Source organism: Canis aureus, chromosome 5, assembly GCF_053574225.1.
Source record: "Canis aureus isolate CA01 chromosome 5, VMU_Caureus_v.1.0, whole genome shotgun sequence".
Classification (NCBI taxonomy): Eukaryota; Metazoa; Chordata; class Mammalia; order Carnivora; family Canidae; genus Canis; species Canis aureus.
The window spans coordinates 11,689,666-11,833,844 of NC_135615.1; the positions used below are offsets into that span (position 1 = coordinate 11,689,666).

A 144,179-nucleotide genomic window follows, 5' to 3' on the forward strand; every position below is an offset into this window, starting at 1 on the left:
AAATAAAGGGAGAATAGAGTGAAACTCTTTGATAATTTTCTGCCTCTTATTTTGCTGATATTTCTGTTTCATGATTATCAAAAGAGTCCAAATACTGGCTTACCTCCAAAAGGGGGGCATCCACAATTTTATCAGATGCTAGACAAAGAGTCATAGTTGAGGTCTCAGATAAGAGTGCTGTTCACTTCAAATAAATTTAAGGCAGAAAGCAGAGATATCACTGATAATGGTTTTCTGCCCACCCCCTCCTTTCCAGATCCCTAGTCATAAGGGCCTTTCAGCTAAACTGTGCTCTCTTCTACCACAGGGCTTTTGTACATGCTGTTCTCTAAAGCTAGAAACACCCTTGCTTCTCTCCTACTCCACCTACATACCTAATTAATTGCTATTTAACTAGAAATAGTTAATTACTATTGAGTCTTCAGATTTCAGTATAAATCTTTCTTCTCCAGACACTACAACCCACCCTCAAGAATTTCTATTTTCCTATGATCACTTAGGGCCACCTATCTTTTCTTTCCTTCATAGCACTTTGCCCCAGTTTGTGATAAACAACCATCTGGATTGCTATTTGATTGTCGTCTAGCCTTTCCCCTCTGGAGCACGAGTACCAGGAAAGTGCAAGCCACATTTATTTTTTAAAAAGATTTTCACCACAATCAATTTTATTTGGCTTTATTTTTTATTATTTTTATCTTTTTCTTACTTAACATGAGATCTAGCATCTTAACAGAATTTAAAATATACAATATAGTATTATTAACTATAGCCACAGTGTTCTACAGATGTCTAGAATGTACTCATTTTGCTTAACTGTAACTCTATTCCTGTAGAACAGCAACTCCCTCACCCCACCCTCCACAAACAGAACAAACATATGATCCAGGAGTCTCATTCTTCTATCCAGAAGAATGAACATCAAGATCTCAAAGACATCTGTGTACTTCCGTGTTCATTGCATCATTATTCAATATAGCCAATATATGGAAACACGTGGAGCACATTTGCTTTTGTTCACTGTTTTGTGGTGGTATTTTTCTAGTCCCTTGTGCCTTTCAGTATGCCTGCACATGGACAGCACTCAAGAAACAGTTGTTGACTTCCAGAAAATGACTGAGCTCAGAGCTGTCTTGACATAGGAACGTATCTCCACTGAAATCCTCTCTGTCTCCTGCTAATTCTCATCAGTGGACAGAAAAAGAGTTGCTATCATGCATTATGTGAGCTCTTGTCTCCAACAATAGTGCTGGAAAAGGGTTGAAAAGAGGGTCATTTTTCTCTTTTTCCCCTAACATTCTCTTGAAATAAATATGAACGGGCCTCAAAGCGTTCCAGTTTTTCTCTAATAGCCTATTATATATTTCTAGTGCATAAATTTGTCATCTTGACACAATTCTTCAACATATTTTTGGTCTACACTTCTCTGGGGTGTGCTTTTAAGAATTGTATCATGTCCCCTTTTAGTTGATTTTGACCCAGATTTTAAATATTTGATGTTCGTCTTTATAAAGTAGGACCCCTTTCTCAATCTTCCCACCCCCAGGCTGTTTGATTTGTCCACTCTTGCTTTTCTCCCCTAGAGCTAATATTTTTAAGGATCTGTTTTGTGTTAGATATACATTGTGCTGAGGATTTTTTTCCCCTAGGTTAGTTCACATAACACAGAAAGCAATGATCTGATATGAACACCGTTATATTTCTATCTCACAAATCAGGAAACTGAGGTTTAGTGTGCTAGTTCACTGGCTCAGGTCAAATATTTATCATGTGGGACAGAAGATTCTGATTCCAGAGATCACTCTTTTTGTGAACTGAGCAAATCTGAATGAAATTTGGAGGTTTATTTTTAATAGACATCAGTTGCTAGAATAGTAAATGTATTATGGCTATTTTAAACAGATTTTATTTATTTATTTGAGAAAGAGAGAGCAAGTGAGCAAGTGCAAGTGGGTGGGGGAAGGGTAGAGGGAGAGGGAGAAGCTGACTCCTCACTGAGCAAGGAGCCCGATGTGGGGGCTCCATCCCAGGACCCTGAGATCATGACCTGAACCGAAGGCAGACACTTAACCGACTGAGCCACCCAGGCGCTCTCACATTATGGCTATTATATACTATGATGATTAAATAGATGAATCATGGAGTATTTGCTTATACATTTTTATATCTCCTAGTATCTAAAGAAATTAAGTTTTTGTCAGGAGCTTTTAAATGTGAGCATGCAACTTCTTATCACTTCAGTTCATTCAGATGCTCACATGATAACAACCCTGCCCAGTCCTGCCAATGGCCCAAGGCAGGCAAGAGCTAAAGCAGAGGCCAGGGCAGCTAAGACTTATTCATCATGTTCAGGGTGACTTTGAATCCCTTTCTTAGTTTGTTCTGATGGCACATTTATCTACTATTTTCTGGAAGAATTTGCAGCCAGAGTTATTACTCTAAGATTTATCCTGGTATGGCAGGCTCTTTACATTGGAGAGGATTTGAGGAAGTGAGGAAGAATTTTCTTAACCAAAAGAACACCTCTGCAAAGGTACAAGTATATTTTTAATTTTGCCTGCAAAACCGGTGTTTATGCATTTGGTCAGTGTACTTTACTAATTCACTTGTAGTGATCAGCCAAAGGAAATTTCAGACGCTAATGTCTACATTGGCACTTCCTGGCTGGAGTGATTTTTCTCTCAAGAAAGCAGGACCTCCCTGGGCAGAAGGAGGAAGAAGCTAAGCAAGGCTGCTTTCCTTATCTTTGTGCCTGAGACCTCACTGGCTCTTTGGTCTGCTCTCACATCAGGATTTCTTTTGGCCAGAGGTTACTTTGAACAAAAGGAGTGAGGAGTTGCTCTAGCTACCCTGGAATGATGCAAATGGAGAACGGTATCGAGAAGCAACTGCTGGTGTGTGTAGTTATAGGAATTTGTTCAGAAGCCCCTTAACCCAGAGCATGAAGGCGGCATGAGGATTCCATAGTTCAGCAGGGAGTCAGAAGGATAGAAGTGTATTCAGAAAAATCTTAAAGGGGCCGGGGGGAGGCTTTCTTATATCAATTGGGACTTATTTTTTAAGATCTTTCCTGAATCCTCCACCTGCCTAATGGTGATTTAGAGGAACTTCTTAAGTGGAATGTAAAATGAGATGATGATACATGAACATCAAAATCATATGAAAATCATTTCATTATTGAAAAGTCCTGGGTGCCTGGGTAGCTCAGTTAGTTGAACATCTGAGTCTTGATTTCTGCTCAGGTGATGATCTCTGGTAGTGGATTTAGCCTGGCATCAGGCTCCCCACTCAGCGGGGAGTCTGCTTGAGATTTTTTCTTTGCCCCTCTCCCCTGTCACTCTCTCTCTAAAATAAATACATAAAATCCCTGCAAAAAGAAAGAAAGAAAAGTCTACATATTATGAGAAAATGATTTTTAAGGATTTTTCAATCAGTTCCATAATCAGAATCTAAGTCCAATTCAGTTCCTATCTAGCAAAAGGCATTCAGCTAAATGCACAATGGTGATATTTGGAGAACATTTCTTACCCTTTCAGGGTTTGCAATATCCACCACTATGGGTTTCCACAGCTTACTCAGCAGCACTACCAACAGAATTAGCACTTGGATCTCCCTTAGGGAGAATTTATATACCCTCATCTTAGAAGGATACCTCTTTCTATTGTCTTTGCATTCTCTGATGGGCAGCCACAGATCTGGTGTGCTGGCCAGAAGTCATGAAGGGGTCCTTCTGAGTATGCACAGAAGATGAGGTGGATGAGAAAGAAATATTGCCAGCTCACAGACTCATAAATATACTTAAAAGCACCTTGACAATAGAGACATAACTTTTTGTTGAGATACAAGTTGGCTGGAAAACACTCTGTATGTCTAAAATGCCTCTCCAGACTTATCTCTGTCCAAGAGGGAGAAAAAAAATCCAGAAAAACACAAATTTTCACAAGTAATTATATCCTTGAAGTCATATACAGCATAATCATTATCATCTGGTCATATGACACCCTCTTTATCACTCACTCCTCAGTCAACTTCTGGGTATGTGTGTATGTATAGATCTGTGTGTGTATGTGTTTATGTGGGTATGAATTTTCTTTAGCAGAGGTCTCAATAAACACCTATTTTGGAGATGGCCAGATTTTTTATCTTTTTGCTGGAATTCACTTGTAAATTAAGCTTTGGGATTTTTAGAACTAATTGGTATGTACCAAGTAGTATCTGACATCTGGCAAAAACTTAACAGATATTTGTTGAATGAATGAAGAACTCATGAAAAATGCATTCGTCTTTGTTTAAGAGCTTTGGGTACAGATCTGGCTGTTTCCTTCTTGTGACCAGGGAAGATTTTTGTTACTCATGACATTTTCAGGAAGTTTTCTCAAGTCAGAGTTCTGGGTTTAGAATGAATACACTCCTAAATTCTTACCACTTCAGTATAGCTTTTAATGTATATTCCAGTCACCTGGAGTATGCTTAGGGAGGTACTGTCACTGTGTGGTTAGATACTTTGTAGGAGGACAGGAGAACTTGCTGGATAATTGTGGAAGCAGTTAAAGTATGCTAAGGACAAATATCCTGCACCATACCCACGGTCTGTAATGCATTGAGCCGTTCACAGATGATTGAAATCGAGACTCTCTGTATACAGGTCTTATCCTGGCCATGATCTCATGTTTTGATGTTTGAGATATTTAAAATTGTTTCCTTTTCCTGAATAAATGGACTTATTCCTCATATGCAGGAAGGCAACATTTTGACTAAACCTGTACCTAAGATGTGAATAAAAATTCAAAATCTGCTTTATTTTAGACAGCATGTTACGCCAATTTGTAGAACAAATATAAAATAAAAGCAACAAGCACCTTTCCTCAAATACTAACAAATGAATTCATAGTTGTCCAAGGTATTTTTTTAAAGATTTTTATTCATTTATTCATGAGAGACACAGAGAGAAAGGCAGAGGGAGTAGCAGGCTCCCCACGGGGAGCCCGATATGGGACTCAATCCTAGGACCCGGGACCACCACCTGAGCCAAAGGTAAACACTCAACCACTGAGCCACCCAGGTGCCCCATTGTCCAAGGTATTTTAAACGATTTTGAAGGAATTGCAGAAATAGATTTAAACTTGACTTCTTAAATTTGCTTTGACCTATGATCACCTGGATAGGCCTTTTCCTGAATCCCACCTCACCTCTCCTTAAGGTGCTGATAAATCCAGAACTTGGAGCCTGAGTAGAAGCTAAAAAACATATTGACCACCACTTCCTGACAGAGTTTGGGGGTGTGCTGGTGTGCTGGATCATCATCAATTGGAGTTTCTTACCCCAGTATAAGATAATGTCTTCTCTGAAAACTCAGGGAAACATGCTCATTCTCTCCAAATTGCATTAGATCACATGAAAAATTTTTTCCTCCTCTCATAGATTAAGATCTAGGAGAAATGGAGACAGGGAGTTTCACATCAAGCAGCATGGTTATTGGTGCTCAGAATAAAGGCAGACAAATAATGGAAAGGTGAAATCAACTTCACTACAGATGAGCAGGAGGGGTACAGTTTATCATAAACCAGGCTGGTTTCACTCATTTGAGCAAGCCCAGCCTGATGACAGAAAAAAGATGCTCATCCCCTGGGAGACTGAGGGACAGGTAACTTGCTAGTTGCATTAAATCTTATTGATCTGGCAAATGGTTAAAGGAATTCCTACAGATATTGGTGTGCTTTTAAGTCAAATCAATATGTCCCTTCTATTTCATTTTGTACTAATGAGGTGGAATTCACTCTTATCAGAGTTCTGTATGTAATATTCAGATGAAACTGAGAGGCTTGTAATTAGGATCAGAATTCTTTTGGTGAAAATTCAACCTTTGTTGAATCAGTCAAGACATTTAAGCAGTGCAACTTCTGCCATTATCTGACTGATTGATTCTCTTCCCCACTTCAATCAGTTTGTGACCATAAGGTAAATTTCCAATGTGTAAATTGCTAATATGTAAGTTCACTATACAACCTCTGAACAGCCTGTCTGAGAAACAGTAAGAGATAAGTAATTCTATCCATTTAGTGGGTATCTCCAAGCATAGGAAATGAGAGATATAGATATTTTAACATATCTTCTACTTTTAAGCAAACTGTTCACTTCTTTTGAATTCTACATGCTTGCCTTAATATACTTTTCTATTCTTACAGTAATATTGATACTTACTCCTTTTACTGAAAAACAATTTCCCACTAAAAGTTTTCAACACCCCCTTCCCAACCAACAACAGTAAAATACATTTTATGAAATCCTTATGAAGAATTTTCCAATTCTGAAATAGGTGTTGTGATTATATATTGTGTTAATGCGTTATGATAATTACAAAATGAGGACAGACCTGCATCTACTTTGCTTGAAAGAGAAGCCTACAGCCTTCTCTGAGTACTACTTATTAGAAAAGCAAATGACTAATTCTGAGAAATCTGCTTTCAGATTCTCTCATTGCAGTTGTGCTAAGAATGGAGAAAAGACCAGAAAGCAGACCTTTAGAGAAGCATTCTAACTTTGAATGAAGACAGCCAAGAAAATACAAATACAGAAAGAAGACATTTGGATTAGAAAGAATTCATGCTAAATTGATTTATATAAATACAAATCAAAATATTACATATGATTACATGAACAGAGCCTACATGAGTGAAATCCAGATGTGAGCTCAATTATCTCTGCGTTTCCATGGAATCTCGTCAGTGGCTGCCTCAGAAGAGGAAGGAGGGGAGAGAGGAAACAAGTAGGAGGAGAAATCTCCAGGCCTCTGCCTCTTCTTTTGTGAATTTTGGATGCTACCTAATTCAGCATTAAAAATAATCTATTTTTTAAGTATAAAAACTATTGGCTTCACTTGTGGATTCTGGAGTAAGTGGCTTTACTACTTTAAAACTTTTTGATCTTGGGCAGGTTACTCAACTTTATTTAAGCCCCAGTTTGTCTATCTATAAAATGAGAATAATAATTGTTCCTGCACTCCTAGTGTTGCTGTGAGAATTCAATGAATAAATCTAGGTAAAATTCTTAGAACAGTGTGGCAATAGGATTTTATCAGTATTAGCATTATTATCTAATACAGTAGAAAAATAAACTGACATTCTTCACTAAAGGAAAAAGAAAATGATCCATTGGCTTTAGAAAAATCAGGAACAGCCAATTTATTGGGGGATTTGTTGCCTAAAGTATATGGCACAAATGAAATGAATAAATGGTAAATTCCCCAGTTTGTTGTGGCCAAGGAAGGAATTTGAAGAGTACATGAGCACCATAAAGGTCAAGGACCTCTGCACTGGGTAGCACATAAAATGTAGGCCCAAACTGAAAGGCCTCTCCTTGTTTCACAAGTCATATTTCTCTGTTCCTGGTCACGATGAAACTTTTCAAGAGTGTTGACAACTCATTTTGTCACCACCTCTCCTTCACAACTTCTCCCTTTATAATACTAATTCTGCCATGATCACTCCACCAAAATTGCTCTTATCAATGTCACTAATTAATTTTATGTTACCCAACTGGTTCACTCATTTCTCCATATTGTACTTGAACTCACAGCAGAATGTAACATAGCTGAGCATTTCCTTGTTTCTAGAACATTACTCTGGTCTTCCATGAGATGACACTCTCAGGGTTTCTCTTGTCCCCACTCTTCCACCCAACCCCCAAATGTTGAAGTTCATCAGGACTGGCTTCTGGGCTCTCTTCTATTCTTTATCTTTATTATATCCATTCCCCTTGGCTTTAAATATCACATAGATGCTGAAAACCCCCAAATTTACTCCCAGTTGGGACTTCTTTCCTGTTGTCACTACCTATCTTATATCTTCCTGAAGAGGTATAATAGGATTCTTAAGTTTAATATGCCCAAAATGAAATCCTTGATTTTTCCTTTTTACCAAACCTATTTTTATTATAGTCCTATCTATCATAGAAAAATGCTTCATTATCTAGCAATTGCTCAAGCCCGAGGTTTAGATAATATCCTTGATTATTTTTTCTACTTCATCCATGCATCAGTGAGTTCTACAGTTAACTCATCAAAAAAGAAAGGAAATCGGCAAATTGTTATTTCTTTACCATCGTCCTAGACCAAACCACCTCCGTAACATGCAGATTACATGCTCATCTCCTTCTTCTAAAACTGCTACCCTTATATCTATTATCCACTTGGTGGCCAGAATGATCTTTTTAAAAAGATTTTATTTATTTGAGAGAGAGAGAGAGAGAGAGACAGCAAGCAAGCAGGGGGAGGAGCAGAAGAAGATGGACAAGTAGATTCCATGATGAGCACAGAATGTGAGGCTCCATCTCATAACCCCAAGATCATGACCAGAGCCGAAATCCAGAGTTGGACATTCAACTGACTGAGCCACCCAGGCACCTCCAGAACGATCATTTTAAACTACAAGTACTTAAACTGAATCACACACAAAGAAAATAAAAAATGTCTATGGTTTATGTTATACACCCCAAACATAGAAGCAGCAACTTAATTTCATACTAGACTGGACCGAGAAGACTATATACTAATAAAAAAAGAAGAATTAGCAAAGTAGTGCTTCAAAACCAGAAGTGACATATATATCAGATCAAAGAGAAGCTCTTCCCTTGAGAAGACCTGGGCAGTCAATAACAGAAGTCATTATATAAAATTGAAGTTTATTAATATTAGATTCATTCACTATAATCTCATTGTACAGTGAGCATTCAGATTCTCTAATGCCTCAGTGAATGCTGCCAGAATACAGTTTATTCTGTCTGGGTGTGTGTTATATTGCAGTTGCCCCCCCCCCCCCCATTAATAAAGAGATACTTTAATGGTTTGAACAAATCACAGGGACACCCATTAGTGACCTACCTGGGGTGGCGTAGCCATACATCTATAGCTTGCTTCTATATAAAAGGTCAAAGGAAGAGTCTTCCAAGCACTAAAAATCTGTCATTAAAACAATAACCACAAAAAGTTTTTCAGGGACTGCACAGAGTCAAAATTCCTCTATTCAATCCCATTCTTGAAGGTCAAAATTAATTTAAGAAAGGAAATCATCTTGTAAGATAAGAATAGTCCCAAATTATACCAAACTCCTATTAATGTCTTTCTTTTCTCTTACTAGAGACTGTTTCAAGTACTCAAAGAAGCCCCAGGTTGAAATTGAACTGGCTATTCCATAATCTTGGATACTTGCCTTCAATTTTTATCATCTATGGAATAAGGAGACAACTAGATAAATGTAAAAAATATTTTTTCTGACTCATATATACCTGGAGCTTCAGCTTGTTGCATCTTTCTCTTTTAAAATAAGTTATTACAAAAGGTCAACAGATAGGTCCCCTGGAAAGCTTTGTACATTAAAATAAAAGTGTATCATCATTGTACTTAACAGAAACATCCAGTGCTGTAGTTAAAAAAAAAAATCACTGTTTTTACACCATTTTTTCTCTCAGAAATGGAATTTCTACCTTAAACAGATGCTGTCATTGCTGTGTCTATAATGAAGGGATAACCAAATGGCAGCATTAAAAAAAATCTGCTCAGATTGTCCATTTAAAATTTTTTTACATGGGATGCCTGGGTGGTTCAGTCAGTTAAGCCTTTGGCTCAGGTCATGATCCCAGGGTTCTGGGATGGAGCCCCACATCAGGTTCCTTGATCAGTGCAAAGTCTGCTTCTCCCTCTCCCTCTGTTGTTTGCCCTGCTTGTCTTGTGCTCTCTGGCTCTCTCTCCCACTATCTCTGTCAAATAAATAAATAAAATCTTTAAAAAATAAAATAAATTTTTATATTGCTTTTAAATTTTTTATATTTATATTCAGATAATTTATTATCTAAAATGCTTGGTATAAAAATTATATATTCCTTTCTATGTTATTATATAATTTGTGTATATCCATCCACTTTTTGTTTGTGATGATGATACACTGGAAAATACGTGGTTTGTAAAGGGAAAAAATATTGTTCAAATCCCAGCTCTGCCACTTATTAGCTCTGAAACCTTGGTCATCAGCTATAAAAATATTTGTGCCTATCTCATGGGGTTGTAAATATGTAACATATATGTTCATACAATAACATATGTAAAATAGCTCAGAGCCTCATATAAAATAGGCATTCCTAAATATTATAGTCTGCCAATGAGTTATAATATAAATTTAACATATTGTATAGCAGAGCAGGGTAAAAAGGAGGGCTTTTGAGTTAAAAAATTCAAACTGTAATATAAGAAAATTTTCCATAAGCTAAAGAAGATTTGAATCTGAATATCTAAAAAGGCATATCTTTTTTCCCCCAGAAAAACTGATCCAGTAGAGCCAATACTGTGGTATATGTAATAAAATTATTATATTTGAAACCCAATGGGCTGACAAGGAAGCCAGGCAAAAGTACCAACTCTTTCTGAAATAGAAGAAAATCCACTACAAACTTTATTAGGCTTTAAATAGTATGATGTTTTCAGTTAACACGAAAGTTACAAAGCTCTGTTCTCAATTTTTATCCTCTTAGAGTTTTTTAACTTAAGTAACTAATTTTTTACATAGATCTGACATGGGAAGGAAAAAATAGATCTTTGTTAAATTAATAGTGTTCTGAATATTAAATCCAGAGAAAGAAGGAAAACTGAAATTTAAATGAATTGGAATCAAATGTATTGTGATTTCTAAAACTCAGGAGGCATTTATTATATATTATTATCTGAAATATCCCTAGGTTGTAATCAAATAACTTAATTAAGTATTTTTCCCCATAATTCCCCCTCAAATAAAAGGACAGTTCTAAAATTTAAAAAGTAATTTGGTATCTAAGTTAAAATATTTTTTCATTTATTCATGTATCTTTGTATCTATAATTGCAAAATATTAAGTTATCAAAAATGGCTGAAAATAACCCACTAGCAATGGAAATATTGATATAAATTTTTATTCTCTCTTTCTCTGTTTTTTTGAGAAGTAAATTGGAAAGCTCAGGAGCAAAGGCTCTGATCCATAAACCATCTTATAACCTTTCTGATGCCTCTGCTCCAAACATCTTGATTATTTACCCAGTTCCATTAAAAACTGCTCAAGGATACTGAACTACAAAAGATATGAGTTGGCACAACCCAATCAAGTATCCTGGCCCCAAACGCTGAAAATGAGTCTGTCTTACAAACAGAATTTTCATGCTGAATAATCTTAATTTTAAATGATGAGAACAAGTTAAGACAATATAACGGAGTACAGCTGCTAAATATGTGGTTCAAGGATTTTTTTCCCATTAAAAGTTTTGTGACATTTTCTGCCACTGAACATGACTTGAGAGAGGCCCAGACTGCAAAAAACAGTCAATTAGGTTGAATAGGTCAGAAGGAGACTATCTTCAGGTGCTATCAAGCTCTTCTGGTACTAAGCTACCATTCTCCTGAGATCAGGGTGTGATCCTGCTTTGGGAAGGAAGATGGAATAGAAAATTGTTTACATTCATCCACTCTTAATTTTCATGCTACTGAAAGTGCTGATTGTCTTTGGTTGAGAAGGAGAAAAACAGGGACTGGAAGAGAAAATGTTTCCCTCTGACAGTTTGGACTGGGAGGTCATTGTTTACAGTTGGAAATGTAGGAGGGAACAATCAGAAACAAGCCTGGGACCTCTTAGACCCAGCTGTGGGAGCATCATTTTACTCTGGAACTCATGACTTAAAAGTCTTTCGAATCCCCAGGCCACCAAAGGCCATAATCTCCAGTGGTTACAAAATGTTAGAATTGTTTAGTGCCTGCATGTAAAGGGTGAGACCAGGCAAAGCAGCAATCATCAGGAGATACCGTGGAGCCAGGGAAGTCATTGTATACAGGTGAGGAATCAGAAAAAAAATTTTCTAAAGAATGATTGTGTAGCTTCTCTAGTTCAGCCTTCTGATTTTCTGGTTGTGGCCTCCCTTAAAATCAAACAGAAAACCTACAACCTCATTCCAAGAATGCACATGGGGAGCTAACAAGAACTAAATAAACAATGCTCTGTTTGCTCAAATATTTAGCAAATAGCTCAGGGATTACTGCATACACCATTATTGAGATTTTAGCCAATTCTCAAAGATGTTTCTATGCTCTACTAATAAAACAATTCATGTATGTATAATGGCACATTGTAATTATTTCCACATGGTTTGCACTTAGACAAAACCTGAGGGAAGAAAGTCAACATTTGATGAAACTTTATCAGAAATCAACATTTATTACAACACAGACAAAACCTAAGTCCAGAACAAGATAAAACCAACAGTAGCAATCATCTGATATGTCAGTATATATTTTTTATCATATTTTTTTCCTCCTTATCGCTATTTTTTCTGGTTACAACTTAGGTAGAAGGATGACAAATTTACAGGAAATAACATATTGGAGTTTTGTAGATAAAAATCTTACTAAGTGTTTAGGGGTGTGTCTGTCTACGTTAGCCATAAATACTCAGCAAAGCATTGCCTGTAATGTAAAAATTTGTAGTGGGAGAAACCTCAAAGAGAATTCTTTTTGGTTGAGCATCTGGATGGTGGGACAGTATCCAAGTGATTATGATTTGTGACTCTAATCTCAAGCAAAGCCTTGTTCTGGGATTATTCATTCTTGCTTCAGCAACTAACTTACATAGTTGAATTTCTACATGAGGTAAGAGCTGAATAGATGGAAATAAAACCCTTTTCAATTTTTCAGAACAAGGTTATTCCATTTAGAAAGAAGTCACAGATTTTCATAAAAAGACTTGGCCATATTTATGCCTAGAACTTAAATTGAGTCTGTCTACACTTTTGAAACCAAGTAATGATATGGATTGCTTCAAGTCACTTCATATTTTATACTGGTGACCAAAGCTCAATCTGTTGAATGTTCGATACTTATTAACATTAAAAACAAATGGATTAGAATATGTTTCTGTTACTTCATTCAGTTCAAAAGTTAAATCTCCTGATAATTCACTCATTCATTTAGCAAATATTTGTTGAGTATGTACTGTGTGCAGGAACCGTCCTAGGCACCAGAGACAGAGCAGTGGACAGAACAAAATCCTTGATTTGTGGGGATTATATTTTGGAGGAACGAGTCAATAAACAAATATATGGTATATATTCACAGAATAGTGTTATTATATGTAATGTACATTATGAAGAAAAACAAAGCAGAATTGAAAGAAATATTGAAAGTGAGAGAAGAGACTGTTTTCTGTAGGGTGGTGAGGGGAGATTTTGAGGCTTTCACATCATTCAAGGGAGGAGACAAATGAAGGGAGAAAATGAGCCATGAGAAAATTTGAAATCTGGAAGAAGGAAGAAGTACAAAGGTTTTAATGCGGGACTAAATTTGCCTTTCAGGGGAACGTATAGAAAGCCAATTTTTGTTGGAGTGGAGTGAGCAAGTGGAAAGCAATCAATTTTGAGCATAGATAGGGTTCAAATCAAGAAGAGCCTTACTAAGGTTAGGATTTGGATTTTGTTCTTAGCATGATGGGAATCATTTAAAGATTTTGAGAAGAGCAACATTAAATGGTTAAGGATTTTGTAAGTCTCTCTGGCTGTTCTGTGAAGATAGACTGTAAGAAAAAACAAGGGTGCAAGTGGGGAAGCCAAGTGGAGGGTTATTGTGCTAGTACTGACTGTAAATGATGGGGCCCCAGACCAGAGCAATAGGGGTGGAGTGAGAAGTGGTTATATGCTAGATAGATTTCAAAGCCAGGAATGACAAGATCTTTCTGATGGATTGGGTGGATCTTAGGGAAAGTGAGGAATTGAACTTGATTCCAGTACTTTCTCTGAGCCACTGGGAAATAACTGAATTACTCAATCTTTTCTCAAGTATCAATGAAATGCAGACTGTGCTAAGCACTGTATTAGGTGCTTAGGTATATCACCAAGCAAAAAAAAAACAAAGATCCCTGGAGGAAAAAAAAAAGACAATAAAAATGAACATAAAGGAATGCATTTTAAAGTATGTTTGAAGATAACAAGTATTGTGGAAAAAAAAAAACAACAGGAAAGGTTAATGGGGTTGGGTGGCAACAGGTTCCTTTATTAAACAAGGTGGTCAGGATAGGTGTCCGTGAGATGGTGAGATCTGAGCAGGGGCCAGGAGGCCAGTGTGCCTGCAGTCCAGTGAGGTGAGAGGAGAATGAATGGTCAGTGATGAAGCAAGACAAGTAAACCAGGAGACCTGATGTGTAGACTCTTGAAGGCCATTGGGATTTGGCCTTTATTCTGAATGAAACGTGGAGCCATTTCAGGGTCATGGTCATTTGAGTAGAGGAGTGACATGATCTGACTTATATATGTCGCACTCTGATCACTCCTCTGAGAATATATTACAAGGTAGCAAAGATAAAGCAAAGAAACCTATTTTGGGGTGATTGCAACAATTCAGATGACAGCTGATGGTGGTTTGATAGAGACAGCTGTGAAAGTGGCAGGATAGATGTAGAAGTAGAGCTTCCTTGATTTCCTGATAGATTAGGAAACAGTTTTTGGCTTGAAAAGCTAGAAGGTTGGAGTTGCCGTTAACTGAAATGATAGACTCTGGTTTGAGTGGGAGGTGGGGGAATACCAGGAGTTCTGTTTTGGATGTTTTAGGTCTGAGATGCTTCAGATATATCCAAGTGAAGGAATCGGGTTGGCAGTTGAATATTCAAGTCTAGAGTTCAGGGGAGCATTTTGAACTGGAGATATACACCCTCAGATGGAGGTATAAGGGTGGTGTTTAGAACTATGGGCAATGGGGGGATCCCTGGGTGGCGCAGCGGTTTGGCGCCTGCCTTTGGCCCAGGGAGCGATCTTGGAGACGGGGGATCGAATCCCACGTCGGCCTCCTGGTGCATGGAGCCTGCTTCTCCCTCTGCCTATGTCTCTGCCTTCCTCTCTCTCTCTCTCTCTCTCTCTCTCTCTGTGACTATCATTAAAAAAAAAAAAAGAACTATGGGCAATGGATGAGGTCATGTATGGAGTGAATGGAGATAGAAAGGAAGGCAAAGACTGGGCCCTTGGGTAATCCAATATTCAGAAGTAGGGAAAAGAGACCACCTAGGCAGGGGAAGAACCAAGTGGTTGTGTTGTCCACCAAAGCCAGTGTATTAAAGATGAGGGAGTGATTAACCCTGAGAGAGTTTGCCCCTCTAGAGGTCAAGTATGATGCCTGGGAATTGATCATGGGAGGCAGCAACATGGAGGTCATTAATGATTTTTGAGAGCAGTTTTGAAGGAATCCTGGGATAGTAAATTTTGAAGCCAAGGGGAATGCTGGTGGGGAGGAAAAGGCATCACTAAACTAAGAATATCTGGGAGAAAAGTAGATAAGGGCTGAGGATGAAAGGATCAAACCCATGTGATTATATGTGTTATGACTAATTTTCCTTGTTGGCCACATACGGCTGAGTTCTTACCAAATCTGAAGGAATGCTGAATCATTTATTTTCTCAGTGATTAGCACTTAATCACTTCATTAAAATATGTGTTGCTTTTATTCAAAATCAATTTTGTACTTCCCTATTAAGCCTTCTGAAAATTCATCTTGCCAAAAGAAATATGAATCCCTTGTAGGGTTTTCATGACTCAGAGACAAAGGATTTCTTTCCTTTTATTGAATTATTTGTGTTACCGAATCTGGCTACGTTCTGAATCTCTTATTGTAATAAGTTAATATTTATTGTAGTGCAAGCACAATAATGTAGTGCTTGGCATTGAGTTAACAATATAAATAATTAGATTTTATATATACCTTTCCAAAAGAAAGGAAAAGATTGTCATAAATGCACTTTGTAAACAACAATACATTGCTTTGTGATGTCTCTTGGACAGTTTTTGGGTAATATTTAATTCTTGTATTATTGATCTTATTTTTTCCTATTTAGATCGTAAGCTTTTAGAAGGCAGAGACAATATGCCACGCATATGCCTCATAGCAAAGAGACAGCTGTGTGTTTAATCTTACATCTCTTTTATTGAATGAATTAACTTTAGTGCTCTTTTGCTTAAAAGCTGCCTAGTAACAATGGCAGAAAACCTGTCCTTTCTGATGCAACAAAATTAGAATGTCTGAGAATTTGTGACTTTGTTTTCCACAGTACAAGTCCTTCCGAAACAAGGTCAATATTTGTAGGGGTTCTTTGGTTGTGCTTATACTTTCTTATTCTCCATTAAGCATTTGATCATTGAAATAAAATTGACCCTTTGGGGGATGGTATGTCATATGTCTCTTTCATCCCAATTAGAATCCAGAATTTAGTGCAACTGGCTGTATTCAGTCATTTCTTTTATAAATAAAGGCATTTGAGGGCCCTTGTAAGTCTTATAATTGGTAATAAGAATGGGCATATATTCTGATTCCCAGTTTTTTGATTTTATTACAAATTTCTTTGACAAGATCATTTTTCAGTAGATTTTTGCTCTTTCCAAAATATTTATCAACACATTTCTCCAAAGGCACGCGATTTTATTTTGTGATCTTGTAATTTCATACGGGCTTTATCACATGAAAATTGGCCATTTACTATTTTGAAATCTAACTTATTTTTGTGTAAGAAATGTACTGACTCTGATAATTTTCCCATTTGTAATATCTTTAAGAACAAATGGAGGAGACTGAGTAAACATTGTTAACTACAGGGAATTAGATGCTTAGTTACCAAACTAAATAGGTGCTTTTTGAAGGAAACATCTGAATGTGCAATTTCTATTTAGTGCTTTAGATGAAGAACATCATAGAACATTTTTTCCAGAAAATCTCCTTGGCTTAACTAGTTTGCTTTCCAGCTTAGAAGCAGCCACATACTTCTCAAATCCTTGCAAAGCAGCTAAAAAGCTCTGTGATTCTTAAGGATTTGATAAAGATTTGGGACTCAAATCAGTACAAGCAAGAATTTATTTATTTTTTTTTGCAAATTTTGGTGGTAGAAACTTTAGGCCATAAGTTTCTGCCACAGAAAAAGTAATAAAGGGCCTTCTAGGCCTGATATTTTAGTCACTTACATAGCACACTTTCTTAAACCTTGTTATATGTCTTTAGGATTGCTTGTTCCTCCCTTATTTTATTATTTTATTTTATTATTTATTTTATTTTATTTTATTTGTTTTATTCTATTTTATTCTGTTTTATTTCTAGTGTAGTTAACATACAATGTTGTATTAGTTTCAGGTGTACAATAAAGTAATTCAATAATCCTGTACATTACTCAGTGATCATCACAATAAGTGTGCTCTTTATCCCCTCCATTTATTTCACCCATCCTCCTCCCCCCGGGTGACCATCAGTTTATTCTCTATAGTTAAGAGTCTGTTTTTTGGTTTGTCTTTCTTTACCCACTTTGTTTTTTTGTTTCTTGAATTACATACACTCTTGAGGGAAATCTTATGGTATTTGTCTTTCTCTGACTGACTTATTTCACTTAATGTTATACTCTCTAGTTCCATCTATGTGGATGCAAATGGCAAGATCTCATTCTTTTTTACTGCTAATATTCCTGTGTGTGTGTGTGTGTGTTCTTTATCCATTCATCAGTTGATGGATACTTTCATCTTACAAAATAGCAGAATGGATTCCTGTGCTTGAAAGTTTATAATGTATAGTGTTAGGTGTTCTTAGTGTTAAGACTTTGCTACCAACTCTATTATTAGTTTATTCCTTTTTAAGCTGATTTTTCTGTTATAGAGTCCCAAACAGAATGTTAGGGATATAAGGAGATACGATACAGCTGTTATTGTAGTGAAACACATACTCATATAATCTACAGACATCCTTGGACACTAGTAGGTGTCAAGCCCTGTGCAATTTAGCAGAGATAAAGAGAGAAAAGATACAGTTCTCTCCTTCATGGAATTAAGAGGCTGGTCAATTCATTTTATTTTTAAAAAATGTGACCAGATGACAATTATTACTAAATGATGGTATGTGACCTTTTCTTTACTCTTGCACTTTGTGAGGTTCTAACTGTTTTGCCATCTCTCACCAGATGTAAAGAAGAGGACTCAGCAGCTGGATGAATCAGACATAAGTTTGCGGGTAGAATGATAAGCTAAGGGAAGTCCAGGGACCAAGATGTGCCTCAAGTGCATGGATTGCAGGAGATGACAGTTCTATTATAATACCTGCTCTAAAAACCATGAACTTATTCCAACATGATGGGTGGAACATGGTATTAGGGAACAATTGGAACATGAGAATTTTGTGTTTGCTTGTGCAGGGCTTCATTTACAAGAAACCATAGGTGAAAGCAAAAAATTCACCAGCTAAATACCCACACTTATGAATACATAACACCCACACTTCAAACATTTACAGGGATCTCTGTTCACCATGAGGCATAAGTCACACTCATCCACACCTGGAGTTACAGCTTCTCTCCCATTATGGCTGCTCCTCCTCCACCTCTACAATGGCTCACAGGCTGCCATGTTTGCCATGCCCACTTCCTCAAGCAAGCTGCAGGTCTTCTAAAGATAAAGCACCATATTTATTATAGTGTTAGTGCATTTCTTGCCATGGCCTGTAGTGTAATATTACACTGGTGTTCTATTTTTATTTTTTTAAAGATTTTATTTATTTATTCATGAGAGACACAGAGAGGCAGAGACACAGGCAGAAAGAGAAGCAGGCTCCATGCAGGGAGCCCGATGCGGGACTCAATCCCAGGACCCTGAGATCATGACCTGAGCCAAAGGCAGATGCTCTACCACTGAGCCACCCAGGTGCTCCTATACTACTGTTTTAATTAAGTTTCTATCTTTTTTAATGTGTCACTGACAAAATTTCTGAGTGTTGTTCCCCTAACCATTTTCCCCATAAACCCTGTAGTGTTAACTGCACAATTTTTGGAGAGCATGGATGGTTTTAAGAAACATGTCACATTATAGCAAAACTGACTGTGTTTTCCATTATTATCATGTATCCCAAATTTCATATTTTGTAGGAGGAGTAAATTTGGGAGTATGAATGGCTGGGAGAAAAACCAGAATGTTTAGTACTATTTTTGTAGACTATATTGACTTTAATAATATTTGGAAGACACAGGTGAAGAACTTGAATGCTACTGAAATCACTGATCTGTGGAAAAATAGAAAAGTCAGAAAATGTGAGGCTCGAGCCAAAGTCAAAGCGTGACTGTTGAATGTGAAATTTTGAGTGGCCCCATTGGTATCCTGGGCTTGTGCTTGGGCCACTCTGGTGTGATCTACGTAGGTCAATTGAGTTATTTCTTTGCAATTCAGTAGTTAGCAGCTAAAGGTTGACTTTCTCACGGGCTTTCATGGTTCCCTGGAACCTCACCTGAAACTATATGTGTGCTCTGGAGGACAGAATCAGCCCCACAGTCTCCATATGAACAGGCAATGTAACAGTTTTTCATGATGGGAGCATTGAAATATTTCCTAATCTGATCAAAAAGCTCATTCTCCCGGCTTGCAAACAAAGACTATGTACTACAAAGTCCAACAAAGTTGATTATAAAGGGAGTAGGTGGTGGCTGTGAAGAGCCCTTGAAGACAGGAAAAATGAGTCTGATTTAAACTTGATAATCCTCTTGCTTTCCTAATTAACAGACAGGAAAGTTTGGTAAATATAAGAAAGAGATGACTATCCCTGATGCATTCTAAAGCCAGTATTAATTGAATCACTATCTCCCTTGTTATCTAGATACCATTATTCGCTAGATAGTATTGCTCTAGTTGAAGATATTTGCAAATGCTGATACAAATATTTGCTGAAACTTACTTTTTTCAAATTGTTAGTTGGTAGGTATAAAAAGGGTAAATGAATGCAAATATCTTTGCCAGAAAACTTTCTGGGCCCCCTATTCTGACCCTGTGAAGCTGAACTTTAGTTTTAATTTAATCTTCCTTGGTTCTCCAATCAAATTGTAGGGTTGAAAAATAATGGCAGGGAGGGAGTTATTTCACAGGTTTTTTCCTTGTGTGTAGCACAGCTCATCTCAAAAATAAGTATTCATCCTTTCCTGTTGCTTAGCCCCAAATGCATTATTATTTATTTGGTTTTGGTCGTTGGGGTATGGGAGCCTCTCCACTTGTAAATTTCCCCTTGGTCATGAGACATAGTCACATTCACACTACTGGCCTTTGGTGATACTACACCTAACCAAATTATCCAAGTGCTATCAGGAGGAACTAGAAATAGTCATGACTAAGCCTCCTCAGTTTGTTACAACTCCTAAAGTAGTAGTAAAGAGCTGTTTTGTTTTGTTTTGAAATTCTCTTTATTTCCAGGTAATAATGAGCTCCTCATGTGATATAGATCAGAAAGTTCAGAGTTGGTGTTTTGAAAACAAATCTATGGCATTTTTCTGTCTTTTTCTCAAGCCTGGCTAGATTGCAATTTATAATATAATGATTTCCCATTTCATTCTCCTAAATTAATCATTGTGATATAAATGTTGGTCCATATGTATTTTTCTTCTCCATGCCTACTTTCTTGCCTCAGAATAAAGTCTGAATTCCTCAGGCTAGCAACTTCTGTGGCCTGCCATCTTCTCCTTCTAGTTAACACCAATCACCACTAATGTCTCTACCGCCACTTCTCTTTTCAAATTCCTTCAAAAGAGTCTATTTCTGTGTCCTTTGCTCCGCCCATTAATTTCGTCTCTTCACTATACTACAGCCTCCTTTTCTCTCCTCTCTGCTCCCCCACCAACACATACAGTTATTTCCTGAAACTATTTTTGCTAAAGCTATCACTAACTTTCCCATTGCCAAATTCAGTGAATGTCTTAAAATTTCTTAAAAACTTTTAAAATGTGGATGAATGAACATATCTGTTAACCATTGATCCTTTCTCAAGTCTTGGTAAATGACAGTTACAGGCTTTTTAACAAAAAGTTCGAAAAATAAGAGATGGGAGAGGAGAAATAATCATCAAATTGCAGAATGTTGTAGATAAGATAGTGGCATTTTATCTGACAGGTCTGAGAAAGCTGATTCTTAAGGCAAAGCCCTGAAAGGCTCTGGGTCTGGCAGTATCAGGCACATCTTGAAATAAGGTTAAAGGTGGCAAAAGAGTGACATCAGCAAGATAGTGCAATAGGAGATCCCTGACTCCTATCCAAATCAGAAAGGAAGAAGTTAAATTGTCTGTGTTTGCAGATAACATGATCTTTATATAGAAAACCCTAAATTCCACTAAAAAACTTGTAGAATAAATGAATTCGGTGAAGTTGCAGAACACAGAATCAACATATAAAACTCAATTGCATTTCCATATACTAACAATGAACTATCCAAAAAAGAAATTAAGAAAACAATCTCATTCACAAGATCAACAAGAAGAATAAAATACTTAAGAATAAACTTGATCAAGAGGTGAAAGACTCGCATACTGAAAATTATAACACATTTAACGAAAGATATTAAAGAAAACACAGATAAATGGAAAGATATACTCTGTTCATTGACTGGGAGATTTAATATTGCTGAAATATCCACACTAGAGAAAGTGACAAAGTGATATACAGATTTAGTACAATTCCTGTCAAAACTCCAATGCCATTTTCTACAGAAATAGAAAAAAACAATCCCGGGATGTTTGGGTGGCTCAGTGGTTGCTTTGGCCAAGAGCGTGATCCTGGAGTTCCGGGATCAAGTTCCACATTGGGCTCCCTGCATAGAGCTTACTTCTCCCTCTGCCTATGTCTCTGCTTCTCTCTCTCTCTCTCTCTGTCTCTCATGAATAAATAAGTAAAATCTTTAAAAAAAAGAAAAAAACAATCCTAAAATTTATTTGAAACCATCAAAACCACTGGATTGACAAAACAATCTCAAGAAATATGAGCAAAACTGGAGGTGTTACACTTCCTGTAGTCATCAAAACAGTATGTAGCATAAAAACAGGCACACACATTGAAAGAACTGGAAAACAACAACAGAAACAGACACATAAACCAATGTAACAGAACCCAGAGATGAGCCCACATATACATGGTCAACTAGTAATTGAGAAGGGGCCAAGAACACAAAATATAGAATGGATAATCTCTTTAATAAATGGTTTTGGAAAAACGGAATATCAGATGTGTAAAAAAAAGAAATTTGGTCTTTTTTTCTTGCACCATATACAAAAAATTAACTTGAAATGAATTAAAGACTTAAATGTAAGACTTGAAACCATAAAATTCCCAGGAGAAAACATGGTGTAAGAACCCCTTGACAGTGATCTTGGCAATGAATTTTTGGATATAAAAGCACAGGCAACAAAAAGAAAAATAAATAAATGGGACTATATTAAAACTATAACCACTGCACAGCATAAGAAGCCATTAACATAATGAAAAGAAAACTTATGAAGTGGAAGAAAAGATTTTCACACAACATGTTTGATAAGGGGTTAAAGTCTAAAATATATATAGAACTCACACTACTCAACAGCAAAATAATAACTCAATTAAAAAAATGGTCAAGGAGCTGAATACACATTTTTTCCAAAGAAGATATACATGTGGTTGGTATATGAAAATGTGCTCACTAATCACTAACCATCAGAGAATGCAAGTCAAAACAAGAATGCAATATAATTTCATACCTTTTAGAAGGTCTTTTATGAAAAAGCCAGGAGATAGCAAGTGATGGTGAGGATGTGGATAAAAGGGAACCCTTAGGCGCTATTGACTGGAACGTAAATTGGTACTGCCATTATAGATGCAGCAAGAAGGTCCTCAAAAATTAAAACTAGAACTGCCATATGATCCAGAAATCTTACTTTTGAATGTATTTCCAAAGAAAATTAAATTGGAAGCTCAAAGAGATAGCTGCACCTCTATGTTCATTGCAGTATTATGTGCAATACCCAAGATATTGAAACAACTTAAGTGTCTATCAGTGAAAAAATAGGTAAAGAAAATGTGGCATATGTGAATAGTAGATTATTATTGAGCCATAAAAAGTAAAGAAATACTGTCATTTGGGACAACACGAATGAACCTGAAGGACATTATACTTAATGAAATAAGCCAGACAAAAAGACAAATATTGTATGATCTCATTTATATGTGGAATCTAAAAACATTGAATTCATAGAAGCAGAGAGAAGAATGGTGGTTGTCAGGGGTTTAGATATAGGGGGAAATGGGAGATGTTGATCAAAGGGCACAAACTTTCCATTATAAGCCGAAGAAGTTCTCGGGATGTAATGTGAGCATAATGACTGTACAGATGACCCTTGAACGATGTCGACAGTTAACAACGGTTAGGGGTGCTGACACCTGCAGTACAAAATCCATGTATAGCTTTTAACTCCCCCAAAACTTAACTAGTAGTCCACTATTAACCAGAAACCTCATTGATAACATAAAGGGACAAATAACATATATTTTGTACACTATTAGTATTATATAGCATATTCTCACAGTAAAGTAAGCTAGAGAAAAGAAAGTGTTCCTAGGAAAATCAGAAGGAAGAGAAAATATATTTATAGCACTGTATTGTAAAAAATCCACATGTAAATGGACCTATGAAGTTCAAACTCCTGTTCTTCAAGGATTTACCATAGTTAGTAGTACTGTATTTTATACTTGGAATTTGCTAAGGGATTAGGTCTTAAGTATTCTTATCATACACACAAAAGCTATATGGGCAGTGATGAATGTTAATTAATCTGACTTTGGTCATCATTTCATAATGTCTATGTATATTAAATTATCATAGGTACACTTCAAGTATATACAATTTTATTTGCCATTGTGCCTCAATAAAGCTAGAAAAAAATGGAACCCAAAGTGGAAGTGTTAATGGGAAGTCAGTTTAAGAGCAGTTAGACTCTCGGAATTTCCCTCCCCCTCCACACACCCCGATGGCTGGTATGTATCACTCCAGCATAAGATTGAGGTTATTTATTAGAGATGTGCTGGATATCTCTCAAGTGTCCTTTTAGATGCATTCTCCATCCTTTCCACTTTTTCTTAGCTTGAGGAAGCTAATTTGTATAGGTTAAATTGATGGATCCCTTTGTCCTTTGGTTTCCCATTGGGTTTGACCAATGGAGAGCCCTGATGGGAGATGGGAGGTTGTTAATCAAGGGCATTTATCCTCCAAGATTCCTCTCTGTGAGGTTCCCTTGGGGTGACTTCCTCTCTTCACTGAAGGTCACATTTCCTCAGAAGTTGGCCTACAAAGATGGAACTTTTTCCTTTTGGTTTCTAACAACCTTCACCTTCTCTCATTCCTTGGGCCTACAGGTAGTACCAACAAGATGTTTAACTCTACCTGGGGGTTTCCTTACACACTTTACACACTGCCTATACCTTTGTAAAGACTCCCTTTATTAAGCCATTTTAAAGTTATCCTAATTCGAATTACCACCAGTTTTATGCTAGTACCCTGGGTGAAACAGATGGTTTTGGGTTGGAAATCTTTCCAGAAGATTTGAGGATGGAGATACCATTCTATAAACAAGAGGGTAATAAGTGAAATTTTGCAAACTGAGTTTTGAGACACCCAAACTTTTCCCCACTTTGGCTCCCTAAACAGGGGGTCAGGCTTTTAGCCTCAAGGCAAAAGACTGGAAGAGTTTTCACTGAGCAATCTGACTGGGTCGGTGGAGAAAAACCTCGCTCTCACAGTTTCCAAACAAAAAATCCAGCAGATCTCCTTTTAATAAAGGTCATGGCTCACAGTTAAGAAGGCTCATCAGCATGCAATCATAATCAATTTTTGTTTTTTAAATGTGAATGCTTCAAGATCACTAGTTGTCTGGGAAAAGCTTCTAATAAGAAAGTGAACAAAACAAACTGGAAGAGAAAAGTAACTTGAAACCAAGATTATGCCTGAAGGAAAAAAATGCGCTTATTTTTACAGAAAGATGAAAGCAGATATCTATGCACTAAAACAGATTTTGTATAAATTGAATAATCAGCAAACAACAATAAAAAGAAAGCTCCAGGAAATAAGAATATGATAGAAATAAAATATTCAACAGGAGATACAGGAGAATGAGAGAGAAAGGGAAAACACAAAAATTAAAGATTTAGTCTGCAAATTGTAACATCTGAATAACAGAGAGAAAAAAGACAAAAAGGGAGGAGAAGAAATTCTCAGAGCAAAAAAATTGAGAAATTACCCAGATTTATGGAAGATGAGTTTGTAGATGAAAAGGGCCCAGTGAGTGGATAGCATAACCTATAAAAATAGAAATACACCCAACATTTAATTGTGAATTTCAAATAGGGGGAAGTACCCAAAAGCTTCCAGATGGGGAGTTCATACAAAGGGTCAGGAATCAGAGTGGCTTTAGACTTTTCAAAAACAATATTGGAAGCAAGAAGTCCGTGGTAATACCTTACATACCCCAAGGGAAAATGATTCACAATCAAGAAGAAAGACCAATGCTTTGTAAAATTTACTTCCCACACACATGCTTTTTTAGGATGCTATTGAGAATATGCTCCATCAAAAAATAAGCTAAACCAACAATGAGGAAGATATAGGATCCAAGCACAGGATTCTAATCTTAAATTAGGAGTTAAGAAAGAGGCAGCTGGAGAGATGCCCCAGGAAGAAACCTGTCCAGACCCGAAGAGGTCAGAAGGTGATGTTTCCCCTAAGATGAAGTTATTAGGAGTACTGTATGTGCTTGAAACTTCTGAGATGAAGCTTAAACACTGGAGTGTTGGGGTGCCTGTATGGCTCAGTCAGTTAAGCCTTGCCTCAGCTCGGGTCATGATCTCAGGGTTTTGGGATGGAGCCCCACATCGGGCTCCCTGCTCAGTGAGGAGTCTGCTTCTCTCTCTCTGCCCCTCCCTACCACTCATCCTTGCTTTGTTTCTTAAATAAATAAAAATAAAATCTTTAAACATAAATTTGCAGATGAGTTAGTGATAAGTATGTATAAAACTTTCCAAAAATGTGCAATTATTAATTCCAGGTAAAACAAAGGTATTGTGTAACAGGCATGGAAAAATTATTATGGGTTAATATAAGTTCCCACATGGACATAAATATAATAATTCAACAGTAATCTAACCAAGCTTTGTGAGATAATACGGGTGGTTGGTTGGGATGAAAGAGAGTGAAAGAGACTTGAATATTCATTTTCCTTAGAGGGAAGCCTATCGATTATTTGTAAAGTAGAAATATCAAAGAAGCATTAGAAGCTACTTAAGAGTTCTAGAGATTACTATGAACAACAGTCACTATGAAAAAGGTGCCGCCACAGGGTGGGAAATGCAGATGCATGTTGGACAATGAAGCCAGAGCTCCATTGTTCTTCCTATTGTGTTTAAAAGAACTACTTGACTCAATTCCATGCGCTTATAATTTTGATGAAAACAAAAACCAAACTGAAAAAATAAAAAGCAGAATAAAACAACCAAAGGAGAGAGAGAGAGAAGCACATGCTGTTCAATCAGAATTCTACCCTAGTCATTTTCTTTTTTAAGGAGTCTGGCATTAATCTTTTAGCTAAATCTGCAAGATTGTGGATTTATTTTTAATAGATTTCTGTAGAAAAGAAGAACGATAAAGTGAGCGTACTACCTAGAATTCGAGTAGATTGTTTTCCAACAAAAGAGATTTATAATGAAAAAATGATTTGCTGATCTGCTATGTGGAAATCGTAACAGTTATTTTGAAAATTGAGTCTTTGGGAAGCCTTATGATCCCGGAGCATCTTCAAGCAGTGAATCCTGCCATGAAACTGAGTGTTCAGCATCTGTGTCTGGTATCTGGGGCTCTGAGACAGCAACACCTGCATACTTATCAAGTGAAATGATTTTCTGTTCCTAAATATAAATTCATTATCTGATGATTCACAAATAGAAATGTGCTCAGTTAACAGCAACCAAGGCAGAAAAAAATGTCATAAAACTCAGATGTAACTTTGTATGTGAGTTGTTTATACGGTTAAAAAAACATTAATAAATGTATTAGCTGATTTGTATTTATCATGCCTAAGTGTATCAAGACACGAGGAGGGAAGTTATTGGTTCAACATCTATCTGCCTGTCCTCTTAGATATTCGATATGATTTCATGCAAATGAAGTAGTTTTCCCACATAATTTTTTAAAAGATTTTATTTGTTTATTTATTTATTTAGAGAGAATACGAGGAGAGGAGCAGAGGGAGAGAGAATCTCAAGAACATTCTGTGCTGAGCACCGAACCCCATGCAGGGATACATCCACAATCCTGAGCTGAAATCAAGAGTTGGGTGTTTAACCAACTGAGCCACTGAGGCACCCCTTCCCATATAATTTTAAACCAGTCCTGAGCTGATTGGGGCAAGATAAAGAAGGGCAGCTGTATGAGAGGTCAGGGTTGGCATCAAGTGCTAGGAGAACTTACAGGACTTACAGGTAGATGAGGGAAACAATGAAGGAAGAGACAGAAATTGTGCTAACTTCAGTGTTGGGCTTCTTGAGAGTTCCTATTTAGTTGCAGTGTGTATACTAACAGTATTGTCTCAACTCCATATTTCACCACTGCAGTAAACAATGATGTGGGTTCAGAGATTTGGAGGTTAGACTTGAGTAGAATGTGGCTCAAAATTGACTGGTGAGGTGGCCTTGAGCGAGTCTCTTTCCCCCTCCATTCAGTGGTGTTAGTACCAGTGCCCTGCGGTGAGGATCCAATGTGACAATGCATGGACAGTGCTTAGCATGCTGACTGGCATGTAGTAAACATCACACAAGCACTAGAAAAATTATGGGGATGGGAATAGAAGAGATGGTCAATGGGATGAGGAAGGAGAAACCAGGTAAACAGGGGGAAATTGGTGTTCAGTAATTCAAGTTCTTCTTTTCCTTTCCGGCTTGTTTTCTGAATTTTGTTTTCTCACATATGACCAAAATAAAGGCATATTTGAATGGAGTTATGTGCTTTGGCATTGAGCTTACAGTTCTCTCTAGATACAATTCAATGGTATTTCCAGCCCTGATTAAAAAAAAAAAAAAAACACCTGTGTATATTATGTAGAGAGGGAGAGATTGCTGGTAATAAAATCCAATGGTCATGTACTCAGAGTCTTGAATGGGTTGGTCACTGTGCTGGGACATCTGGGAGAAAGGCAGGTGAGGTAGCTGCTCTCTCCTTAAGGCATCAAGTGTCCTGGAAATTCCATTATTTCCATTCAGTTCAGTGCCATTCAATTCAGTTTATTTTAGTTCATTTCGTGCTACAACCAGTTGTAGAATGAAACTGGATCCTACAGTAGCAGCATACATTATCAGAGGGTTCTGATCCTAGGTCACAGTGGTTTGAAAGGGGGGAAAATCTGCTAATCAGCCGGTCTCCTCTGTTCTTGCCTGATTGTTAAAAAAGGAAGTTATCTAGTGAATAAAGGGGCCAAGATGTATCACTCATATAATCATAAAAGAGCAGTAAAATTATTTTTATGAAGGGGATCAGGAATTCTCAGGGAAAAAAGAAACCATTCTCTGAAAATGAATGCTCCAAGAGAGCTTCACACACCCACCGCCAGAATCCTTTATTTCTTCTGTTATAAATATAGTCATTCTTACATAAAAGTTAGTAAAAAATCATTGAATAATTAAACTAGAAAGTTAAATATCTCAAATGGTGCTTTCAATGGATCTTAATCTCCAAAAGAATTTGCTTTCCAACAGAAGAAACAGCTCTATCTCTTTCTGTCTGCCTGCCTGCCTAACATCTTCTTCTTCTTCTTCTTTTTTTTTTTTTTCTAGACCACCAGGAGCAAACCTATAGTCTAACAGAGCCAGATATATAACCCTGAAATCCTGGGAGACCAATAAGAAACCTGGCAGGGCAGGGCCAAAGAGGTCATCAGACCCTTGGTTCAGTGAAAAACTCCTGCAATTGTGGACAGAGAGGACTGGACATGGTGTGATTCAAGGGGTCTCAAATGTGCTCGTTATTACAGTCTTGGTGTACTGAGGGGCTTAGGCAAGTCAGGGTTTTTTCTAAACCTCCAAGTTGTGAAAATCTAATGAGTTACAGATCACTAGGGACAAACCTGTAGTCTGAGAAGATCTGGTATATTGATTTGCAGCTGGGGGTGGGGTTGCTTCAGAAGCACCCAGCAATGCACCCTGCCAGGAGGAAATGTCTTTTGCAAATCTGGGTTCTCACTGTAGGGTTCTGAGGTAGGTCCCGCAGAAGCCAGTGGGGATCAGTTCTCGATTCCTTGCTGTTTCTCAGCAAGTGTATGAAGATTAAGTAAGGATTCCATGTTGTCATAAGGCGGGGAGGTTTAGCAATTGGACACCCCTCGTAATAGACAAGTTATAGCGAAGTAGGCCTATGAGTGTCACTGGTGACAAAGCGGTGTTCACTCAAGACTTGTTATGGTGTTTTATAGCTGCTGCCTGGCCTTGGGTGTTTGCTGTTGATTACACAGCTGGCTTTACGTGTGCCCTCCCAAGCCTGATTACCGGCGAGGATCCTTGTTTGCTTTTGCAATCTGAGTTGACTCTCTTTCAGTTCTAGACAGGTTTCCTCTCTCATATACATATTTAGAAAATATATATGTGAAAAATATAATGTAAAATTTGGGAACAGGCTCCCAATTCATTTATTCAAATATTCAAATTTGATGCTAATGGATGCCTACAGGTTTCAGGTTAGAGAAAATTCTATTTTTAAGCTGCAGAGACCCAGTGAGTTGGAACTGAATCTGAATTATTTTCAATCTGAATCTGAATTATTTTAGATTTTTTTTTTGGGGGGGGGACATGTTCACGGGGAAAGGGTTGTGATAGCCTGTAGAAAGGCTCAGATTAAACCTTCATTCTTCCATGGAAGGCCCTGCCGCCATTCCTGAAGCCATAGAACGATTACAAACATTCCACACTCACTCAGGAGAGAATTTAGATGGTTGTTATTGGAAAAAAAAAAAATCTACCCACCTCACAGGTATTGTCCACACACTGAGGGCTGCATTTATGCATTGTTTCACTTTCTGACATATCAAAAGATTGCACGACATGGTAGAGGTGTGGTAATTATTTCCCTGTCATTAGATGAAATCTTGGTGATGGATGGAGAAACTCTATTGGCAATTTATAAGTTTGTGTGACCAATATGTTTCTCTGGGAATAGATAAATGTCTTGTTTTGTCAAAATCTTATTATTCTGATTTATTTGGCTTACTTTTATGTTGTCAAAGAAGTTCTATGATAGATTGAGATGAATTCAATTTTATTTATTATTTATTTATATTCATGTTCAGAATATTTATTTATATTCATGTTCACCAGAATTAGTGTGTTGCCTAAAAGCCACCTGGAGTGAATACTTTAGTACCTCTTCCTTTTGTCTATACTTTTATAATGATTTGGGGTCTTTCTGAAGAATGTCCATGGTTCCTGTGAGTTAATAATATGTTGCCTCAGCGACACTGCGTTTTACCCTTGTGAAATGGATTTTCTGGAGCCTTTTCTGAAAACCAGCAGCAGGGTTATCATAGCCATCATTTTTATAATTGCAATCAAGTGCTATTACTTTGAGTATGACAGAGTCAACTTAAATAGGTATGGCTTTTGCCTTCCAGACAACTAAAATGTAAAAAGAAGACCACCATTATAAAACAGATACTTTAAGACTGTGAATAAGTAAATGCATGAAAAGATTAAGTTTATGTTCATTTAGTGTCAAAGCCTTGCAAAATTAGGCAAGAAAGAGAAATTTGAAGGTGTATACATTTTGGTTTCTAAAAATGTTTCACTTTTCAGTATTTAAATTAGACTCTGTATAATCTCTCCCCTATCTCCTCTTCCTGTGTTTGGATTGTTTACATCTTAATGTATAGACTTGATTTCCCCTGAGCATAACTAGGCACAGAAATGATTCCCAGTCTCTTAGAATAAAGGCCAAATCAGAGGTAATGCATCTTAAGGTTAATCTCCACTTCAATTAACAACCATATAACAATATTTATACTTACATATGAATATATCACATTGACACCTGCTACATATTTTATTTTGTGAATTAATGTGAAATGTGCATTATGAGGAATTGTTACTACACATCCACTCCCTAGTGTCTGAGGCTCCTGAAGAGCAGCCTTCCCACCTGGATGAATTCAAACCAGGTGTCTACTCTGTATCCTGAATTTGAAAATCATTTGATCCAAATTAGTTGAGATATAAACTGGGTTCTGGAGTTCACACCACTTATATCCAATGGACTTTTCTGATTTGTGTTGACAAAAAGTCTGTCCTTGACCAAACTCTATTCAGGCTCCCTTGAATTTCTCCACCAGGCCTTGACTTTTGGACTTCCATGTGTGTCTCTGCATTGTCCAATTTTAGCAAGAATTCTGCTAAGTTAGTTCAGTTGGAATCCCACATGATCCATGTCTGATCACCCTGTATATATAACAGGGTTCTTTATCTTCCATAGTCCACCAGCTGATGTTTGCTCACTCTGGCATGCCTCCAGCAAGAATCCTGTTACATCACTTTAGACAGAATCCTGCTACCCCTTTATAAGTTTCCACCCACTGACTCCTCCCCTGTTCTTCTTGGCTATCTCACTTGCCTCTGCTGTTTTCAGTTCAGTCCAATCTTGCACTCACTGCAAGATGCTGTTGCAGTGGTCCCTACAACCATTGTGATGTCCCTCTTGAATAAAGTCTCCCTTACCATCTTTAACAAGTGTCACTGAATAATTGTTTCTTTCACAGTGTTAAAACTTATTTAGGCCTATGGAAAAGGATGGCTGACCCTATCCAAGTCAGAGTTCTGGGGAAACAAGCATAAGGCATATTTACCTATAAGTGAAGAGCTGTTGGCTATCAGGTACAAAGGTGATCATCAAAATACAGCAATATTGGAAAGGCAAACCTCTATAGTATTGCTTGCAACATAATTCTAATAGTTGAATGTTTTGCACTTCTGGCCCATCCAGAAATTATCATTTTTCTAAATATAAAGTAATACAGCTTATTATAGTAAATAATAAAAATAAAGTAAAAATAAATTACAAACTCTGTCATTTGAAGAAACATTTTAGCCTTTAAAATCACTGCTAATTTGAAATATATATATATTTTAAATATTTTATTTATTTATTCATGAGAGACACAGAGACAGAGGCAGAGACACAGGCAGAGGGAGAAGCAGGCTCCATGCAGGGAGCCTGATGCAAAATTCAATCCCAGTACTCTGGGATCATGCCCTGAGCCGAAGGCAGATGCTGAGCCACCCAGGCATCCCTGAAATGTATGTTTCTTTGTAAAATTTTAAAATCATATTGTTTTTGTACATTTTTTCACTTAATATTGTCAGGAACATTTCCCTATATCATTAAGCAATTCTTCTTATAATTCCATTGTTTGGAAATGACATCTTTTTCTCCTCATTTATTTCCCATTGTATATTGAGTTTGTGATTCCTTGAGATTCTCTTTTAGTTAAATGCATGGCATAACTGTGAAACTATGTGTGTAGGGGCATATTGAATAAGGTAAGGTAGGGGCTAAGTATAAAAGAAAAACCCTCTGATTTTTATATAAATGTTCTAGCTGGTATAGGAAATGCTTTTAAACAAACTGTCTTTTATGCATTTCTTCTGAGATGTGCTTTGTAAAAGGTAGGAGTTTTAAAAGAATTAATATATTGTGGTTGCAGGTGTTTTGAATTTTTTGACATTATGATTTAATTTACTCGACTAACTCTAAATTCCTCTGTCATCTTCTCCCTGTGACCTCAGGAAACCTTGGTATTAATGCCTGGGAAAGAGCTAGAGTAAAGAATTATGATGTGATGCTCCAACTTGTTCTGATGGCTCAATATGAATCCTGCATAGTTTAGCATTGCCTTTAGGCATCGTATCTAATTCTGTGTTTATAGTGTTTGATGAAATGAAAGGTGGCATAGTTTATATTGTACAAGTCAGAACTTATAGAAGAAAAGCACTTGTTAAATCTTGGAGGAAAACCCACATAGAAACTGACAGTGGAATTTCTGGAATCCTGGATTCACAGCTGCAGTTCAATGAACACAGGTCTATTGACCAATTGGATTATCCTCAATAGCATTGATGTCCAGAAAATCAGAAGATGAAAAGAGGAGAAAACTACTTCCAGTGTGAATATAAGAGTAATACACGACATATGAATTCTGAAAGGCATTTGGTTAGACCAAAATTTAGTTCTTAAAGTTGTATTTCTCTCTCTGCATGTATATGTGTATATATGGGGGTATATATATATATATATATATATATATAGAGAGAGAGAGAGAGAGAGAGAGAGAGAGAGAGAATAGATTACAATAAAAATACTCTATCCATCTGCCATTATGGAATGCAATAAAAAATAGCAAAATAAGCGAATCAGCTTTTGAAACATGACTTAGAAGATGAGATTGACTTTGGCTATTAAACTATCGCAGTAGCATTTCTGATCCACTGTCACATGCCTCTTCCTAATGACTACTGAATTTCTAAGATTGTAGTCATTTCTCTGGGATTTTTTTTTTTTTTTAAGAGATCTTTCCATGGGAGACACAGAAAAACAAAGAAATCTTATCCTCTGTCTGCAAGGCAGATGCTATTCTTATCAATACTCACTTCCTGGATGATCACACATAGACACATGGCTTTGAATTCTGCTAATAGCGGATGTGTCCAACATGTAAATATCTAAATCTGCTCCCTTCGACATCTAGCTTGTGAATCAAAGTGACTGTTTGGTTCCATCTAGCTGTCCCGTAAAATAACCAAGTGTGACAAGTCCCAAACTGAATCTCGGTTCCCCAACACATAAACTTATTTCCCGTCCACATTCCCCATTTTAGTAAGGGCAACTCCATTTTTCTAATTGTTCTGGTCCAAAAATTGGAGTCCTCCTTGGCTCTCATTATAACCTCCTGGCCCAATTTCCTCTCTAACTACCTTCATTGCTCTCATTACTGTCCCAGCCATCAGCATCTACTACAGACAATATTGCAAAAGTCTCCACCTGGCTCCCCAGCTTCCCTCTGGCTCCCCCAAGGTCCCTTCTCTACACAATGGCAAGACCACCTTTTTGAATTCAAAATCAGAGCAAGACACTACCTCCTTGAACTCCTGCGAGGCTTTCCATCTTGATCAGAGTAAAATCAGAATTCTTTGCCACAGATCATAGTTTCTTCCTCTCATTCACTCTTCTTTTTCGCTTTAGCTGAGCTACATTAGCCTATTACATGGTTGTAGGATACCCCATGCATGGGCCTAGCACAGCATATTGGTCCTTGCTGTCCCCTCAGCCTGGAATGGTCTTCCCTCATATATGCATATGGTTCACTTCTTCATTCATTCAGGTTTCTTGCAGAGATCTCTTACTCAAAAGCCTTCTCTCTTGCCTTACCTAAAATAGTACATTCCATCACTTTGTATCCATTCCCTTTCTTCATCTGTGTTCTTAGAATTTTCCATTTCTTGAAATATGTTTGATATTTATGAATTAATTTTTTTCTCCAGGTTGCATGAGAATGTAAGCCCCCTGAAGACAAAAACTTTCCTGTTTTCTGACTGTTGCATTCTCAGTACCTTCAATAGTTTTGGTACTCAATTGTTACATATTTATTGAGTGATAAATGTTTGGTTTTCATGTGCCAATGTCGGAGCAAGGATTGAATTCTAACAAGAGTTAGGAAACTAAACAAACATCGTCTCTGGCCTTGAATATGAGCTCTTACCTACTTGCAATCTTTCTCTGTCTCTCAGTGACCTCACGATCAGATGCCACATTTGAACTAAGGAAGAGAAGCATTGGTTTTAGTGGCTTGGTTGTGATGTTTCTCATCTAGTTGTATTGTCTTCAAATCTCATTTTTATTATTAATAGTTCCTAGTTGAGATCAATTGAAGTTAGAAAAGCAAGAATGACCACAAGAAAAATCCTAACTTACTGATTTAACTATGCCCATGGGCAGACTAGTGATATGCTAATTTGCACATGGCATTTGTCCATGTACAGAAAGATGTTTGCTTTGGGACTCAGTCAATAGTAAGAAGTATACATGTTGGTGTCTTCCCCCCAGTTACTGGCACAGAGCTTTTGAAATCCTGTAATCTCCTAAGTGGTAAGAGCACCAGGAACATCTTTTGTTCTAATATTTCGTCTTTGACCCTAGTTCCTGACACAGAGCTCCTAAATTCCTTGGAATTTCCAAGGTGATATCAGTGTCTTTTGCTCTAATTAGGTGACTCTTGATGGGCTCCTGGATGGAGGCTGCTCACCAGAAATACCAAGCCATAACCACAGGCTTGGAATTTTGAGCCCTACCCCGATTCTCCAGAGAGGGGAGGGCTAGGCAGGAGTTATTAATTGGTCCTTGCCTACATGAGAAAGTCTCTGTATATCCCAACATAGAGGGTTTAGAGTGCTCCCAGGTCAGTGAACATGAGAGGGTGATGCACCCAACTCCATGGGGACAGATGTTCCTGTACCTAGGACCCTTCTAGACCTCACTCTATGTGTTGTTCATCTGTGTCCTTTATCATATCCTTTAATAAACTGGAAAATGTAAGTATTTCCCTGAGTTCTGTGAGCTGGTCTGGCAAATGAATGCAAGGGGGGAGGAGGCCATGGAAATCTCTGAGTTGTAGACTAGTCAGACAGAAGTTGTGGGTAATGTGGGAACTTATCCCTTGGAATGGAAAATAAAATGGGTGCAGTCTTGTGGGACTGATCCCTTAACCTGTGAGATAAGGTGCCATCTCCAGCTAGTTAGTGTCAGAATTGAGTTAAATTGGGAGCTTGATCTAGTGTCATAGAACTTCTTGCTGTGGGGACAACTCCCACACCCCTGGTGTCAGAAGTGTGAGTGCAGTGGCAGCGTGTGAGTTAAGGAGAATCACACGACAAACAATAACATGAGAGCTCAATTAAAAACAGAAGGTTTGAAATAGAAAATTGAGAGTTTGAAACAATATTAAAACAGACTGATTAAAGTCAGGATGATTGTTAAAAATGCATTTTACTATTTTTGAGCTCACCGACTAGTGCATAATAAATGTTCTCTTAACTGTCTTTGGTTGCTGGTTTTACATAAAGCTTTCACTGCTATGTGAAGAAAAAGTTTTGGTTGATCTGAAGGTTCTTTGGGCTCTCCTAATCTTTTTCTTTTTTTTTTTTTTAAAGATTTTATTTATTTATTCATGAGAGACACAGAGAGAGACAGAGAGAGAGGCAGAGACACAGGCAGAGGGAGAAGCAGGCTCCACACAGGGAGCCCAAGGCGGGACTCGATGCTGGGACTACAGGATCTTGCCCTGAGCTGAAGGCAGGCACCAAACCGTTGAGCCACCCTGGGATCCCCTCCTAATCTTTTTCTAAACTCTACTGCAGATGCGGGTATAAATAAAGTCAGCAGCAATTCACATGAGGAGAAAGGAGCTGAAAACAAATAAATAATAATAATAATAAAAAAAAATAATAACAACAACAACAACAACAACAAAGGGCTCCAAGCTCATGCCTGTGCTTACCTGTACCTTGGCGAGACTCCTTTGCTGTGTGGCACATGTCTCTGCAGGGCTGCTTCTGTGTGTAAGGTCAAGCTCCTTCCTTCTAGCAAGGCAAACTGGCTAAAACACAGCTTTGCTACTTGTTTTCTCTTTCTCTGAAAGGATAATCATCTATATTCCAAATCCTCTGTCTTGTTGGCTTAGAAAAACTTACTGTACTCTTGCTATCACCATATTTTTTTTAAAGGCCATTCCTGAAAAGAAGTTCAACAGATAATTTTTTTTTTCAACAGATAATTTAAATTTGTGATGTGAAACACATTTCTCCTAATGGGAGACAAATCATTATTTCTCTCCAGACTGTCTATTCATAGTAATAGAATAATTCAAGCAAATTAAAATTGTGAAGGCATTTTTCATCAAGCCACAATGAACAATCAGCCAACACAAAGCGTACTGTGCTATGAGACAGATAATACAATGATGGAGCTTTTCTATAGAAAGAAAAGGACTTCAATTAAAAAATATAAACTTACTTAATAGGCTACATAGTACAAAAAAGAAAGAGTGGTAAAAAATTTTGTCCTTACCCACTGGGAGTTAAATCCTCCATGAAGTTGACATAACATAATTACCAAAATGATTATTTTCTTCATTTCTAGGTGAAAAAATTTGAAGGCCTGGGGGTATAGTGAGCTAGGGAAGGACACATAGCTGCTGACTGGGGCTGGATTTGAATTTAGCTCTGCCTCTAAATGATGTGCTTTTCTGCTTCACTGCACTGTCTCTCCTCCATGCTGTTAATTTTGCATCGATCTTAAGAGCTGGTGTTTTATTGATCTTTCCCAACCAAAGCATTTCAGCTAGCTCTTCTTAAGTTTTCTTGAAAATGTGATGCTCAAAATTTGAGCCCTGCAGGCCCGAGGAATTTGAGGCACTCTCCATGTACTTTGAACTCCTTATCTGTCCCTCTGTTCTGTTTAGGCCCACACCTCTGCCACCAAGCTAACCCAGGGCCTGAGTTCTGGGGCAGCTATTGATTGGAACTGAGGCCTCCTTGCAAAGAAAGGAAGCTTGAACTTGCTTCACGAGGAAACTCACTCTCCTGCAAAAGAACGTGGTGAAAAGATAACAGAATTTTGTTTGTGACTTAACCTCACCTTAATGATGACGTTGCCTCTTTTCCTGTCTTTTGTTTCGTGTTTCTGTGAATTTAGCACCCTGAGAACCCTTCACTGTATATCGTACTTCATCATTTTTACCCGTTTGACCTTAAGTATGAAGCCTACCTATCTAGCTAATCACCTTCTCACTTGCTAGTCCGAATTTTTGAAATTCTATCCTGGCAAGATAGAAGTAGTAACTGACCTTTTGACCATCCGTATAGTGAGTACCCAATGACTGTGGACCAGCCAGGCAGTCAGCCCCTCCATAAGAGTTGTTAAAAAACCTCCCAGGTCATGAACCATAATTGAAGATGTGGTGAGGTGGATGACTTCTGCAAGTGATATGTGGATAAACTCCTTCAAAAGGAAAAGGGGGTTATTCATTTTTTAGGATAGTGAAACCATTCTGTATGATACTGTAATGATAGATACATGACAGTATGCACTTATGAAAACCCATAGACCTGTGCGACACAAGGGGGGATCCCTAATGTATGGTTAATAATAACTTTTCAGCAGTGGTTCATCAGTTAGATCAAATGTACCACACCAATGCAAGCCAGTTAAATCGTTTTGGCAATTAAGGAGAGAGAGATGGTTTGTTTCGTGTGCAAACAAAAGCTGAATACATATTAAAGAGCACTGCATACAAGGGGGACCTAATGCTACCCCCACACAGCCACATGTTTGGGTCTATGTGGCTCCTCTGTTCTGAGGCTGATGGGCAAATGAATTCCAGCCCATCACCCCAGCTCTGGGCTCTGTTTCTTCAAGGCTACTCTTGCTGGAGCCCTTGAAAGGATTCTAATCCTGTGAGCCACTGTTTATTGCTGGGATGGCAGCTGAGAGGCAAGGGCACACACAGAGGCCAGGGAGGCAGCCTCCTTCCCAGCCTCCCTGGATGCAGTGGGGACCCACCTTAGAAAGAATGCATCCCACGTCCGTATTTTGGCACGGCTTTCATGAATTTGAAGGTTCTATGAAGGATTCTCATGGATTTTATCAGTGAAAGAGGGACATAAAAGCTAACATTTGTGACATGTCTTCATCTGTGATTATCTCTGTTTAATACTCATCCCTCAATCATGATGAAGAGTTTCACTCAATCTCGGAACAAATTAAAGAAATAGCTAGTTCTTTGTTTATTCGTTTTTAACAGATTTCCTGAGGCACTCAAATCACTTCGTGAATATAAAATATTTCAGTAGATGATATTAAAGCCGTCCTACAAAGTAAGCATGTGTTGGTTTAAAAAAAATGATCTGCCTCTGAATCTGAAAAAAAAATCAGCAAAATAATAATGTTAAAAAATGTCCACTACGCGGGCGGGGGGGGGGGGGCATGTATTTTATATTATATAAAATGGCCTGAATAGAAATTACATGATTGTTTCCATTCCAAAAGTTTAAAATTTCCATTTTCCATGTAACTTTTTGGATTAGTAATATTAACCCACATTTTCTGATAGACTGACTAATGATAGGTGTTCTTCTACTCCGCTACTGAAAAAGAGACCAAAAAAGAAAAAGAAAGAGAAAAGAAAGTTAACTGTGGAAAAGTGTATTTAACTAAAGAGAGGCTATAGAGTAGAGAAATGTTCAGATGGAAAATAAAGATCATATAGTTTAGCATTTTGATTTCAAATGTTTGGCCCCAAATCACAAAGGTAAAGGTAATGCAATACTGAGACACGCCATTATGCTAATTACCAGTCCCACCACTCCCTGGAAGCCACTTCCAGTTTCCCATCATGCTTTGACTCCAGGACTGCTCTGAAGTAACTCTTGTCAATGTCTCCAAGGATTCCCATGCTGCCAGAATCAGCTGTCATTTTGTTGTCATCCTGCCTACCCATGAACAGAACTTGGCATGGTTAATCACTCACCTCTTTACACTAATTGGAGTAGCTTTTGGTGTGCCCTTGCTTATCACTGGCCCTTTTCAATCTCCTTAGCCAGTTCATCCTCATTAGGTCTCTGGATGTTGGCATGCCTTCAAGCTCGTGTTCCCTCTTCTCCACTTCTCTTGTCATCTCACCTAATAATCATCAGCCTACTCCAATCCTGCTCTCAGAGGAAACACCTGTTCATGTGCTGTGACCTTAACATGTCAGAAAACACACTTTTAATGCCCCCTACTCCTTAAACTTGTTCTCCCATCAGTCCATGGCACTCTCTTCCACATTAATTGAACCCAAATCTTGGTCCTCTTACCAAAATTTAAAAACCCTAGGGATATTGTAAAAAGCAAAACCGTGTTGTTGAATAGTGCTTTGCTCACTGCTCATTCCCCAGTGTGGTCCCAAAGATTTCGGCTCTCTTTCTTGTTGTTCCCAGAGTGAATGGTTCTTGCCTGTAGAACCAGAGCAGAGGCCAGGAATGTGGATGGAATTTGGATGGTTGCTAGGTTACTTGGTACATTCTACCCCCTGTTTACAGTAAAGACTCCTAGAAGTGTGAGGTTTTCAAAAGGAAAACAAACTCATTTGAGGCTTACTTATGAAAAATCAAATAGTAAGTGGAAAGCACAAATAAAAAAAAAATCTCTGACATTCTTCCCTTTCACTTCTAGAAAATATATATTTAAGTATATCAAATAGAATTGGAATTGGGGGAAAAATGAATGCTTTCAGAATCTTAACGTCAAAGCACACGGTGTTGGCTGTAGACTGAGCTTGAGTGAAAATTCTTGCACTGAACATAGACCCTCAGGTACAGTAGATTTCATTTAGATAGAAATGCACTTCTAAGAAAGGACTGCTATTTTAATTTTATGATTTTTAGATACTGTCATTTACCATTCAAATAAATGAAAGAGAATGGTTATATTACATTCACAGTGTTTAGAACAGTGTTTTTTACTTTATAAAATAATGAAAGTAGTGTGCTTGGATATCAGAGTGCATTATTGTAAGATATTTCTCCAAACAATCATGAATCACTGGACCCCTTTCATACAACTGCTCACTGAAGTTCAAAGTTCTCAGAAGCCTCATCTGATGCACTGTTTTCCGGGGGTCTGTTGGCTCAAGCCCCTCATCTCTAGGCCTTGATGACAGTATTGTATTTTTTTCTTACATCAGGTAACCTTTTAGTTATCAGTCAAATGCGTCTTAATATACTACTCCATCATGACATAGAGAAATAAAAAGGGGGAAATAGTTTTAAGAAGTTAACCAAGGATGCCTGGGTGACTCAGTGGTTGAGCATCTGTTTTGGGCTCAGAGAGTGATCCCAGAGTCCCAGGATCAAGTCCCACATCGGGCTCCCTGTATGGAGCCTGCTTCTTCCTCTGCCTATGTCTCTGCCTATGTCTCTCTCCGTATGTGTCTCTCATGAATAAATATATAAAATCTTTGAAAAAAAGAGAAGTTAACCAAAAAAATATAGTCTACAAAAATCTTAGAAAAATAATAACTCCTTAAACAATACATCTAAAAGATATTTCATAAGATCCACAGCTTGCTATTTTGCTTATGGCCATTGATAAAGCTAATAGATATAACCAAAATGGTAAAATGAAATATTTAAGATATATTAGAATAAAATAATGTGTTTTCATATAAATTGAATCACATATGAAGAAGGAATATATATTTTCACGTATATATCACATATTTAGAAGAGAAATGTCATCCAAATACTCCATCTTAAATACCTTAAAATAAGTCTAAAGATCAGCAGATGATGTACAAACCTAAACAAAGGATTTATAAACTCTTTGCAAGTGGTATGTGCTGCTTATTTCTAGGGAAAAGGTTTTTTGAAATGGATAATTATTTTTTCCATGCATTTTCTACATGGACACACCCCCAAATTAAAAGCGACTGGAAATGAAAAGATGTTGCCTTATTGGGTGTGTGATTCATCCTCCATTAGTATCTCTTTTAGTAATATTTAACAGCTGTGGAGAAGAATATCATTTTGAGAGACCATCTCTGTGATTATTTCAAACACAATGTAGGTACAATGTAGGGGTGGGGATGTACAAAGGTGGTATTTCATGATGGTGAAGAGAAAGGAATACAGTTCCTTAAGAACTGTAGCCAGTTCCAGGAGGACCTGGGTAGCTCAGTCGGATAAGCTTCCGACTCTTGGTTTCACCTCAGGTCACGATATCTGGTCTGGGTTGTGGGATTGAGCCCAGCCTCTGGCTCCGGGCTCACTGGGGAGTCTGCTTCAGATTTTTGTCTCTTCCCCACCTGCTTCTCCCCCTGCCCACTCATGTGCTCTCTCTCTCTCTCTAAAATAAATAAATAAAATCTTAAAAAAAAAAAAGAACTGTAGCCAGTTCCACCACCAGGGTGGTAGCAGTGGTGAGGGAAGAAGAGGTAAGATCTGGATCTGTGTGATGTAAGGGCCAAGAAGTTTTCATAAGGGAGTCAAGGATGGGTTGAGCTTTTGATCCAAGGAACTGAATGAAATAAAATTGCTAGTTATCAAGATAAAGAAGACTGGAGAGTACAGCAAGTTGAGCAGGATGTGGACATCAAAAGTTTGTTCTGGGGCATCTGAAGTTGAGATGCTGCTGGACAGTCATAGTAGAGAGCACCGGGAGGGGGATGGGTTCTGATCTAGAAAGGAACAGAAGTGAGCTAAGCTTGCAGACCATGCACAGGGGCCATGTCTTTATTTGCCTTATTTTTTGCCTTATTTGCCCTGTCCCTGGAGTCTCTGCAACTGTGACACATTTGGTGGAGGTGGGGTCTTGCCAGGAGAGAACTAGCCCAGGTTGTGGACATCCTTGCCATTTTAGACACAGGTTTACATCACCATGCAGGAACAAGAGACGTTAAAGCATCCAGGAAACATGACAAACTGACTTCTCCTGGTTTTTGTGGTAAATTTAATCATGCTCAGGTCCCTCCAGCTCAACAGGGTTCCAGAAAAATCTCCCTGCAACAGGACACCCAGAGGCTACAAAAGAAAGAACAGATGTATTAGACTGTATAAATATATACAGCAAAATATCAAATGCACAAACTATATAAATATATCAATAAATAGTACAAATACAAAAACTTTGATATAGTGAAACTACTAAAACTATTTGCAAAGCAGTTGACGAAAGTGGTTACTATTAGTCTTGTACAAATAGTGTTTACAACCTGGTAAGAAAAAGATGATAAAAGCGGTGAAAGGTTATGAATAAGTAATTCTCAGAAGAATGAACCCTAATAGTCAACAAACACGTGACTACAAAGATTTTGATTTACATTAGGGTGGTAGCAATTCAGGCAGGCTCTCTTTTGATTCCAAATACTCGTACATTAGGTGCGAGTTTTGTCTAATGAGTATGTAATATTTAACTAGAGGGAAAAAGAGCTATTTTCATTGTGAACGAGAAAACATATTTTGAGGAGATAAAAATATGAAAGGGTGCTTGGGGAGACATGGAAAACTGCAACAAAGAACGCGAGCAGACCTCACAGCATGCAAGTCAGGTAGGTGTCCTGGTGGTTCTGGAGACTTGTCAGCAGTCGGCAATGCTCAGGCTGATGTCTTCTATTGCTTCTAGAATTTTCTGTTCCTGTAATAATTTATCCCCTCAACACACATGCTGTTTGCCTGCTTCTACACGTTTCCAAATATTTCTCCAACATAGTTCAAATGTACCTTGGAAATATTAATTTATCATCTTCTGTTGATCTATCCTTAAAATATGCTCCTAACATTATTCCAGCGGTTCCCGGCATGCGCATGTGTGTTTCACATCAGATGGTGGGCAGGGAGTGGCATTTGTCTCTCAGCCAGGGATTTCTGAATATTTGCATAGAATTTTCTCAGGCAATGAACTCTAAAAGTAAAGATGTGACCTCGGCTCTGAAAGGGGAGCTGGGGGAGGGTGGGGAATGGTACAGAGGGGAAATCTGTGGGGGTTTTTTCTAGATTAAAATTATAGCTTTCCAAGTCTGCTGTTATTTATCAATAACAGAAAATTGAGTTTAATTCCATTTAATTCAGTAAATATTTATTAAGTAGCTATCGTGCCAACCAGGGTTGTGTTAAGCATAAACAGGGCTTTATAGGAGGTAGAGGATGTAGCCCTAATACTCACAAAACTGGAACTTGTTTGGGAGATAAAAGTTGTAAACGTGATAATTCAAGACAATGTGTAATAGTCCATAACAACTTTTCATACCAAGAACTGTGGGTGATCATTTTAGAACTTACTTTTGGAAATCAAGCTCCTCAAGGCGGATTTATTTCCCTCTTGTTTCCTGCATTTGGGATATGTCTTTATCAGGGGACATAGTATTTCCTAATTAAAAAAAAACAATTTTAAAATTCCAGTCTGAGACTCTATCCTTAAGCTTTTTCTCCTTTGCGTCTTCTCTCTAGTTCTTAATTGTATGTGTGTATGTGTGTCACAATATATTTTTCTCTAACAAATATTATATGTGCAGTAAGGACTTATTTTGTAAAACTTCTTGGACATTTGAGTTGGAGTTTAGAGCAAATTCAGAAAGTAAACAATTCTAGACTCTAGTGATTATTTTCCATGTTCCATAAATATCGTTATCCTCATTTCTCTTTCCTTGATTTATCTTTTCTTATTAATCTTGACTTGGAAGATACCAGGATCTTTCCAGTCCATTAATTATCTTTGAGATAGAAACTTTTCCATCAGTTTACTCTTAACTCAGATTCAGATTTACCTGCATCACATGCCAAAAGCTTGCAAATACCTCTTCACTGAGGTCCTTGATGGCTCATTTGATACTTTCCCAAGCTGTCATGGAGGTTTATACAACAGTTTCTCTGGGTCTTAGTTTCCTCATCTCTAGGTGCCTGTGTTAGATGATCTGAGATCTATGGTTCTGTTCTTCAATAATTCTTTCTGTAACTCTCCTCTCTCAGCATGAAGGGAAGTCTCATAGAGAAGAAAATAATCTTTACTCTCCCATTACAGAAGATTTCCAGCCACATTTTTCCCCAATCAAAAAAAAAAAAAAAAAAAAGTATCTTGGGGATGTCTGGGTGGCTCAGTGGTTGAGCATCTGCCTTTGGCTCAGGTTGTGATTCCGTGGTCCCAGGATCGAGTCCTACATCACACTCCACACAGGAAGCCTGCCTGTCCCTCTGCCTATGTCTCTGCCTCTCTCTCTCTGTGTCTCTCATGAATAAATAAATAAAATCTTTTTAAAAAAAGTTTCTGTGCTAGAAAATGCAAGATCTCTGAAATTATTGTAAGCTCCTGCGTGCAGATCTTTCTTGCTTTACTTTACATCTGCTCTTTACAAAGGAAGTTCGTTTCAGTTCTGAATGTCTTCAAGCCAGGAGTCCTTGGCTGGATTCATATGCAATTCAGAGATTACCCAACTTTTTAGCAAATGTCCCTTGGAAAACAACCTAGTAACTGAATTCTTAAAAAAATAGCCACAAAAAAGGCTTATAAAGGTTTATGATGGAATATGCTTGAAATAAATATTTAAAGAAAAGATTTGTGTGGATGACATGAAGTTAGAAATGGTGCATAAATGATTGGTAAGCTCTGACTAGGCAAGCAATGGTGGGTGGAGCATTTTGGAAAGGTTTGGAGACAAGGTTTTTCTTAGCTGCACTGATTGATTTTAGTGGATAATTGATTACTTTCTCTCTTTAGTTCTATTAGTGTTGACATAGCTTTGGTGAATCTGCACTTGTAACTTGTATCACACAAATAGTTCAGTGATCTTAAAAATCTTTTTAAAATGGCAGTAGGATCTAAATACTTCAGCATTCTTAGTGAAAGAATTAGAACACAGCCAGTCATTATAGAATGATAGATTTTTTTTTTCTACCTTTGGAAGACGTTATTTAAATGCACCATCACCACCAGACTCCACTGCCAAGAGAGAAAGAGTATTCTAAATAGAAGACAGAATTAAATTGCCCTGTGAGAGCCCAGTTACTGGAATCCTGTGTTCCTGGGGACTTGAGAGGATGGGTAGAAAAGCTAAATTGTGTTTAGACTCTGACCTTGATCAGCAACTGGGAAGCTGCAGTGAAAGAATTTTCTATGAAAACATTGGGCGGTAGTCAATAACTCTTTGATGGGTAAGCATAACTCTTACAATTACCATGCTCAGAAAGGCTAAAGCCAAAACTATAAACTAGAATCAGTCTGTTGTTTCTAAGCAACTGAATGAAAATGCAGCTAATAACAACCTAAAGTCATACTGCAGGAAGTATACAGTGATTTAATATTTACCAGATTAGTGTATGATAGGAAAATCTGTTGGTAGTTGTGTGTGCATATATTTTAGATTGCAAATTTAACCAGTGAAGCGTCTCCTCACTTCTCCTGGAGAGTCAGTATTATTTATATGCGTTGCTATTTTTCGAAGACCAGTATATGTTTGCCTTTTAAAAGCGAAAATATATTTGGATCTAATTCATAATGGGATAGCTGGTTTGCGACATAGGAGTTCAACCTGTCATAAAAAAACATGTGCACAGTAATTTGGTTTTTGACCAAGAGTCTTAACCACTTATCCAAATTCTTCTTAATTGGCTCATCTCAAGACTTCTTTCATGATGAATCTTTTCTCCACCTCCTCAATCCACAGTATGCTCACTTTCCTCCACCCTTTCTTTGTTTTATAGGACTGTGGGACAAAGTTTTGAAGGAATACTTTCCTCTTTCGATAAGATTTCGATTGTTATGAATCAATTTGTATTTGCATGTGTTAAGAGAATTAAATTGAAAAAGAGGTAAGGGAAAAATATTCCTCAATTTTAAAGAAGGGAAGATCTCAAAGTTGCAAAGAATGATGCAAAAGTCAGTAGGTTAGTGGATTTTTATTTCTTGAAGGAAATGATACTGCATTTGTGAGAATAGCTAACTTTATGCATACAAGTAGGTGAGGTCAGTGTGGAAATCACAGAACTCTGAGAAAGGCTAAGAATGCAAGAACTAAAGACAAGCACTCCATGTAAACTGCTACTTACATTTCTTTAAAATCTGTTTCCATGGGAATGTTCTGGGAGCTCTGAAACCTTCAAATAAATTCCCTTCTATAGGCTTAAATTTTTCTAATACTCTTCACTTGATTTCTTTCTCTTTCATAGTGGAAATAAATATGTTCAAGGAATTGTAACTCTTGTCTATCACTTATACCGGGGTGCACCTTTCTTAGAATATAGTTATATATGTATTGTAACCAGTGAAACATATAATACTTATAAAATTTCTGTAGAAAATCCTTCTGTCGGGGGTTGTTTCTATTGCTATGCTTTAAGGGGTTTGTCTTTGAAACAGTGCAGTTTTTTAAAAAAAGATTTTATTTATTTATTCATGAGAGATAAACAGAGCAAGAGGCAGAGACACAGGCAGAGAGAGAAGCAAGCTCCCCACCAGGAGCCTGATGTAGGACTCGATCCCAGAATCCCAGGATCACAACCTGAGCCAAGGCAGATGCTCAACCATTGAGTGACCTAGGCGCCCTGAAACAACGTAATTTTGATTGACTATTATTCATACCCAATCTTTCTGTCCCAGAGAAGTAATAAAAGAGGCCTTTGTTTCAGTAGTCACCTGGTTGTACCCCCACATTTTGGATAAGAGATGCAAACAACTCCCCCTCCCAGTGGGTTTGTTCCCCAAGACAAGCAAGCCATGCCAGGTCAAAAGTTCTACTACTCAGACTTTTGGAATGAAGACAGCATTGCCTTGGGTAAAGAATAGAGGGGGGGATACCTGGGTGGCTTTAGCTCCTGTCTTCCACCCAGGGCATGATCCTGGAGTCCAAGGATTGAATCCCACATCGATAGAGAGAGGGAGAAGAGCCTGCTTCTCTCCTTCCTCTCTCTCTCTTTCTCTCTCTCTTTCATGAATAAATAAATAAAATCTTTAAAAAAAAAAAAAACAAAAGAATAGAGGGGAGTATGGAGGATCACTTTGACTCTCTTTGTCTTTTAGCTGAAATGTTCATCTTTAAACCACACCCAGCTCAGATAAGGTAGTCACCCCTGATTTTGGCAAGGAACTAAAATGGTCGTCTTTCCCGGTAACAAGTGAGTTAAAATAATTCCCTCCCTTCTTATAACACAAACTTAATAGTTGCATGTTGATGAAAAATACAACGTGCACATTCTTTGACACAGAGCACACTCATGGACAACTGTAGAGATGCCACAAAGCCTCAAAGGAGGAAATTTTTCTAGGATTGTCCTGAGATCTTAATTTCAACAAATACTGTCATCACCAATCAATGTAACACTTTAAATTATATATTATTTTACATTGCTCTTTTACTGTTGTAAATGTGTTAGGGTAGTTTCTCCATTTTTTTTCCAAGACCATATGATTACAAAACATCGTAACAATTTTCCTAATTGAAACATAAAGTGAATGAATGTTGCCCATTTAAAATAGTCACCTTGAAAAGTTGCATCCTTATTTTGGTTATGCACCTACAAAAGTTTAAGACAACAGAAAAGATATAATATAGGCAGGCAGGACTTTAGAGTGGTCACCATATGATAAGGCTTGTTCCTTAGAAATTGTATTTTATTTTATATGAAAATAGGTTCAATCATAAAAATGAAAGATGCTCCCTATGGAAAATTTGAAGATTAGGAAAGAAACTATAAAATCAAGTGTGGATGCGCTGCCCAGAAGCAATCACCCTGGCTCTTCCTGCCTCCAGTGTGACTTCATGGAATGGGTTTCAATCCAACCACATCATCCCCCACTGCTGGCCAGCCTCAATTAGCTCGTTCTCAGCCCTGCTTCTCCCATTTCTGTGCTAACTGCAGACAAGTGTGTGGTCAAGAGGTAGGAGGGCTAAGTACCTGTGTATTCAATTTAATCAAGCAATCAGAAGGAACACATTCAAGAGTATTCATTTGACATTAACTGTTTCCTGTTTCTGAGACACAGTGCTAGGCATGGAGGCACAATGGAGATCAGGATCACCCTCAAGGTGTTCATGGTCTAAGTGGGAAATTGGACATGTTCTCCTATAAATCGATTACAATGAAGTAGATACGATTCGATAGGTGAATATTAAAAGTACTAATGGAGTCAAAAGACAGGGCATTTAGGTGGACTGACATTTGGGCTGGATCTTGAGATAGCATAGCAATTCAATTTCCATGGTCTATCACCAATTCAAATCTCAACTTAAACATAGGGATAAAGATAGTGATATCCTTCCCCAAAGTCAAAGCCAGAATTATTCACATATCTCTAAAGGGATAAACACAACCTTGTGATAAGGATAGCAATAAAAATTTATGGCCATTTAATTAAAAAAATTAAGTAGTAAAGCACAAGCGTTGGGTCTCATCAAAGACTTCGATGTGGTGACATTTCTCAAGTGGTAAAATAGCCTAAGATTTCTGTAACAGATTCTGCCAAAAACTTCCCTGAATCAATTTACCTAGCACACAAATGAAAATGAGTTTATAAGAACTGTGAACACCTCCAACGCAGGCCTAACTTTGTAGATAAAACCGCCAGACTTCTGAATTCTGTGATGAGTTATGTGGCTGGCCTGCAGTCAGGGAACAAAATGTAGTGGCCCTGCCACCTGCTGCTGGACCTGAGTGGAGTGGAGGTTTCCATCACACATCTGACCCTCTCGGTATACATAGACCGGGACTCAGTTATGGAACTGACATATCCAGCTTGCCTGAAGTTCTTTGAAAACATAAAGAATAATAAAAGCTGGGTTACTTCTCACCTTTACCCATTGGAATGCTCTTGAATTCTTGGTTACTCTTCTAGAAGCTAGCGTTGGACTTGGAAGAACATTGAGAGATGATTAAGTGTTACTGATCACTTCCAGATTGAAGCAATAAACCTTTCCTCTGAATTCTTATGACTATTATTCTCTGGGTGATTCATTTAATTAATGCAATCCCGTGTAGGTTTCAATAGTTCTCCCAGTTATTTACCTCTTAGTTAAGTTCTATTACTTAAGGTTTCTTATGTATTTATACCTCATGAGGCTGACAAAATTACAGTTACCTTGATGTCCAAGATCTCAGTCTTATTCTTTCTGGAACACTCCTTTCTTGTAGCCTGGCAGTTTAAGACATCTTTGATGAAATTTTAAGTTGTTGTTGTTGTTGTTGTTTTTCCTACTGGGAGAGTTCTGTCTTACAGACTTTTCAAAACCATGTTATTAGAAATTTAAACGCCAACTATTATTTGGGCTGCTGGTCTGTTTTAGAGGTTTAATGAGAGGGAACCCCAAGTACTCTGACAGAAGTAAGCATCACAGGTTTTGTCACTGAAAATAAAGTTGTAGGATATGAGTGCTTATTTGTCCTCCTCATTAGGGTACCCAGGATGAGCTCTGCCCACGACTAGGGGTTGGAAACTCTAACCCCATGTAGAGGAGTTCTAGTCAGGATAATTGGGAGTGAGCAGAATGAGCAATCCCTCTAAGTGCCTTCATTTGCCATTCCGCAGTAGCATGATCCCGGGCTGGAGCTGTGCCTGGTAAGCTGAGAGGGAGGCAGTGAAAGCAGGCAGCACACAGCTGAGGATTTTTTGAGAGTAGGATTTTTTTCAGGTCAGCAGGGTTTAGCAAAGCACATGTTTGACTTCCGGTTTCAGGTCTGAAAAACGTTTAGAAGCTCTCACTCTCATTCTTGCAATAAGAAATCTGAGAAATCAATCACTTTTCTTGGTCCCATTAGAGAACTGAGGTTTCTGGTGGAGGCTTTAGAATTTTCTATGCATAAAACTGCATAATCTGCAAATAACGACAATTTTATTTCTTCCTTTCCGACTTGGATGATTTTTATCTCGTTTCCTTGCCTAATTGCCCTAGCTAGGACTTCTGGCACTATGTTGAATAAGCAGTGAGACTGGGCACCTTTGTCTTGTTTCTGATCTTAGAGGAAAAGTTTTCAATTTTTCACCATTGAGAATGATGCTGTGTGTTTGTTGTATGTGGCCTTTATTATGTTGACATATATTCCTTCTATACCCTATTTGTTGAAAGGTTTTCTCATAAATGAATGTTGTATTTTGTCCATTTTGGGGGCATTTATTGAAAGGATTATATGATTTTTATAATTATAGAAGGAACCATCCTTGCTTCCCAAATCTATCTTGGTCATGGTGTAAAATCCTTTTAATGTGCTTTTGAATTCAAGTTGATATGTTGTTGAGGATTTTTATATCTATGTTTATTAGGGATATTGACTTGTAATTTTCCATTCTTGCAGTGTCCTTATCTGGCTTTAGTATCTGGATAATGCTTGCCTCATAAAATTAGTTTGGAAGTGTTTCTTCCTCTTCAATTTTTTGGGAAAGTTTGAGAATCATCGGTATTGATTCATCTTTAAATGTTTGGTGGAATTCACCAGTGAAGCCATCCAGTCCTGGACTTTTCTGTGTTGGGAGGTTTTTGATCAATGATTCAATCTCATTACTCATTATTGATCCGTTCAGAGTTTCTATTTCTTGTTGATTCTGTCTTGGTAGATTCTATGCTTTTTAGGAATTTATCCATTTCTTCTAGGTTATCCAGTTTGTTGGCATATAATTGTTTAGAGTTTTTATAGTCTAATGATTTATGTATTTCTGTAGTAGAAGTTGTAATGTCTTCTTTTTCATTTCTGATTTTTTTTTTATTTGAGTCATCTCTTTCTTAATCTGGCTAAAGCTTTGTCAATTTAGTTTATCTTTTTGAAAAAAAAATTAGTTTTGTTGACCTTTCCTATTGTTTTCCTGGTCTCTATTTCATTTATTTCGACTCTATTCTTTAGTTCCTTCCTTCTGCTAATGTCAGACTTAGTTTGTTCTTTTTTTAGGTGTCCCTGCAGGCTGTTTATTTGAGACGGTTTTATTTTCTTAATATACAATTATTGCTATAACCATTCCTCTTAGAACCACTTTTGCGCATCCCATAGATTTCTATTTTCATTTGTTTCAAGATATTTCTTTATTTCCCTTTTGGTATCTTCCCTCTGCCCCTTTGGTATCTTTGAACCATCGGTTGTTCAGGACTGTGTTGTTTAGTTTTCACATTCTTGTACATTTTTGAACTTTCCTTTTGCCAATTGCTAGTTTCATACCATTGTGGTTGGAAGAGATACTTGGTATGATTTCAATATTCTTAAATTTGCTAAGACATTTTTTTTGTGTGTCCTATCATATGATCTATCCTGAAGAATACTCTGTGTGCACTTGCGAAGAATGTGTATTCTGCTGCTGTTGGATGGAATGTTCTATAAATATCAGTTAGGTCCATTTGATCTAATCTGTGGTTGAAGTTCAAGTTTCTTTGTTGATTGTCTGTGTGACCTCTCCATTGCTGAAAGAGGCATATTGATGTTCCCTACTAGTATGTATTATTGTCTCCTTCTGCCTTTGGATCTGTCTAGTATTTGCTTGATATTTAGTGCTCTGACGTCAGCTGCATACATTTTTATGACTGCTATATTTTCTTTATAAATTGACCTTTATCATTATGACCTTACTTGTCTCTTGTACCATTTTTGGCTTACAGTCCATTTTCTCTGATATAAGTGTAGCTAGCCTACTTTCTAGTTTCCACTGGCATGGAATATCTTTTTCTATCCTTTCACTTTGAGCCTATGCATATCCTTAAAACTGAAGCAAGTCTATTGCAGGCAGCATGCAGTTGGGTCTTGTTTGTTTTGTTTTTGTTTTTTATCCAAATAGTTACTCTATGCCTTTTGATTAATGGATCCAATAAATTTACATTAAAAGTAATTATTAACTTACTAATACCACCTTATTTTTTGCTTGTATTTCTGGTTGTTTGTATTTCAATAGTTTCTTTTTCCTTTTATGTCTGCCTGCCTTTGTAAATTGGTGATTTTTTAAATAACAGTATGCTTTGTTTCCTCTATCTTTATCTTTTGTGAATCTGCTCTATATTTTTGCTTTATAGTTACTATGAAGCTTACATAAAACATCTTATGGATGTAGCTGTATTTTAAGCTAATAACAACTTCATTTACACACAGAAACTCTACCTTTTAACTCCTCTCACTACATTTTATGTTTTTGAGATCATAATTTACCTCTTTTTGTATTTTGTATTTATTAACAAAGTATAGTAGCCATAGTTATTTTTAATACTGTATAAATAATTAATATCCCATCCTATGATAGAATTAGAGTTTTCTAAATCCGACTGTATATTCAACTTTACCAATGTGTTGTATACTTTCTTATATTTTCATGTCACTGAGTAGTGCCCTTTTATTTCAGCTTGAAGAATTCCTTTCAACATTTCTTGTAGGGTGAGTCTAGTGATTTTAAACTCTTTGCTTTTTTTTTTTTCCCCTAGGAAAGTCTTCATTCCTCCTTCATACCTGAAGAATTGCTTTACTAAATAGAGAATTGTTGACTGGCAATTATTTTTTTTCAGCCCTTCACATAGGTCATTCCATGCTCTTCTGGTTTATAGGGTTTCAGCTGAGAAATCTGCTGATAGCCTAATGGGAATTCCTTTTAAAGTTACAATTGTTTTTTGTCTGGTTCCTTTTAGGATTTTTCTTTGTCTTTGATTTTTGACAGTTTCACTATGTGTCTTGAAAGAGGTCTTTTTGTATTAGGATAATAGGGTGATCTATGAGCTTTGTAAACTTAGATGTCTGAGTTCCCCAGGTATGGGGAACATACATTATTACAGCCATTATTTAAATAAACTTTCTGTCTCTTTTTTTTCTCTTCTTTTGGAATCCTGATTATTCTCATATTTGTATGTTTGAAGGAATCTTATAGATCATGTAGGCTTTCTTTGCTCTTTTTATCCTTTTTTTCTTTGTTCTTAATTTATTTCAAAGTTCTTGTCCTCTAGATCACTATCTGCCTTCCATTTAATCTACTCTGATGTAGATGCTCTCTGTTGCATTTTTTGTTTGATATTTTGAATTGTTTAACTCCAGAAATCTGTTCGTTTTTTTAATGATTTCAATCTCTTAAAATTTCTCATTTTTTTCATAAAATTTTTCATAATTTCATTGAATTATCTTTCTGGGTTTTCTTGCAGCTCGTTGAATTTCCTCAAAACAACTATTTTGAATTCTTTATAAGCTAGATCACAAAATTCTGTGTGTTTGGACTCAGTTATTGGAGGGTTATTGTTATCTTTTGGTATTGACATGTTTCTTGTTTTGTGCTGCTGCTTCCCCATCTAAAGTAGCAGACACCTCCTCAAATCTTTATTAGTTGCCTTGAGCTGGGTTTTACTGTTCATTGGTTCTATTATATCTGGAGTCTTCTCTGCCCTTGTATGGACACACCTGCTCACACTTCTTATTTCCTTGTTTGGCAGAATTCTTAAATTTTAACGTCTTCCCTGGTCCTTACAACTCAGCAGGCTGGCTGCTGGAAACCTCTCTTTTGTTTTCCAGAAGGTGGCACTATCTTTCAAGTTTGTGGTTACTTCCTTGCCTACCATTCTTATCTGGTTTTCTGATAGCACTTGGTTTACTAGACAGGCTCTCACCACTGCAATCCTAAGTGTGCACAAAGACCTGGCTGCAGAGTGGGGAGAAGTATCGATTTAGCACTCAGGGCTTTGGGGGTGCCTGCAGAGTAGGGAGGTGTTGGATGAGGTTCTCCCACAGGCTTCTGGGCAAGTTTCCTGCTGATATCCTGATTATCATCAACATGAACTGCATACCTTTGATTCCTTTTATATTTTTATTTGTCCCTTTCCCAATATTCTCCTTCCCCCAAGACATAGAGGTCCCCCCTGAGGACTCTGGGCGCTCCTGGAGAGCAATGGTTTCTTCAGCTGCTTCCTGCACAGATGGGGTAGCCAGGCACTCATTCATCACTCTTTTTTCCTGTAGGAAAGCTTGCCTCCAGATAGTTCAGTTGCATTCTGTGTCATCTTGGGTGGGAAGGTTGGGGGGTGCGGGTGGGTGCCTCACAAAATTCTTTTCACCCTTTCTACTGCATCCAACTATTATTATTATTATTATTATTATTATTATTATTATTATTTCTTCCAATGGCATGCTGGAATCTCTCCTCCAGAAGGCTGGACTGTGGCTATTTGCCCAAGTTAGCATTCTCCAGGTTTCCTCTGACCATGGCAGAGAGGAGTAGGCACAGGCTTGCTGGCTCAGTTGGTTCTGCAGCCTGGATCGGGGTCTGTCCATCTGTTACAGGATGTGCTGGGGGGCGAGTCTCCTCCCGGGTCCCTTATCTATGGTGCTGAATTCCACAACTCCCACAAAGGCACTCCTGTCTGAGGATGGATATCTAATTAGTTGTTACAAAAGGGAGGAAAAAAAAAAAAAAGGAAGATGTCTTACACAGACATGATGCTGAAATCACTTTTCTGGAGTACTTTAATTCTTTAGAAACAATTCATTCTGCAATTAATTTGTGTTGTTGAAAGGAGGTTTTCTTTTTAAAAAGATTTTATTTATTTTTAAAAGATTTTTATTTGAGAAAGAGAGAGCATGGATAAGCAGTGGGAGTGGGAGTGGCAGAGGGAGAAGGAGAAGCAGCACCCTGGACCCAGGACCTTGAGATCATGACCTGAGCCGAAGGTAGACACTTAATTGACTGAGCCACCCAGGAGCTCCAAAAGGAGGTATTTAAATACATGCCGTAAAGTAGACTTTCAGAACTTTGAAATTTCTCTCTCACTAATTTTTTGTGAGTCATTGGCTTTTTGAAAATCATATTAAAGCCTGTTAAAATACATAAATATACAGCCATATAAAATTTTTAAATGTGATTTCAAGGGCTCACATTCCTCCTGTTCATCCATGGATCCTCTAGGATTCACAAACTCCATGTCAGAAAAGTTTGTACTATGTCTTGTGCTTTTTAAAGTAAAAATGGGGGTGGGGGGGAGTACATGGGTGGCTCATTGGTTTGACTCCTGCCTTCGGCCCAGGGCATAATCCTGGAGTCCCAGGATCAAGTCCCACATCAGGCTTCCTGCATGGAGCCTGCTTCTCCCTCTGCCTGTGTCTCTGCCTCTCTCTCTCTCTCTGTCTCTCATGAATAAATAAATAAAATCTTTAAAAAATTAAGTAAAAATGGCTATATTTATTCTTTCAATTGGCCTGAAGCAGGGGAAAACATATAGATGATCTGTACCCTCAGAAGTTTTCATCAGTAAAACACTGTGTGTGTGTCCCAAATAAATACATATTCATTTAAAATCTATACTTAGATATTCTGTCAATTTGTATGTTTATAAGAACAGGCTAATTTCTATCTTTTTGATAAAAACAAAAACAAGAGAAGTTCTAATATTTTTTCCACCCAATTTAGTGGATTCTCTTTCGGACCCCCTAAAGTACATGGATTCCATTTTGGTTACTAAGGCACTAGGTCAAAATGAGAGCCAAATGTTTGTAGATACACTAATTAAACAGAGCTGTAGTGATAGGAAGATATCTTGTAAGATATCAACAGGGAGGAATAACGATGCATTTAATTTTCAAAAAAAGAAGGCTATCACTACAGATTCATTCATATTATTTAGCAATACTGTTAGCACTTACTATATACCAGCCACTATTTTAGCACTTTACAAATATTGGCTCCTTTTATGCTTTTAATAACCCTGTAAAGTAAATAGTATTCTTATCCCAGTAACATATCGACAATTTAGAATGATGTTCTCAAGTTTATAAAGTTGAAGTCTTGCTTCTTGGGGCTTGAATATTTGCCAAGAGAAAGGGAGTCAGAAGCAGAACAGCTGTGGGTTAGTGGACACAGCTGCTGCACACAGGGGTTGCGTAGAAACTAGGTAGAAACCAAAACAGGGAAGCCAACTTGCCCAGGGGGTGTCTCCTTGTACCTTGCAGCTCTTTTGTGCTTGCCTTATGGGCTAAAATGCTTTAGCCCAGTGACCAGGTCTTGTGCAGGTCAATGACCTTTGGAGTTGCCTTTTGATGCTGGACCAGCTACCCTTTCTTGAGAGGACTCTGCTAATCTTGTTCTTCAGTTTAAAGTGTTTAAGCTTTATCTTAGAGCAGGGACCTGGAGCACAGGCTTCATTTCATCCTGGCTTCTTTTTGTTTTAACACAAGAGTCACTGGAAAAATTGTTTTCTTTTTCTTTTGGTTCAGAAGGCTTTTCTTTAATATAAAAAGATGTCAAAGGAGGGGAAGATAAGAGTAATGAAACACAGCCAAAGGTTCTGATTTTCAAAAACTTTCCCTTTGTTGCCTCACACCTGTGCCTGCGTAGGGGCCATGTATTGTTACTCTTGCTTTGTTTCCAAAATGCCTTGAAATGTTTGTTTCTAACTTCAGTTAATAGAATCAGTGGCACTAGAAAACTAGATGTCAGTGGAAGGGGTTTTGTATATTTTTGTATCCTGGGGACATTTTTTCTCTTTGATGTTTACTCATTTAGCAAAATCTGCTCTGTTTGTACATCCTAAATTGTTAGCATCCCATTTTAAACGACATGCTGAGAGAATTAGCAAACATATCTGAATATTTTTTAGTCCTTCAGAGGGAAAAAAATCTCTATTTCTCTTATTTTATTTTTTCTATAACATTGTTCTTTCCTGATATATTTATTACATACATTTTTGTCTGTTCAAGAGAGCAGGGAGCTTGTTTTGGTCACTGCTCTATCCCCAAAGCCTAAAATGGTGCCTGGCACATAACTTCCTTAATCAATATTTGTCACATGAATGGATGGATAAATAAATCTAACAACTATAAGCATGTTGATTGTTGACAACACTGTCTCCCAGATGTCCTTGTGGAAAGGCAGACCCTTGACCCTCAAAGGACTTAGCCAAGGTTAGCCAAGGAAAATGTTGTTGCCTTCAGTATGATGGATGTGATAGGGAACAAGAAATGTGAGGAATGGTTATGGTGATTTGTTTTCACTGCGAAATAATACAGACCCATTGAAAAATCTATCAGAAGAACTTAAGAAAAGACATAAATAAGAAGTTATTTTGGCCTCTATTAAGGAGCAATATCTAGATCCTGAAGCAAGAATTGAAAGTTTTATAAAGTCAAATGTAAATAAGAACTGAAGCAGACTAGTTTGATTCAACTCCTCAGAAATGAATTTTAAAGAAGTAACTTCATTGGTTTACATATTATTGTATATTAATAATGTATATAATTTTTAGTCTCTGGTGAAAAGTTGTTTTCAATTTGTATCAGTAGCCTCAACATGTAGAGAATTTTTCTCCCTGGTACTTTTTCAAATAGATTTTCTTTGATTTCTTAAGTGCTTATTTTGGGCTCTTAATTACATTGATAGAAGATGGGTTGCCTCAATACTTTTACTATATAAATCTCTTGTCTTGAAGGAAGAAAATTGATTTTTAAAAAATGTATAATGAGCTGTTGATGAAAAGTCACTATACACTGAGCTCCCGTGTATTCCTTGAAAGCAAAGTAATATTAGCTGTGTAACTTCATGAGAAAGCAATACTTATAACTTTCATTATCAAAATTAATAATATAATCCTCTCTCCCATCAAATGTAATGCCATTTACCTATTTTATTTTTAAGCTCTCTACATGAAGATCACAGGATCCTGAACAATGTAGCTGTTTTATCAACGATAGAGAACTTTTTAATGTTTAAACAAGAATAGCAAACTTATAAAGTATGTCCAAGTATTAACAGATTGATATCCATTTTTATCAAATCCTATGATTTGGAAGATTTCTATATCCTACAAGTCAATGTGACTAGATTTCAGATCTTGGAGTAATAGTTGCACAAATAATTTATTTCCTAAGTTTCTGTAAAATCATAAGCCCTACAGTCCCCTGGGGCAGAACAGGTATGACATTAAATTATTGAAATGTTTTCTGCTCTAGATGCGACTAGCAAAGATAGGATCAAATAAAACCTAATTTTTATTTATTGATTGCTAATTTAGCCTAGTGGTGAAAAGCACCAGGTTTAGTGCCTAGCAATGGTGTGTTAAGTATTCTACACACTGTAATAAACTGCCCTGAAACTCAATGGTTTAAACAACTATCTGTTAGAACTTACACATCCATGGGTTCACTGGTGGTCAGCTGATCTACTGGGGCTTGACTCATCTCATCCAGGTATGGCCATCGTGGTGGGGCTCCTTTGTGTATCTGTGGGTTGGTTGACAGTTTGCTTTGGGCTAGGCTTGGTAGGGGAGCTCTGCCTCATTCGTCTTTCATCATCCTCTTGGGGCCAGTTGGCTAGCTTGGGCTTGTCTTTGCCATGATGCTATAAGCAAGACAGTGCAAGATCTCCTGAGGCCCAGTCTGGGACCTGACACACTGTCATTTCTGCCTCATTCCATGGCCAAAGCAAGTTACAAGCCCAGCCCAGAACTGAGGAGTATGAAAAAGCTCTTCTTCCTTGTTCCAGGGAAAATTGTAAAATGTGTGGATACAGGGAAATGTGAGGAATTGGAAGTGTTAATGCAGTTTATTATAGGTAGAAGGGAGATGCATATTTAAAACAGGAAGAAATAAAAAAAGCAGGAGGAAATAAACTAGGAAATAATGTTTGAAGGGGAGAGACATCTGGTATGATATGATATTTATCATCTGCTATCACAAAAAGAGTTATTTGATAAAGATACCTGTGTAAAAGAGATCCGTATGTGCCAGTTTCCACACCGATCCTCTAGATTGATCATTTTCAGAATGTGATGGCCAGATCAGCAAAGTTGTCTGGGAACTTGATAGAAATGCAAATTCCCAGGTCTTATCCCAGATCCAACTGAATTAAAATTCTGGGGCCCAGCTTGGTGAGAAGCACTAAGAGTTCCACTAACTAGGTCAGTCTTTGACTTATTCCCTGTTTGTAACAAGTTGCAACACAATCTTTTAGTGACTTGCATAGTTTACTTACATCAGTATGATCCCATCTTAGGGTTTTGTTGTTGTCAATGTCAGGTGGGAAGATCTCAAAGCCTTCCTAAATTTTTGGCAGATGATTCATGCATTTTTTTTTCTGCATGGACCATCATCAGATAGCAGAGAGGAAAACTGAGTTGCTATATTCTCTCTACACAGAGCTTTGGTGTTTTCTATTGCTCTACAGTTTCTAGGTGTTTCTCCTTTGTGTTAAATACAGTCACCCTTCTTATCATATCAGATGTTGAAATAAAGGTGCATAATTTATAATGACCATCTCATACCCTTCCCCTCTTCTTAAAGATTTTTCTACTTGGCTTTTTTGCTACAGTAAGATCTGAGACATTTGCACTCAAAACTGATGAACAAAATATGTTTGAAAGGTCAGTTCCTTCACATTCATATTCCATATTTGTCTAACAAAATTTGTTTGCTTTCTAACCTTGACCACCCCCCACACCCCCACTGTCTAGAAGCCTATGTGATTACATTTCTCTTTGAATGACTTTTCCCTTGACAAATTTTTCTTTTTTTTAAATAATAAATTTATTTTTTATTGGTGTTCAGTTTGCCAACATACAGAACAACACCCAGTGCTCATCCCGTCAAGTGACCCCTCAGTGCCCGCCAACCAGTCACCCCCACCCCCTGCCCTCCTCCCCTTCTACCACCCCTAGTTCATTTCCCAGAGTTAGGAGTCTTCATGTTCTGTCTCCCTTTCTGACACTTCCCACTCATTTCTTCTCCCTTCCCCTCTATTCCCTTTCACTATTATTTATATTCCCCAAATGAATGAGACCATATAATGTTTGTCCTTCTCCGATTGACTTATTTTACTCAGCATAATACCCTCCAGGTCCATCCACGTCGGAGCAAATGGCGGGTATCTGTCATTTCTAATGGCTGAGTAATATTCCATTGTATACATAAACCACATCTTCTTTATCCTTTCATCTTTCGATGGACACTGAGGCTCCTTCCACAGTTTGGCTATTGTGGACATTGCTGCTAGAAACATTGGGGTGCAGGTGTCCCGGCGTTTCACTGCATCTGTATCTTTGGGGTAAATCCCCAACAGTGCAATTGCTGGGTCATAGGGCAGATCTATTTTTAACGCTTTGAGGAACCTACACACAGTTTTCCAGAGTGGCTGCACCAGTTCACATTCCTTCGACATTTAATAGTTAAGCTTGCAAATTCCAAAGATAAAGAGAAGATCCTTAAAGCAGCAAGAGACAAGAAATCCCTGACTTTTATGGGGAGAAGTATTAGAGTGACAAATTTTTCTTGATGACAGTTGCTGCTCAGGACTTCTGAAGGCTAACTCAGAACTGAGAAGTGGTATGAGCTGTGTTTCATTTAATTCCTTCTCTCAAAGTGAAAAGAGAATACACCCAATCATTGATCATATTCCTACTCTTATCATTTGGGCTTCTGAGACTAACAGGGGAGTTCTTGATGTTGGAACTACATAGTCTGGAGTGAAGGCTTTCTGCTTTAAGCCATTAGGTCTCTATTGATATAATATCATGATGTAATTTTTATTTCCATTTATTTTACCAGAAAAAAATGATCAAAAAAGTCAATATCTCTGTTGAAGTGTTGGTGATAGAATAATGCGTACAATTAACCAGCATTAAGTGAATTATGTAGTTATTTATTCAGTTCTTTGAAAAGCAAACCTTTGCCTTTCACATGGGACATTATTTCTAAGGTCACCGTACAACTGGGAGGAGAAAACCACTTTAAAAAATCTTCAGTGCATTAGTATAATTATAAAATGCCACATTTTCAAGTATATGAATAATGGCCATTGAAAGTAATTTGATAAGCATAATTTCTGTGGCAAAAAGAAAACAGAGAGGAAATTGTATTAACATTGAAGGCAATTCTTCTAAATTCGGCCACAAGGCTTGGATGTTCTCTCAAGACAAGTGCTTATTGCCTCAGATTGCTTGTATTATCACCCTGTTAATTTTCCTAAGACACATCCTTCGTTACTTTCTGGGTGCATGACACTTTCAATTCCTTCCCCCTCCCTCAATTATATATTTTGAATTGTTAGGACTCTTAGCTTATCATTGGTTCAAAATGTATAATATTTAGTTTTAATTGAATGGGAGCCCCAAATGATGCTGATTCTGTGGTTGAATCTTTGTTTTTGTAGATATAGTTGGACTGTCTGGTGTCAGAACTTCCTGATTAGAATATCCATGCGGCTTGATTAAATCACATAAAATTTGTACCTTGTGCTTCCCTTTCTCCTGGACCACAGTGCTTGATATTTTATCCACAGTTATCAGTTACTTCTTTTGGCATGAAACCTGTATTCTCACTTGTAATGTAATGTAATGTATCACACCAGGATTGCTGCTGCCTGCCAGCTACTTCCAGGTAACTTTTCTTCACGGCAGTGGAGGAACTAGGGGAGAGGCCAAGGGTCAAAGAGAATTTTTGGGTCACTGAGAGGTAGGATTAGGAAGAAGCTTTTCGCAGAAGATGAAAATGTGGGGCAGAACTAGCTTACTTGACCAATTCACCCATGGTGAAAATTGCCTGTGACAGGAATTCTCTGATTCCCTGCTAATGCTTAGAAACCAACGAAGAGCTCAGGAGACTCTTGTTCATGATGAAGTGCCCTATGATGAAGTCTCTGTGTCAGCTCTTGGTCCACAAGCTGGTCAGTTGGAGAGATGTAATTGGCACTAATTGAGTTAAGAATTGTTCAAGAGCACTGGCTTTCTTCCTGTTGGTGTATATGGTGAAATGTGTTGCTCTCACTCTTCAGGTAAATTGTGGACCAGGAGGCAAAACAGTTTGTTTTGGATAAAGGAAGCCCAGATGGTTACATGGACACTTGCTCCTTAAGAGCATGTTTAATGTAATTCATAAAATATTTTTTCATTTGTTGTCTTTATGGGTTGATGAGTCTGTTTTCCATACTGGCAGCAAGCTTCTCAGAGGACAGGGGCAGTGTTCCTTGTCCTCTTTTTAACCCTGCCTGGCTCATGACAGGTGCTCAAAATATTGTTACTGAATAAAGGATGAAGACTTGAATTAATGATGGTAGCAGGCTCTGGAGGGCATCTCAAGATGCCACCATACATTACCTGTATTAGTTTTCTATTGCTCCTGTAACCTTTTATCATATATTATTTTTAAGATTTTAATTATTTAATCATGAAAGACACAGAGAGAGAGAGAGAGAGGCAGAGACACAGGCAGAGGGAGAAGCAGGCTCCATGCAGGGAGCCTGACGTGGGACTTGATCCCCGGTCTCCAGGATCACACCCCGTGCTGAAGGCGACGCTAAACCGCTGAGCCAACAGGGCTGCCCTATTATCATAAATTTATGGCTTAAAATAACTCAAGCTTTTTATCTTATAGTTCTGCAGGTCAGAACTCTGATTTGGATCTCAGTGAGCTAAAATTAAAGGATTGAGAAGATTGCTTTCTTTTCTGGAGACTCTAGAGAAAAATCTACTCCCTCCCTTTTTCCAGCTTCTAGAAGCCTCCTCCATCTGTGGCTTGTGCCTTTCCTCCAATTTAAAACCAGCAGCACAGCATCTTCAAAATTTTGTTTCTTCTGCCTCCCTCTTTCACAAGGATCCTTGTGATTATATTGAACCCATCAGGATAATACTCCCCATCTCAAAGTTAGCAGATTAACGATTTTAATTCCATCTGTAACCTTAATTCCCTTCTGCTCTGTAACCAAACACATTCATAGATTCCAGGGATTAGACATTTTGGAAGGCCACTGTTCTACCTACCACATTGTCCAAATAGGTTTAAAAAAAAAAAAAAAAAGAATTCTCAACCTGGATTAGATAGCTGATCCCCACCCCCATTTCTATAAACTATGTAAAAGCATCCAAATGACATATAATTATTTTGAGAACAAGAGCCTAAATATATAAATTAATCCCATTCAACTTTCTTTCAGGCAAATTACTTCCATCTGCTTTATATCTGTATGAATCATAAGGACTGCTAGAAGGACTCAGGAATCTGGTACCAATGAGAAAACCCCAATCAAAGCAAGTGTGAGCTTTAAAAATAAACCACCATTGTGTTTGGATAATAGCCCATTAACAAAGGTTAATTTTCCTTAAATTGCAGCACATTTTGATTTTTTAGAATGAACTTCAAGCAATTAGAGTCTGTTGGGTAAACTTTTAAAGCAAAAATCTGAATGTATTGTTCTGAGCAATCGTGTAGAAATACATTTTTTAAATTAACATTCATTTTTAAAATTAAAAAAAAATCAGCAAGAAACTCATTTAAGCAAGTAAGAAGCAAGTTGATGAACTTAAGCATTTACCAGAGCAACTCAGAATATTCGTTTTTAGCTTATAGACTAATGAATACTAAATGGAGACCATTTCTGAGAGAAAGAACTTTGTTTTCCTTCTGTGGGAAATGGAAAGGGTGCTAATTAGGAATATGAAGCATTATGACATAATGAAGCTACTGAATTGCTCCAAATTTGTCCGGAATTTTGTTAGCTCCAGGGCTATGGCAGTAATTTCACTCTCTATCTTGTGTCCAAGAATCGGCTACCATCTGCCTCAGAGTAAGTTTACCTATGCTGGTGTTTTTACTACCAATCTAACTGTTTATTTAACTAATGGGTTCTGTGCGCATTAGAACCTTTTATTATATTAAAATGTTTTGAGTCCAGAAAGGAATATACTATAGTTTTAAAATTTAAAGCTATTTATTGGGTCTTTTCAGATTTTTGGCTTTCTACATGCATATAAATAAAATTAAACAAAACTGCAAGTGAAGGGGTAAAATCCCAATGCAGAGCCATTCTATCCTATTATAATTTTAAAAACAAGAAGAAAATAAAAAGAAAATTAGCCCATGTCCTCCTGGCCAAATCTGGGTTCTACAAATATTCTCATAAAATAATTCTGGATCCTTACTTACATTTCCCATGTATAACTACGGAAATATAAAAGATCTATCTCTTGAATTTCTTCCCTGAGAGTCAAAGGCAAGATATTAGCTGTACCTCTCCATTAGGGGTGTAGAGATATAGAGTCCTCTGCTTCCAAATGGCCTGTGTCATGTCAAACCTCCTTCTGGATTTTACATATAATCATACAATATAATATAACATACACGTGTAAACATAATTTAGTTTTTTCTGACTGTGCTTTTGTCTTGGTTCTGACATTATTTCCATTTTTTCCCCTAGAGCTGGGTTGATTAGAGTTCTGATTCTCCATCCAAGTCCTGCTAATCTTCTTTTCTAAGGGACCTCAATCTTGGAACTCTTTTGTGTGTCCTTCCAGATGGATCTCTCCCCTGGAAACTTAAGGAGTTACCCCCCTGATACTGAGGATTGCCAGAGACTCCTATTCTCATTTTTAGCTTCCTTCCCAGGTCAGGTGCAAGAGGATTCACTTCTTCTGGTGGTGAAAAGGTGATAGGGCGCATGAGTAAGAGAAGACATCCCTGGGCAAAATTGAGGTTCACTTCAAATCACTTTTTTAACTGACTGACCTGCTGCCACAATTTGTGAGTCACTGATTAAATCTTTCTCTAGTGTCCCATGCAGGGGACAGCGAAGGAGGGACCACACCATATTCCTGCTCTCATCCCCAGCCACATTCTTCACTGCCTGTCCCTTGTGACATGAAATGGGTCAGACACTTGCAATTTATGAGATGTAGGGCTTGAGTCACCTGAAAGGCTAGAGGATTCTCAGATCTCAAGCAATGACTCCTTATATCAACTCAGATTAGTACCATAGGGTCATTGGATAGTTAATTTTTTGTATTTCGCTGCTATTAGGACTTGTGCTCTCTCTCTTTTGTTTTTAGGATTTGCTCTCTCTTTAAATAAAATGTTGCTAATCCTGTTTAATTACTCCCATTTGTGTGGGTTGCAGGAAAATGCTGCAAAAAAAGATATGGCTCTGTTTCCCATTGTGTGAGCCAGTTGTGTTTTGTAACACACGTGCTTTGATTTCTTATTTTGATTCTTTTGGCATTATTTCATTTGCTATCTTACTTTCTTAAGTAAAATTTAAGCACCAAATATAGAAGTGGCACAAATACATCTTAAATTTCTTTTTTCTCATTATTGAGGTATAAGTGACATGAAATAAACTGCACATATTTAAAGTGCACAATTTAATGCATTGTGACATATGACATATGTATTCATCCTAAAAACCATATTTACAGCCAATATAATCAACATTCTTACTACTCCTAAAAGTTTCTTCATGTTCTTCTGTTTCTTCGTCCTCTCTGCCTACTACCTTCACTTCTATTCCCAGGACACTAGCACTCTGTTTTCCGTCACTGAGATTAGTTTGCATTTTCTAGAATTTTATATAGATGGAATCATATACTATGTATTTTTTTGAGGGGAGAGGGAGACCTGGCTTCTTTCACAGAGCATAATTATTTTGAGATTAATCTATATTGTGTGTATCAACGATTTGCTCCTTTTTATTATACAATATATTACAGTTTGTTTACTCATTTGCTTATTGATGGAACTGGGGGTTTTCCAGTTTTTGGTTATTACAAACAAAGCTGCTATGAATATCCAAGTATTTCTATAAACATAAGCTTTTCTTTCTCTTGGGTAAGTACCTAAAGTTAAAATGACTGGATCAGGGACGCCTGGATGGCTCAGTGGTTGAGCATCTGCCTTTGGCCCAGGGCATGATCCGAGGTCCCAGGATCAAGTCCCACATTGGGATCCCTGCAGGGAACCTGCTTCTCCCTCTGCCTATGTCTCTGCCTCTCTCTGTGTGTCTCTCATAAATAAATAAACAAAATCTTAAAAAAAAAAAGACTGGATCATTACATAGTTTTTGTTTGACTTCTTCTTCTTCTTCTTTTAGAGATTTATTTATTTTAGAGAGAAAGAAAGAGAGAGAGCACGCAAGGGGTGGGGAGGGGCAGAAGGAGAGGGAGAGAGAATCTCAAGCAGACTTGCTGCTGAGTGTGGAGCCCAACTTAGGGGCTTGATCCCACGAGCCTGAGATCACCACCTGAGCCGAAATCAAGAGTCAGCTTCTTAACCAGCTGAGCCACCCAGGCACCCTTTTATGTTTAAACTTAAAATTTTTTTTTTATTTATTCATGAGAGATACAGAGAGAGTGGCAGAGATATAGGCAGTGGGAGAAGCAGGCTCCCTGCAGGGAGCCTGATGCAGGACTCGGTCCCAGGACCCTGAGATCATGCCCTGAGCTGAAGGCAGATGTTCAACCACTGAGCCACCCTGGTGCCCCTACATTTAACTTCTTAAGAAATTGCCATACTCTTTCCAGAGTGGCTGTACCTCTTTATATGCCCACTAGTGAGGTACAAGAGTTCTAGTCCCTCTACAACCTCACCAACAGTTGATGTGGCCACAGTCTTTAATTTTAGAGATTGTTGGAGTTGTGCAGTGGTATCTCATTGTAATTTTATATTTTAAAATTTTATATTTTAAATTTTAATTTTATATTTTAAAATATTTTAATATAATATATTTTATTTTAATATATTAAATATTAAATATTTAATTTATAATTATTATAAATTATAAATATATATTTATAATTATTATAAATTATAAATATTTATTTATAATTATTATAAATATTAAATATTTAATTAATATTAAATATTAAATATTAAATAATATTTTAATTTAATATATTTTAATTTTATATTTTAAAATTTTATTTTATATTTTAAAATTATATTTTAAAATTTATATTTCCACACTGACTAATGGTGCTGAAAATTTTTTCATGTGGTTACTTGCCTCTATATGTTTTCTTTTATAAGGTGTAAAAATTCATTCTAAAATTCCCATTCAGAAATGAAAAAAAATGTGAGAAGCTCTTAACATAATCAATCCCTACCAATGGCAGTCAGGGCTGGCACTCTGGTAATGAATGAAGCAGTCTCTTGTGGTGTTCTCTCCTCCAGCCATGTAAATGAGGTTTCTCCTGGGATTTCATGTGGGTTTTTCTTCATTGGTTCAATGTAGAAGAACATAAATGAGCTTCAAGTGTCTTTCTACTTCATCAAACTAATAACTCCCCTTAGAAGTCAGTGCTGAGAATAACATTGCAGTTCAGGATGTGTCACGGGGACCTTTCCATATTGACTGAGTACTTCTTATCATGCAGTCATTGCCCTGTCCTTGCAGTGTTGACAGGTGAGACCCATCCTCAAGTAGCTCACAATATTATAGGAGAACCTCCCTGAAATGTGCTGTATCCCAAGTTCTCAACTAGCATTTTTCTTTAAGGAGATAAATGCATACATGAATATGTAAATAAATATTACAATAATCAAAACACTTAAATCATGGGGGCTATGATCAAGCAAACTAAGAGTTTATCAAACTTGCTTCATATTTCGGAAACATTAAAATGTATGCATTGGGTGCCATGGCAATGTGGGTCCCAACAGAATGCCAGTTCAACTGTGCTTAAAATACATTGATAAAGTTATGTGTAAGTCATATTGACTGAATCACCATGAAGATATTTTCTATCTATCTATCATCAATCTATCTATCTATCTATCATCTATCTATCTATCTATCTATCTATCTATCATCTATCTATCTATCTATCTATCTATCTATCTATCATCATCATCATCATCTGTCTATCTTTTATCTTTACTACAACCCACCAAATCCAAGCTTATGAGCTGATTTTATAGATAAAGGGACTCAATGTTGAAGTAACTCCTCTAAAATTCATCAACCAGCAATTTCCAAAGTAAAATTAAACCCAGATCCATTAGACTCCATGACACTTTGCACCTATCTTTTGTTGGTGCCTAGAAAAATCCAACTTGCATGTGACACCTCCCTAGAAAAAAAACACTTTGTACTCTGCTCTAACTTTGCTTCTTTCAATCAATAACACCTTAGAAGATAGAATGGTTAGAATGACAAAAAATGTCTACTATGCAACAAAAACAAATATTCTGGTGGCACATTTTCAGATATGTGTGTTTAAAACTCCTCTAGGAAAAAAAAAGGTAACATCTCAGTGCAAAGTCCTATTTTGATAATTCATTTCTATATTGGAAGCAGACACATACTCTGTGCATTGACCAAACTGTAAGGTGGTGACGGAAGTTACTCTGCCAAAGAATTCAGCAAAGCTTTGGTGTCAAGAGATTCATTTGAGGCTTTTTGCAATTCTCTATTGGGGCTACTGACCTAGCTGAATACATACGGAGAAACTTCTGGGTTCTCAGCTCTATTAGGAATGCTCAGAGAATATCAGGGAGGAAAATGCTAGAGACCAGGGTTCAAGGCTTCCTAGTTCTGGTACAGTTGAGGCTATGACAGAAAACATTGGCCTGGAGGCCTATGGGGTCAGTGTGCACTTTCTGCACTTTTTGGAGGAAGCAGCTGTGACTTGCTGTTATTGGCAACTCCAATGTGATCTGTATGTCCTGGGAATTTCTTGTGAGATAAAGATAAACTAAAAAGAGAATTGGGAAATCTGTCCCCCATAGCATCACAATTGAATGTGATCAATCATCACATCAACTCAGGAAACTAACATGAAAAAAAAAAAAAAAAAAACAGAAGTCTTTTCATTCTTTGCCTCAGTTGATGTATTTGGGAGCATCTGCTTGGGCCCAGAATTGGGTTAGGACTTGAAACAGATCTGATGAAAGTATGGTCAGAGCTGGAAGCCTCCAAGTTAGTTTGGACTTCACAGGGTGTTATTTTACAAATGAAAGGTTTGCGACAATTCTGTGTAGAGTATATCAGCGTCATTTGTTCACTTATGTCTGTGATTATGTTAAGTTTGAATAGTTCAAACTTTTTCACTATTTTTTACTTGATCTGTGATCAGTGATTGCAATTCACTGAAAGGTCAGGTAATGGTTAGCAGTTTTTAGGTATAAATAAAGTGTTTTTAAAGTAAGCTACATACCTTGTTTTTGTAGACATGATTCTATTATATACTTAACATACTATAGCATAAACATAACTTTTATATGCCCTGGGAAACCAAAACATTCATTTGACTCCTTTTATTGAGATATTCATCTTATTGCAGTGGTCTGGAACTGCCCCATAATATTTCCAGGGTATGCCTGTGCATATTTGTGGAATCCTGTGGTCCCCACACTTTCCCAGTCACATATCCCCATGTGGGTTTCATGAAAACTGGGCCAGCTGTGCTCATCATTATGTAATGGGCACTTACTAGAATGTCTGACTCATAGTAGGGACTCACCAATCTTAGTTTTTCCCTTACCATCATTCTCCACAATTCAGCAGAATTGCATCATATGTAGCTCACTTATCATTTGCCCACTCAAGAGCTTGTGATATCTTCCAACTGTCTGAAGGGTAAAATCCAAGTTATGTAGTAGCAGGACATATAACACTCTTTATACAGCCTGACCTTGGGATTTTTATCCTTGTTAAATATATTTATTAAGCATCTACTACATACCAGGTGCTATGTGGTCCTTAGGAATTTATTGGTAGACAAAACAAAGATTTTGCCATTTGGTGGGTGGAGACATTCAACAGAGAAGTATTTTTTTAAATTTTAATTAATTAAGAAGCAGAGAGAATCTCAAGCAGATGCCTCAATGAGTGCAGAGGGTAGGGCCTGATTTGGGGCTGGATCCCACCACCCTGAGATTATGACCTGAACCAAAACCAAGACTTAGATGCTTAACCAATTGCACCACCCAGGCACCCCAAGAAGTCATTTTTGGAGTGTAGTAGAAGGCAATGCATGCTGTGATAAGAGAGATAGGTTGAGTTGGGTGCCAGTGACAGAGAATGTCAAAGGGCTCCTGGGAGCTTGAAACTTTTTGATAAAACAGACAACATAGGCCTAATTGAGGAGACATTTGAGCAAAACTTGAAAAAAGTGAAGGAGTTCACTAATTTCTGAGGATGGCTTCCAGCTTAGGGAATGGCGGGTGCAAAAGCTCTAAAGCAGGAATATGCTTGGTACATTGGAGGAACACCACAAAGGTCAGTGTGGCTGGAGCAGAGTGACGGTGCAGGTCAAGTATGGGAAGTAAAACTGAGAGACACAATGAGAATTCAGGTCATACTGCCAGTTGTTGTGATGACTTTGACTTTTTTTTTTTTTTTTTTTCTAATTTTGAGTTTCTTTGAGCAAAGATCTATTCACATTGGACAGCACCAAACCAGAAGTGGTTAGGAGTGCTCCCAACTTAGATTTTAACTTTGAATAGCATGGCGAGCTATTTCAGAACATTGAAGAGGAAAAAGAGGTATTCTGACTTAAGTTATTACATAACATTCCTCTCATTGCTCTGCTGAGAATAGATGGTAGAGGAACAAGGTCAGCTTGGGAGCACTGCAGTAATCTAGGTGGCTTGGGTCATGGTGGTTGGCGAGGAGGTATGCTCAGAGCCTACTCCTTCCTCAGCATTTCAGCTTGCCACATACCTGGGTAGAGCAGCCTTTCAGTTGGAGAAAGTCCTTGGGCAAAAGAATGCAAATTCCAGCAGCTGGAAGGTGCTGGAAAAGGTCAGGCCTATGGGATATGTACAGGGCAACAAAGCAACCTCAGCTGCAGTGGGGACTCTTACATCAAGAAGTAGAAGCATATTCTGGGAGAATGGTATGGTGTGGGTGAACAAGGCAGTCTAGAAGGGCCACTGGACAGCCCTGAGGGCTCCAGTGAGGCTCACGGACATGAAGGTAAGGCCTGAGGATGAGGCTATGGGCTGTGCCACTATCAAGTTCAGCTGTATGGGTGTGGCCTGGAGCAGGTGGGGAATGATAGAGTACACATAGAAAGGAGTGATTATGATCAATGATTGGGGAACTTATCCTGAGTGAGATGAGGAGAGGTGGCCTCAGAAATATGAGGGGGAATGGAAGATAACAGGATCAGGGGGCAGGAAAGCCTTGGGAAGTTTCAGAACTGGTGGAGTTAAGTCACCAGAAGGAGTGAGCTGGGGAGACAGTGGGTGAATGTTGGCCAGGGTGGGAGGTGTGAAATTGAAGCGAGGGAGGAATGCAGATTACTGATGAAGTTCTAGGGTATGGCCACGAGAATGAGGAACTGAGGCAAGGTGGAAGACCAGCTCACTGGCAGGGAGAAACTTCTGGAACTGGAAAGTCTGGTGTTAGAAGGATGATATTTGAGAACATATCAGAATTTCCAAAAATGAAGATATTCTTATGATGGAGAGAGTGGCAATGAGTCAGGTGCCAAATCACCAGAAAACAAGGGGGAAGTCTTGAGGGCTAGCAGTAGAGAGTAATAGAAGTTGTAGACTCTAAAGCCAGAAGCAGCATATCTGTTGGCTTAGTTTCTTCCCATTCTTCTCCACCCAAACTACTACTCCTAACAAAAAAACAGCATCTTTTCAGAGCTTACAATGTGCCACTACTGAACAGAGTGCTTTACATGATGTAACTCAATCCTCCTAACAATCCCAGGGAACATGGGTTATGGTCATCTTTGTCTTACCCTTAAGGAAAGTGAACAGAGGAGAAGTTAACTTCCCAGTGTCACACAATTAATAAGACAGTGAGGTTGAAAATCCAGGCAGGGGTTCCACTGGGATTTATACTGAAGCCACTACACTTTAATGTTTTTCTCAACCAAGACTAAGATCTTGGCAAGCAGCACCCTCAGAGCAAGTCATCGGCTGGATAAGACATGCCAAGTCAAAGCCGTTGTCTTTGGGGGCAGTGATACTCAAAGCAGAGTCCATGGATGAGCATCACTAGAAACTCCTCAGAAATGCAAATTTTCTCACGCTCCACATCAGACTCCAAGGATTAAAGTCTCAGGGATGGGACTCAGGAATCTCTTTTAGCAAAGCCCTCCAGGTGATTTTAATGAGTTGTAAAAATTGAGAAATCCCGTGGGGACCCTTTCAAGTCCAATATCTTGAGTATAGATTGTGAAATATATTATTAAATTCAAAGAATTGTAACATGACCTCCTCTGTCATTTTAACTAAACATTAGATGATTTTTATGATCTAATCTGATCCACATTTTTTTACAAGTCAAACCATCATCCTTGCACGGGGTCCATGCTTCTCTGTTTCCTTCCAATTGTAGTATGTGTGCTGTTGAAGCAAACACTAGCTTTTCTCATTCTCAGCAGGGATCCAAGAAAGGGTCTTCTTTTCTTATATTCTGTGGACATGTATCACGATGTGATGCCTGGAGGTGCTGTAGCCCTATTGTGACCAGCAGGTGACAAGCCTGAGGTGAAAAGTGAATACAGTGAGGATGGCAAGAGAAAGGTAGAAAGATCCAGATCTCTGGTGGTGCTGTTGAGCCGCTGAATTAACCAACCCTACAAGCTCCCTACTTCTAGATTTCTTTTCTCTTTTACTTCTTTTTTTTTATATGAAACAACAAATGAAGTTTCTATCATTATGTAAACCAATTGAATTTTATCCTCAACAACCTTCAGCTGAGCGTATTTTGAGAGATTCAGCAACTGATCACCAAATTTAAGGACCAGCTTTTCTAACATTACAGGTTATTTTAACTTCATACTTTATTGTGACTTCTCAGACCACTCTTTTTTTTTTCAGACCACTCTTAAAACATGTTGTAAATCTGCTACCAATTTTTTAAAATGAAAATGTCCAAATAAGCAAGCATATCAAGTGCAAACTTCTTTATACAATATAGGTTTATTTAAAAAAATAAGTTCACTTGAATATTTGACTTGGTTAATATTGCCTCTCCAAAATACCCACCAGCTTTTATAGTGTTCAGATTCCAGACTCTACCTACTACCATGATTGATGAAAGAGGATTTCCTAGCATTCTTGCTTTATGCAGAAAATGAGTTGAAGACATTTCCACATCAACTTTCATTTTGAAATATGTTCCAGGAAGAATATGGGGACTTTCTTGGGTTATCCTGATTTGCACAGATTTAAGATTGAGTTTAGGAAAGTGTATTTAGTAATCCAGACTTATTTATGACTGTAAGAATAATGGCAATGAGAATAGTGATTTTGATTTTAGTAAATATTTACTGAAATCTTGTAACATACAAGCGATTCCAGGAACACAGTATAACATAATGAATAAAATTAAGGGCTTTGCTCTCAAGCAGATGTAGATTGTGGCCTTGAAAGGTATTTGGGCATTTTCTTGGGAGGGAAACCAAAATAGGAATACATGTTCCCAGGCTGATTCCAAGGGTCCATGTCAGAGTCTTTAGGAAGGTGCGTGGCTGGGTCTTCCTGTCCTTTGCCTTGAGTTTCTCAATGTGGAAAAACCTGTTAGTGAAAAGTTCCTTGCCTCACACCCTATATCTCTCTAGGTGAATGATTTTACCTGACCTTGGGAAATGGATTAGACCATGGTTGACTCAGGCCCTTCCACTCTCATTTTGTTTGGTGATCTGTCTCCCAAGTTTAATGGGGCCTGTCAAAGTGGGTAAGTCTATACAATTCAAACTCGTTTCTATTAGCAGTCATGCCAACATCTTAATCTCCACATATCTGACTCCTGGGTGACTCTCGAAAGAGGCTCTGAACTCCTAGAAGCTGGGAGCTGCTCTACTGGAGGCTCTGTGAGACACTGTTTGGCCATGCTGCTTTGTTGTACACTGCCCAAGATGGTGGAGGGAGGGACATAAATCTTCTCCATGTACAGAATCCCTTGTTTTCAGTCTCCTTCAGCCAGAAATTCTCATACACATTGACTCCTAGATGTCTTGCTTTTCTGTTCATTGGGCAGGCTCGGAAAACCACAATGGCCACCGTTTAAGGCAACCTCTCCAAATGCCTACCCCGTAGGGAGCCTCTCATGACTGAAATGGAATGACAAGTCAAAGCCAGCTTGACTTCTCCAAAGTCATCACTGTACCGGGTCCAGCTGGTTCTGCTAGTTTTCCTAAAGCTGCACAGGCATAAGGGTTGTTGTGTGGAGCTTGCCATGAGTGGCAACGTCAGAGCACTGACCTCAGTAACTGTAACAACAGGGACATTAACAAGCAGGCAAAAAGAGGGGGGAAATATAAAAAGGACTGTTGACAAATACATATGAAACACTGCCGTCCCATCCAGAAATACTAGGTGGAGAAATTTCAGGAAGTGAGTTTTTGCTCTTACAGTTTAAGAGCCTGAATCCACACAAGTTAGATTACGGTCAATGTGACCCTAATTTGATTCATAGGGTAGTAAGGATGGAGGAAAGATGGATTTTAGTAAGAATTGTCATGCCAAGGTTTTGGTGTCATAATTCTGTATATGAATTCACTTTGGTAACATTATTATGAGTTTTTGTGCTTAGATTCGAACATAACTTTGCTTTTCTTCCTATTACTATAGTTTACCTTAAATCATAGCAGAAGAGCATCAGAGATCATGCCTCTGGCCTGCTGTCAAGTCTTATAGAAGAAACTTGGATTCTGGGCCTTGAGAATGGTTCTTACCCAATTCCTGAGGCTTAGGCCACCATGCTTTTTGTACAGGAAGCCTGGCTTCCCAGCTAACACAAGCATGAGTGCCATCGTCTCCACCAACACAGGTGCCATCATACCTGCCATCATGCACCACCATCAGGAGGGAGGGGGGTTATAAGTTAATATCCAAGAGGCTTACAATCAGGAGGAGGGAGATGAGCATAAAGCAGCATATCCAGTGAAGTGTTGTAGGTGTGTAGGGGGACGCAGGTTGGGTGGGGTAAAGATGTGTCTTAGAAAAGAGAGAGTCTGTGGTCCAGGCATAACTTATAATGGTACTCCTGTTCACATTCAAAACTGTCATGTAGTTGGATGATAAATTGTACGGCAAACCTGGTCTAAGAAAGAGTGATCTATTCTTCCTGAAACTTGGAAAAATACCCCACCAGTAGCATCTTAGAGGTGAAGCTTAGGGTAAGAGTAACTATTTGTGGGTTTACTTGCAGTCTGCACCTGTGACTACCCTCTGGGGCCAGGCTTTGATGTGTGTGTGTGTGTGTGTGTGTGTGTGTTTATGCACGCAAGGGATGGAGAGAGAACATGGAAATTGAATGAATAGGCAAATTGAATGAATGAGTGCCATTCAAACTAACTAAATTACAAAACTAAAATTGTTAAATTTAATGAAAATAATTTTAAAAACCATTCTTTAAACTAAGAGGGGGGAAAAAGTGATTTTGCAAATAACCTTCAAAGACAATTGGTCTTTAAAACAAGCCCTCAGGTCCTCACTGTCCTCATTCACCACAGGATAATGACGTGGATTCATCTGATGAAAACCTTCAAGAAGCTTTTGGAAAAAAGATGTGTTTTAGTGCAGAACTTGGCCTTCTGACCTTAAGATGGAGAGAACCTGAGGAAGAAAGTACAAGATGTATTTGGAAATCATAGGTGGATGAGGAGATGAGATTTAGGAGGAAAAGAAGCAGTCATGTTTGTAGCTTTCTGTGAGCTGGTTGAAAAAAAAAATCCACACACTTTAGTTTTAAGTTGGTAATAACCACAATTAATTGCTTCAGGCTTTTTTCTCTCTGAGCCTTCAGGGACTCTTCACTGAAAGAGATTGGTAACATGGTTACTGACCTGAACCCTGAAGCTTCTGCGAAGATGCTTTAACCTTGCACAGGATGGGGTGTCAGCCCACGTATGCAGATGGACTGTCTATTTTGGGTGGTTTTAGCAGCCCCTGAATGCCACCGTTAAAAGTCTTTCAAGGAATTCCTCCTTCAGAGAAGAATTTCACTCTCTATAGGGACAGGTGATCAACCTAAAATACAAATAGCTAGTACAAGGGCTAGCATTCTAATTCCAGTGCTCTCAAATGATTATAAAATAGGCACACTCCACTTTAAAGTGCCTAGGTTTTAATTGGTTTAAAGCAGGAGAATGCAAAGGTACTGAAAAATCAAAGAAAGGGGGTGTTGGCTTAGAACAATTTGGCTTAGAACAAGCTCTGGTGATTGTTTTTTTTTTTTTTTTTTTTTAGATTTTATTTATTTATTCATGAGAGACAGAGAGAGAGAGAGAGAGAGAGAGAGAGAGGCAGAGACCAGGCAGAGGGAGAAGCAGGCTCCACGCAGGGAGTGTGCCTGCCTTAGCACTCAATACTGTGACTCTAGGATCAGGCCCTGGGCCAAAGGCGGCGCTAAACTGCTGAGCCATCCGGGGATCCCCTGGTGGTTGTTTTTTTCCCCAAGTATTGCCTCCAACTATTCTGGAAAAGGTAATGTGGCAGATGAAGACAATCCTTCATATCATTATGTCATATCTAGCAAAAATATTTCTAACTAAAGTATTAATGGGATACTCAAGCATTGCATCTTAAATTTTAAAGGGGGGAGCGGGGTATGTGTGCCTTGCATGAACTGCTGTATACGATGTTTCTTTATTTGCTCTGGGGCTTCAATGGCACTCATCTTATGCTACTATCAGTTCACAAGAAAGATACTTATTTTCTGTTTCTTTCAAGTGCATAACTTTTTTTGACAGAAATATATGGTTCTGAATTCTGTATGAAAGAGCAGCACAGATTTAGGGAAAAATAGCAAATTAAAAAAATTCAAATCAAAATTTTTTTGAAAAGATGTCTCGCTTTATTAAGATGTGTATTTCATTTTTTAGAAAAAAATATAATGACTAAAATACAAATGGATTTTTCTCCAGGGAAGCAGTTGAAAATTCTGAAAATTTATTTCTACAGTTAATTCCTTATCCCAAATTATTGTTACACACTTGGCTATCGAGGCTTTGCATTTCGATCAACGGGGATTTACTTTTCTTTAGAGAATAGCTAACACACTTCACTGCCCCTAAAACCTTCCCATGACATTCTCCCACACAAAATTGTAGATAAAAAAAAAAGCTTCAACTGACTGAAGCCTATCTGTAGCTCATTCAGAATTGAAAATGGGAAGATTAACATGTTCCTTATTCATGAAACGGGAAAAGGCAAAACCAGAAATTTGTGTGATTACATAAGGTCCCTTTCCTTATTTGTAATTCCATTTCTATACATAGAATGTGAATAATTTACTCACCTATGGTTTTTTTGAGAATCTACCTTAAATATAAATAGTATATTTTTCTGTTTGTACTGGTAAGCTTGGATAAGGAGGGTGAAGATGACTTCTAGCTTTTGTGCATGAAGAGAATTTTCAAGACAATATAGGGAATATATACTTGAAGTGCATCCAGAAATGTGTTAGCCTGACTTGCTAGCACGGATGCGAGTGCCCACACCTGGGGCAGAGCCTGGCTCACTGCTCACCAAACTCATTTCTTCTCCGTGGGAAAATAAGAACCCACACAAGCCATCAGGGTGGTTGTGACCCACATGTGGCTATTTAAATTTAAATTACTTGCAATTAAATAAAATTTACAAATCAATTCCTTAGTTGTACTTGCCAGATTTCAAGTGCTCCTTGGCCATGCGAGGCAGATGTCTATCATTCTGCACAACGCAGAAACAGAGTATTTGTATCATTACAGGAACTACTGGAAAATCCAGAGCTAGACTACACTTCTGTCTCCCTTCTTGTTATTGAGCTCTAGTCAATGAAATGTGAGCATTGATGTGTACCTGGCCTTCAAAACTCCCGTTCAATTAATTTACTCTTTTCCCCTTCCATGGCAAATTTGGAGACATGTGTTACACAATTAGTAAAGGGTCATAATTAGTAAGAGCCTTAGTGAGTGACAAAGGCCAATAAGACATCACAGGTGAACTTGACTCAGTGTTCGGCAAACATCAGATGTCTTTCCACCTCTTATTTCAGATGAGCTCTAAGTAGGTGTCATCAAGTTGACAGGAGCATGGAGTTGGAGGTACAATGAAAAAAACATCAGGAATATTACCTATAGGAAGAAATTTGGGAATGCTTCTATTCAAAAGTAGATGAAAAAAAAATCTAGTAAATTTTTAGAAAGCGGTATTGCCAAGACATGAGAAGTCTGGGCTAGAAATTGAGTTTGGAACACCCCTGAAATCTGAAACTTGTACCCACAGAAAGTTACATGTTCTCTGTTGAGGCGTGCTCTCCCAAATCCCAATTTCAGCTGTGCACTGGTGGGTAAAGGACTGGGGGATCCTCCCAGAGGGCAGGCTAGAGCCACAGAAAGCATCGGATGAATAAATTTCTTTGAGAAACTAGGAATGGGAGTCTAATCAAGAAACTTCCTCCACTGTTCCCACAGGGTCAACTCACACTCTAGGATTCCTTCTTTGCTATATGTCAGTGATTGCTCTCATTTTTTCCTTTTACAAATGGGAGTGTTTGTCACCGTTCTCCTGGCCCAAAGGCACTATGGAATGTTGAATTTGTGTTGGGGAACAGGGTGGGAGGGAAATGGAGGCAGATAGCTTGCCACTTAGGTCATAGGCCACCAGATAACAGAGTCACTTCCAGAGCTGATTGAAAGGACCAAGCATTATCTGGAAATCCTGGACTTTAAGCTGGACTGACAAATCAGCTAGGATTTGAAGTCTCCCTTTAAAATTCTGGCTCCATTTAGTCCAATGTCCTCATTTTTATCAGTGGGGGAAAACACAGCACTTGGAGGGTGGGTTTAAGATCACACACTAGATTCCAAAATAGAGCCCAGGTTCTTGGATGTAGAATCTGGTACTCTTTCTTCAGTTCTGTGTGTTGACTTGTTCTAACCCTACCAACAAAAAAGTCCAATATATATGTATGGTGTTGGCATTAAGGGAAGTAATGAACAAAATAATGTCATATTTTCTAAAAGCATTCATTTAAAATAAAATATTTCTGGATGCCTGGGTGAGTCAGTTGGTTGAGTGTCTGATTCTTGATTTTGGCTCAGGTCATGATCACAGGGTCATGAGATGGAGCCCTACACTGGGCTCTGTGCAGGGACATAGAGCCTAGTTTAAGATTCTCTTTTCTTCTCCCTCTACTCCTACCTTCCCAAATAAAATAAAATAATGAAATATTTTCACATTAAGATAAATCAATTGCAATTTGATATTTTAAGCATATGTAGAATATTTAATATCACTACAAATTCCAATCATGGATCATTCTAAAGCCACATAGAAGTGATTTAAGGAATTTTTTGATATCTGCATGCTATGCCCTCACGATAAATTCTTCAGATGGTCCTCTTCCAAGAAATACTTGCTATCGTGTAACTAAATCATCTTAATATTTGTGTTCTATATTTTTTCTCTTCTCTGACAACTTTCTTTGTACACAGTTAGGATCTTCAATTGGAGATACTGCTGGTAAATTCATCGGACTCTACTGCTATTCTGTTGTGAGATACAGAAGATAAGAGATTACTATATCAATTGACATTTTAGACAAAGATTCTTAGAGTTGGAAGTCAGTTAGGAGTCATGTAGTCCATCATCTCACTCACTTTACAGATAAAGGGACTGGACAGTCGCCAATGCAGCCTGCTACATACATTGCCAGGGATCAATAAGTGTTTGCTGAAAAGTATGAATAAAGCTGCTTTTCACTTCACATCATCTAACCTGTTGATGAAAATGTGGCAGGAATCTGGCTCCTACACTGACACTCTTTTCCCTATATCAAGACCATCGATTTGATGTATTTGACCCATTAACTATAACAATTATATTAATCATATTTTTACTTGGAAAAGTCAGTCTGTTACTGCTGCTGGCTATTTCTCACTCTGAATAATCCCTCTCACAGATTTCTCTGGCCCCTAGAACATAAATTGCAATTTTGAGTATTATCTTTTCACTGGAGTCTTGTCTGTTTCGTTGTGTTTGGTGACAAATATTAGTGCAGCTTCATAATGTAAATTCAGAATTGAATTTATTACCCTCTTAATCAAGTGTCGCATATTTCACCCCATTCTTTCATCCTTGTCAACGTTTTCATTTACGCTACCCACCATGGATGATATAAACTCAGAACAGAAAAGTCAGGCCCCATGCACTATGAGAACCTGCCTTGAGAAATGAGTTCTTGATTATTTTTCTGGTGGATGGATTCTTCTTGGTATATAGCTCCTAGTTTATATCAGTAGTTTTTGTCATGATAATACTTGATGATAATTTTTATATGTTATTGCTTGAAATGCATTATCCTAATTTATTATTATGACTTGCTAAGTTTCTCCCTCTGGAAGAAAATGAATCTTCTTTATGTTTTGCCATTTCTTGTGGGTTTCTAACTAGCCCTTACTTCATATTGTCTTTCTTTATTAGAGTTTGTATTGTTCTCTCTCATCTAAATTAAATTTATTTTCTTTTATTCTCTACGTTCTAGATCATTAGAGTCATATAATCATGTAATTCTGAAGCTACGAGGAGCCTTACAGAGTTCAGAGTATTAACCTCTCTACTATCAAGGATTCTTTTTATTATTTTCCTTTCTCCTTTGGGTTCCATATTTTGAAAGGTTTTTGTCTAAAAACAATCCATTTGTTTTAGTAATCTTTAAATTGTTTTTCCATCTTTTGCTACCAATGACATATATATTGCCACTCAGAACTTCTCCTCAGCGCAAGGCAACCAGTGTCACTGCACCAAGGTGATAAAATTGTTGCCAATAGGGAAAAAAAGAGGAAACCAACCAAACAATAAAACTTAATGTTTCCATAAGCCCCCACAGTGTTATCTTGAGTGACTGCAGGTTTTCCATTAGGCTATTTGAAATGTTGAAAATAGCTCACAGAATACTTCTTTAGATAACCCTTCAAAATCAGGAAACTTGAGGCTGTGATTTACAGGCTTAATCCAATTCTTTTGTTTTGCAAGTAAGCAAACTGAGACAAAAATCAGACTTCCAGTAAGGGATGGGCCATATCCCAGTCTTATTTTGATTCTAAATTCATGTTATTTCCATTATTGGACGCTTTCTATCTTCAAGGAAGTATTGGATAAAGCGCTACTATATTCATATGCCTGCCACTAGATTCCTGAAGGTCAATATTTGATGTATGGAAATTCTGCAAAGCCCATGATACCAGATGTCAGAGAAGCTGTGGGTTAAGAGGGTACCAAGTCAAAACACAGAATTCTTGGTTAGGCAATCTCAAAGCACCAGATGACTTTTAGACTCTCTAGAAATATCCTTAAAAGCTGTCTATAAGAGATGCCTGGGTGGCTCAGTGATTGAGCATCTACCTTTGGCTCAGGTTGTGATCCCGGGGTCCTGGAATCGAGCTCTGCATCAGGCTCCCTGCAGGAAGCCTGCTTCTCCCTCTGCCTGTGTCTCTGCCTCTCTCTCTCTGTGTTTCTCATGAATAAATAGATAAAATCTTTAAAAAACAAACAAACCAAAACTAAGTCTAACTCTGTAACTTCGACTGATTTGAACATTTTCTGAATCTGACTCAGTTCCATACAATACAGTATTCTGAAATGGGATATCATAGGATCTAGAGGGCCTTTACATTGAGCTTCTATCCATTTGTCTTAATAAATACTTATAAAAGCATTTGTTACCATCCTGACATACTCATTCATTTAAGCCTTTCACCAACCTCATGAGGCAAGTATGGTTATTATTTCTACTTTCAGATGGGGAAACTGAGTCTGAGAGTAGTTAATAACATTGCAGGAAATCACCCAACTACCTCGTAGCAGCATTAGTAATCAATCCAGGTAGTCGGGCCAGAGTTCATACTCTTTACCAGTATAACACCGTGGCAGCTTCTTACAGACTAACTACTCTGTGGTTAAGGGAGCGAGGGGGATAAAGGGAGATCCCAGAATAGGCTTCATCTTTGAGTTCAGGCCTTGGGGATGACAAAGGTGACAGCCTGAGCAACTGTACTTGTACTTCCTGCTACTTATTGCTTGGGGCCAAGCAATGAAAATGTTACCAATTCTAGGATCCTCTCCAAGGATCTGAAACCACTGAAGGCATATAAACACATCAGTATGGTACAGAATTGATTTCTGTGTTATTTCATTATTTTAAGGGATTATGATGAGTTTAGGGAATTGCACATACATTAACCATGGATAAGGAATGCCAGTCCCCCACCCTGACCTGCACTGCAAGGTATAATTACTATTCATTCATCTTAATTCTTGCTTGTCAATCACTATTCCTGGGAAACAGTTTTAAAGTGTTGATTCATCATTTTTCTTTTTCAAAATTACAAATTATGAAGAACACACAGCAATATTTTCCTTCCTTCATTAATAAATAACAGAAAAGTGACATTGGCATCCAAATCACTCCAGCACCAGAGTAGGCAATCACTGAACAACGAAAGAGAGAATTCATCTTCCATGAACTAGCAGCTGCTGGGCGTTTGGTAAAATTATCCCTGATTAAAAAGAAGAGAGTTCAAACTGGAATAACCTGCTGAGGATGGAAGTATTGACCTCACTTTGGATTTTATTATTTGCAGAGAATTTTTATTTGCTTTTGCTTTCCCCAGGCGCCTGCACATTCGTTACAGGGAAGCAAAATATATTATTGATGCTTTGGTCAAGAAAGAAACATATTCCTCTAAGAGTGTTTCTTTAAGTTCAAGTTCGTAACTTCTCTCTTCAGCAGTCCCCAGGGGCTGTACATACATTTGCTAGAGACCCTTCCAGCTGCCCAATCTTTAATAAAACAACTGGTGGACAATTATTTCATTTACCCCCCACTGCTCTGTGAAACCGATTCCTGTGGCTTACGGGCTCAAATGCACCAAATTGGAGGAGATTATGGCAGTGCATAATGTGGTCACAAGGAAGTACATTGTTCGTTCTGGAAACTGTATTGGGGATGACAGCTTCCTTTCATTAGGATGTCTGTTTAGCTGTAGAACTAGTCAGGATAAAGGAGAGGCTAGTTCCCTTGGGCCTGTGTTTCAAGGAAGAAGAAAAGAAATAATTGGAAAACAGTATGTTGAAATGTTCTCTTTTTTCTCTGCTCTATGTCTTTTAGGATCTGTTTGTAAATATCAATCACCTTCTGAAATATTATATAAGCGATTTCTTACAACTGACAGTTAATCTACTAAACACTAAGTGCAATGCATCTTTAATTTAATAACTGTTGAGGGACCTATAAGCAAAATATTCTCCATTTTTTCCTGTTTAGGTTCATCATAATTCTATCCCAAGTTCTGTCAATTTAGATGATAAATTATATCCATGTAAATTCCAAAAGGACCCAAATGAACCCATTTGGTCATTATCATCTTGCAACATCTACCAAGAAGCACATATACATCTCTAGTGGGAAACATGCCCCAACGTTATGAAGTGAGTGACTATTAACCACGTGAATAAGGTTCTTCACTTAGGCAATTTGAAGACTTTTGCATAATAAATGAATAATAATTCTTATAATCAAGTTTTGTCTCTTTGAATAATGGCTCACCAGATTAATTAGTAAAAATTTACTCCAGCCTGCAAGTCGTAGAAAATTATGCAAGTCTCTGAACATTTTCATCTATTTTATCATATACATGATTACTTAAAACTGCCGTAATCTTAGCTCTTTATTATCTTGGGAGATATTTAACTCCCGAAGCTGTTTGCCTGGTTAGAAAATGCAAGTCCTTCTTGTTAAAAGGCAAAATAATTGTATTTTTCTTTGATAGTATAATTTCGTTTTGATGAATGAACATTTCAGTCATTATCTGGGCCAAGGTTAGTGTAAGAAAAGATACCACAGGAAATTACTCTTTCTGGAACTCTGCTCACCACTGGCAGCTTCCTCTTCTCTTTCTGACATGTCACTTTCGTATTTTAATGGAAAATAGAAAATAAAGAGAAGAAAGGAAAGTTACCAGATTCTGTAACGGTGTTGATGACAACAGTAGGGTCTGGACTTACTTTAGTTCTCATAGTTTAGCTAAGGGAAAGACTTTACCATCCACTTTGCAAAATTACAGGCTAGAAACAAATGTAGGTGGTTGTGTATATCACTATGTGGTCAAGAAATAATGAGGATGGTTTCAAATTCTGTATCAAAATCACTAGAGGAGCAATTTGAGTTGGGATAGTTTGGCTTCATTTTAAGAGATCCATCCCACAGTAACTTGAGCAATAAGGAGCACTGTGCTGTCTCATGGTCTCCAAGGCACAGTGGGCCTTCTACATCTGGAATGGGAAGATCTCTCCGAATGTCTCTGGTCCCCTGCAATCTATTTCTTCTCTTTGTTCACATGGTGTTCTCTACTTCTTAGATCCCATGACCCCCTTACATCCACTCTACAGACTTTCCTAGATCTTTCCCAATCTTTTCTGTGAGCACCTGTTGAGGTTCATGGAGAAAAAGCCTGCAGGAAGGTGTGGACTCCTCCCTATTTGTGGCCTCCTCCCCCCCCTCCCCACGGTGTCACCCTCTGTCAGTGCACACAGGCACTTGATGCCCACTTGTCCATCATCCCAGTGGAACTGCTCACTGCTGACTGGCTGCATCTTGTCCACCACATTGAATATATATTGGAAGTAAAGCTATGCAGATCTAGAAGAACTGTCTTGAGGATCCTGTGCCAGAGTGTCCCGAAAAATTTTCTATGTGAACAAGCACTGGAAATGTATCATCTGACTCGATGAGGGCTAATTTACTGATTCAGAGTTCTTTGGTGCAAAACATCGTGATGTACACAGAGGAATGCAATGTTTGCTGTTTGTGTTAGGCTAAGAATCACAATCTTCTGATGGGAGATGAGTTCACAAAGCTATAATTCACAGACCTTGGCAATGCAATTACCATGTTTCTTTTTTAAATGCTACTTCTTTGAGCATAAAGAAAAATTTAAGAGAAGTGTTCTGGTCAATGAGCATTTTCTCTGGTAATAGGTCTAAAAATAAATATATCCCTTGGCCATTGGTATTATTCCTGAGTTTACAGCAATAAATTTTCAAAGTAGGTATACAAAGTGTGTATAAATCATGAAGCAGAGAAGTTCATTTTGTTAGTGTAATTTAAAGAGGCCCTACTATCATTTTTATTGTGTGTAAAGTTGGTTATTGGTAGGGTGACCGTACATCTACACTTCTCTGGGACAGTTCCAGTTTATGCCTATTGTCCTGCTAAAATAATGAATAGCTCCTCAACCATTCACTCTCAAATGTGTTCCAGTTTGAATAATGAATTACGTGATTGTTGGAGCTATAGATGAAGCTCCAGCTGTAACTGTAACTCACCAGCGGACTCTCCTAACTTTTAATTACAGCCCATTCATCTCTCCCAGCCTATGCCTCTCACACATGAGAATCTGTATAACCTTTAATTAGACAAGTCTCTTTCCAATAAAAGAAATTAGAAGTTACTCTAATTAATTGAAGGAAGGGATATATTTTTCTGGCATAAATGTTCCTTACCATTGGTGTTCTGGGAATGAGAAATCACTGGACTCATCTGGACATGAAGAAAGGATCTCCAATTTGGTTTTTAAAACTTCAGGCATTCCTTAATAGGTGGGTACCCAGGACTGTTTAGATCAGTTGTATTCTTCTGGCTAGTAATTTAGGGTATACATCAAGAAGCACTCAAAGAAAGATAGACGTATGATTTATTATCAGCGGACAGGGAGTAAACTATCTCTCGGAAGATTTCAAAGTAAAGAGTGAAGAGCTATTTTCAGCAATCTGTGTCTGGGAGGGATAATATAAGAAGATTCTTTGAAGCTTTCTTTAAACCTTATAATTATATGTCACGTATTTTCAATGTGGATCAATGCTGAAAAAGTCTCTCTGACAGTGATTGATGGTTTTCTCCTTAGAGACCTCCTGGACAGAAGATATGGAACCTTCCTGGGAACTCCTTGTGCTTTAGCACCTCTCCAAAAGATCTTCCTTTGTGTCATCAGAAATATCTGTCTTTGGGTCAGTTGTGTGATTTACATCTGACAGTAGTAATCAAAAATCTTTTATTGCCTTTTCCTTTCGAGATCTTTTATATTTTGAAGTCAGTTATTATTTATGCCTTAGCCTTCTCTTTTCAAAACTAACCTAAGTCCCTTTATTTTCTCCTATCATTTTTCTTGGTAAGACCAGATGTCCCTAGGACCTTGGTTTCTCTTGAGGAGTCATTGCTTAATCTGGACACAATATTAGAATTACTAATTAAAGATGTTTCCCAAGTGTTGCATTCACTGAAGGTGGTCAATGCCGACAATTAATTTTTAATTGAAAAAATGCTAAGACTTCCTAAGTGTCCATCTTAAGGCAAAACACTACATGATTATGTACTATAATTTGCATCTTAGTAAAATTTTGACTTCCTTTTTTCAGTAACTATAGTGCTGGCTCATAGTTAGCTCATGGTTAAATCAGGCCACATAAAACTTTTCCTATTTGTTCTTCCTTCCAGAATTTCTTTTAAAGATTTTATTTATTTATTCATGAGAGACACACAGAGAGAGACAGAGACATATGCAAAGGAAAAAGGAGCCAGATGCAGGACTCGATCCCAGGAACCCGGGATCACAACCTAAGCAGAAGGCAGATACTCAACCACTGAGCCACCCAGGCATCCCTTCCTTCCAGAATTTAATGTCTGCCAACTTCAAGAAAAACTAAGCTTATTCTGACATCATCACTCTAATAAGTAAATTATGTTTCAGCATACTAAATGTAATTAACTTATGTTGTAAGTTTAATATACTCAACTTATACCATAGCTCTCATTTATTCAGTCTACAAATGACTCAAAGGAGAAGCAAATATCTGTTGAGTGAATAAGTGGATGAAAGAAATATCTAACAATATATGGAGTTGCTCCATGGAGAGAAATTACAAATAGGATGTGGAACAAATAAAAACAGCTTTCTCCAAATTCCACATCATTTTAGAAGAAGAGCAGCCATACTCTATATACCTCACTTCAGAAGGGTAGACAGGAGGGGTGGGGGGAGGGAAAAATGAATGACAGCCACGATTGTTTTCATGTCTGCTGTCTACATAGGCCTCCGAATTCTCACAATGCCTTTCTTAGCTAAGTATCATTGCCCTCATTTTACAGCATGAGCAAATAGAGGCTTCAGAAGTGAATTAGACCCCCAAGCAAGTAGGACTCTGTATGAAGCTTAAGTTCTCTAACTGTGCCTTGCTGAGGGAGCCCACAGCTATTATAAAAGCAGAAGCAATTTGCTTCATGACGTGGACAGTTTTGATCTATGGACAAAAGCCCCTAGAGCCAATAATGCACTGACATAACAATGACTTGACGCTCTGGATGTGGTTAAGGAAGAGCAGGAATCAAGGTAGAAATAGAGTTTTTTGTTTCGACACATAGACAAATCTCAATTTCCCACACAAATGGAAGCCAGCTCTGGTACATAAAATCCAAACACTACATCATCATGGTGCATAAATAATATGGGTTTAATTTAGGATTTTTTTTGATAAGATAGTTGAATATAGATTTTTTTCCTCATTTAAGAAGAAGTGTCAATACTCGTTAAAGAGGGAAGATAGGGAAGGCAGCTTATGAACAAGTAACTCAGAAAAGGTTTCCCATGCAATTCCACCTGCCAGCGTCTTTTCTTCAGGTCCCATGTGTAAGGAGAAGAATGCATCAGTCTGACTTGGTGGAGTAACTTAGAGTCTAAATTCATATATTTTCTTCTATATCTGTTAGCTGTGTCTTTTGTGAATTGGGATAAAGATGAGAAAATTTTAGATGATTTCCTGCTGAGCAGCTAAATGTGTGGGGAAGTCAAAACACACAACAAAAAAGAATTTATTGACTAAATTCATTATGTTGGTAGAACTTGAAGAAGCTCTCAATGAGTAATTTATTCATTTGTCAAATACAGTGCGCCCTAAGTTGAGAAAAACAGTACAAGACAAAAATCCTTTTGGACATATGATCACTGTTCTCCAAAAACTCAAATAAAAATTGGACAGCAATTTTGATCAGCCCATAAATGAGTGCTAAAGAGAGGAAGAGCTGCAAATGCAAGAGGATGGATCCAGAAGTAGACTAGCTCACAGGAGATGAGATCTCCCCAGATACTCCCCAGTGGGGAAGGACACTTAGGCTACACTTGGCTCATTTGCAAAGATCAGAGTTGCTCATTAGAAGCCAAGAAACCAATATAGCCTATAGACCTGTTTTCTTTGAAACATTTTAATTTAGCTGTAAATATTTAAAAACTGAGAGATTCTACACCAAATTTCCAGAGTTCTGGCTTCTCTTGAAAATTTGTATGACCTGCTCTTTCTCATGGGCTGGAGCTGTGGCATTTGAGTTAGTCACCTTGGCTTAGAAACAAGGGAGAAGCAGGCAGAATGATAGGCAGAAAGGCAATTAGCCTAAGACTAATTAGTCTTAGACTAATCTAAGACAGGGGTTTACAGGGAGAGAACTTTGAAAAGACAAGTTGGAACCAAACTGAGGGCATACTGAAGGTCAGGATAAGCAATTTGGATTTTATCTGATGGGTTCTTCACACCACACTGCCAAAGAATATATTTTATTTTGTGAATTGTACTGAGATGTTCTGAGGTTAAATCAAATAATGTCAGACTTTCAATTTGTTACAAATCAAATTAATGAGTCGAGATTCCCCCCCCCAATTTTTGCAATTTTTCCATCTAGAATATTTTCTTTAAATGTTTCACACCCACTGCTATTGCTCATCTGTTAGCAAACATTTGTCAATGTCAACATATGAAAAGACAGCAAAGAATTATTTATCCCAAATGTTGAATTAGCTCACTGGGTTTAGTGTGGTAGCTTTATCTTTCTTGAGAACTTGTTCTCATAGCTTATATTTTGTATTACATAGTCACATAGATTGCCAGAGATATTACACAAGTTTCGGTGATGATTTCATGGTTTTGAAAAAAAAAATTGTTATTTCACTGGGGGAGAGGGAAGGAATGAAGATTTTGAGCACACACCTAAATTTCATGCTAAATACGTTACCTGTAATATCTCATTTCATCCTTTTAATAAATGCTGCAGATTAGGTGACAATGGCTCAGAGAGGACATGTGTCCTGCCCCTGGGGACATAGCTACTAAGTGGAATGCCAGAATTTAACCCCACATCCATCTGGGACCCAGTCCTTATTTCTTCATTTATGACATTCCTGGAGCAGCATGACTCCCAGATTCTCTTCCACTTTAATAAGTTTGAGAATCATGACTGCAGGCAATTGGGAGTCATTGACTATTCTGTTCTTTTTTATTATAGTTTTTAATAAGCCAATGCCATGTATTTTAAGAGGGTGGATTTGGTATTGCAGTGGAGGATTTTAATAGAGGAGAGCAGCTGAAGCAAGTATACTGACACGGTGAGGATAAATGGAGTCCAAAGGCAATGCAATGCATTTGAGCCCTCTCTCCCTATCTGGGGCTGATATTTGCCTAGAAATGAATAAATACATAAGCAAAACTGGGGAACACTTTGATATATTCCACACACAACAAACACAAAGTTAGTAACTCAGTATAAATTGGAATAAAAACATTCTCTGGTAGCTTATTGCGCCCCATAAATTGATGCCTAGGGCACGTGTCCACTTCCTGATAAGATATCACCTTAGCCTCACCTCTGAGCAGAAAGGCCAATTAGCAGGTGATTATGATGTGTTTAGAACTATAGGATAATGATCTAGTCTAGGACCCTAGCAGTGACTAAAAAAAAAAAAAATAAATAAGTAAAAGAGTGGGAGTGTGCTAAGCTGAATCATGACCTCTCACATATGTCCAGGTTCTAGTCTTTGGACTCTGTGACACAAGGGACTTAACAGATGTGATAAAGTTGAGGGTCTTGAGATGAAGGGAAGCCCCCTGTGGGACTATGTGGGGGGAGGGGTGTGCAAAGTTCCTGGTTTTGTTCTTTGCTGTAAACTGTGTGGTAGGTACACGACGCTTGGTTTTATGGTTATATATTTATATAGACAGCTTTTAAATATCAAGTTTTGGATGATGGAAAGAATGATGTTACCAGTATGAGAAACATGGAACTTTCCCTCAGGGAAAATTGGGAGACACGTATTCATCAAATATGTTATACTTAGTAAACTCTAAGTATTTTAAAGACTTGATCAGCCCTAGGAGTTTTGTGCAGATGGCAGTAAGAGGAAATGATTTTATATATTTACTATGTGCCAGACACTGGGCTACGTGCGTCACCAGCATTTTCTCATGAAATCCTACAACTTAGAGAATTATACTGATAGAGGACCCAACAAAGCCACCAGAAGCCAGGGCCCAGGAGTGGCCCAGATGGATTCAAAGCTTTGCTCTTCCACATGCTAGTACTAAGACCTCATACAGGATACCTAATAATGTCTCTAGGTCTTTGTTTCCTCATCTAAGAAACCGGAATGGTAACAATAGTGGTTCTACTATTATAGCAACTACTCTATAGAATTATTATAGTGATTAATGAATTGACTCATACAAAGTCCTTTGAATAGTATCCAACACATTATAAAAATCAATTAATGGTAACTACTATTATTGACACTTAGAAAACCTGAGACTTAGACAATTGACTGAACCAATTGTTTGAGGGTGTGTGTGCACATGTGTGCTCGGAGGGTAGACAGGGAGGAGCAGAGAGAGAGAGGGAGAAAGAGAATCTTAAGCAGGCTCCATTTCCAGCTTGGAGTTGGATCTGGGGCTTGATCTCACAACCTTGAGATTATGACCTGAGAGGAAATCAAGAGTTGGACACTTAACTGAGCCACTCAAGTGTCCCCTTAAATACTTTCCTAAGGGACAGGAAGGCAATACGAGTTTATGCTACTTTGGCCTCTCCTTTACCAACCAGTTATAGTTAAAAAATATTGGGATCACTTGATATTTTTATGCAAGTCAATATCTACTCTTGGGTTTCACTTGCTTTTTCCATACGGCATGAGGTATTAGCCAAGGCCAGAATTAGCGGGTCACATAGTATGTGCAGAAAGATTTTTTTCAATCTTAATAGTTTTTTAATAATTAGGACTGACACTAAAGGCTTAGTTAATTTGTGTAGTTTTGAAATTTCAAACCACTATGGGAATTTTAATTGAACCAGTTACGTTTGAGTAAAACTAGCTTTTCTATTTGAAAACAAAAAAAAAGTGACTTGAGTTCCAATTCACAGAGCCTGATTATTATCCTCTTCCCAGTTGGTAAAAATTTTCATTTTTTTTTTGAAGCAGATACGTATTGGAGGAATCCAGATACCATTTTAAATTCTCTTCAAATAACACAAATTATGTTTTTCTTTAACATAAAACTGCTACTTCTATCTCCCTTCCTATCACTCCTTCTCTTTAACATAAAACTGCTACTTCTATTTCCCTTCCTATCACTCCTTCTCTTTAACATAAAACTGCTACTTCTATTTCCCTTCCTATCACTCCTAGCATACACACAAATATGCACATCAAACAAAGTGGTTAACTAGCTGTTGGCTGTTGTAGCCTTGAGAAATAATATAGAGCCTGTGAGTTGCAATGAAAAACCATAGCTCTAAAGGTACTTATTCCCACTGTGTCTTCGATCAACTATAATTTGACCTTTTTCGTGTTATGGTAGTTTTCAAGGCAATATAGTATTGGTTTCAGTTTCTTTTCCTTCTTTAAAACCCTCCAGATGATTTTTACCAGGTTTAGTTCGTGATTGGCAGCTTTAAGAACACCCAAGGATTTACCACTCGAATGAGTCAAGCCCTCACCTTCTTGCCTCTAGTACCATAATGTGAAATTGCTTCTGTAGCCTCTGCCCATATCCTTGTACACCTAATTCCACCAGGTTGGATACTGTTACAACCTCAGGAACCAGCTGCCCTGAAGAAGGCGAAAATCAAAATAATAGCTCTTGATTTGGAGTTTGGAGGATTTCTAGATTCCTTTATATGTGATAAACATTTAGGGGAGTCTTATACTATTAGGAGAATCATCAGACATCCTTGAGCTAGGACAGTTCAGCAGGAGGGTGGAGAGCAGAGGGAGGGCAAATGTGCTTTCACTCGGGAGTTGCATTTTGCACTGCCAGGGTGTGGAACTTACTGATGATGCTTATTTGCTCCTGCTCAGACCATCGTCTCTCATTGAGGAGGGTACTGTGTGCACCCTTCATTAAGAGAAGCTGCAGCCAAGAGGTTTTTATTGCTAAGGGAATGCCTCTTAAATGATAAGCACTGAGTTTTCAGCAGTTGATTATTGAAAGCAAAGATAAGTTGATGACTTTAATGTTTTTATTTAGTACTGGAGTAATGGAACCACAGTATGCTGTGGAACATATCACCAATAACCTCCCTCTTTTCCTTGAACCCTCCTCCTCCAAAAACAAGCCCCCCAAAAACTTTGCTAATAAGTATAAAACACACTGATATTTCAGATGCACGGAGACACATTACTTCCATGGCTTATTGTGTGCTCAGCACAATAGTTGCTAATAAAGTCAGTAATATGACAATCTAAAGAGATATCCTAAATGAAATCTTATTTCCATTTCTTTTCCATAATCCATCTGTCTTTCCCTTTCACCTTTTCATATCTGCCTGTGCTGGGAGTAGTGGCAATTCTCCATAGCATTTACATATCTGCAATAGTGTTTGCTCTGGATTATCTTTTGAAGGCTGTTGTGTAACAAGCAGCCTGAGAAGCTAGAGATAATGTCTTCCTCTGGGTCAAAGGGCAGATTTGTTTCATGACTAGTGTAATTAAGTCATGTCTACCTCTGGAGCAAAGGCTGAGGCAGGTTTGCTTGTATACCCTACTTATAAGATTGGGGGTTTCCTAATCTTAGGGTTCCTCAGATGCACGGCATGCACAGCATATTCCTGAGGTTGTCTCACTGCTCCCACAAAACTTGGGGGACAAGGCAAACCAATGTGACCATGAAGCTCACACTGCCAGTGATGCTGTGAATAAAAATGACTTTTCATCTCTGACCCGGGATTCCCACTTCTTGTGTTGGCATCTGTGAAACTGTGAAAGACCAACTTGTTAGCTTGAAAACAGAGTAAAATTTCAGACCCTTTCCTAGTTTATACTCTTTGTTCTCATTATATGTTATTTCTCCTCCCTGATTTTAGAATGGAGGTCTCTTAAGCTTTCCTCAGAATCCCTCCAACCCAAGATAGGTGTAGGTGAACAACTTCTCGCTCATGTTAATGAACTCAGCGGGTGGAAGGGGGATTCTGTTCACAAAGTGTACATATCAAATCATCACACTTATGCTTTGAATATCTTACAATTTTATTTGTCGTTTATATCTTAATAAAGCTGGAAAACCAAAAAGGCCCGGACACTTCTGGGTCACTTGGAATGAAAGGCGACACCTAGGGGACAGTGGTGGGCTAAGTGGAAAGCTCAGCCCTTGACCCTGTTATGACCAGATGAAACCAGCTGGAACTCTCTCCACAAGGAAGGTCAGTGGGGGAACCACCCTTCCTGTTACATAATATGTGGTGATTATCTCTTATACAGACCATTGAAATGCAGTAACACACTAATGAGAATTTAGTTTAAATAAAGAAATAATCTTTTGGTCATAGGAGCGTAAAAACAATAATAGTTGTTACTCACTTTGGTGGATTGGGGACGGAGAAGCAGCTGTTATTCTCTAACCATGTCATTCATATTATCCCTTTATCATTGGCATCACCTAGCAGCTTATTAGAAATGCATAATCTCGACCCAAACCTATAGTTATTGACCCAATCTGTGTGTGTGTGTGTGTGTGTGTGTGTGTGTAGGGGGTGTTTTAAATTTTATTTATTTGAGAGAGGGAGAAAGAGAGCACAAGTGGGGTGAGGGACTGAGGGAGAAGCTGACTCCCTGCTGGGCAGGGAACCCACACAGGGCTCCATCCCAGCACCCCAAGATCATGACCTGAGCCAAAGGCAGGTGCTTAACCGACTGAGCCACCGTACCCTACTAAGGCGCCCTCTTACCTCCCCCATCTGTGTTTTAATCACGTGCAGTCCCAGGTGATTCACATGAAAATTAAAATTTTTGAAGGCTCTGTTCTGGAGGAGTTGGTCTGGTCACAGTTTGGCTAATCTGATGTCCCTTCCCAATCCTCTTTTGCCTTGCTTCTGGTGAAAACTAGGAGGCTTTACTGAACCCGGAATGGGAGGATGTAGAAAATTATAAGATGACAGTCAGGGTCCCAGAGCAAAAGAAAAAACACACCCTTTCCAGAGAACAGACCAAAAGCAGAAAAACTGCCTGATGGTAAACTTTTGACCCTGTGTGGTCTGTGACTCAGCTGTACCTTTAAGACTCAACTAATCCAGAGGCTCAATTAAAAGTTCAAGCCCAGTTTGGACTTCGAGGCAATTTTTGGTTTGGGTTTTTAAAACCCCATACAAGTTCTTTTCTCCAAAACCCCATTCCACAGGGCTTAATGCCTCTCTGTTAGATCATGTTTTTCCTTGCCTGGCAGGAAACTGTGCTTAACCTCTGCTGTATCTCAAAGTTTTCATTATTCCTTCCTTACCTGCTTATTCTCTAAAGGCTGGAATAGGACAAACACCCACTTTTCCAGCCTCTTTTGAATCTTTGGGAAGACCACATTACACAGTTCTGACCAATAAGACACAAGTAAGTCTGTTGGTGCTGCCTCTTTGCTTACACGTTACTTCTGGACTAGAATGCAAGCTCCCTGGCTGGAGCATAAGCAACCATCTTGTGACTATGAGGGGATACTCATGAAATAAATGTGAAGAGATCTAAGGAAGCACATGAAAAAATAACCTACCTATGGTCTTTTTTGTAAGGAAGAAAACAAAATTCTACTTGTTCATCCAAGTCAGCTAGAAAATTTGTTCATGAGGGCTAAATGCAATTCTAACTGATAGAGCCAGCATAAGAAGTGGCTAGGAGCACAGAAAATACAGTAATAATTATATTTATAATTATAATTATAATAATTATTACACTTGCTAATAATAACACTTGTTATGTGCTTGTTATTTGCCAGGTGCTATTGTCAGCATTTAAGAACACTAGTCCAAGTCACATGGGGTATGTATCTATCCATTTTATTTTATTAAAGACTAGTTGAGTAGTTTACATTACAATGTTCCATTAGTTTTAGGTGTACAGCATAGTGATTCAATTTCTCTGTATGCTATGCTCACCCCAAGCATAGCTACCATCTGTAACCACACAGTATTACAATACTTTTGACTATATTCTTTTTTTTTTAAAGATTTTTATTTATTTATTTATTCATGAGAGACCTAGAGAGAGAGAGGCGCAGAGACACAGACAGAGGGAGAAGCAAGTTCCATGCAGGGAGCCCGATGTGGGACTCGATCCTGTGTCTCCAGGGTCATGCCCTGGGCTGAAGGTGGCAATAAACTGCTGAGTCACCCAGGCTGCCCTGACTATTCTATGTTGTGCCTTTTATTCCGATCTTAGCTATTGTAAATAATGCTGCAATAAACATAGGGGTATATATCTATATATCTTTTCAGATTAGTGTTTTCATTTTCTTTAGGTAAATGCCTGGTAATGTGATTACTGGATCATGTGGCATTTCCATTTTTTAAAAAAAAATGTTTTATTTTTATTTATTTGACAGAGAAAGAGAGAACACAGCAGGGGGAGCAGCAGGTAGAAGGAGAAAGAGAAGCAATCTCCTCACAGAGCCGGGAACCTGACATGGGACTCCATCCCAGGATCCTGGCATCATGAGCTGAGCTGAAGCCAGATGCTTAGCCACCTGAGCCACCAAGGTGCCCCATGCCACTTCCATTTTTAAGCTCCACAGTAGCTGAAACAATTTACATCCCCACCGGCAGGGCACAAGAGCTCCTTTTTCTTCACATCCTCGCCAACACTTGTTACTTCCTGTCTTTTTGACGCTAGCCATTCTGACAGGTGTGAGATGATACCTCATTGTAGTTTTGATTTGTATTTCCATGGTGATGAGTGAGCATCTCTTCATGTGTCTGTTGGCCATCTGTATGTCTTCGTGTTTATCCATTTTAAACGAGTGAATTAGGAGAGTTCCATTCTGGGTAAGCTAGACTATGCACAGGTCAGTTCTCCATCCTAGGGTTTCATTTAGTCAGGGCCTGAAATTTGTAGCTTGCCTGAGTCTTCAAATATTGCTAATGTGATTTGCACTTTCAGAAGGTCGATCTACAGGGGCTCTCATTTAGTGAGCTGGAACCTTTGCAGAAATCTAGAGCTGCTGTGTATGATCATCCTGGATTGGTTGGACAGAGGGCACCATGGATGACTGGTCTGCAGAGGGAGATAGAAAGTCCTAAAGCATTTCTGAAACTTCACTGGAACAGAGAAGTTATTCCAGATGAAATCCTTTATTTTCTAATTTCCTCTTCTCTGTGAGGCAGATGAAGGCTAGCTGGTCACTATCCTTTGTCTATGACTCATATTTATGGGCCTTTAATCATCACTGTGGTTTTCCCTGGGGTGGTTTCAAGGTCTCCTCTTCTTTCTGTAGCTGAGAGCTTATCCTTGAGCATTTGCTCTTCCAGAAGTCTGGGATTCTCTTCTTCAGGCTCTTCCCAGGCTTTACTCAGTCTCATCCTTCAGGGCTTAGCTTAAGGTTTAAACCACATTCCCCAGAGAGGTCATCTCTGCCTCTTTTCTGACTGACCCCCAACCATGAGGATCTCATGAGCTCTGCCACTACAGCTGCTGAGAGAGGATGCCAAGCTCACCTAATTGCTCATGCTGTGTCCATCACCATCAAAGACCTGGGTGGCTGAGCACAGGTCTGCCTGGCGCTGGCAGGGAATCTTGGAGATTTCATTAGTTGCTACTTTGGAAAGCAGAATTCATAATGGGTGCCAGTCTCAGAGAAAGGGTTCCCAAAAATGTAAAGCAAATACACACATGATAATTGTCCTCTACAGATGGATACAAATTTTATTTTAAAAAAGGAGAGTGGTCATTTCAAATAGGGCAACTAGCCTAAGTAAAGTTTCAAATGACTACTGCCCAGTGGATAGAATAGAGAATTCACTGACTTGAGTTCATGTTGACAAAGATAAAGTCATAAAGATCAATCTAAGCAAAATGACAGAAAATCTTGAATGATAGTATTAATAGAATGCATGACTTCAAACTGTATTTCTCAAAGTTTTGGAGACCATGCTAATAGAAGCTGAAAAAAAAATAGTCCTAAGAAACTTCTAAGGCACTTCCTCTATGCAGGAGAGTTGACCTCATTCTCTGTGTGAGGCCGGCAGATTTCCTTTAGTCTGGAGAGACACATTGGCTCCACTAGGAGAGTCAGTCCGAGGTTAGTCCTGCGGGTGAGAGTGAACCTTTGAAAGCATTTGAAGAGAAAAATGGCATCATTCACAATAGGCTCATTAAGATTAAACCATAGAGATTAAGGATGGATGAATGTGTGACTTTTACTCAAGATTTATGATTTCCTCTGAAATATCTGTGTTTATGAAAAAAACAACAAAATAGAAGTTCAGACAATTCTGTTCTGGTTATTCCATTAGTTGACAATGCTAATGATAATGGAGTAGTTTCATTTACATAAACATGAAAGTCTCATGATTAAATTAGTGTCAGGAAACCTCATCATGGTAGGATTGAATGTGACGTAAGTGTAGGTTTCTTGTTTTAGAGAATGCAGCACAAAAGGACAACCAGTGAAAGTTAGAAGTTAGTTTTTCTGCTCTGGTCTAAACTTTCTCTGTTTAGTACTTCAAGTCATGTTCTGTGAGAATTGATGGTGTTTTCTCCAAACTGTGTCAACATCTTAGAGTTGCCGTCCTGTTTGTTTGTCTCTGCCCTCACCATCGGAGAGTGAGAAAGGCAGGGAAGGGAGCAACAGAACCGAATGATTAGATGCCAGGTCTGGTCCCCAATCCTGACTCCCCATTTGGCAATTTATTTTATTTCTATGGGCCTCAGTTTCCTCAGCATAATCATCGATAAAAGAACAACGGAAGCATCCCCACGAATCTGTGCCTGCGTTGGGTCCTATCAACATACATGTAAGGCACCAGGCTCTGGGCCAAACACACAGAAGCTCTCAATACTGTTACTGTTATTTTGTTATGGGGCAAAGAGCAGAAGGAAAGTTCTATCCTAATTCCACCTTCCTGTTTTTCCACCTCCACTCTTATCTGTGAAAATATTTATTTCATATTATGGCTATCAACTGCTATATCACACTGCCATATCATATCAACTGCGAGCGAAGACATGGATTTCAATAATGTCTATTATTTTTTATATTTCCCCTTTTGAAACTGTTTTATTAACATCGTACTATACATCACCCAAAGGAGATGAGACTCTAATAAGACAAGAGAGTACACGAGCTCTTAACCACCACATTTGTTGGACTTGATCATAGTATCTCTCTGAGAGCCAAGGAAGCCAGGGTTTCTGGATATGAAAAGGAAGGAAACTGTATTTTTTTCTTTTATTCTATCTCAGGTTTATATAGGAAGGGCAAATGATTCCTCAGTCAGAAAATACACCCCTGTCTGTCTACCCCACTCTCCTGGGCTTTAAATGGTACAAGAGTAAAATTCTAAGCTGCTGCCCATGGAGAGGATGTTAAAATACATGGAAGATCTTCTCTATGTATGATACTCCGTGATGAATTTTTTAAAAAATTGGAAGATTTATAGATTCAGACATGGATAATTCAGTTAGTGCAACAGAAAGTACATTCCCAAAGGTACAAATACGACTATAGCTCAAAATTTCCTAAATGCTTATAAAGCATGTGGAGTGTCACCCACTGCCTTTGAAACAAAGCATCAAGAACAAAACCTCATGAAGATATAATTGCTGAACAGTTGGCTAAGTTCACTCACTAGCTAAATGGGTGCTTTTCAAAAATTTTTTATTTATGCTTCAGAAATACTTCGTTTATATATTTATTGACTTGAGATCATATCTATATGATCCATACTGCAGATGCCAAGGAGATAATATAATGATGGACAAAGAGCTAAATGTAACAGAAGAAAAGGAGCCAGACCAACTTGGACAAACAAAAAGAGGATATGAATGATAGCTAATGTATTTCCTCAACTACATCTAGCTAAAGTTTCCCCCAATTATGTGAAAAGGAACTGAGCATGATCGACAAAGTATCTCACTGTAAATATATTTGCCCACACCTACGCCATATATATATATAGTATGTGTGTTTGTGTGTGTGTATGTATGAATATATATGAATATATTTACATATCCATGCTTAAATTGGCTGCTAGCTAAAAGATATGTTGTTCTTACTTCACAGAATATATTTGAGCAATCTCAGTTTATTATCTCTGTAAAGATGGAAATAAAGAAACACCCTTAGGTATTATTAGTATTATTCAAGTCTAGTCCCCAGTTGATAATTAGAGCAAAAATTCTGCTTACTAGGGATGCCCAGCTGGCTCAGCGTTTGGGTGCCTGCTTTCGGCTCAGGTCGTGACCCTGGGATCTGGGATGGAGTCCTGCATCGGGTTCCCTGCGGGGAGCCTGCTTCTCCCTCTGCCTGTGTCTCTGCCTCTCTCTCTCTAATAAATAAATCTTGAAAAAAAATAAATGAACAAACCTTGAAAAAAAATTCTGCTTACTGGATGCTCTTAGGCAGGTAAACCACGCCTCTTCACAAACCTATTCTTGTTTGAAGTTCTTGAAGTCTACTTGCCTCTGAACACATGTTGTCTGTGTGCTAACTGTATCTAGACATTCTAGAGAGAGCACTGGGATTATGAGGTAGGTTACATCCAATTTATGTTTGCCTGTTCACACTTTTCATGGGAATATATCAGGTAAATTCATTAACTGAACAATGACCGTTGATGGTTAACCAAGAACTGTCCCAATTTGAAATAAGAGGGAGAAGTTCCTTTGCATATGAAGTACACAAGACATTGAAAGTTCTGAGCAGTAACAATTTTCTGTCATTGCCAATATTATCACATTCACAGTAGTAGCCAGATCATAATTGCTTTGAGTCTCCCACAATAAGTGAGTGCTAAAGGAATAGCTTCCTTTTTTAAAAAAAAAAAAAAAAAAAGATTTTTGTTTATTTATTCATGAGAAACACAGAGAGAGGCAGAGACATAGGAAGAGGGAGAAGCAGGCTCCATGCAGGGAGCCTGATGAGGGGCTCAATCCCAGGAACCCGGGATCATGACCTGAGCTGAAGGCAGACGCTCAACCACTGAGCTACCCAGTTGCTCAGAAAATAGCTTTCTTAAAGAAAAGACTGCCATGTTGAATTTTGGTCTGGGAGATCTTACAGAGAAAAAAGTATACCATTCCATGGAACAGCATGAGTGGGGAGAAAGGAGATATTCTCACAGAGACTGCATGACTTGTAGAGAATAGGAGGACCTCCGTAGAAGGTTCTGTGTGGTGATGACCGTGAAGCATTTGACATTGAATCCATTGAGTTAGGCTCCTGGGGTCTTAGGTCCCTCCACTTTCATCAAGATTCAACTGGAGTTTCAATTTACTGCCCAGTGGTTCCAAAGGATGTGGTGGTATTCTTCTGTATCAGGGGGGAAGGGAGCTAGACTTTTTAAAAATTGATCATTTATGATGATAATTTATGCCTACTTAGTACTGGAAAGAGACAACCAATCCTAGTTAACATAGAATAACACACACCCAAGAAAACAGGCTTTATTCATTGCCAAATCAGAGTAAGACTGTTGGCTACATCAAAATGACTTTTCAGCCTCCAGGCCAGTTTGGCCCAAAATATGTTTTTTTTTTTTCTTTTTTCCAAAATATGTTTTGTGGAATACCGATTCAGAAAAATAGTCTAAGAAAGCAAATGTAGAAATCCTATACAATAACCAACTCCAGTTGGTTTCCCCAGCTTCAGTTTTAGACACCTAAAACCTACACGAGCATGTTAAGAAACTGAAATACCCTCTGGTAATAAAATCTGTTTAAATAAGTATTTAAATAAGCATTTATTTAAATAAACATTTCTCACGATTGTCTGACAACAAAATCCTTTTGTATGTAAAGCCTATTCAAATCCTTCATGCTAATTTTCTAGGCTCTATATTTTGGGAAAGATTGCTCTAGTCAAAAACAACTAACAGGAATGAAATTAGGAGGAAAAAAAAACCAACCTGGACAAACCAAAAGCCTAACTATTTCCTTCAGATTTTCGGGAGTTCCATATTTTATGAAGTTTTGTGTTCTGAGTTCTTTGAATTTTGCTGTAATAATGATTTTTTAGATTGCATTTCCAAAGAGATAAAATTTGTCCAATTTGAAAGCCTGTTTTTTATTTTTATTTTGGGGGGTCACATTTAAGTTTAAAATGGATTGAGAATATTAGAGTTGTAGGAAGATATTTAAAAGTTATATTTACTCTCCTTTCAAATGAGTTGTTGAACAAGGTGGCCATGTATGCTCTCAAGATTAGAATGAAACACATATTGGAGTGCCTGGGTGGCTCAGTCAGTTAGGCATCTGACTTCGGCTCAGGTCTGGATCTCAGGGTCCTGGAATCAAGTACCACTTCTGGCTCCCTGCTCAGCGAGGAGTCTGATTTTCCTTCTCCCTCTGCCCCTTCCCCTGCTCTGTCTCTCTCTTTCTCTCCCTCTCCAAAAGATAAATAAAATCTTTAAAAGAATAGAGAATGAAACACATATCTCATATGTTTCTCTTCCAGCTTACGAGGTAGAGCAATAGGAATCCCCCAGAAATCCCCACATGCTTTCCTTCAAGATTCTCCCATCCCATCCCATCCCATCCCATCCCATCCCATCCCATCCCATCCCATCCCAGTGTTAAAGTTAACACTGACCTGAACTTTGGAGCTATCATTCCTTTCTTTTCTTTATAGTCTTCTGGTTCACACATCCATCAATCCAAAGATATTTTGGATTTTCCAAAAAAAACCACAGAAACATCTGTTGTAAATCAACCATCATATCTTACCTTCACTATCAAAAAGCAAAGTTGATGGATTTTGTAAGCATCTTATAGAAGGTTCATGAAAAATTTATTATTAATTTGCATCTAAATGAAACCTGATTAGAGAAACTAACATGAAGCGATTGAGAATTTAAACTAAAAGAATATTATAATCAAAAGAGAAAAGTTAAAGAAGCTCCAAAAAAAGAAAAATTAAATATACATATACATACATCCACATATATTTGCCAAAGGTAGAATTTATAATGGAAATGTGGGAAGCCTCATAATTTTTTCTTCTTAGACAACACTGAAGCTGTGTGGAAACTTTTGAAAATAAAAGCAATTATAAAGATTTTTGCATAAGTGTTCTTAAGTTATTAAGGCAGCTAAATGAAGCACAAATAATGAAATAAAACATAGGCAATTAATGTTCTAAAAGAAGTGTGATCTGTTATAAATGAGCAAGAAAGCATTAAAATTCTTTTAATAAGAAAACTCATTTCTTAGAAATGAAATTTAAAAAGCACTTCTCTTTGAAAATAATTTGAAGCATTCGCCCCAAATCGAAACCACCCTCGCTCCAGTCTGCAAAAATCTCTAAGTGAACAGAAATATCCTTCTTAGCTTGAAATTTGATTCTCAACAAGAGAACTTGTGATTATTATGGAAATGAAATGCTGTACATTTTTCTAAAAGTGAGTATATATTTATACCATACTCATTTCCCTTTGAAAATGTTGCTGTTTTTTGACAACATGAATTTTTAAGGATTCAAATGTAATAATTTCAATGCAATTGGAAGTTTCATTATGCAGCTGGCAAATGCTAGGCATTTATACCAGTTATGGGCGGGAGAAGTGCAATCATTTTATGAGCCCCTTGTCGATTATGTGTTTGTACAAGCAGCTGAATGGTTAATACAAGGCAGTGATTCAGGAGTCATCAACTTATTTCATCAATTGTTATTAACGGTTTAATCTATTTGATATTAATAAACCTATTCAATGCTTGATCTGTCACAGTAAAGTAGATATAATTTCAATCACTGGATTAGCATTAGCCCATTAATTTAAAGTCAAAAAAGAGTTTTATTTCTTTTCTATAGGTAGCTAGAGTATGTTGCTGGTCTAAGGAAAACAAGATTGAGAGTTGTAAGTAGGTGTGGGAATCAACTCTTCGTTCAAACGATACCCTTTGAGACCAAGGGTTTTGCCTATTTCTCTCCAGCAGAACAACCCATGAAGCCATGGCCCCTGTCCAGGACTCTTCCAGTTCCCTTGTTACTCATGTCATTTGTTCTCTCTCCACTTCACTCCACTCCACAATACTCCATCTTCCTTTTTATTTGTAGAGTCACAAACTTCCAAAGAGGTCCAATCATGTCACTTCTTTTCTTAAACTTCTCCTCTAATTCCCTGTTGCATGGAGGAGAATGCCAAGACTCTTCCCAGTCTGGAACCAAGAGCTCCACCTCAGCATCATCTCCTCCCATACCACAGCACCACTGAACCTCTCAGATAGATGGGACATCTCACCTCCCCTGGCATGCATTTTGAGGCTCCATGTCATATGCCTTTTGTGATATATGTACTCTCCATTGTGGTCCCCAAACTCACCTGGAATCTTAGAATGCCAACATCTTTGGAATAGGGTCTTTACAGATGTAATTAAACTAAAGATCTTAAGGTCTTCTTGGATTAAGTTTGGCACTAAATGCATGGGTGGGTGTTCTATAGCAGACAGAAAACACAGAGATAAACAGAAGGAGGAGGCATGTGAAGATGGAGACAGATTGGAGCAATGCATGTACAAACCAAGGAATGCCAAGGATTGCCAATAGTCATCAAATAGCAATAGAGAGACAATGAATGCATTCTTTCTCAGAGCCTCCAGAAGGAACCAGCCCTGCTGACACATTGAATTTAGATTTCTGGCTTCCAGAACTGTGAAAAATAAAAAAAATAAAGAATGGTCATTGTTGTAAGCCACCAAGTTTGTGGTAATGTGTTCTGTAAGGCAGCCCTAGGAGATTAGTACATCTCTCCTCTGCTTGGGATGCCTGTTCTTTTTTTCATGAGGCAAAGGCTCAAGGCTTTCCTTGAGATCTAGTTCAAATGTCTTACTTAATTCATGGCAGAGGAATAAGAGATAATGGTTAAAAGGTGTGAGTTTCTGGACTCAAGTCTTACTTATGTCACTTAATGATTAAAAATTCTCTGATCTTCAGCTTTCTATGTGTAAAAATGGGGATGAACTCTTTAGTAAATATTTTGGAACCCACAGAACACTTGAAACAGTTCTTGACATAAAAAAAATCCTATAAAAGCTGTTAACTATTCTTCTTCTTATTATTATTATTCTTAAATGTCCCTAATTTCTTCAGGAAAATACTTATCACCATCTTTAACAGGAAGAATCATATGATAATAAGATAGTTGGTAAATGAGCTAGTGCCCATGAGGTCTCAGGGGAGCATCTTACGCGGTAAATGGGCAGTAAAAATTAGCTACTAATATAAGCAACCGTCTCTGAATTTTCCTGAATGGATCATCCCCTTCTTTAGGCTCATTGTAACTGCTCTGTCCCTACTGGAATGAGCGCTTTGCACCCATAGGTTCTAGCACAGAGTATGAAGTTTAGTATGTAGGCAGTCAGGATTGAATCAACGAGTGCAGGAGTGCATGGATGAGCTTGCATGAATAAGTTAATACTGCTCCCTATAGCAGAATATGCTTCTATTAATACTAAATCTATTATTTTGACAAGCAATGAGTTAATTACTTAACTGTGTCAACTCTAGTCCAGGAAGCTCCTGGAGGTGCAGACTTACGATTTTGTCAGATTCCTAGCCTCTCACTCTGCATGTAGCAAGCCCTCCTTGAGTGCTTCTTGCTGTGCGGATGGATGTCTGTGTGATCGGCAAAGACCTACTTGGCCCTGGTCACTTCTCACATTTGGATTGGTTTCTTCTTTCACATCTTTGATTCCACTTACAGTGACTGGCTCAGAGATGCCTGTTACATGCAGACATTTATAGTTTATGGTCTTTCATCAGGTGAGTAGATGATACGAGAAGGGTAGTATGCTTCCTTGATAAAAGCAGTTTTCCTGCCTGTATCTGCCCAAGTGCCAGTTTAGGGATGGCATTCGCCAGCCATCTGCCAAGTCCCAACCTGGTGCAAGGGAATATACTTTTCTAGAGGCAGGGGCAGTCATTGGGTAGTCTTTTTCAGCACACACAGAATGTTCAACTAACATTTATTGAGCACCTATGGGGTGCCAGGTACTACCTGGTAGATTTTCTAGTCTTCTACAGGTTAGCCTTCCCTGAGGTTAACTAGAAGAGTGGAGGAAAAGAAAGGGATGGGGAACTCATACAAACTGTCTGCTACACATGTGCCGGAAATGCTACGAGATGCTTTTCTAAGACCAGAGTTAAAGGTGCTTTTGTATTTGAATTCTGTCAGATGAGTTCTTCGGCTGTCAGTATCAGAAGCTTAAGTTCTCTGTCTTAAAACAAAACAATAGGAAAGAAAGAGAAAAGAAATTTACTGGAAAAACAAAGGAAAATCTGAACAACCAATCCAAATTCAGGAAAGGATAGGAACCAGGGCAATTTCATGGGATTTAGGTAGCTTATTTATTCATTCATTCAATAAATATGTTTTTTTTTATTAATTACCTGCTAGGGCAAACAGTTCCCTCAATAAAGCAGAAGGATTTGCTCTCTCCCACATAAGAGAAAGAGAGAGAGGGAGAAAGAGAGAGAGAGAGAAAGAAAGACAAGTAAACCAATAAACCCACACAGAAATTTCATGTAGTGAAAGCAGCAATGAACAAAAATGAAGAAAGGGGATCAAGAATAACAAGGCAGGGACAGGGAATTGTTTTAGATGGCACTGTCAGGAAGATTCTCCCTGAGGAGCGAGCAAACCCTAGAACAAGATGGGTGAGGACACCACAGAATGTTTTGGGGCAGATCATTCTGGCTATAGAGATGGACAATAGCAAAGGCTCTGAACTTGAGGTGTCTCAGAAATCAGTGTGACTTGACTAGAGTAGGAATGAGTAGTTAAATCAGTTATGTTAAAATTGTGTGTCACTTGACTCAGATGAACATTCCCGGGTGGGGACAGTGTGATTGATTTATTTGGGTCACGTGCCTATACCTTGGCCATTAGGGAGGAGGGAATTTGGAATGATAGTCCTAGTGAGATTGCATGCAACAGGAGCAGGCCAGTTTCTAGTCGAAAGTTTAGGTGCTATGATGAGAAAAAGGATTGGATGAGCACTCTCAACACCAACTTCCTTGGGAGACTCAAATGTTTTTTTGTTTTTTTTTTTTTCAAATGTTTTTTATTTCTCTTTTCCAACTTAATACTGCAAATGTTTGTTAACCACCTACTTTGTTCAAAGATTTGGGTCTGTGTTGTGGGAGTTTCAAAGGTGAAGGCCCAGATCCTGAATGTTTAGGGAATAGTGAGGAGTCCCATGTGGCTGCAGCATTTTTTTTTTTTTTTTAACAGGGATACAAAGAATGCGATGCAAGACAATGTTTGACAAGGAGACTGGTCTACTGCAAGGAGGCTCTTTTGAGGGTTTTGAAGTCTGGAGATGTCGAATATTCCATACACAGCACCTTGCTTAATTAAGCATACCAGTAAAATAGCCATCCATTTTATTTGTTAAAATGATGCAGAGATGCGTGCAATGTTGGGCTATAACATATAATGGTTAGCAAATACTCCCTAGGAACAAATTAGAAAAAAAAACATATAAAAATTCACTAACAGGTTTACCAGAATTAGCTTCCTTAGGAGCACTAATATATGTACAATGAAATAAAAAAGGAATGGCAAGGCAGGTGCTTTATCCGAAATAAATAAAAGCAGATGATACATTAATGAGCAAATGCATTCTTCTTAAAATTATTTCAGCAGCTAACAAATATAATTTCACCAAACAGCAAACAGTATATGTTTGTCTTTAAATGTTGTTCATAAATATTCCATTTCACAAGGTTTGCTGCATAAAACTCTAGAGTATGACACTAAAGTTCACTGAATTCAATTAGCAATCAACCCAAAGGGTGCTTCATGTTCAATACAATAATCTAATGCCAAGCATCTTTTCTCAGATATGATCTTCAAATTTCCATGCTAGACTTGGGCATTTATTCATTTTATAGGACGTGCAGTCTCTTTAAGGAATCTGCATTGTTCTTCATTTTGCTAACCCTTTCCTTACCTGTGTTTAGTCTACTGATGAGCCAATTTAAGGTGTTCTTCATCTATTACTTTCTTTTGTTTTTATTTTTTTGATGTCTAGCATTTCCTGATTCTTTCTTAGAATTTTCATCTCTTTCCTTACATTATCCATCGTTTCTTGCCTGCTCTCCTCTCTTGTCATTAGAGTCCTTAGCACAGGACTTAAGCACAGTTGTAAATTCTAGTTTGATAATGTCCACACCTCTGTCATATCCGAATCTAGTTCTAATTCTTGTTGTGTCTCTTCAACCAGTGTCTTTTCTTTTTTAAAAATTTATTTATTTATTCATGAGAGACACAGAAAGAGAGGCAGAGACATAGGCAGAGGGAGAAGCAGGCTCCCCAGAAGGAGCCCCATGCAGGACTCAATCCCTGTGTCCCAGGACACGCCCAAGCCAAAGGCAGATACTCAACCACTGAGCCACCCAGGTGTCCTGTGTCTTTTCTTTTAATACACATTGTGGTCTTTTTTTTGAAAGCTGGACATTTGTACTGAGGTAAATAGGTATTTGGTCTGAGGTTTTCTATTTATCTGGCAAGGAGTTAGCCTCTCCATGTATTGCTTGCTGAAGCTGTAGGTGTCAGAGTCTAACATTTCCTCTGGTGGCCTTGTTTTTGTCTCCCCTGTTTTCTTAGGGTTTCCCTAAAGACTTCCTAAGTAAAATCTGAGCCATGTGGTTATTTCTATTGTTCCCACCCTAGCACTGCATCCAGTGGTAGTTTCTGCTCCTGGACTTCTGCTTCATTACATTAAGATTCCCTGTATCTGTCTGCCTGTCTCGCCCATGCGGGAAGTGGTGGTTTACCCTGTGACTTTGATTCTCTAATAGACCTAAGAAGAGATGTTGATGTTCAGTTTGCCCAGCTTTTTTCCTGTTAGGAGCACAGAACATAGGACTATATGCTGGACTGGAAACTACAGCATCCCTTTTAATTTGGAAGAGATTAGGGAAAAAATTGAAAAGTGATTATATAATTTCTACACTGTGTGTTCAACATCATCAGCAGCTTACCTGTCTGGGTTGATCCTAAATCTTAGCTGCTGAGAGATGGGATCTTGATATACCTTAAAAATGGAAAGAGACTTTGAGTGTCTTATAAATCAATCTGCTTCTATCTATTTTTTGAATATGAGCATTTCAGCACCCAGAATGATATGATATTCTGAATTTGTTCTATGCTAGAGTAACACCAGTTACTCATACTTGCCTCTGGGCATTTACAGAGAGTGCATTGCTGTGGAAGCAGAGTGGCTGCTCCTTTCTGATAACCCTTACCCTGTAATGTTAAGGTAGTGAAAATTCTTAAAAAATGACTATAATTTACCAGCCTAGTTTGTGCCTGGCTTGTTTGCTAAGCATGCTTTATATGCAATATGTCATTTACTCTATCTACCTAATTTACTCTAGAAGATGAATTTTTATGGGAGAAAAAAGGATTAGAGAGGTGAACTGGCTTTCTCAAGTTCCCATTGCCAGTCAATGGCTAAACCAAGATTCAAATTCAGATCAGTTTCTAGAGATCTTATTCTTAACCAGTAAGCTATGATTCCCCATCCAAGATGAAGCATTTGGGGGACATATGCTTTTAACGTTTACTGATCAATTCTCTGCATATTCAACAAACGTTTATTAATTAATCATCTATATGGGCCAACCTCTATTCTAGGCACTAAAAATCCATCTCTCATAGATCTTATATGCTAGGGAAGGGGGACAGACAATACAACAAATAGTTTAGTAAGTTTTATAGAAGAGCAACAGGTCATATGTATGAGGGGGGAAAATTAAGCAAGATAAGAATTTTAATACAAGTCAGGGAAGTCCTTACTGAAAAGGTTACATTCAAACAAAGATTTAAAAGAGTGAGTCAAAAAAAAAAAGTTAAAAAAAAATAAAAGAGTGAGTCATGAGTCTGGCTAAGGAAGGAGAAGTCAAAAGAGGCTGACAAATTCCAAGGTCCAAGGAAGGAGCCTGTTGGAGTGTTTGAGGAATAGTGAGGAGACTCCAGGTCTATACAATGGTGAGGTATCTTGCATTAGAATCTTCATGTATTTCAATTTTGTCTTAGGACTGGGGATATTAGGTGGAATATTCTTTGGGCAGATCCTAGTGCTCTTACAGAGGCAGATCTCAGCAGAGTGACGCCTAGCTTTTAATCAACATTTTTAAAGAGCATAGAGATTCCTTACTTTTTCTTTTCACTAATCCAGGAGCAGAAGTGGGTGAAGAAGCTAGGATCTGTGGTGTGAACATAAGGCATATTGATACAATGGGAAAACTGTGAGGACAGGAGTCACAGTACCTGAGTTTTGCATCTGGCTCAGTCCCTAACTGGTTGTATGGCCAAGGGTAAATACCTCCCCCAGTCACAGTTACCATACATGTAAAATGGGCTTTTGGATCAAATTTTTTTTCCCGAAAAACTATTATTGTCTCCCTCCTGCATCCCCTCTTGCATCCTCCATGTGTCAGCTCCATAAGAAGAGTCATAGCTGATATTTATGGAGCAGTTATTACCTCCCCAAATACTGTTCTAAATATTATGTGTATCAAATCACCTAATACTCAAGAGCACCCCAGGAGGTATAAATGGTGACAATCATCTCTAGTTTACAGATGAGGAGATAGATACCGAAAGATTGCAGATTTGCCCTGGCCAACCAGGTGTCAAGAAAGAGCAAGATCACTGACAGCAGGGAGGCAGAGCACACATGGGACTTCTAGGTCCTGAGTCAAGATCTGCTTGTGTGGGCTGCTTCCACAGCCTCCCTGTTCTGGTTCTGAAGTAGCTAATAGAAACATTGTGTAAACCACATATATAACCTTAAATTTTCTAGTAGCCAAATTTTAAAAAAAAACAGGTGAAATTTTAATAATACATGGAATAGAATATATCCAAGATGTATCATTAGGCATATAATGAATACAAAAATAATCAGTGACATGTTTATAATCTTTGTTTGTAGTAGGTATCTGAAAGCCCGTGTGTTTATAAAAATATAAACTTTCAAGAATATCCAAGACAAAACTCTCAGTGAAGTGCCCTTGAAGTACTTAGACACAAGTAGCTGGGGGCTACCATGTTAGGCAGCACAGATCAAGACTGTGCAGCTCAATTATCATCACCCTTGGGATACTTTACCAATAACAATTTCAGATTGGAAAAAATAAATGTTGCTGTCCATTACAAAAAGACAATAAAGTGTGTGCAAGTGTATCAGCCACAAAAATGCCATGTTTATGTTCTCAATGTTTACCCAGTAAAAACAAAATCTGACACACACATGGAATTTACTACATGCCGGAAAGTGTCCTAAGTGCTTTGCTTGTCCTAACTCATGAAGATTCACTACAATCCCGTGAGCAAGCTACTCTCACCACCCTTGTGTTGATGATAAATAAACTGACCAATGAAGCTGCATAAATCATCACTGGTTATGCAGCCAGAGGACTCCAATGCAGAGATTCAAATTCTGACAGTTTGGCCAGGGTCAGTGTTTCAAATCCTTTGCTGTTCTCCTTATGTGATAATAGTTAGGCTTCAAAATTTTAACTGTGTCAATCTTAGGTTACCAGCAGAATGTGTGTGTACAACTGGCTGGAGTGAAAGAAGATAAATTCATTTTCATTTGAAGCTGAAATTGCCAACTGTGTTTCTGTCTGGATTTCTTTTAATCTCCCACTGATCCACGCATTTAAATCTGGGGATAGAATTTTGGAGCAGCAGGGCACACTGGTGAACACCAGGGTAAGGTCTGTCGTGCATTTCAGCCACACCAACAAGAAGCCAAAATGCCCTTTGTGGGTAATTAGTGCCCTCACCTCTTTGTGTGTTCTCAATAAGTCCAGTTATCCCAGAGCTCAAACTACTTCCAGGAGATAATTAGGGGCTGCTGAAAGCTGCCGTAACCCTGCCAGGCCACAGGGGCATTGTAAATTACTACTTCTCAAAGAGATTCATCAGCTTTCAGCAGCTCACAACACCTCAAGTCTAATCCCCAGAAGGATTGAACATGGATTGCTTGGATTATTACATTCTCATTTGGAGGTTTTGCATCTCTTCTTACAGAGACTGATGTCATTTCCATGTTGTAAAGGCAACTTGGGAACATGAAGAGTTAATGCCAAGCATCTGGAAAAGCCTGATTAAAAGATGAGTACATACTCTACAGCCCAGTAGAGAGTATTCATCAAGACTTTTTTTGATTCATGTCTGTTTTTATTAATTTTACATCCAACTTTCTATCTTTCTCAAATTGTCAAATCCAGTTTGGGACTTTGTTGGGGCTGAATAGCTGTTGCTTATAAAATCTCTATTAAGTGCTGCACATTGTTCATGTGTTATTTCTAATTCTACAATAACTGTGTTATAACAATCACAGTAGCAAATACATAGTGAAGGCTGAGTGTGTCCAGCATGATTCAGAGCACCTTACAAGTAGTAACCCATTGACTACTCCAAAAACCTGTAAGATAGGTACTGTCATAATCCTCTTATACACTAGAGAAAATCAAGAACAGAAATGGTGAGTGATAGCCCAGCGTCAACCAGCTGGGAAGCTGCCAGCCACATTTCAAATCCAGTATCTGCTCAGGGATTTGCATTCTTAACTACCACCATACATGGCTTTTATCTGAATTTTAATAATAACTATTCCTGTGTTTGAGAGGTGCAAAGTGATGAGGTAATTAGCCACAGGTCATCTAGTTAATGAGTTCTGGCAATAGAGTTTGAAGCAATTTCTGACTTAACTCCCAAGCTCACATACTTTCTGCTAAACTACAAGTGAAGAAACTATTTTTCTCATTGGGGGAAGATCTTAGAATATACTGATCTCAGCAGTGTGTGGCTTGAGAACTTTGTGGGTTTTTTTCCAATTAAGGAAAATTTATATTGCTCAAAAGTAGTGTTATTAAAGATGGTGACTTCAGACTGTTGTGTTTCTCTTATTGGGTGAGTGTGAGTGTGTGTTGTGTGTGTGTGGGGGGGCTTGATATGAAGGAATATCCTCTGTTTAAGACTTCCCTAAATCATGGACTAATGCATAAGAAAATAAACATTTTACTTCATCATGGCCTTCCCCATTTTCTACTTGGCAAATGTGATATTCTGGCAAAAGTTCCGTGCCTTCTGAAATTTGCCAAGGACAAAAGTGTCTCTCAAACAAGGTCAGTGCTAAATATATGATAATAAACAGTAAGGAAAAATAATGAAAAATCTTGGTGACCAGAATGTTCCTAAAGTTCTACTTCTCAGAACACTATATTATGCATTTGTTTAAATCACATGTGGTAATGCTAAAAAATAAAACAAAGCAAATAAACAAAACCCATGGTTTGATGTTTTCCCAGAAATTTCTGGACTACTATTACCCAACAGCAGTTGAATATTCTTTTTCTCTTTCTAGGACTGTCTTGACTTTGAGAAATAAAAAAAAATACAAAGCTGCACAAAAAATAATGAATGCTCATATAACCACTGCTCAGAATGACAAAAATTAACATTTTACATATGTTTAAAGACCTTTATAAAAAAAAAAGACCTTTATATATTACTTTTAATATGTCAGATAAGCTCAAACTCCCATTTGCTCTCATGCCCTGTTGCATTTCCTTATCTCCAGAGGCAATCCCACACATGGAAAAAACAAATTATGAGTTTATATAAATTTATATACCTGCTCTATTTGCATGTATTTTACAATCACAGTAATGATTTCATACTTTCACATATCATTCTTCACCCTTTTTTCATTTAACATGGCTTTTAAGATCTACCCAGATTAATGCATGAAGATCAAGCTCATTCTACTTAACATACTTTCAGGATTCTACTGTTATCAACATACCATATATTATTTATTCTTTTTTCTAGAGATGGTTATGGAGTTTGTTTCTAATATTTTGTTTTATTTTATTTTTAAGTAATCTCCACACCCAACATGGTGCTTGAACTCATGACCCCAAGATCAAGAGTCACATTTTCTACCACAGAGCCAGTAAGGTGCCCTGAGAGTTTGCTTCTAATAGTTCATTATTACTAATAATGTGACTAAGTGTCTCTTTGTAAGTATCTCTATTAGTTTGCTCAAATTACCAAAACAAAATACCATAACTAGATGCCTTAAATAACAGAAAATTCACTTTCTCCCAGTTCTAGAGACTGGAAGTTCAAGATCAAAGTGTCAGAAGGTTTAGTTCCTTCTGAAGTCTCTTTCCTTGCAAATGGTTGCCTTCTCTCAGTGTCCTCATGTGACCTTTTCTCTGTGCACATACATGCCTGGTGTCTCCTTTTTCTTATAAGGATACCAGTGAGGGGCACCTGGGTGGCTCAGTCGATTGAGCATCTATCTTCAGCTCAGGTCATCATCTCAGGGTCCTGGGATCAAGCCCTGCTGCAAGGGGAGTCTGCTTCTCCCTCAGTCTCCTCTTTCCCTTGCTTATGCTCTCTCTCTCCCTCCCTCTCTCTTCTCTTGAATAAATAAATAAGATCCTTTTTAAAAACGATCTTATTTTATTTATTCCTGAGAGACACACAGAGAGAGGCAGAGACATAGGCAGAGGGAGAAGCAGGCTTCCCAGAGAGAGCCCGAGGCAGGACTTGATTCTAGGGCCCTGGGGTCATGATCTGAGCCGTGGGCAGACGCTCAACCATTGAGCTACCCAGGTGTCCCAATAAATAAGATCTTAAAAAAAAAAAAAAAAAAAAAAGGACACCAGTGATATTGGATTAGTGCCTATCCATATGACATCATTTAACCTTAATTATCTCTTTAAAGACCATCTCTAAATATGTCACATTATGAGGTGTCCTGGGTTTTGGTTATCAACATATGGAATTTGGCTGGAGGACACAATTCAATGCCATAGTGATACATTGCAGATATTGTAGACTAAAGGTTCAGAGCAAGGGCTATGGAGTCAGACTGCCTGCTAGATTTTGAATCTCTACCATATGACTTTAGCAAGCTACTTAGTGTTTTAGCAGCTCATCTACAATAAAAGCCATCTACTTTTTGGGTTTTTGTAATTGTTAAAATGTAAAGCACCAAAATGGTGCCTCACTCAACATTAGCTAGTGTTAGGTTTACTTTCATATATTTTTATTTATTTATTTATTTATTTTTTACTTTCATATATTAAGAAGAGTTTATCTAGAAGTGTACCTGGTCATGAAATCTTTAATGCACAGGAAACACATATTCCTTTTTTCTAGATACTGCTAAATTGCTTTCTGTGGTGGATTAAACCAATGAACACTTCTGCTTGCTAAGTATAAGAGTTCCTTTTTCCTCATTTCTTGGCCAACGATTGATTTTCTTCATACATCAACATTTCTATCCATCTGATGTTTGAGGAAAAGTATGTCATTATTTAATGCATTCTTTGGTATACATGTATTTCAGGTGGTCTATAGACCACAGAGGAAAAGTCATATAGGTGGTTCTATATGCTTCTCACGGTCCCTCCCTTAATATAGTCCAGAGCAAAGAAATGCACAATACAAATGATAGCTCTCTTTGGCTATTGGATGAATGCAGGGAGTCAGGTGTCTTTTTTACTCTTTTGTTATCTTTGGTTCTTTTCCTGTGTTTTTAGGGATTTTTATTTCCCCTTCAGGATGTAAAGACATTCAACCAGACATTCTCCGAAATCTAGGAAAGCTAAGAACTTCTTTATTAGTTACAATTTTCCTTTGTCTAAAGCATTGACTCTCAAACTGGGTGATGTATATGGAATTGTTGAATCACTATATTGTACCCTTGAAATTAATATAACATTGTATGTTAACTACACTGGAATTAAAATAAAAACTTTTAAAATTTCATTTTGACCAAGAATCATTTGATAACTATGGTAATAATGCTGGTTCCTAGACTGCACCATCAGAGATTCAAATTCAACCCTATGGTAGAAATAAGAATCTGAATTTTTAACAAGCACTTCTTTTGATCTATTTTAGGTAATATGTGGCCTACATTTTAAAGAACATGACTTTAAAAATAAAATATTTGAATGTGTTCCTAAGTATTATGCTAATTTATGAACCCTTTGTTGTATCTTAACATAAATAAACATGCAGCCTGCAAACAAATATGTCATGGGATTTGGAAATGTGTCTTCCTGAGCCTTATATTTCCTTTGTTTAAGGGCTAAGCCATTGACTAAAAAAACTCTAGAACTACCCTACAACCCAGCAATTGCCCTATTAGATATTTATCCAAAGGACTCAAACATAGTGGTTGGAAGGGGCACATACACCCTAATGTTTGTAGCAGCAATGTCAACAATAGCCAAAATATGCAGAGTCCAGATGTCCATCAATAGACGAATGGATAAAGAAAATATACTATATATATAGAATAGAATATTACTAGGCCATTAAAAAGAATGGAATCTTGCCAAAAAAAGAATGGAATCTTGCCATTTGCAATGACATGAATGGAACTAGAGTATTATGCTAAGTGAGTCAGAGAAAGACATATACCATATGATTTCACCCACATATGGAATTTACAAAACAGAACAGATGAATGTAGGAGAAGAGAAGGAAAAATAAGATGAAAATAGAGAGGGAGGAAAACCATAAGAGACACTTCACTCTAGGCAACAAACTGAGGGTTGCTGGAGGAGAGTTGGGTGGGGGATGGGGTAACTGGGTAATGAGCATTAAGGAGAGCACTTGATGTAATGACCATTGGGGGTTATATGCAACTGATGAATCACTAAATTTTATCCCTAAAGCTAATAATACAGTAAATGTTAACTAAATTGAATTGAAATAAAGAATTTAATTTTAAAAATTATTTATTTCTAGTTCTGATATTCTGTCTTCTGGTTCTGTTATGTGTCTATTTTATTTCTTACCAGGCTTTCAGTAGTCCATGCAAGCACATAATATTGGTGTACTGCAGATCATTTAGAAACGATAGTGAATTTTTCTCAGAAACTTGAGGAAATAAGTCTACCAATTGAAAGTTAAGTATTTAACTTAACTTCAGAATTTAATATAAGGAATGAGACCATTTTATTGTAAATATCCCCTAGAAGGTAGAAAATCTCCCAGATAAAAAACTGGGTGCATGAGATCTAAACGCAATTGATGTTTGACTTAATCAATATAATAGAAAGTCATAGCCATCAGTGTAATATCATATCTGGAAGTAATTATATGGGGACTGAGAAGGTATTAGAAAATATCATATATCAAAGAAAGTGAGTCAAAAAACCCAGCATGCCTCCAGGCCCTGTCTGAGAGGAGATTGTCCCCAAATTTCAACTCTAATTTATCCTCATAGTAAAGATGAATCATTAATCAAAAACAAGGATGGGATGCCATGTTAATACTAGCTTTATTTTGTTTATAACACCATTTTTAGTAATACATTTGACAAGAAAAGAGAGTATATCTGATACTTGAGGACTTATTCATTATCACACCGGTTAGCAGGACTATAAATTAACACAATCTTTCCGAGAAGCAATTGGACCATCTTACCAAATGCCTCAAATACGTGTATTCTCAAGGATTTATTAATTTCAAATTTAATAATGTATTTAAGGAAATAATTAACCTATACAAGTATTTTTATCCATAAGGATTTTGCTGTAGTGCTTCTCTCATTATACATATATAACAAAAGGGAATGAACTGTATACATTTTGGTATATGCCCCAAATAAAATCTTATTTTTCAGTAAGTATATGAACTATAAATGTTATTTTCACATGATAAGCTTGAGATGATATATTTTCAAGTAAAATAATTACTTTATGGTACGTAGTGTAACACATTTTTATTTAAAAAAATATATCCACACTCATAGAAAAGGTGTTAATGCAATATACATATGTATTAAAAAGTTCCACAGTGGTTATGTTTGCATAGTTGGATTATTGGTATGGATTTCTTTTTAAAACTTTTCAGTTATCTTTACTTTCTTTCCATAATGAATATATTACTTTTTCATAAGATGATAAAGTAAAAGTATTACTAATTTTTAACATTTGAATCTGTTATTGGTCTCCTTTGAGTTTAGTTTAGGACAGTCATTCATTCATCAAACATTGAATATATGCATCATTTGCCTTGGAATAATACTTGAGTGAAAAAGAGGCAGATCTCTATCCTTGTAGAGTTTACCTTCCAGCTTACATTCCAAGTCAGTTCCTCTGAGCAAGAACCACAGTGCACACTGATCTAGCCAGGCATTCAGGGAGCTAGCCTTGCCACCCACCTCCCCAAATCCAAGCCACCAGGTTCCCTCCCCAGCTCCTGGGCTGGGCTTTGCACTTTTTCTGACTGGATCTGTGATGTTGTGATATAACAAGGAATTATTTTATCTTTGTCTTGGGTTTCTGGCATAGAGCTTCTAAAACCCTTGAAATTTCTGAGTGATCAGCATAAGAATGTCTTTTGTTATTCAATATAGGCTCCTTTCAACCACATTGGAATTTGTGCTAATGAAGTGAGTTTTGGTGGACCTCTGATTAGCTTCAGGATGGGGACTGGTAGTTACCAGAAAGATCAAGATTTGATTAGAGAACTGGAACTTCCATCCCAACATTTGACCTATAAGGAGGAGAGAGGATCTGGAGATTGAGTAAATCGTCAATGCCAATGATTTAATCAACAATGCCTACATAATGGAACTTCCATAAAAACTCACAAATAAGGGGTTCATGTTGCTTCCAGGTTGGAGTATCTAGGCACTGGAAGGTGGTGCACCCAGAGAAAGCAGAGAAGCTCCATGCCTCTCCCCCTTACTTTGCCCTACGCATGTCTTCTATTAGACTGTTCTTGAGTTTGTCCTTTACAATAAACCAGTAATAGCAAGCAAACTGTTTTCCTGAGTTGTGTGAGCATCCTAGCAAATTCTCAAATCTGAGAAGAGGGTCATGGGAATCTCTGACCTTATAGCCACAGTCAGCGTACAGGAGGCTCAGGCCTGCGTAATTGTGGGGTAAGTCCTATGGGACTGTGCCCTTTAACCTTTGGGATCTGATGCTAAAGCAGAGGGTAATTAGGGTCAGAATTAAAGGAAATCATAGTATACCCAGAGGGTGGGTGCCTGGAGAGTTGGAGAATCAATTGGTGTGGAAAAACCCCACACATTTGGTGTCAGCAGTGTTCTGAGGGTGGAAACAGAGCATAGTGGTAGAACCACAGCTGGAGTTTGAGCTAACCCAAGTGTGAAGGCCACTTGAGAACAGAAGCACGTGGACGCACAGATCTGTGCCTGTTCATGGGTAAACGGTGCTCCTTCAAAAATGAAAAAAATTCCATTTTAAGCTTACCCTGGAAAATTGACAAGACAATGTTATTGGTGCATCACTGGCTTCTCAAAAGGCATGAGCACTCTCTCTTTCTTTTGTTTCCCCTTTCTGCCCTGCCTGCATTCTCCTCAGTAAGTCTAAGGAAATGTTCCAATGAAAATCTGTGACTATTTGTGTAATATAATAGAAAGGGTTTTTTTTTTTCTACTTGTTTCTGTTAGGTCCAAAGAATAAACAAAATTCATCCAGTTAAAACTCATTTGAATGCACTTCTATCTTTGATTACTTTTTCATAAAAAGTCAATATTTTGTCAAAAGGCAATGTATCAGGCTTAAGAATGAACGGTCTCTAATCTTCTAGTCATTATCCACACTGGCCAAATTAAATGATCACTGTAATAGTTCTGCTAACAGATGGCATTGTGTAATTTTGGTAGTGGTAGAAGGAATAAGGAAATTGGAATAAATCTTGTATCTTAGTAACGGATTATGTCCACCAAACACCACAGAAACCAAACTAGGTAAAACAAAACAAAACAAAACAAAATCTCACAGGACATTGTGCAAATAGACAACAAAGAAAGCAAATCTTTCTTTGATATCAGAGGTATATTTTTAGTCAAATATTTATATTTTTGAATATTTATGAATATAAATTTTTCCCACAAATGGTAAGAGGCCTGTAATAAAAATGTCCATATTTTTTACTAAAATAATAAAATCTGGGCCCTTTCTCCACCACTAGAAAACAGCTGTCTTGCTAAAAAGCAATCCATTTATTTAGACATAACTCTTATTGGACAACTTAAATATTACCCACCATCGAGACCACACACCTGCATTAACTGAACTTTTCACTGCCTTGAGGTTCTAGATCATTTTTTTTATTTCATTTTTCTCTATAGTTGCATTTTCCAAACTTTTTGCAAAGGACCTATAACTTTCATAAGAAAATTAAAACAAACAAAAAAAGAAAAGCAAATAAACATGACAAAGTACATACTGAAAGTACAAGAGAGTGTGTACTTTCAATATTCCACGTGTTTTAAAATCTGGTGAGCCTCATGGAGTTTAAACTCCACTAATACCAATTTTATGCATAAAAGGGTTGGGACTGCCATGGTGCTCCAAGTCTGAAAAAAGAGGCTGTTCATCCCTTACGTAGCATTTCTTTTATTGACATTCTTTTTAAAATATTTTAAAAATTTATTTATTCATGAAAGACACAGGCAGAGGGAGAAGCAAGCTTCCTGTGGGAAGCCTGATGCAGGACTGGATCCCAGGACCCTGGGAACACAACCTGAGCCAAAGGCAGATTCTCAACCACTGAGCCACCCAGGCACCCCTACTGATGACATTTTTGAGTGCTTCTAATTTCATTGGTCCCTTTGCCCCATGCTGAACTATGTTCAGCAGTCCAGTGAGTCAACTTAACATTTGATCACAGGCAAGGAAACTTCCTCTTGCTTAGTAAGAGTAACTCAGGCAAACCGTTAAGAGGCTCTGGTTTGTGGAGCTTTAAGCACTTCTTCAGTGCTTGAGGTTTCCCTGTATTTCCACAGCTTTCCCTAGCTTTCTTTCCTTCTTTGTTTCCAAGTCCTGTTATGAGCTGATGGAATATTTTAATGAATGGCGGAAACCATGGGGAATTCAGAGAATATATCTATTTACACCTGTAGTCTAAAATACCTTCATGAGGAATAAAAGTCTACAGTTCCACTTCTGTTTCTTTATTCTTCTAGAAAATGTCCTCCTGACCAGGCTGTTCCATTATTTTCTAGTTATAAATCTCAAACTTGGTAATGTCTCCAGCTCTGTTACTGGTATTTGACATATTTCATATTTCAGCAGGTTGTCACAAAGCTAGACCTCGGGAATAATTAACCCACCAAACCAAAATTGGGCTTTTAAAATCCTGATTGTTACTGACTGCTCACCTAAGACTCTTCTCTCATCTCACATATGGATCCCTATTTCTCCCAGACTAAGAAACATAAGCATCTCCTTATACTAATTTTATATAAAAACGACCCCCAAATTTGAGAATCATTAGAGGAAATCTTACTGGCCAATTTCCTTTTAGCTTATGTTAATTTCTACCAGGTTTCTCGAACAATCTGCATTTTTCTTACCTAATGATGAGTTTAAAACAATGCATTCGTGGAACTGGAGGAGCTTTCTAAGATTTTGAACTGCTTGGTTTTAATCCCAGAATGGGGGTAATACAGATGGGGATACAGTGAGGTATTACGGGTATGGTTTTTCTTAGATAACTACTGAATATACTAATAGATCTCAGAGATGGGAGGGTCAATTTTCCTCACCTTGCCGTAGAATGTACCTCAAGGTGTGCCGTGGGCAGGAAATTTTATTGTGTGTCATGTTCATATTCATATTGAGGAGTTCCAAAGCCACCCTGATGTCAAAGGGTTGACAAATGACTTAAAATAATGGGTCGTTCCTTTGGGGCAAATCCAATTGTCAGGGGTGGCTGAAGATGGCAACAGTGCTTTGAAGAGTAGAATCCTATATTTCAGCATAGACGCTACAATACCCAGTATTGTCTTCAAGGATTTAATGTTCTGGAACCTCACACGATTAACTAGCCTATAAGGTTGATAACAGCCAGTTTAGAACCTTGATTTTAAGCGTGAGGATAATGAAGTCAAAGAAGTTGACTACTCAGCTAAAGTAGCCTAGGGATTTAGAGACAGAGGCTGAACCATATACCAGATTTCCTAAAATTTATTCCAGTGATTTTTGACTAAACCATGCAGTGATTACATTTTGAGTCTCCTGTAAAAGGGAGACACTTTGCATTAAGTCCAGGTAAGTGTCATTTTTTTAGGCACTTATTTTATTTAGATGCTTACAATGGATTATGATACCTCCCCAGAAGCAAGATGTACCCAAACCTAATAAAAATAGGGGGAAAACAGAACACACTGAACTAGACTGACTGCTTTGGGTTAATGCTTTTGAATATTTTTCTCCCATCACACATATGTTCCTCAGCTTAGCCAGGCTAACTCCACTTCTTGACATTTCTCAGATGCATTAGCTTGTTAATCAGACCATCCAAAGAGTTTGGCTGGTCTATGTATTGCCTTTTTTTTTTTTTTTTTTAATCTCAGCTATATGGATTTTACAACATAGCAATTTGTATGTTTGCTCTCATTTATCTCAAAAAACTTCTTGAAAGTCTTCAAACTATAAACTATACCTTGTAATAAATGTCTAAGAAAGTAGCACATCTAAGCATATTTATTTTAGGTACCCTGTCGTTGTTCTGCATAATGTATTGCAAAAAAGGAAGTAACAGGCTGTTTGGGTCTAGTAGGAAGCAGAGCTGTTAGAGAACACCATGTATTAAAAGTTTTTATAATTCATGATTTGGGGCTTATGTTATGATTTTAAATCTCACAAACAATGCCTAGCAATCATGTAACCTTTTTCTTTTTTGTACAAAATAATAAGATGCCTTTTTGGAGAAAATGTGCAGACTGTACTTGTCAAACATATATTTTACAGCTGCCTTTTGTAATAGAGAGAACTGACTCAGGCTTGCTTGTAAGTAAATGACTAAGTGGATTGAAGGCGGTTTCATAATTACATGACCAGATAGATGACTTCTGGAACTTTTATTTGGTGTGGTTTGGAAACAATGCTTAGAAAAATGAAGTAGCCACAGAAATTAAAATTATGATTTATACATACAAAAATGATGTAAGGGATATAAGAAGTTCCCCTGATGAAGGGCCCCTAGGTGGCTCAGTCGGTTAAGTATCTGCCTTTGGTTCAGGTTGTGATCCTAAAGTCCTGGGATGGAGCCTCTCATCAGGCTCCCTGTTCAGTGGGGAGTCTGCTTCTCCCACTTCCTCTGCATGTCACCCTCCCACTCCCCGCGTGTACGCTCATGAACTTCCATGCACTCTGTGCACTCTCCCTCTCTCTCTATCTCAAATAAATGAAGTCTTCTAAAAAAAAAAATCATCATTCTTTCTTCATGAGTGTCTTATGTGTAGTTGATCCTTTTTGAGTCTTGTCTGAAAAGTTTGCCCTCCCCCAAGTCAACAGGATGTTTTCCAAGAAATCTAAATATTTCAAAGTTTTATATTTATCACTTAAGTCTAAATCCTTTTGGAACTGATTTTTGTGTTTGCAAAGACATCTTTGATCTTATTTTATTTTTAAAATGTGTGTAGTTATTTATATAGCACATTTATTGAAAAAGTTCTCATTTTTCTACCCATCTGCCCTGTACACCTATTACAAATCATATTTCCATATGTTAATGAGTCTATTTTTAGGTTGCCTGTTATATTGGTAAATTTGTATATCTCTGCACTACTTCCACATTATCTTAATTACTTGAGCTCCAAAACAAGACCTGATATCAAATAAAAAGGGTTTTCTCTTTGTTATCCTTATTCTAAAATATTTAGGCTCCTCTTTGCTCTTTACTCTTTCATATATGTTTAAAAGTATCTTTCTCAAGTGTCACCAAAAACTCTGTTGGAACTTCTACTGAAATACTTTGTATCTATAGAGCTAGCTTCAGAGAGCAGATATCTTTTGGATAGATACTCTTTTCACTCATCAGATTATCAAAAATTTTTAAATATGAGATGATCTAAAGGATGGAAAGTGATATGTTTACTCTCATACCCAGCTTGAGAGAGTTTTAGTTGTACATCTAATATTTTGAAAACAACTTGATAAAGTGAGTCAAGAGCTTTAAAGATTATAACTTTAATCCAATAATTAAAATCTGTATATCATAAGAAAGAATTTGAGAATCTGTTGTGGTTTTACATCTAAAGATACTTGTTAAGATTACTAATAATTGAAGTCATAAATAATCTAAATGTCCAACAATAGGAATGTAATTAATTAATTATGGTGCATCCACTTCTGGCATAACATGGAGTCTTTTGATGGATTTTGTTAACAATATTGGAAAACGCATAATATAATGTTATGTGTGAGAAAGAATGATATAAAATTGTATATGCTGTATGATCTTAACCTTTTAAAACTTCATTGGAGAAAGACTAGAAAAAAATACTTAAATGTCATTAGTGATTTCCTTTGGATCATAAAATTATGGGCAATTATTTTTCTATTTCTTCTACTTTCCTACATTTCCAAAAGTTACTTTTGAAAAAGTATCATAGATGATTTTTCAATCAAGAAAAGCAAAGGAAAAATTTTCCCAATGGCCACTTTTATTTTGATAATATAAAATTCTAAATGGAATGAATGAAAACTTTGCTTATCTAACAGTACAGTTAATATCTGATATCAGCCACTCCAAAGGAGTCATGGTTCAAAGTTGACTATGTCCATGACAGGTTCCTGGCCTTTCCTTTTGATGTGCCTCTGAAATAGTTCAGAAAGAAACTCATTTCTATGAAGGTACCTTTTTATGCCTCATCAATATTCCACTGCCCCATTTCTTCCAAGATAAAATTCCTCAGGGTAAAGAAATCCAAGGCTTTGAATGGCACTAGAGTGTCAGAAAATGTTTCATTTAGAAATCAGACTTGTAGATCTCAGGCTGCAGGAGCTTAGCTATATGATGAATTTTTAAGCTATGTGGAGAACCTGAGAGGGATGCATGTATCTTTGAAGTTTCTATGCCCGTGTCATTACGTGGATAATCAATAACGAATGCTCAGACATTCATATTTGTTACGTAGTGAAGAGATTGCTACACACTGCTTTGTAATGAAGCCACTTCATTGAGTTGAGTTGGTCATATGGTGAAAATTGGTTAGATAAAAGTCCTGAAGAAGCTGCTTTAAAAACAATGGGAGCAACACCATTTCCGAGCATCAGGCACATAAAACCATTCTGGGGACCTCAGAGTACAAAATGATCTGCTGCAAGGTCCAAGTGGGTGAGATCTGGATCCCAGTTAGCAATGGATGAGTGTGCTAACTGTGAAGGAAGGTCATAGAGGTTGAAAACCCTGAAAGATTCAATCTCCATATTGTTGAACGAATGGTGTGAAAGCAATGATAGCATTGGTTCTACCTCATTTAAAAAATATTTCTGTATCTAACGAATAAAGGGTGGAATCACCTTTGTTTATTAGCAGTAACGATGTGCTCTATTAGCTTTATTGCCGCTAATGACAGTAATGCTGGTCCTCTGCTGAACTGCAGCGTGTTTGTAATGTCAGGAAGTAGGTGCAAGTAATGCGGTTGTGACACAGAGCTTCATTACACCTGACATATGCTTAACTCACCACCTCTTATTTTACATTCCAAACAGTATAGGCATCTTAGAAGCACAAAGTGAAACAGAAGGCCAAGGGATCCTGCAATACACAACAGGCTTCCTTCCTTTGAAAGAATATATTTAAAGTAGTATTTACACTGATAAAATGATATAGAGCTGCTGGATCATCTTGGAACACCAGGGTCCCTCCGTCAGTGGCTGTGAAGTCTCAAAGGTGGGATAGTTTTCACCCTCTTCATCTTGAGCCTCTGGTGTTTCCTGAAGAGGAATGTTTACAACCCTGGTTGAATTGGATTCTCAAGTGTTTTGTTTCTATGAAATGACTTCTGGGCTATCTTATGAAATTTAGGTCAAATTTATCTACTAAGGGACCATGCAATTACCTGTAAATTGAGCACCAGTTGGATATGTGACCAGCAGATTATATAGTCAGTGTACATTTCCTGTACTAAACTAGTATTCAACTTTTTTTTATTCTGAACAGAGCACCTTACTGGAGAGCCTATGTGTGGTTGGGAGAACAGTAGATGTAAGGACTAAGCAGCTTCCAAGCCATTATCTTCTTTCATCTCAGAACAAATCAGACTTCTATTTTATCTAGGACACACATGTGCAAATCTAAGTGGAAAGTCAAAAGAAAAATAACCACAGTGAGAAACAAGATTATCTCCACAATGCTTCCTGGCTCATAGCAGTGGATGATTTTACTACTACATAAATTGCCCTGCCTTATTCCAGAAACAATTTATGGAGAAGAGCTTTCTTCTACTTATCTGCTTGGCCACTTTGGGTTTCATTTTTGAGTAAAACAATACTACTGTCTTCCTGTTACAGCCAAAATCAGAGGTTTTGTCCCTGTGTGTGGCAATAACTTCTGGTCATCCTCAGTGTCTACTGCAGACAGCCATCATAGAAATGCACAAGGTGGAATGGGCATGACCACATAGGCAAGAATGGGTATGTCCAACCATTCTATTGGCACCATCTTCCCAAGATGATTTCTTCTAGTGTAGGTGACAGATTATTGGCACTTTTCTCATTTCTACAAAAATGGAAAATATCAGAGTTTCCTTTGAGTAGATTTTCTCAATAGTCAACAAGGATTAATTACTTTAGCAAATCACTGGATTTCAGTGTAGTAGAGAATATTGCAAGACCTCTGGCATAATTTATTAGCAATTATTAGTGTCAAAGCCCAGCATACCTGCATAGACTTTAGTGATTGTTTATAAATTTGGCAACTCATCATTTTATTGTATTCTTTCTCATGGTTCAGACAAAGAACCATAAGGTGACAAAAGATCATTGAAAAGCCATGTGAAGTTAAGTGAAGAGAGCATTGTCATCACCATCATCATCATCATCACCACCAAAATTACTGATAATTTTTTAGCTCTTACCATATGACAGGCACTGTTTTGAGGGGTATACGTGTATTAACTTACTTAATCCTTGCAGCAAGCTTATGAGATGGGTGCTGTTATTAGCTGGATTTTGTAAATGAGGACTCTGAGGCACAGAGCGACTAAGTCATTGGCTCAAGCTTGCACACCTAGAAATGATAGATCCAGAATGGAAATCAAATCTCTTCACTGTTTTGTATACTGCCGCCACAGAACTGAACATATCTGCTGCCACTGGTGGTAATTTCCAAGACCCCGGATTCTAGTCAAGACTTAAAAAGAAAAAAACCAAAACCAAAACCAAAAAAAAAAAAAAAAAAAAGGTGAAAAACCTTCATGAGGCATAATCAACATAAAAGAAACTGCACCTATGTGAAGTTCTTATTTTGATAAGTTTTACCTGTGTATAACAAGAATAAGATAGCAAACATACATCACCCCAAAAGTACCCTCTTTGCCAGACCAGAGTCCCTTTCTTCTATGACCTCCACTGCACTGATCTGTTGTCACTAGATTCCCTAGAATTTTATTCACTTATTTAAAAAAGAAATTTTATTTGAGTATAGTTGGCATGCAACATTACATAAATTTTAGGTGTGCAACATAGCGATTTGACAAGTTTATACATTATGCTGGGCTCACTCCAAGCGTAGCTACCATCTGTCACCCACAGCACTATTACAATACCATTGACTAGACTCCCGCTGCTGGAACCTTCATCCCCATGACTTATTCACTAGAAGCTTATACTTCCCACTCGCCTTCAACCATCTCGCCCAACCCCTACCACCTCCCTTCAGGCAACTACCAGTTTGTTGTCTGTATTTATAGGCTTGATTCTGCTTTTTGTTCGTTTGCTTATTCATTTATATTCTTTAGCCTAGAATGTCATATAAATGAAATACTATACTATGGTCTCTCCCTCCCGCCCCCCACTCCTATTTCCTTTCTGTGTACGATTATTTAGAAATTCAACTGCATTATTGTGTGTAACAGTACTATATCCTTTTCTATTGCTGGGTTGTATTTCCATTGTTTGAATACACTGCTATTTGGTTATCCATTCATCTGGTGATGGACATTTGCATTTCAGACAGTTTTTGACTATTAAAAGTAGAGATGCTACTATTGTCATTTGTGTGTGGCCTTTCTATGGACATACACTTTTATTTTCCTTAAGCAAATATCTGAAAATGGAATGGCTGGGTTATTAGATAGGTTGATATATATATATATAACTTTATAAGGAATTGCCAAACTGCCTTCCAAAGTATTTGTGTCTTTTAATATCCACCTTCCTCCCACTTCTGCCAAATAGTGTGTGAAAGCTCCAATTTCTCCATTCCCTAACCAACATTTGATATGATCAGTTTTCTTAATTTTGGCTATTCTAATACATATGTCGTGGTATCTTATTGTGTTTTTTTTTTAATTTTTATTTATTTATGATAGTCACAGAGAGAGAGAGAGAGAGGCAGAGACACAGGCAGAAGGAGAAGCAGGCTCCATGCACCGGGAGCCCGATGTGGGATTCGATCCCAGGTCTCCAGGATCGCGCCCTGGGCCAAAGGCAGGCGCCAAACTGCTGCGCCACCCAGGGATCCCCTTATTGTGGTTTTAATTTACTTTCCTCTGATGGCTAATGATGTTGGGCATCTTTTACACATGTTTATTTGTTATTTGTATATTTTTTCTGATGTAGTGTCTGTTCAAATATTTTGCACATATTTTATTCAGTTCATTTCACATTGTTGAGTTTTGAGAGTTGTTTACATATTCTGGAAACAATTTTTATCTGATAAGCGATTTGCAGATATTTTTCCCAAATGTGTGGTTTGCCTTTTTATTATTTTTAATGGTAAGTTTCAGATTCTTTTAAAGAGCAGAAGTTTTAAATTCAGATGACAGCTAATCCATCAGTTTTTCTTTTATGAATCACATTTTTGGTCCTGTATCCTGATAGTTTTTGTCTAATTCATGGCCACAAAATTTTCTGTTTTCTTACAAGAGCTCTGTATTTTTAGATTCTATGTTTAGTCCATGATCTATTTGAGCTAATTTTTGTATATGGCATGAGATATGGATTGAAGTTCATTATTCTGCATTTGAATATCCTATTTTTTCTATCGCCATTTTAAGAAATGATGTTGTATTTGCAGTTTTGTAAAAAAAAAAAAAATCACTCATCCCTGTGTGTGAAACTATTTCTGGATTCTCTATTTTTTTCCATTGATCTCTTTTTTTTTTTTTTTTTTTCCATTGATCTCTTTATCTTGACACTAACACTGCAGTTCCGATTATTATAGCTTTATGATCAGTCTTGCAGTCAAGTGGTTTAAATGTCCAACTTAGTTCCTCTTCTACAAAGTTCTTTTTTCTTTTTGAGGGGTATGTGTGGCAGTCTAGAAAACTGCAAATTTCTACAAAAATTCCTGCTGGGATTTTGATTGAATTGCACTGATTCTATACATCAAAAGACAGAGATGTATAGATAAGAAAGTTTCAATAAGAAAGTTTCCTTCTGTTCATAGTTGGCTGAGAGTTTTTATCTGAAAGAATACTGGATTTTGTCAAATGCTTGTTCTACGTCTATTGAAATAATCATGTGCGTTCTCTTTTTTAGTTTGTTCTGATGGCGAGTTGCATTGGTTGACCTTCACATGTTTAATCAACTTTGTATTTCTCGGATAAATCCCATTGGTTATGAGATTATCCTTTTTGTGTATTGAATTTGATTTGCTAAAATGTTAAGAATGTTTATGTATGTATTGAAGGGAAATATTTGTCTTTCTTTCTTTTTTGTTTTGTTTTTAAAATTTTATTTTTGACTGATCTCTATATCCTCTACATATATGGGGTTCAAGCTCACAATCCTGAAGTCAAGAGTTGCATGCTCTACTGACTGAGTCAGCCAGGTGCCCTGGTTTCTCACTTTTTTTGTAAAGGCTGGATCTCATTTTGGAATTAGGGTAGGGCTGATCTCATAGAGTTAATAGGAAACTATTCCCTTTCCACAAGTTTTCTGGAAGAAATTGTAAGAATTAAGATTTCTTCCCTAAAATTTGGTAGAATTCACTAATGAAGCCATGAGACCCCAGAGTTTTCTTTGGGCAAAGTTTTAAACACATCCTTGCTGTCTATTTCTTCTATCAATTTTTGAGAAATGAATATTGACATGAGATAATTTTGGATTTGACAATTTTTTCTTATAGTATACGAAACTTACATTTCGTTTTATATATAGAGAGATCCTATTATGAAGTACATAAACATTTAGAATAGTTATATCTTCTTGGTTATTTGACTTCTTTATCATTATACAGTGGCTGTCTTTACCTTTGGTAATATTGTTCGCTCTAATTCTACTTTGAGGGCAGCCCCAGTGGCTCAGTGCCTTCAGCCCAAGGCCTGATCCTGGAGACCCGGGATCAAGTCCCACGTCGGGCTCCTTGCATGGAGCCTGCTTCTCCTTCTCTCTTTCTCTCTCTCTCTCTTCTGCCCTTGTCTCCCTGTCTTTCTCTCTCTCTCTCTGTGTCTCTCATGCATAAATAAATAAAATCTAAAAAAATAATAATTCTACTTTTTTTTTATTATTTTTTTTTATTTATGATAGTCACCAAGAGAGAGGGAGAGAGGCAGAGACACAGGCAGAGGGAGAAGCAGGCTCCATGCACCGGGAGCCCGACGTGGGATTCGATCCCGGGTCTCCAGGATCGCGCCCTGGGCCAAAGGCAGGCGCCAAACCGCTGCGCCACCCAGGGATCCCATAATTCTACTTTGATACTAATATAGTCACATCAATTTTCTTTTGAATAGTATTAGCATGGTTTCTCTTTTTCCATTCTATTCTTTTACTTCATCAGCTCTTTATATTTAAAGTCCACTTCTTTGTGTGCAGCATGTTTGTGTATTCCAATCCTTGCCTTTTAATTGGGATATTTACATCATTTACACTTTAAGGTGACTACTGACATGGTTAAGTTTCCATATGCTTTTTTGCTATTTGTTTTTAATTTGTTCCATTTGTTCTTCATTCCCTCTTTCTTCTTCTTCTTCTTTTTTTTCTTCCTTCTTTCGGATTGAAGTTTTTTTGGTTTTTTTTTTGTGATTGCATTCTATTTCCATTTAGCTTATTAGTTACAACTCTTATTTTGTTATTTGTTGCTTTAAGGTTATACTATATATGTTTAACTTATCACAGTTCTGTTAAGTGATATTTTACAACTTTATCTTTATTATAAGAAACCTAAAAGAATATGCTTTTATTTCAACCTTTTCAGCCTTTGTGCTAGTGTTGTCATATATTTTCCCTTTCCATCTATAAAAACCCACATTTAATAAAGCATTATTATTTTTGCTTTTTATAATCAATTTTATTTTAAAGCAACTTGGACATTATGAAAATAGCATATCTTTACCCATGTGGCTAACATTTCTGGTGCTTTTTATTTCCATATATAGATCTAAATATCCATTAGTATCATTTTCTTCTCTAGGATTTCCTTTAAATTCTCTTGTAATGCTGGTGATGAGTCCTTTCAGTCCTTGTATGTCTGATAAAGTCTTAATTTAACCTTTGTTTATGAATGATATATCACATGGAATAGAATTCTAGGGTGACATTTTTTATCTTTCGGTTTCTTAAAGATTTTACTCCATTTCTTCTCACTTGCTTTATTTCCAACAAGAAATCTATCATTCTTATCTTTGTTTCCTTGTATGTAGAGTGTGCATTTTTCCTGGCTGCTTTTAAGATTCTATCTTCATCATTGATTTTGAGTAATATCATTATGATATACTTTAGCATAGTTTTCTTCATGTTTCTTATACTTAGGGTTCCTTGAGCTTCCTAGATTTGTGTGTTTATAGTTTTCATAAAATTTGGTAATTTTTCAGTCATTACTTATTCAAATTTTTTTTTTCCTAGTTTTTTTTTTCCAGAATAGCACTCTTAATAGATAATTTTGGTAGTAGTTATACAGTTCAAATCTATACAGCCTAAAGTATATATGTATATAATATTGTAGACTAAGATTCTTGTGGTGGCAGGGTTTATAATAGTTAAGAAACTTGGGAATCTATTTCCAGTTCTGGCTTTGTTATTTGCTTATTTGTTCTAGGCCAAAGCTTTTACCATTTCTTAACTTCAACATCTTTTTCTGTAAAATGGTGATTATCATGATATCTATTTCATAGCAATCCTGTGAAAATTAAATACTTAGCTTGATAACCATTTATAAATAATATCATTTGAGAACTCTGTCAACTTTAAAAATATACTTTTCCTCCAATAGGAACTTGGAGGATTTATATAGTCAATGGCTAAATAACATGCAACAAATTATTGGGAGTCTTCTTCATGTTAGCATGACAAAGGATACAAAATAAGTATGAGATACAATCATACAGGAATAGGTCAGTTTAGTATGACTTCTGAAAGAGACCTCAGTTTCTTTTTTTTTTAAAGATTTATTTATTTTAGAGAGGAGAGAGGGGCAGAGGGAGAGAAAGGGAGAGTCTCAAGCAGACTCCAGCTGAGTGCAGAGCCTGATGTGGGGCTTAATTTCTTGACCCTGAGATAATGACCTGAGCCAAAATCAAGAGTTGGCTTAACTAACTGAGCCACCCAGGTGCCCCAAGAGGGCTCAGTTTCTAATTATCACCTAACCTCAAGGAGCTGGTTGGAGGGACAATTTTTTGATTTATGAAAATCATTGATTCTTTGTGTTCTGTTAATGCTTTTAAATTCCTCTATTGTTTAAAAAGATTCTATTTATTCATAAGAGACATAGAGAGAGAGGCAGAGACATAGGTAGAGGGAGAAGCAGTCTCCCTGTGAGGAGTCTGATGCGGGACTCGATCACAAGACCCCAGGATCACAACCTGAGCCAAAGCAGATGCTCAACCACTGAGCCACCCAGGTGCCCCTTAAATTCCTTTATTGTGGGATGTTGGATTTTTAGACTGATAAGACAATAAGACAGCTAATTGTCCTTTCATAGAACTATGCAAATATGTTTAAGTCCAGTGATGCAGTAAGCCACCATTATTAAAAAGAAAAGCTTCACCAAAAGTGATACTATGGATTATTTAGAAGCCACAGGATAAGGAAGTTAATGAATAAGAGTTAAAATGCATGAGACAAGAAGACAAGAGCTCCATGAGTCAAAAAAAAAAAAAAAAAAAAAAAAAAGTAAGAGGTGGGAACTCCTAGGTTTTCTTTGACTTCTTTGTCTTTTCTAAGGCAATAAAATTCTACATGTCAGGATGTATTTTGAGTTAATGAGTATCACTATTATATCATTCTCAGAAATACTCCACACATGGAGTCAAGCAAAGAGTATTATTTTTTTCTCCTAACATGAATAAAACTATTTTCTTGAGACATCTTGTTTGTACTCTGACATCTATATTCCACAGAACACATTTCCTATTTCAGCCAATCCAGTGGAATTTTTCTGGTGCTGTGTCATTTGGAAAATCTTCAAAGGAGACATTTTTCACATTAGTTTCTGCAGCCTGGTTTTGGGCTATTTTCCTCTGGCCTTGTGGGGATCTCGGTGATGAGTCTTTGCTTTGGATGCTGCAGGAAAGAAGGAATTTCAAGGAGTCCTGGAATCACAGTAAGGTGTTTGTAAAAACTCATTGCCCTAGGGTAAAACAAAACAAAACAAACAAAAAACCTTGGACATTCAAGATCTCCAAGACACTTCAAAACTTAAAAAACTATATTGGCATGCATAAGAAAATATTATAGTAAATATCATTGTGAAACTTCAGATGACTAGTGGTGGGAGAATGTTCACATTTAATTACCATTTTCTTCCTTTAGTATGATATTTATATGGTGTAGTTCAGTGAAGAATGCTAAGAAGGAAGTTTGTGATACTACTGTAATAATTCTGCTCTAAGTTTTTTATTGTCCATTGTGGGATTCAGGTGAGATTGGGCTAAAATGTTGCACAAATGATGTACTCGATCACCGAATATTTATGAGATTCTTACTTAAGTCGTATTTATAGAAAGACATCTTTAAAAATTTACATCATTGTATGCCTCTTTAAAACAAGAATATAAAGACCTTTTCTTTCTCCATTTTATTTATTTCTGTCGTATTCATAAATTAGCTACCTTGAAAATATCTTTTGAGTCAGTTTATTATCTTATCTTGTAAATTCTTCTCTGTCCCATAAAGCTAGAAATGAACAGAGTGTTTCATTTAGATTTCCTATGAGGTTTAGGAACATTCTTTTTCAAGAGAAAGGGAAGGAAATGTATAAGAATAAGTCAAATTTGCTAAAATAGCATTTTGCTCTTTTTCTGTGACTTTTCCTAGTTAATACTTTTAAAGGAACAGTATTCCATGCACAGACCAGGATAATCTGCCTTTTTTACACAGTTATGATCCAAGTTCCAATAAATGTTCTAGTGGCACAAAAAGTATGAGGCTATAAGGGCAGTGAGATCATAATTACTGAGACGTAGATTACAAAATACCCACGAAAGGATAAAATTAATAGGTGCAGGCTGACATTGGTCCTTGCCATATGATTTTCTAAATGAGGTGTCAAATCATCCTCATATTACAATCTCTTATAGTGTAGTGCTGTATCAAGGTAACTAACCATATTGGACAGTTATGCTACAATGCTCAGTCCCATTCTTATCTGAGGGTTTTTCAAAATGGTACCATTTTGTGTCTGTACTTCTTTCATATGTTTTTGGCACGTGAAGAATATTAATGAAACAAATTTTAGCAGGCTTCCACAGTGGTCATGACGCCCAAAAATTCCTAAATATTCCTCTATCCTCTTTGATCATACCTCTTTACATGACTCTCATTAAAGTTTTGTATTTAAAGTTATTATTATTTTTTAAATAATAAATTTATTTTTTATTGGTGTTCAATTTGCCAACATACAGAATAACACCCAGTGCTCATCCCGTCAAGTGTCCCCCTCAGTGCCCGTCACCCAGTCACCCCCACCCTCCGCCCTCCTCCCCTTCCACCACCCCTAGTTCCTTTCCCAGAGTTAGGAGTCTTCATATTCTGTCTCCCTTTCTGATATTTCCTACCCATTTCTTCTCCTTTCCCTTCTATCCCCTTTCACTATTATTTATATTCCCCAAATGAATGAGAACATATAATGTTTGTCCTTCTCCGATTGACTTACTTCACTCAGCATAATACCCTCCAGTTCCATCCACGTTGAAGCAAATGATGGGTATTTGTCATTTCTAATGGCTGAGTAATATTCCATTGTATACATAAACCACATCTTCTTTATCCATTCATCTTTCGATGGACACCGAGGCTCCTTCCACAGTTTGGCTATTGTGGACATTGCTGCTAGAAACATCGGGTTGCAGGTGTCCCGGCATTTCACTGCATCTGCATCTTTGGGGTAAATCCCCAGCAGTGCAATTGCTGGGTCATAGGGCAGGTCTATTTTTAACTCTTTGAGGAACCTCCACACAGTTTTCCAGAGTGGCTGCTCCAGTTCACATTCCCACCAACAGTGTAAGAGGGTTCCCTTTTCTCCGCATCCTCTCCAACATTTGTGGTTTCCTGCCTTGTTAATTTTCCCCATTCTCACTGGTGTGAGGTGGTATCTCATTGTGGTTTTGATTTGTATTTCCCTGATGGCAAGGGATGCAGAGCATTTTCTCATGTGCATGTTGGCCATGTTTATGTCTTCGTCTGTGAGATTTCTCTTCATGTCTTTTGCCCATTTCATGATTGGCTTGTTTGTTTCTTTGGTGTTGAGTTTAATAAGTTCTTTATAGATCTTGGAAACTAGCCCTTTATCTGATACGTCATTTGCCAATATCTTCTCCCGTTCTAGGTTGTCTTTTAGTTTTGTTGACTGTATCCTTTGCTGTGCAAAATGTATTTCAAATTATTAAAATAAACTGTCACATGGAAAATACTAATGGAACAATAATAATTCCACTCTATTGGTCTTGTCATCAAAATCTGTGAGATAATTGTATTAATGTTTTGTCATTGGCCATGAGCAATTATATCCTAATGTTGATCCAATTTATGAGACATTCCTATTTTTTAAAAAAAACTATTTTATTTATTTGACAGAGAAGAGAGAGAGGAGGCACAGGCAGGGGTAGAGGCAGGCAGAGGGAGAGGGAGAAGCAGACTCCCTGCTGAGCAGGGAGCCAGACATGGGGCTAGATCCCAGGACCCTGAGATCATGACTTGAGCTAAAGGCATACACTCAATCAACTGAGCCACCCAGGTGCCCTGGAATATTCCTTTACTGATCTGCATTGTGTTTTGAAATTCCTAAATGTTTAATTCCTTCTCAGTTTTACATAATGACTTTATATCCATTGGGAAGACACTGCATCTCAATCAAATGGATGAGATTGAATAAGGATGTAAATGTCTTAGTATCGTGGCATCACATATCCCTGGCATTGACAAATAACTCTATTTTCTTCTCCAGGGAAAGGGAAGTTTTATAGGCTGCTAGTCACAAAATGAAGAGGCAAGGATTTGCAAACCAGAATCACATGCACGTCAGTTTTGGATAAGTATCCACGCCTTTGAATTTCTCATCCTTAATTATTCAGCTACAATTAACAGTAATTGTTATTAAAGGAACTAGTAGCTTCTGCTTCTGATTTTGCTTCTGTTTCTGAGTTTTGAAACTCAGATGAGTTTCACCCAAAGCCTTGGCTTGCTCCTGTTTAAATTTGAGTTATTTTGAACATGCACAGTAGTCCACAACTAGAAAGGTTACATTTGGTGCATTCCATTATTGTACTTTAATTCAGTAAGCTTTTAGAGCAATTGATTGTGCTCCACAAATGTGGCGGCATCTTTGCAATGACAATAACAAAAAGAGAAAGAAAAGAAAAGAAAGGAAAGAAAAGAAAAGAAAAGAAAAGAAAAGAAAAGAAAAGAAAAGAAAGAAAAGAAAAGAAAAGAAAAGAAAAGAAAAGAAAAAAAGAAAAAAAGAAAAGAAAAGAAAAGAAAAGAAAAGAAAAGCTGCCTGTGTGAGGTCAGTACATTTTAAGCAAAATATCCCTGATATCCCCTTTTTAGAATGCTTTTCCTTGTAAGTCTTGGTCTCACTACTGTGACCTTAGCAACAGGCAACTTGAATGCTCCAGACAGTAACTTGACAATGAGCTTCCATAGGCATTGTGATCCTTTTGTGTACTGGATTTCTTTCTCTATTATTTAGTGAATCCATAGGAATGCAGAGAGAAACATGGAGCCTTGCTTCTCATCGGTGGGTTACAAATGGAGCTGATTGACCTCTAATACTTGGTCTTAAAAATTTCACAGCAGGCATTTTGGTAGCACATATATGGGAGCTGGGTGGAAGAAAGTAGATAATATGTGGACATATTCAATCCAGAATTGCTGCTAATTAGAGTGGCTTCCAGAAATGTGAATTGCTTTGAAAGATTTTTTTTTTTTTTTCCAGGGTTGAGTGGGCTTTGGGATGGAGAGGTGAGAATGGGAGGGCGGATAGGAGACAGGATAAATGTTTCCAACCTAATCTTTTGTTTCCAACCTGGAAGCGACGTACAGATGGAACACACCTTCACTAGATAATGCCCAAATGCTGTGGTGGGCTGATGCTTCCCATGTGGAACATACGGCCTTAAGAAAGAATGCAGGCTGCTTAGGAATCAAAGTAGGGGCTATTTTCTTATCAACTGTTCTGATTTTCAGTGAATTTCAGCAGTGTGATGAGTCTTGAGTAGCAAAGATTGGACTTTAATTTTAGCACCTTGTACTGATTAATGAGGGATGTTTAATTAGGAACTATATTTTGTTTACTTTTCCATGCACCTTTGGACTGAAAAATGAATGGATTTCTAAAAGTGTTAGTACACTGATTGTCTTCTTGTCAACATGAGTTACAGTAAAATCTTAAACGGTGGTATAATAAACATGCCTGTTAGTGTTTATTATTAAGAATATAAGTGCTTCCATTGATGACATCCAAATCCACAAAGTATTTTCAGATACAGGCCAATGAATGAGTTACAAAAATATCATTGAACCCAATAAAAGATACTGCAACATGATTTTTAGATCTCTATAAAACTACAAAGAACACCATCTGGAAAAGAAGGCCTTTCCTCAGAAACTCAGTGTGAGGCTTTCCACACAGACAGTCAAATTTAGTAGTTTAAATAGTAAGTTGAGGACTGATTAACTTGGCCTGCACACCAGGTTACTCCATGACTGCAGGTAGTGTATTTGCATACGCTTGGTTTCCTTTCTCTGACTGCATATAAATTCCAAAATAAACTGCTTTTCCTCCCAATTCACTGAGGCTTATGTAAGAGATACTGACTGTATCCCTGTCAGTCACCCAGAGGCATTTAGCTCTGATTTTGGTGTCACAAGGGTTTTACGCACGGACCTTGCAGCAGTAACTGTGCCTATACGTGAACTGGCCAGGTGCCTTTTAAGCAAGAACAAAGCAGTTTTGCTATATTGGTACACATGTTAAACAAGAGAAATGGCCAAGTGCATTTCATCACCTCCTTTAAGTTACTCCTCCTTGTGCTCATCTTGCTCTTCTTGTTTTACTTATCAAATTCAGGAAAGAGTTAAGAGAACTAAAGGTTTTATTCTTTCCCACTTCCTACGGTAAAATCTCATGTCTGTGAGAACCTAAAAATTACAAAGTATGACTATTCCAAAAGTTACAGCTGTTTGAAATTAACTGAAATAATTATATGTCTTTTGTTGAAAAATGATAGCGGAGAAAATGTGTTAGATTTGGATTAATCAGTAGACTTATTTGGCTATTAATTGTATCTATACTGTAGCATAAGCTCAGTAAATTCTCTTTGCTTGAAGGTAATTGTACATTTACAAATACTAAATGTGCACTATTATAGGAATAAGTTATTTAAAAGAAATTCTTTCTGTTCCTCACATATTGGATCAAATGAAAAGATTCACTCTAGGCAAATTTAAGAGGCAAAATTCCTGGCTCATATAAAAACTTAGTAATATGAGCAAATAAATGAATGAATGAATAAAACTGTATCTACTCAGACTATATGCAGTTTAGCATGCTACTATCTAGATAATTTGGGTAATATTGGATGCTGTACAGAATAATTTAGACCTAATCTCTTTCATTACTTTAATAACTATCTGGAGTAACCTAGGAAATTACCACAACTTTGTAATTCTCTTGGCCACCACAGACAACTTTGAAGTGAAATGATTTGGGCAGTTGCCTCAGTGGCCCAAAATCTTTCCGTCATTGCCAGTTACATACACAGTTTGTGCCTGCAAGTGCTGTATTTATGGCTGACTTCAATATTTATTGTCTAGACCTGGTGCTGCTATATTTGGATCGATGCATTTTTGCTATGTGGGGCAACTAGGGGTGGAAGTGGAAAATTAGATAGGCTATTTGTTTAATGAAGCAGGTAACCAGGGAATTTGGGAGAAACACACATTCCATTCCACACCCAGTCAACACAGATTGAGAAAACCAGAAACTTTGTTTTTTCTTTATCACAGTTTCCTTTATTATCATTTTATGGAAATGATTACCATTCTGGCCCACAAATTTGCTTGATTACATCTATGAATCTGTTTTTCATTTTCCTTAAAGGAAGACATTATTAGAAACAGCCAAGTCCCTCAATACTCCTTGAAACATTATTTTTTCCTAATTTTCTTAAGGCAGGATCCAAACACCTAAAATTTTTAAGTGTTTTAAGAAATCATACATCAAAGATTTTTCTTTTCAGAAACATATGTAGATAGCACCAAATAGTTTAACATTATTTCTGGTAATATCCCTGAAATAGCAATAACAGTGTCCCTCAATTTTAAAATAAGAAGTATGGAACCTATACTTAAATGGAATAACATTTTTTTAACAGAGATAATTTCAAAAATTTCTTTAAGAAGTCCTTGAACTCAGTATATCCAGAACTTGGTATATGCAGCTTTACAGATTCTAAACATCTTGTCTTCAGAGAAAATCAGATTGTGGTGGTGATTGGACAACTCTATAAATTTACTAAAAATCTTTGAATTGTACCCTCAAACTCAATGAACTTTATGATATATAAATAGTACCTCAATGAATGTGTCAAATAATATGATAAGGTTATCAACGTCCAAGTGCTGTTTGTGTGCTAATGTTCTTTGCACATTTAATTGAATTGATAATTAATGCAGCTTTGGATTGGAAATGATTCATTTCATGCAAAGTCTTCCAAAGCACTATTTCTGCCATCACAGTGATTAAAACAAAGGTTCTGCTTCATCTTACCTCACCCACCCACATTCTGGTGTTCTGTAATCATTCATTAGCAGAACTTTTAGTAAAGAGATCCGTACTGGAAGTAGTTGAATGCTGTGATCCATTCTGCTTTACTACATTGACATTTGATAACGAGGCCCATTGCCCTTGGTAGATAAAAAGAAAATCAGATTTGTTCTATCTTAGGAGGATTTCAGAAAAAAGTTTAAAAAAGTGAGTAGGACTGAACAGGTTTTTCTTATTATGTTTCTTGTTTGTTTGTGAATTCCACAAGGAATAAAATCTAAAACATTTCCTGCAGTGTCTGAAAAAAAAACTGTGTTGTACAATATGTCAAAGATTTCCACTTATTTATGGTTGTTTTAAAAAAGAAGAAGGAAACAACTTGACTTGTTCTGAAGGAAAAATAAGTTGAAGTCGACTTACAAGGGAGCATTCCAACATCTATCTCTTCTCAATAAATTATTTCAAAGAGAACTCAGCAGTGAATAAACATTTTCTAGCTGAAGATTACATAGTCCTCTATACTCATGTCCTGTTAAAATAAAGACTTTGTACATAAAATTTTACACATAAGGCCCTTTGGTTATATAACTAGTCCAGACCTCCGTAATGATTATGGTCTTGACACTTGATGGTGTCTTTTGCACATTGATAACCTTACCATATTTTAAAACAGTTTTATTTAGGTATTATTTATGTATCATAAAATTCTTATATCTCACAGGTATAATTCCAGGGTTTTTAGTAAATTTATAGACTTACACAATCACTGCCAATCTAAGTTAGAATATTTTTCTCACCCCAAAAAGAAACCATGTACTGGGGTGCCTGGGTGGCTCAGTCAGTTAAATATTAACTTTTTGGTTTTGGCACAGGGTTGGAACATCATGACCTCAGGGTTGGGACATTGAGTTTGGCATGGGGCTCCTTGCTCAGTGCAGAATCTACTTGAGATTCTCTCTCTCCTTCTCCCTCTGCCCCTTCCCTGGCTCTCTCTCTCTCTCTCTCTCTCTCTCAAATAAGTGTAAAAAAAAAGGCGGGTTCCTGGGTGCCTCAGTGGTTGAGTATCTGCCTTTGCCTCAGGTCATGGTTCCAGAGTCCTGGGATTGAGTCCCACAACAGGCTTCCCACAGAGAGCCTGCTTCTCCCTCTGCCTGTGTCTCTGCCTCTCTCTGTGTCTCTCATGACTGACTGACTGACTGACTGAATGAATGAATGAATAAATAAATAAACAAATAAATAAAAGAAAAAGGAAGAAATAAACCATGTAGAAATTAGTGGTCACTGTCCATTTGTTCCTCTTTCCCCAGCATCACTCCCCAAGGGAAACCACTATTCTGTTTTCTGCCTCTATACATTCACCTATTCTGGACATTTCACATTAAGGTGTTGATACAATATGTGATCTTCTGTGACTGACTCTGTTCACTTGACACAATGTTTCATAATCCGTCCATATTGCAGCAGGTCTTTGACTGGCAAGCAGGATCCCATTGTAAAGATGTACAATGTTATATATACATATGTATATTTTTAAAATTTTTATTTAGTTCCTCATGAGAGACACACAGAGAGAGGCAGAGACATAGGCAGAAGGAGAAGCAGGCTCCCTGTAGGGAGCCCCATGTGGGATTCGATCCCAGGACCCTGGGATCAGGACCTGAGCCAAAGGCAGACGCTCAACCATTGCACCACCCACGTGCCTCTGCAATGTTTTACATTTAACCACCCACCAGTTGATGGAAGTTTAGGCTGTTTTCCCTTTTTGGCTATTATGAGTAATGCTGTGATGAACATTCATGTGCAAGTTTTTGGGCGGACATATGTTTTCATTTCTCTTGAGTGTACGGCTTGGAGTGGAATTGCTGGGTCATATGGTCGAAATCTATGTTTAGCACTTTAATAAACTGCTAAACTATTTTTCCAAAAGTGACTGCACCATTTACAGTCCCGCTTGCAATATATGAAGGTTCCAGTTCTCCATATCCTTGCCAATTCTTTATCTATTCCAGTAGGTGTAAAGTGATACTTTATTGTCATTTAAATCTGTATCTCCCTATTCATGACTCTAGCATATTTTAATTCTGTGCATATGAAAAAATACACACATATGCCCCCCATAAATAATCCAGAAATACTTTTAAGATCAAGAGAAGAATGAAATATATACCTCACAGTTCTTTGCAAATAAACTAGTCTAGTCCATGTTCAGCCCATCAAACTGTAATCAAAATAAGGAAATCGATTTAAATAATAGTATTTTTCCGCTCTCAGGGAAGTCAATTCAGGAGTAAAACTTATATAAGTTGTCACCTAAGTAAAGTCATCTTTAAAATATACTGAGATACATTTCAACTGCTGAAATTTGGTGTAACAAAAGCCATAAACAGTTGCAGGTTAATAAACTCCAGGATTAGGTACAATATTTCTTCTTTCTCATTGAGAAGTCAAATAAAAAGTTAAAAAATATTAATAAATTTTGTTCTTACTTTTTATAGGCAAAGCTTATCCCTAATGGATAAATGAAGGAGGTAAACATTTATGCTGTTTTTTTGCTGGTCCAGAGGGTTCCCACTCTTCATGTGGCAAACTGAGGCTTCTTCTAACATATTGCTTTTCCATTTAGACAAACTTAGGCTACAGCTACTACTGGTTCAATATCCTATCAACTGACCCAGGTGTCAAGGATTAAAGGGAAGCTGTAAGAATTAGGGCTGTGGGAATTAACATCATGACTTTCTTAATATGAGTATTGCATAGTCTTTAAATACATGAAGTTCTTTATCCTTCTACATTAGAAATCCCTGAATCCCTACATTATTTGACTGTTGTTGGCCTCAGCCAGACTGCAAAGCTAATTAGTATTTCCAGTCCATATAAAATGCAGTGACTTGGAAGGCAGCAGGTCAGGGCGTATTGTAGCTATATTGGGCATACTTTCACATTTTTTTGCACATAAATATGTGTATGTGTAAAATGTATATATGTATATATATGTATATATTATAGATGTGTGTATGTGCATATTATATATTTAATGGGCCGATACTGTATAGTACACTGAACAAATAGCTTTTTACATTTAATATATTTTATTTTATTTTTAAAAGATGTTATTTATTTATTTGAAAGAGAGAGAAAGAGAGAGAGAGTCTAAAGCAGAATCCATGCCGAGCACAGAGCCTGACATGGCGCTTGAGCTCACAACACGAGATCATGTCCTGAGCCAAAACCAAGAGTCAGACACTGAACCGACTGAGCCATCCAGGCACCCCTACATTTAATTTATTTTAGATAACATTTCACATCAATACATCCTTTAAAAAATATCTGAATAAGAGTGCCTGGTTGGCTTGGTCAGTAGAGCATGCAACTCTCAATCTCAGGGTCATGACTTCAACCCCTACATTGGGTGTGGAGCCTACTTAAAAAAAATAAGAATAATTAAAATAGCTGTATAAACAAAAAATAAAAACAAACATAGCTGTGTAACAATTATTTTAATGTTCCAAATTTTAAAAATTAGTCCCCTATTGTTGGACACTTAGAACATACAGGTACATACACACACACATCTATATCATACATCTAGGTTAAAATTACAGAAGCACAGAGTATAAAGGTAAGAGAATTTTTAATTATAATGCACAATGCCAAATCCTCCTCCTCCACCCATACATCCCCATCTTCCATGTATGGGAGGATATGTTTCTCTACAGTCTTTTTTTTTTTTTTAAGATTTTTATCTATTCATGAGAGACACATAGAAAGAGGCAGAGACATAGACAGGGAGAAGCAGGCTTCCTGCAGGGAGCCCGATGCAGGACTCCATCCCAGGGCCCCAGGATCACACCCTTAGCCAAAGGCAGACCCTTGACCACTGAGCCACCCAAGTGCCCCACTCTCCACAGCCTTATTAATGTTAACTTTGCCAAAATTCTTCTGTGTTGATTTCGTGGCATTCTGTGTCTTTATGTTGCACTGGACTCATCTTACCAATCTATCAATACTGCTAGTTTTGACCAGAAATGAAGGAGAAAAAGAAAATAATCACTAATGTTTCATCCCTCTTAGGTAAGTCAGCCATTTGTCCATGAGGGAAATAAGTACCAGACCTCCTGTGTTCTAGCCAAGGGAGTGTAGATCCTGGGAGGGTAAGTTACTCATCCGATGTCCCAGAGCTCTTAAGAATCAGTCAAGAACAGAGACCACTTTAGCCATGATACATAATTAGGATTCTACAGTGTAACTCAGCATCTCCTCAGCAGGGAGCAACTTCTCCTTCTGTGTCAGGCCAGTCGGCTGGGGGCAGTCACTCAGTGGGCCATTTTCAGTTTCTCTCATAGGTGGAAAGATTTCCCACACCAGCCTTGCTATCTGGACAGAGACAGATGGGGCATTTATTTTAATCCTCTTGGAAGGCAAGCTGTCTTTGTACTGGTAGCATGATGGGAAATATTGGTGGTGGTGCATTCAGCTTCCCTACCATCAGCTTAACTTCCCATGAGGGAGTGACCGGCTCTGCCAGGTTCAACATAAACACTGGAAGATAAGAGCTTCTTTAAAGTACCTCAGAGAGAAGAATATGACATGATCCCTTTCTGTGAGAATGCTCAGCCTTCTGACAGCCAAGTGTTTACACTGGTGAG

General features: G+C 37.6%; 3 long non-coding RNA genes across 7 annotated transcripts; 2 read left to right on the forward strand and 1 right to left on the reverse strand.

Annotated features, from left to right (window-relative positions):
• Positions 1-4,943: 4,943 nt before the first annotated feature.
• Positions 4,944-39,925, reverse strand: LOC144313699 (uncharacterized). Of its 4 annotated transcripts, XR_013379321.1 has the most exons (8): positions 39,768-39,925; positions 39,440-39,654; positions 38,473-38,828; positions 36,410-36,642; positions 34,616-34,672; positions 33,993-34,284; positions 8,876-8,953; positions 4,944-5,426 (listed from the first exon to the last, which is right to left on the reverse strand). It is a non-coding gene; the product is annotated as an uncharacterized LOC144313699 (long non-coding RNA). The 4 variants fall into 4 exon arrangements; XR_013379317.1 differs by having other exon boundaries at positions 39,440-39,925; XR_013379318.1 differs by lacking the exon at positions 34,616-34,672 and having other exon boundaries at positions 39,440-39,925.
• A 288-nt stretch (positions 39,926-40,213) lies between these two features.
• Positions 40,214-74,917, forward strand: LOC144313322 (uncharacterized). 2 transcript variants are annotated; one of them, XR_013378992.1, is made up of 3 exons: positions 40,214-40,265; positions 73,643-73,758; positions 74,655-74,917. It is a non-coding gene; the product is annotated as an uncharacterized LOC144313322 (long non-coding RNA). The 2 variants fall into 2 exon arrangements; XR_013378993.1 differs by lacking the exon at positions 40,214-40,265 and adding an exon at positions 63,845-63,912.
• Positions 74,918-93,440: 18,523 nt separating this feature from the next.
• Positions 93,441-96,135, forward strand: LOC144313323 (uncharacterized). The gene is made up of 3 exons (XR_013378994.1): positions 93,441-93,576; positions 95,133-95,176; positions 95,739-96,135. It is a non-coding gene; the product is annotated as an uncharacterized LOC144313323 (long non-coding RNA).
• The last annotated feature ends 48,044 nt before the right edge of the window (positions 96,136-144,179 follow it).